This window comes from Rhinolophus sinicus, linkage group LG04 (assembly GCF_036562045.2).
Source record: "Rhinolophus sinicus isolate RSC01 linkage group LG04, ASM3656204v1, whole genome shotgun sequence".
Taxonomy (NCBI): domain Eukaryota; kingdom Metazoa; phylum Chordata; class Mammalia; order Chiroptera; family Rhinolophidae; genus Rhinolophus; species Rhinolophus sinicus.
The window spans coordinates 113,734,795-113,878,973 of record NC_133754.1 but is presented as its reverse complement, the minus strand read 5'-3'; the positions used below and the strand labels follow the sequence as shown (position 1 = coordinate 113,878,973).

The window sequence follows — 144,179 nt, the reverse complement described above, 5'->3', positions numbered from 1 at the left end:
GTGGAGCTACCCTAGGCCCAGTACTAGTGGCAGCCATCCTCAGTTCACAGCGTGTCCTCTTTCAAGTAGCTCCCGGTCCAGCACAGGCTGAACAACAACAGATCACTTTGTAGCTCCTACCAGGTAATACCTGGCCAATCACAGGCAGTGGATAACCTGGGCCTACACTGAAGCCCCTCTCAAAAAGCCCCAGAACCAACAGACTTGGATGTTGGCTTCAGACCACAGCAGAGCACCACCTAATTAGCCCCATAAGTGGCACAGCCAAAAGGCGATCTGAACAGGCACCAGAGCCCACTGGGGTGAATCCCACTCAGTGGAGTAGGCCTCCCTCACAGCAACCTGTAAGCTGTGGACATGGCCAAACCCCATAGCCAATCAGCCTGAGGGGCAATCCTACCCACTGATGTGCCAATTGCAATCAAGGTCAATTATAATAAGAGGACACACACAACCCACACAAGGGACACTCCTGAAGCACCCAGAAGAGGTGACCATGGAGATCGTGCCAGGGTACTACAAGGCACCTGTTATATAAGGACACCAGCCAATACTGGGAGACACAGCAGATCTACCTAATACATAGAAACAAACACAGAGAGTCAACCAAAATGAGGAAACAAAGAAATACGCCCCAAATGAAAGAACAGGAGAGATCTCCAGAAATAGAACTAAACAAAATGGAGGCAAGCAACCTACCAGAGACAGAGTTCAAAAAACTGGTTATAAGGATGTTCAAGGAACTGAGTGAGAACTTCAACAAAGAGATAGCAAGCATTAAAAAGGATATAGAAACCATAAAAAAGAACCATTCTGAAGAGAAGAATACAATAACTGAAATGAAGAATGCACTAGAAGGAATCACCAGCAGGCTAGATGAAGCAAAGGATCAAATCAGTGATTTGGAAGACAAGGTAGCAGAAAAAAAAAACAATCAGAACAGCAAAAAGAAAAAAGAATCCAAAAAAAATAAGGATAGTTTAAGAGACCTCTGGAACAATATCGAGTGTACCAACATTTGCATTGTAGGGGTACCAGAAAGAGAAGAGAGAAAGCAAGGGATTGAGAACCTATCCCTTCAGAAATAATGACTGAAAACTTTTCTAACCTGGTGAAGAAAATAGACATACAAGTCCAGGAAGCACAGAGAGTCCCAAACAAGATGAACCCAAACAGGCCCACACCAAGACACATTATAATTAGAATGGCAAAGGTTAAAGACAAAGAGAGAATTCTAAAAGCAGCAAAAGAAAAGTAACTTATAAGGAAGCTCCCGTAAGATTGTCAGCTGATTTTTCAACAGAAATTTTGCAGGCCAGAAGGGATTGGCACAAAATATTCAACATGTTGAAAAGCAAGGACCTACAACTAAGATTATTCTACCCAGTAAAGCTATCATTTACAATTAGAGGACAGATAAAGAGCGTCCCAAACAAGAAAAATCTAAAGAAGTTCATTATCACCAAACCAGTATTATAAGTAATGTTAGAGGGACTTCTTTAAGATGAAAAAAAAGTCAAAATTATGAATAACAAAATGGCAATAGCTACTTATCTACCAACAATTACTTTCAATGTAAATGGATTAAATCCTCCAATCAAAAGACATATGAGGGCTGAATGGATAAGAAAACAAAACCCTTATATATACTGTTACAAAAGACACTTTAGATTGAAAGACACACACACACGGAAAGTAAAGAAATGGAAAAAGATATTTCTAGAAAATGAAAACAAAAAGAGCTGGGGTAGTAATACTTATACCAGACAAAACAGACTTTAAAACAAAGGCTATAACAAGAGACAAAGAAGGACCCTGTAATCCCACTCCTCGGTAGTTATCTGAAGAAACCCAAAGGCTACTTCTAGGGGACATGTGCATCCATATGTTCATTGCAGCATTGTTTACAATGGACAAGATGTGGAGGCAGCCTGGGTATCTGTCGATGGATAAAGAAGAGGTGATACATATATACAATGGAATATTGCTCCGCCATAGAAGGAAATGGATTCTTGCCATCTGTGGTGGCATTGATGGACCCGGAGGGTATTGTGCTGAGTGAGTGTAAGACAGAGAAAGGCAGATGCAATGTGATTTCACTTATATGTGGAACCTGAAGAACAAAATAAACAAACAAAACAGAAACTCATAGATACAGAGAACATTTTGATGGTTGCCAGATGGGAGGAGATTGGGGAGGTAGGTGAAAAAGGGGAAGGAAGGAAGAAGTACAAATTGGTTGTTACAAAGTAGTTATGGAGATGTAAGGTATAGTATAAGTAATATAGACAATAATATTGTAATAACTGTATGGTGTCAGAGGGGTACTAGATTTGTTGTGATGATAGATGGGAGAAGGTTGGGGACAAGGTAAAAAACGTGAAGGGATTAAGAAGTATAAATTGTAGTTAAAAAATAGTTATGGGGATGTAAACTAAAGCATAGGGAATATAGTCAATAATATGGTAATAACTATGTATAGTGCCAGGTGAGTACTAGGTTAGTTAGGGGGATCATTTCGTAAATTATATAAATGTCTAACCACTATGATGTACACCTGAAATTATTGTAAAATAATTTTGAATATCAACTGTAATTGAAAATTTTTTAAGGTGGCAAAAAGGTAAAGGGGAATCAAAGGTCCAGATTTCCAGATATAAAAACAAATAAGTCATGGGGTTGTAACGTACAGCATGGGGAATATAATCAATAATATTGTGATAACGTGGTACAGTGTCAGATGGTTGCTGGACTTATCATGGTGATCACTTCTTTAGGTGTATAAATGTTGAGTAACTATGGTGTACATGTGAAACTAATATAATATTGTATGTTAGCTATATTTTAATAAAAAATCTAAAATAATAATAATAATAAGAAGAAGACACAGACCAAAGAAGGAGAGGCTGAAAGAAAGGTCAGGCCAAGGTGAAGGTGGACCACTAGGGAGAAGATGCCAGTGCCAGTACTCTCAGGCGCAGTTCTACACCCGGGAAGGAGCCTCAGGTATCCCAGCTCATGATCTCTCACCCTGGGGAGACCGGCTCCCTTACTGATATGGTGGGCTCACCCACCTGAGCCAGCCTGACAGTGCCTCTGTTCCTGGGACCCAGGGAGCCAGGAAAACACAGGCGAAAGACTGAGATGCGCACCCTAGAGACTGGAAGAACAGGATACTCTTCACCAAGGGTTGGCGTGAAAAATATGGACATGGGAAAATTTTGTCTGAGTTTCATAAAAGTGGGCAGTTATGGATTTCACCACCTTGTGAACTTTGACTCTAGATTGTGCAGGATTCTAGGACAGAAACATCAGACCAAAGGAGGTGATCATAAGAGCCAGGAACGGCTCATGAACAATCACTTATGGCAGATGAGCCCATTTTCTAAAAGTGGCATGGAAATTCAGAGCGTCTCATAGAATATATTTTTCTAAGACTTGACTTTCTTCCCCTATGCCCCAATGTGAAAATCATTTTCAAAATACAAACTTCAAAATCAAACTTATCCTAAAAGATGGTGAATTAGGCACTATGAAATAAACCTTCTCAATCCTTGAGTATTGCCTCCTTCGAGTTTATTTCTCCAACGATAACATGTAATTTGTCTGCTTTCCTAAATTCTTCCATGCCAAAGTACCACCGCTTTTTGTTGGTAAGGGAATAAACCAAACATCTCTCCCAGATAGCCACAATTGTATTTGCAGTTTGCTAAGGATGTCTTCGTTCCTCTCTGCTTCCTCCTCCTCCTCTTTCTTTTTTTTTTTTAAATAGAAAGCAGATTTTATCAATAGTTTCTTTCCAGAAGTCAAAAAAGTTTACATATCTACTTTCAACTACCTCCTATTCCCAGAATTCCCTATGCCCCCAAGCAGGGAGACACTACAAGTTGTCTTATTATTCTCAAGGAGCCCAGTCCTGTTCCCCTCCTCCATGGACATCCCAATTATGACACTCAGCAGCAATTCTGGCTTTCGCATCAGTGCCTGCTGCAGTTCTTTAGTGAAATTGGTTTAGGGTGGGAAGGGATGTGTCAGAGTTCAGATGCTATTAGAAGCTGAACATGAGAAAGACCCAGGAAGACAGAGGCCTGAACTACCAAAGGCCTCGTTTCTCTGTCTCAGTAGTTGGATCTTTACTGGTTTCATTGTTCTTTAAGCTTCTAAATCAGATTCAGGGTTTCCACTGCCAGCCATGGCCCAGCTCCACAGCTGTGCGATGAGCCAATAAACTTGAGCAGGTTCCTGGTTCAAAACTTATAAGTGATTAGACATTTGCTGTCATCACCTCTAGCTCAGGGAACGCAATATCTGTTGCGGTATTGGGATATATGGTAAGATTGTCAAACTAAGATCTCAGATTCATCTTTGAGGTCATGGAACTATTATTTTCAACCATCAAATATTTCCTGGCTAAGCGGCCGGTTGGCTCAGTGATTGGAGCGCAGTGCTCACAACATCAAGGTCTCTGGTTCGATTTCCACATGAGCCAGTGAGCTGCGCCCTCCACAGCTAGATTGAAAATAACGACTTGACAGGGAGCTGATGGCTCCTAGAAAAACACACTGTTCCCTAATATTCCCCAATTAAAAAAAAAAAGTCCTGGTTGGACTCCAGTTGAAACCAATTACTGTCCATGTCATGTTGTACTCTTCATGTCAGATGAGAGAACGCTAGTACTCCTTGAACCCTTCCATCCACAGCTGCAGCACTGAGATCTCTGAAACAGTGGACTGCGACCTCAGCCACCATCTTGGATCCAAGAATTTTTTTAAAATCTCTGTTACAATGCATTTTTCAGTTCTTAGAATTTCCATCTCTCTCCTTATACTGCCCATCTGCTCTTGCATGCTGTCAACTTTATCTATTAGAGCCCTTAGCGTATTAATTGTAGGTGTTTTAAATTCCTGGTCTGATAATAAGAGACTGATGCTTGCTCATTCTCTTCAAATTGTGTTTTTTGCCTTTTGGTCTGCCTTGTAATTTTTTTCTTGGTATCTGGACATGATGTAGTGCATAAAAGGAAATGCTGTAAATAGGCCCGTAGTAATGTGGAGGTGATGTGTGAGGGAGGGGAAGCATTCTACAGTCCTGTGACTGACCTTTTAGTGAGACCACGCTTCTGAACTGTGGCTGTCACATGAGTTTGTCAGTGTTTTGTTCTCCCCTTAGGTGGGATGCCTAGAGCGGGCGGGAGTTGGGCCTTTCCCTTTTCTCTGGTCAGTCAGGCTCTGATAATGCTCCAGCAGGTGAGGCTCTGGTGAACTAGTTCTCCCTGAGGGCAGCCTTGTCAAGAGCAGAGTGCATTTCAAAATGGTTCCTTTTCTCCTCTCCCTGCCAGAATCATGAAGGGATTTTTGTCCATATTTCCTGTGAGAACCTGTGTGGGGACAGAGACAGGGGAGCAGTTTCCAGGTCTCGGCCTCACGTGGAAAGGTGCTGGCTCGGGTGGTAAATGGACATCTGCTGTGGCTGGGTGGCCATCAGCTGTGGCTAGTTGGACATCAACTGTAACCAGTTAGCCATTAGCCACTAATATAACTGCCGAGGCTACGCTGGCAAGGGGGTTGTTGGTTGGCAGAGAAGCTGACGGCGGGTTGCTGCTAGCAAGTGTAGTTAGCAAGGGCAGATGGCGGATTGTAAATCATGGATCCTACTTCCAGTGTCTCCACCGGCCGCCAGCGAGACTGGGGAACAGGAAGACCCCTCGTTGGGGTACTGGCGGATGTTTGCTTTTGTGTCTTGACCAGCCGCCATCGAGAATATAGTGGTATGACTCCCCTATTTATGGCTCCGTGGGTGTTCCTTTTTGGCCTCACCATATCCTGCGTTCTTACGTGGGGAGCGGGAGCAGAGACCCTGCATGACAACCTGGTCAAGACTCTGGAGGTAAATCTCACAGAATTGTGGGTCCCCCACCCAGTGACTGGGTCCCCCTGGAGTTTTTCATTCTCAAAGTTGCCCACACAGAGCCTCCAGCAATTCTTCAATTACAGTTGTGGTTTTCCTATCCAGCACTGGTCCTCACAGGGGTTTCTGTTCTGCTCTGCTCTGGTAAGCCAGGACTCCCCGTATTCACCAGTGTCTCCAATCTTGGGGGCTGCAGCTTGCCCTATGCCCTCACTTCTCTTACAGATCCAAGAAGAGTTGTTGATTTTTTTCAGTTTGTTCAGCTTTTTGCTTGTTGTTAGGACAGAGTGGCAATTTCCAAGCTCCTTACGTGTGGAATCAGAAACAGAAAGTCCTAAGAATTTTCTTTAAACTTCATTTGTCCCTACCACCATCCCGTCAAAAAAGACAATGAATGATAGCACCATTATTGGCATTTTATGATATCTTACAGTATACTCTAAAAATAAGAAATTCCCTCTGATCCATGATCTGACTTAAATCAAAGAGGCCCCAAGAAATCAGGGAGAGCAAGGCCACTGCTTAACTGTTTGGTGTCCAAGAGGAAGTAAAGGACCTCAGACTCTACTGGCATTACATGGATGCTTCCTTATGTCCTCCGTGTATAACGGTATTGAACTGGTTCTGAAAAAGGAAGTGCCTAAAAGGACAGTGTTTGGGAAACGTAGACAAGACCCAGGTAAGTGTTTCTTCTGAATGGAATTAGTGCTGGGAGGAGGAGACCAGTGATTTGGGAAGATGATTTCTTTTAGTGATTTTTGTTAATAGTCTATGGCAGATAGTGCAAATTATCTCAAAACCCATCTCCAGCATTGTCTAGTATATGTTCCTGTTCTGTAGCAGCTAAAAGGGAAAAACCACCCTTCCCAGACTCCCTTAGGAAGCACTTGTTTGATCCAGTTGGAACCGATCATTGTCTGTATTCTTATGGGAGTAGGCAAGTATTCTAGATTATACTAAGCAGATGCATCCATGAGAGACTTGGAAGACAGCAGTGAGCATGGAAGGTGACACTAACGAAGGACAGTGAGCTCTTCTGGCAAACATGGCAGTGGAAGCCTTTGTTGTATGGCAGCCGGGGCCAAGGTTCTCCTCGCTGGTCCCAGCAGCATATGACCTGGGTACTCGGCAGTGGAGGCAGTGAGGTTTCTGCTAGAAAAGTCTCTCTGTGTGGTTGGTGTTTCTTCTGGTTGCTTATTCCTGACTATTTAGTATCCAAGCTTAGTTCCCTGGGCCTCCTGAAAATTCTGTATTAACTCTGCCTAAGTGAGCTGAGTGAACTCGGTTGTTTGCAATTGAGAAAACCCGGCCTCCTCATGTTTTCAAGGTGATGAAGTGGCAAGTTGCACAACCATACAAATCAGTTCATATCTTCCTTCTCTGGGGCTCTCAAATGACCAGTGAGACTCCAGGGCACTAGAGATGATTCTGATGAAGAGACCCGAACCTTATTTTTTTACACTAGTTAGACCAATCTGAAAAATTAGGAATTTCCTCACAATTTCTATCCTGAAATCACTTCTGATATCTTTATGTTCCAAGAAGCATATCTTGAAGAAATTGATCATATCCTCTGTTTTATACAGAAAGCCCACTTCAAATAGCCTCAAAATAGTTAAAATTCTTTTAAGAAAAGGAAATTTAAAATGAAAATGTTGTATAATCCAATTCATTAGTGAAAAGAAGAGTTTGAAGTAAGTTGGGTTTTTTTTCTGTCACTTCATTTACATTTCTGAATTCAGAACTTTTTATTAGGTTTTAACATACATTTCATAGCCATCCTCCTCAAAAGATCATTTTTAAGCAATTGCATTTGTTCTGAGAACCATGTTTAGATTTGCTATCTTCCATATCAGGGCAGCCTACCCTTATTTAAAGTCTATATAGGTTTATGTAGTAAAAATAACTCATTCATTAATTCACATATTAAAACCATGACCAGAAATTCTAGACACAGTGAGCATACAAATAGTCATTCATAAAGAAATAATCATGGTAGAAGAGGGTAAAAAGAAAGCTTGTGAACAAAGACTAGGAGATTTATGTTGGGATTGAATGTAGAAAGATATCAGGACTACAGGAGGATGGGGGTGGGGTAGGTTTTAAGTGTAACAAAAGGCACTTGATGTCCAGAGAAAAGATTTCCCCATCTTAGTAAATGACAACTCTCATCCACTTACGCAAGCCAGAAACCTGGGAGTCATTCTTCACACTTGTCCCTCCCTCACTCCTCATAGCTGATCCATCACCAGCCTTCTCCGTTCCAACTCCAGCATGTTTCTTAAATTCATCCACCTCTTTCCAAGTCTCCTGACAGTGTCCTAGTCCAGCTGAATATCATCTCTGGCCTGCACAACCGCTAAGTAGCCTCCTGACTGGCTTCTCTGCTTCCTCGCCTGGCCTCCTACAGCCCATCCTCCTCACCGTGGCCAGAGCCATGTGCCCAGAGAGGGTAGCAGACCACACCCGCACCAGGGCACTGCCCGCCTCTCCAGCCTCATCTCACGATGCCGCCCTCCGCCACGCCCCATCAAGCCCGCCTTCCAATGCGCCAAGCTCAAGCCTCCCTCAAAGCCCACACAAGAGAACCTTATCTGCCTGGAATGTCCTTCACTGACTCTTCACGGGATTCCCTCAGGTCTGAGCTGTTACTTTTCAAGCCAGGCTTTCTCCCAGTCCCTCACCTTAACTTCATATCTGGAAGGTCCGTCCTTCCCACAGCCACTCCTTGTCTCCCAGAACCCTGTACTTTTCTTACACAACGTCTCACAATTTGTAATTCTATTTTACTTGTGTCTTCTCTTATTTATGTCTCTCCCCTATTAGACTTGAAGCTTCTGAAAGGCCAACTCTTCCCTGTTCTGTTCACCATTGTGTCCCTAGGACTTAGCACTGTGCCTGGCACATAGCAGGTTCTTATGCATATTCACTTTAATTTCTGGACAGATTAAGAAGTCGCTTAATATATTAATTCAGGAGATTTGGCAGGACCCAACAAAGCGGGACTTAAACTTCAAAATCTAGTTGAAAACAAATCTGGCCAATACATCCAGAAATTAGGAGGAGAAAATGACAAATAATTACATATAAAGCTCACTCTGTGGTTCTTCCACCTACCAGTATGCAAAAGTATAGATAAACGTTCTTAAAATTGGACTTGCAGTAACCAGTTTGTAAAACAGCTTGCATCATCTACTCACACTCAAGGTAAGCATACCAGCAATCCCAGTCTTACTGTATAACCAACAGAAACATGTGCAAGAATGTCAGGGCAGCATTATTCATACAAAACAGTCCTAAACTAGAAACAACCCAGTGTCCACCAACAGTAGACTAGATAAACAAATTGTTGTTTAGTCATACAATATAACAAAACTACAACCACAGGCAGCAACATGGATGAATTTCACAAACATAATGGTAAGGAGGCCAAAAAAAAGCAAAAACAGATGCCAAAGCTACAAAGCGTATGATTCCATCTTCAGAGGGTGCCAAAAAAATGTATACACATTTTAAGAAAGGAAAACTGTATTAAAATTGTAATACTCAATATATACCAATAACAACAGGTGAATACAAGTCATGTTTGACTTCTGCAATTACGAGAGGTGCTCAAAGTGGTTACCATCAGCATAATTTTAATACAGTTTTTTTTTTCCTTTCTTAAAATGTGTATACATTTTTTTGGCACCCTCTGTATATAGAGCTCAAAAACCAGACAAAACTAGTGTATTCCTAAAGGAAATGCATCCGTCCTAAGGAAGAACAAGAACGTGATTGCCATAAAATCAGGATAATAGTCACCTTTGGGGAGAGGAGAGAGTATGAGGGGTCTCTGCATTGTGAATAGAGTTCAATTTCATGATCAGGGTGACAACTACGCAAATATTAATTTTCAGGTAAATAGTGAAGTGTTTTCCAAAAACCTAAATATGCATAAGAATAGAAAATACCAATTCTTGGGCCCATGTCCCAGAATCTGATCCAATGGGTGTGACTCAGGCCCCAGAAGCCACACTTTTAACAACGAATTTGAGAGACACTACTGTAGGTGGTCCTCAGGCCAGGCTTGGGGAAATAAGGATTGACAACCTTATAGCTGTAAAGAGTTTTAAAGTTTACTCTCATTCCCACTGTACTGCCCTAGCATAATCAGCTCAGAGTCTTCAGGTCGATTCCTTCATGTCCTCCTTTGATCCAGGCCTGGAGCGCATTAGTAGGGGACAGAGATACAGAGAGCTCGAAACCCAGCAACGAGTTTCAGTAAACTTTGCACCAAACTGAGGGAGAAGCTCAGGATTACATCACACACAGTGTCTTTAAGTTCACATGAGACAGTGTGTCTGTCTCATGAGAAAATTGACTGTCCCGAAGTTTCCTAATTATATTTGATTACTTTTCTTAGTTTTTAAAAGAGATGCTCTAAGGTCATCATTGGGATCATTGTTATTCATCATGTGCCAAGGGCCATCATTTTGCAATGTGTGATACAGAAAACTAGGCCCAGTCCTGACACAGGCATTAAATCAGTAAGCACTCATATCTAGTACATCTGTGCCCTGCTCTAAAGGTTCTCATTTTCTAGGGAGACATACCTGCAAAATGCAAGAGGGTGGTTGAGACCCCGTGTTTCCTTGCCTTTCCAACAGGAAACTTCACAGAGCTTTCTTTCTTGGCAGCAGCTCCTGAGCCCCAGACTTTTCTCAGGTGCCCTCCCCACCTCCACCATCCCTAGGGCTCTGTGCTTGACTAACTGATAAAAAAAGAAGCTGTGACACCAGGAGGCTAGAGCTTGCTTTGCAGCATTCTGGGCTGAAGTCACCATTGAAAACCACTCAGCCGGAACTAGCCAAATATACCCATTCATCAGGGCGACTTTGCTCTTCAAGTTAGGTCCTAATCCCTAATGCTACTTTCACCAAAGAAGCCTGTGTTGTGTTGTGTTTTGTGTTGAGTTGGAACCCCCTGGAGACTGAGATATTTGCATGCAGTAGGGTATTCTCTTTCTCTCTTTCAACCTGCTCTCCCCCTTGTATTCTATGAATTTTTTGAGAACCTATGCTAAGGATTCCTTCAATGTTGTCTGAAACAAGACATGTTTGGAGCACATCCAGAATCCCTATCTTTTTTTTTTTCCCTGGACACAGCAGGCAGCTTTCCCTGAAAGCCCTCTACTCTGATAATCCCACCTACCACCTGGAATTCAACCATGGCCAGTCCCCAGCCCCAAGCTGCTCAAGCCCTGTTGTTTCCACTATTGTTTCTGCTATTGTTTCAATAAATGCCTTCTTTGTTTTAACTTTCATCCTCCCATCCACAACCCCTTAAGCAAAAGGAGGCTGCCGGGACATGCCTGTAGCTAAGCCTGTGCATTAAAATAAGGGTGGGCTTTAGGGAAAATGATTGGGGGCACTTTCCTTTTATTACTTTATTGAATTTGCAAAGTCTATGAAAGAAAAAGAATTATACACATGCAGGCATAACCTCTTAACACATTTTCCAAGGATCTCAAACGAAAAAATTTTAGTACACAAAATGAGAAGAACTGTAACTTTGTGGGTGGTATTGTGGAAAAAGCTTTGGGCTAGGAGGAGAGGGAAAGGGATTCTCATCTTATCTCTGTCAATAGTTTGGGCCTTAAGCAAATTGCTTGGTCTTCAGTTTCCTCATTTCTATAAGGAAGTATTTGAATTTATCAACAATTTCTTCCAGCTCAAAAGTATGAATACCTATTATTCATATGCTATTATACGTAAGGATGATGTAAGCAAACACTTGACCTCAGGACTTGACTGTGCTACTTGTTTCCACCCATCTTTTTCCTCTCTGTCCCAAGCAATATTAAATTTCCAACAGGCCTTCTGAGCCACAGTCCAGCCCCCAAATCCCAGTGGTGCAGTCAACCCAGGAGTCTCACCTTCATCACATGTGTATATTAATTTGTGTCCTCAGTAATGAGCTTATTTCTCTCCCACCTCATGCCTGGATTACAAAAAGAACAAACTATACAAAGTTCTGACAGTGAAGTTCGAGAACATGTTGCAACAATGTTGTTAACCTTTCTTGATATCAGAGGGATTATTCATTATGAATTTGTACCAACTGGACAAAACAGTTAACCAAGTTTATTATTTGGAAGTGCTGAAAAGGCTGCGTGAAAAAGTTAGACGAGGGGCAGTCGGTTAGCTCAGTTGGTTAGATAGAGCATGATGCTTGTAACACCAGACTTGCCGTTTTGATCCCTGCATGGGCCAGTGTGAGCTGAGCCCTCCACAGCTAGATTGAAACTACTTGGAGCTGATGGGTCCTGGAAAAACACACTTAAAATAAACAAAAGTTAAAAAAAAAAAAAAGTTAGATGACCATGAATTGTTTTGCCAACAATTCATGGCTCTTGCATCACAACAATGCACCAGCTCACACTGCACTGTCTGTGAGGGAGTTTTTAGCAAGTAAACAAATAACTGTATTGGTACACTCTCCCCACTCACCTGATCTGGCCCCCAATAACTTCTTTCTTTACCCGAAGATAAAGGAAATATTGAAAAGAAGACATTTCGATGACATTCAGGACATCAAGGGTAATAAGACGACAGCTCTGATGGCCATTCCAGAAAAAGAGTTCCAAAATTGTTTTGAAGGGTGTACTAGGTGCTGGCGTCAGTGCATAGCTTCCCAAGGCGAGTACTTCGAAGGTGACTATAGTGATATTCAGCAATGAGGTATGTAGCACTTTTTCTAGAATGAGCTCATGAACCTAATTGTCAGACCTCGTACAATATAACATAACAAGAGCAAATAATCAGGGTCAGGGGACTGTAAATACAACTAGAAAATCCCAATCGGAAAGACATTCACATCCCACAAAGTCGTTATAGTTTGGCTCTCAGATTTGGCCCCAAACTTCCTGGAAGCCAAAGAGAAAAAGGAAGCCTCACAGATACACAAAAAGCACCTCGGAACTGAAAGTTCACCAAGATACAAACCAGGGTTTTCAGGAATGTGCAGCTTCCCTACACCCAGTTTCCAAAAAACACGTCGAATGGAGTTCTTCGCACGCAACAAAAACTACAGCGTGGATCCGGCCCCTTGCAGCTGTCTCGCAGTGAAGCCAGTGGGAGAAAGAACCTGGCTTACTTTTGGACCGTCTCTTACAACGACTTGTGGTAGTCTGACTGTGGCTACAAAGTCAAGTGATAACCAGTGCTACAAAGGAAAAGGAAGCAGCTTAAGAGGGGCAGTGAGCGGTGGGGTTGGCCAGGGGTGCTGTTTTCATAGAATAGCTAGGGGAGTCCTGTCTGGTTAGGTGCCATCTGAGCTGGAGGAAGTAAGTCAGTGAGCCTCCTAGATCCCTGGGGAGGAGGATTGCACGCAGAGAACAGCAGGAGCAAAGCCCTGAGACCAGCAAGTCTTGGTGTGCTTACGGAAAAGGAAGGTCAGTGTGACTGCAGTCGGGTAAGTGCAGGGAGCCATAATGGGGAGATGGGATCAGACAGGAATAGTCTCTGGGCAGAGTGGAGGCTGGATGGCGTGTGATCAGCAAGGACTTCAGCTTTCACTATAGGTGAGATGGGAAGACAATGGAGGCTTTCGAGCAGAGCAAGACCGATGTATGTAGCCAGAAATAACCCCTACAGCTTCTTCCTCCTTCTGAAACACCCAGAAGCTATATATAGAGCCAGGACCCCTCGTCTGCCATTACTGGGGTCTTCAGCACCAATCTGAAGATTTGTTAAGGCCTGCGTAGCCCTGAGAGTGAGCACTGCTTTCAATTTCGTCACACTTGCCTCACCATAGTCCCAGCCCATAGCCCCTAAGGCCAGAACCCCAAGAGAGCTAAGAGAGTGGACTCCAATTTGTCTTTATTCCTTGTGGCCTATAGGTTCTTCAGAGAAATCCTAGGAAAAATCATCAGTGGGTTCTAAGCACCCCAACCCTGCCTGCTTCAAATGCGTTTCTGTTTCCACTTGTGCCATAGCTTATATTTCCTGTCTGAGTCCATTATCCCTTGAAAGGTATCTGCCTGGACAGAAGGATGATGGCAGGGCTACCCAGAAGACTGTTCTTGGTTATCAGGTGACCATATGTAGATACTGGAAGTGGGATGGAGGCAGCCAGTGCTTGAAGGCAGAATTTATTCTTCTAAATTATTTCAATTGTGTCCAATAACCAGACACAAGTTTTGTTCATCTTTAAAAAAAATGTGATATGAAAAAAATTAAAACCTGTATGGTTATTGGGAAATGCTGGGATGTGACCATTCTGAGGTGGTTTTTGGCATTGTTTAGTCTGGATAGAGAGGAGACAGCTGGGAGAGAAGAAGAGAGGTACTTTGTCTTGGTGGACACCCCAACACTTTCTAGATATAATCATAAGAAAAGGCAAACCTTGGTGAGTTCATTGAGTCTAGAGGAAGCGTGTTGAACTGCATGGTCGTCTGCTGCAGACACACCAAGCAAAAACCAGTGTATTGAGATGACATCTCTATTAGTTTCCTTGGCCACTATAACAAATTGCCACAAACTCGCTGATTATTCTCTCTTGGTCCTGGAGGCTAAGGGTCTGAAATCAAGGTATAAGTAGAGCCGCACTCCCTCCAAAGACTTGAGGGAAGAACACTTCCTTGCCTCTTCCAGGTTTGGTAGCTCCGGACGTTCCTCGGTTTGTGGTTCCGGTTTCAGCCTCCATCTTCACATAGCCTTCTCTTTCTCCCCGTGTCTCTACTGTGTGTCTTTTCAAAGGAGCACTTGTTGTTGGATTTAGGACTCACCCTAAATCCAAGATGATCTCCTCTGGAGAGCCTTCACTTAATTAGTTCTGCAAAGATTCTACAAATAAGGTCACATTCTGGGACATGATATATCTTTGGGGAAGCCACCATTCAACCCCCCCAGGGGACACTTCCGGAAACAATAACAGCCCACAGTCAATGAGCCTCCCCCACTGGAGAGAAGCAGAAATGCAGCCATTCAGAACCAGGAAGGGGCACCAAGCCAGAAAGCAAGCAGCCAGATTGGGGCTTATGAAACCATGGGAGCAGGTGTGACATGACCAGTGGGTCAAGGATGGAGCTGGCAGAGGGAAGGTAACGACTTGGTGCAGCACAGCAGTTTGCGACCCTGGCTGCACATTAAAATCACCTGGGAGCTTTCAAAAATATATTAACACCCAGGCTCCTCCCTCAGATTTAATGGAGTTGGGGTGGTGCCAGGGCATTAGTATTTTTTAAAGGTCCCCAGGGGATTCTAACGTGTAGCTAAGGTGGAGAAGTACCGGTAGCTGAAAAAGCACTGAGGAGTCCGAGACCTGGGTTCCCCTCCAGGCTCTGATGCTTGCACTGGACAAGCAAATTCTCCCGTGAGGATGTGGGTATGCGCTCAGAGCTGATAGCCAAGGTTTCCCTTTATTGTGCTAGTTAAGCACCCCCTTCACACGATTGTCTGGGCTTTGCTGCTGCTGCCAGGCCAGTTGTGAGACCTTCCGTGAATACACACTTCTGATTTTATCTTCCATCTGCTTTGGCACAACATGAGGGATTGTGCGATCCTCGGGACTCAGGCACGACTAGCTGTTCAAATTATTACAAGGATAACAATTGAAAGCAACTTGTGTTGGGTCCTCAGCAAAGCCATGGGTCCATCTGATGTGCATATGTAAGAAGACTTGTGTTTTTTCAGAGCATTCTCCAAATGTCTGCTACAGTTTTTAAAGGACCCTCACTCCATCCATGGCCGGGTGCTGTGGTTCTCTACTTTATCCCTCTACTGTGAGCACTCTCTCCTCTGGGGCCTGAACTCTGCTGCAGTGACAGAAGCTCTTTCATTCTGTTTCAGTTTTTTGAAAGGAAAAAGACACACACTCGATGGTGCTTCTTTGTGTTGCAGTCGTTACTTATCCCTCTTATCCCTAGGCCTTCAAGTTTTATTACCTACCTAAAAGTATTATGGGTGGCTGTATAATAGCAGGAGATACTAAGTTAAGTGCATTTTTAATTCTCTTCCCCCATTCAAGCAGATAGCCAGTCTGTGTTCATCATGACAGTCGAGCCCTTGGCTTCTCAGAGGGCAACTCAAATAGGGCACAGTCTCGAACGTGCCCTCTGCTCCCCACAGGAAGCAAGAACAACGAGCAATGCCCGGCATCCTCTGCTCTGAGGTGACCCACTGAGTGCAGCCAAGGAGATCTGCTATTGGGAAGTGTTTCTGCCAACTTGTTTAGACACTGGAAACACCATACCTGACCTGAAACACTGAGCTACCTTGGGAACTGAGAATTGACTGAAAACAAAAAATAAATGAATACTTCTTGGGATAGAATAGTGGTAAAGTTAGGAATTTTCTGGGATTGGATTGGCATAAGATTCCTGTGACATTTTAAAAAATGTTCTGACACTCCACAGTGAAATCTCCAGGTTTAAAGATAAGGCTAAACCTTCCTGGGAATGCAAGTAATAGAGACAGAAAACAAACAAATCTCCTAAGTTTCTGTGATACGGTAGAAAAACATTGAACCAGGAGTTGACATAGCTGGCTTTCAGTGCTGACTTTGACCTTGAGTAAGATACATACCATTTTCAGGGTCCAAGTTTTCTCACCTGTAAATGAGGAAGTTGAATTGCAGGGTTATTAAAACGGCATTCTACAAAAACCATAATGCAAATTCAGAGGAGAGAGCTGAAAATGAGAAGGGAGCTAATATTTATTTTTACATACTAAGGGCCAGGCATTGAGCTGGGTGTTTAATGAGATGTGTTATCTCAATAAAAATTTTATAAGATATAATGTCATAGGTAGTTTCCCCATTCTCTCTACCCCCTTCTACAGCTGAGAAAACTGAGGTTCCTTGGCTTAAATAATCTTTCCCAAAGTCACATAACTAGTAGGGGGTGAGATTGGGATTGCCCACCTGGATTTATTTGATTCATAATCCAGTAAAACATGATTCCTCTATACTTGGAATTTTACTTTTGAGTTTCATCATTAGTCAAAACCTAGCACAATTCATGAAAAGCAGCTGGTGCTCAATACGTGGTGTTTGGATGAGTGGATATTGTATCTAAAATTCCTTATCAAACTTGCTGACACAATCCACATCACGGAGTATGTACTCAGTCTTTCCTCTGAACTGATTCGTTGTGGAATTCCTTATGTCTTAGGTTGGATTTCCTGGGAAAGGTTTCTGGGCTCCGATATGCATGGGCCAGAGGTTTATGGGGCAGTGGTCACCAGAGTAACACCCAGGTGAGCGAGGCAGAGCAGGAGGCTGGACCGTGGGAAGTGCGGGCGCTGAGATGGCCCTGCAGAGCTGTACCATATGCAGGCTAGCAGGCTGAGGTTTTGTAAACCACCCCCTCTCGCAATGGAGCAAGGAAGCAGCTCACCTTTGTCAGGCAGCTTTCTTGGGCTGAGGTCAGTTCCCAAAGAGGGGCTTAGCTGTGAGTTAGCCCACACCCCTGGAAGCTTGGAGAATGAACACCGCTTTCTGGAAGGGGCATCTGGGCAGCACGCAATAGCATCCACTCCACCTTGAGCGTCTGTTTTCACCAAATCAATTTGAAATTGGGTTTTGTTTTGTTTTGTTTTGTTTTTACTAAATCAACCAGGAGAAAAAAAAATCATCCTTTTTAGTCTGTGGGGAGGTCTTCTTTAGCTGTTTAAGAGCTTTAGCAAGCAAAGCTGAGTAAGAAACAAAAAAGAAAATTTGCCCTTGCTGGGTGATGAAAGAATTCTACAGCAACTGGCAAGAACACTGAGAAGCTAGTGTTTGGATATTAAAACAAAATCTCTAAGGTACTTACACAAAACACTGGCATTCATAATGGAGTCTCACACACATAGACAGGAAGGCTGACAGACTGACAGAAAGGCGAATAGTTCTCAAGGCAAACATCTTAAGTTACAGCAGCTCTTGGCTTATTTATTTTCCCCATTAGGTACTGCATTCAAAGGACCTTCATGTGGTACATTGAAGATCAAAGTCGATTTTTTTCAAAGGAGAAAAAAAACAGAAAGAACTAACTATTCCAAATGTACATATGTTCTGAGTTGTGAATATTTTCCATCCTTTGTTATAGGAAAATAAGTTGAAGACAGGAAAGAACTAGGTGATAGAATCAATTGTGTACATATCATTGTCAAGAGAGGACGCCAAATTCAACACAATGGTAGCCTGTCTGTAAGCCGAAGCTTTTGGAATTTGAAATAATCAATGCTGTTATTACATTTGAGATATTTTAGAAGACAATTTTCTTTTAAAGAAAACCTATTGTAGATTGAGACTTACAGATACCAAAGCATTTCCATGGTGAGTGTCACATTTGTTCTCTCTGCAGACAAGAGCTTTTCTCTTCAGAAAGTCCTATTTCAAATACAGTTTAGATGAAAGGAATCTTGCTACATTTTCCTAGTGCTTCTAAGAAAAGAAAAATCACACTGTATTTTCTTGAAGTTTCACCAATAGAAAAGTACTCCAAATAGTACTCTAAAAATAGTACTCTAAAAGTATCCTAAATAGTATTATAAATATTCAGCAACACAGTTCAACTTGTATTGATTGCTGGCCTTCTGTGAGCCAGATATTGTGGTGGGCACTGAGGCTACACGCATAAGACACAGTTCCTGCTTTCCAAGTGTGAGGAAGACAGGCAATTCCAATGTTAGGCAGGAAATTCAAAGGCAGCGTGTAAAGAGATGATCACACAGACACCTTGGAAACCACCTGCCTAGTTCTGGGGAGGGATTTAGAGGATGAGGAAAGGTTTCGTGGAAGAAATGACTCATGAGCCTAGTCTTACAGGAGGAGAGGGAGTTAGATGGGAAATGGTAACAACAGGCCACTGTGTGTTGCTGTGTAGGAAAAAAGGACGGGGTGGGAGGTGATGATCTGGAGAGGTGGACAAAAGACAATCGCAGAGGACTTTGGACAGCATATAAAGAACTTAGGGTCATTAAAGAGGAACATGGCCACATTTGCTTTTAGACCAGTTATGCTGGTGGCTGCATGGAAAAGGGATTCAAAGGAAGCAGGATGAACCAGATGAGGGGACAAGTGTGACAACTATTTTAGAAGCAATAGGACTGGGCTACTGATAGGATTTAAGAGTGAGGGAGAGTGAGAAATTAAGTCTGGTTCTCAGGTCTCTGGATTGGGCAACTGGCTAGATGGATGGATGCACAGACTGTTGGACAAAGAATTCAGGAGAGCAAGGATAGAACTAAAGGATACGGAGTTTGATTTCAGATACCTTGAGTGTGAGAGACCCAAGGACTTGTTCAATGTAGATGTTTGACTATAGATCTCTGAAGAGAGATCTGAGTTAAACATGGACTTGGGAGTCATTAGCAACCTCAAGTATTATAAGGGTATGGATTTTTGTTTGTTTTCATGTGTTTTATTCACTGCTATATATCCAGAACCTAGGACAGTGCACACTATAAATATCTGTTAAATGAAAGTATTAAAATCATGGGAGTGAAGGAATTATCCAAGTAGAAATGTTGAATAAGAAGAAATGGTCAGAGGACACACAATAGCATGGAAATAGATAACTTGTTGGGCATCTCCATTGCTCTCAACACCAAACACCACGTCTCTATATTTCAAGTTTAATAAAAATTACAAAAGAACTCCTAGTTAACGTTACACATCATAATTTCAGTACTTAACTTCATGCAATTACCTCCAGAGTAATAGTAGATAAAAAGAGCATTTTCTTAATTTCCTATGGTGGGGAGAAAAGTCCAATTTATGCATTTTCAACATATTTTTATGAGCTAAAGTGAATATTGTAAGTGGATGAGAAACACACTCATGCACTTACAAATACAAACTGTGCATATTTCATCTAGTTTTTAAAACTTGGAAAGAACAAGTTATATAACAATAAAGGGGAAAATCTTGGTCTCCAGTTCTATATACTAGCGCTAACTCAACATCTCCATTTAAAAGACTCAAAGGCACTTCAAAATTATTATGTTGAAGAGCAAACTTATGATCTTCCCCCAACTCTTGGTGAATGGCACCACTCTCCATGCAGAGATACAAGTCAGAAAATGAGGAGTCACATCTGACACCGCCCTCTCCCTGGTTTCCATAGCTAGGCTCTCCCCAAGTCCTGTCAATTTCACATCCTACACACTTCTAGAATCTAGTCAATTTCTCTCCCCATCACCCCAACTTATCCAAGGAATTACCACCTCTCCCCTGGACTTCTGCTATAGACTATGAATTATCCATCCCTTCCTTTGTCCTCTCTGGCCCTCCCCACGATGTATTTGATGCTAACCTTATTTTTGTTTTTTCAAAGCACAAACCTGATCACATTTCCCTCTTATATGAAGCCCTTCATTGGTTTCCTATGACTATAGGTTAAAGACAGATCTCCTTAAAGGACCTAGAAAGCCTTCAGGATATGGCCTCAACCTCTCTCTAGTCTCATCTGGCCCACTGTCTCCTGCTTTCTCTTGGCTCGGACCTTTCTTCAGATCCTCACATATGTATGCTGTCTCCCTCCCACCCCAGGGTTATTGCACTTGCTATTCCTTCCACCTGGAACATTCCTATCGCCAGCCCCCCACTCTCCAACCCAACTCATTTGGCTTAGGTAACCCTACTCATCCTTGATATCTCAGCGCAAACATTCCTTCCAGCTTAGGTCAGATTCCCCTATTGGGTGACTTCATGAAACTTCACTGCTATTCCTTGGAGCACATATCTCACTTTATAATTGCACATTTGTGTAATTAAGTAAATAATATCTGTTGGCTAAGCCATAAGTCCCATATCTGTTGTGTGTTTTTTTAATCACTATTATATCCCCAGCTCTGTTCCTTGCACATAGCAGACACTCAATAAATATCTGCTAAAATAAAATGAGTGTGTATGTGTGTGTGTTTTTTTAAATATCTATTTAGTATACTTAGAAGGCTTTGGAATTATTAACCAAAAATAATCTCCCAAAATGTAATTACTGTATGTTTTTGCTACCACCTCTCAGTTATTACACAAGATTAAACAACACATGCCCATGCATACTCCTTAGCAAAAATGTTTATTTATTGCTGATTCATTTGATTTAACTTTTCAGGTTGAATTGAAAAACTAGAACAATACTCATGTAAAATTTCAGACATAATTGCACTAAAAAAAGGAATCAACTAGAAATGGCAACTCAAAAACTATTTCATTCTATGCTTTACCATAACATGTAATATGGACACTTTTTGAAATTAAAATTGAACAAAAATATTTCTTAAATATCATTTTGAACAATCCTATAATTTTATGGAAAGTTGATCAGGATATTGCTGATTAAATATCATAGAATTTCAAGTGTTAGACAAGCTTTGTGAATGTATTTTAAATAACTCATAGTTACATTTCAGTTAGTGTTTCACGTGGCTGCTTCCTCAACCATTGCAAGAGCAGGTTGACTGATTTTTTTTATCTCCAGGGCTCAGGCACACATGCTCACCACCCACCATCACTAAATGCTCCTGAAATAAATAACTGCCAGCTTCAAAACATTCATTAAATGTTTCCTCTTTTTTTCAAAAATAACTAGAAGGCATCCAGTTCAAAATACTGCCCTGAGATTGAATCTCCAATGTTATAGGTATTATTGTTCTTTTTGCCTCAAAAGAAAAGACACTTATGTTTAGTCAAAGAGAAAGTTTTGTTATTTTTTTCCCAATCTTTTAATATTGAGTCTGCATAACAGACACTTCTGTTGAAAGTTGAAAAGAATGGCAAATCAAACGTCAGGAATTACTGCAGCAAAAGAAGCAAATCTATGTGAATGATGTTTAGCCTCTCTATGGCAGCAGCTCTTGGAGAGCTGCCCTGTGGATCAATTATTCTGATTAAGGGAAAAAAAAAAAAAAAAAGAAAGAAAGAAACAAACAAACAAACAAACATTATGACTCAGTTGGTTAGTTGGTTAAAAGGCCTCAAATCTTGCTTGCAGGAAGATTCCTTGTAGGAATTTCAGGACTGGGACTCATACAAGTAGGCATGACTGAGTCCAACAATCATAATGAACATTCTTTCCTCGCGCTCAAGGTGATTGTCTTAGTACATGTTTTCCCAGAAGAAACCCTGAGGAAGGATTTGAATACAAGTAGTTTATTTGGGAGTGGCACGCTAGGGAAATGCGGAAGGGAGGAAGAAAAGGGAATGCAGCCAATAAAAGGTCCATGAACACGAAAGTCACCCTGTGGATAACTGGAGTTCAATCTCAGTGGTGAACTCTGGAACTGGAGTGGGTGTAAGGCACAGGATTCAGTTACTCCAATCAAGAGGCAGGAGAGCTGGGGTATTTATACAACAATCAGTCCTTTCTTCCAGAGTTGGGAAGGCTGCTTCCAGCTCCTCCTCAGCTCCTCCAGCCTGCTGCGTGAGGGCAGCAGAGCACGTTTGGTGGCCAGAAGGCCAAAGAAATGCAGCCACAAATAGCTGAAAGTGGGGCTGGCATGTGCTCCAGGGGTCGGGACAATAGCTGGGACACCAATAGTATCTGCCACCATTGTGCACTGTACAGAAATCATTGCCATTGATTGAGTGCCTGCTCTGTGCAGAGCCCTTTATATTGATGCTTTCATTTTCCAAGTCATAACAGCCCTGGGAGGTAGGCATTATTACAATTTTACAGCTGAAAAGAGAGGGTGCTGAACTTCTCCAGGGTCATGCGCTACCGCACAGCACAATACATCTGGCTCCAAAGTCCAAGTTCTGAACCACTCCCCTGTACTGGAGGACTATCCCTGCACCTCCATAAATACAAGCATACGACCCACTGTACACACAGTGGAATTCACACAAGACCAGCAGATCCTCCCTGTGGGACATTGTACCCTTTGCCTTTACTGGTTCTTTCATGTTGGCATCAAGAGCTGTGCCAATTACTCAACAGTCAGTTGACCAAATACAGGACAACGTTGTGCAGGGTAGCAGAGCGCTATGGCCCTTTGACTGAAACTTCCAAATGAACATTCCATGTGGCCAAGTGCTTAGTGAGAAAGAAGATCTAATGAATCTCCACGGTGTATGCCTAAAAGCAGATCCTGAGCTGCCTGAGCTTGAATGTAATTATAAGGGGATGTCCCAGTGCTCCAGGGTACAAAGTAACTGTTATCTGAAGCTGCAAAGGAATTTCCTGAAATAGCTGGTAATTGTACAATGAAGCACATCATAAAAGCTTGCTATCCCCCAGTGCCTGATCACAGGACAAAATTAGACCAGTCAGGGCATTGATCTAGACCATGAAATTATTTTCAGAGACTTTCCCTCTAACCGAGAAAAATCCACCTACCTAAAATAACCTCCCTTTAATAGACTGTTTCAATAATAAAGGGGTTTATTTGATGGAACTTCAAATAAACTTTATTCAAATAAACTTTTATTCAAAGTGAATTTGAATATATTCAAAGTGAATATTCAAAGTGAATTTGAATGAGCCAGATTCCCATCCTTCTTTCAAGTATAGTAATGATCTCCTATATATTCATACATTAAAGTCACAGCATTTTAATTTGTCTTAAAAACAAATGAATTCTTTAAAGTTTACATTTCTAACTTCTCAAGGTCCTCATTTTTTTCTTGTATAATTATTCAAAGAATCTCCCTAAGTTCTTTGATTCTATGGAAAGCCTACCTGCTAAGAAAAAAAGTTACTTGTCCCATAATCCTTTTAAAAAACTACAAAGCTATCAAAAGATATTCAAGAAACAATTGTACCAAATACACGATGAAATGTTTGGGAAGATAACAGAAGCTAGGAGCTCAGCCGACACAAATCTTCCAGGTTCCGCCTGATTCTGGTAATTATCTCTATCCTGCAAAATTATTTACCAAGGTTTGCATTCTCTGGAGGCAAAAAAAAAAAAAAAAAAAAGTGTGTGAGCAGAGTCCACTATCTGCAACAATTAAAGTAAGGAGAGCTACTGCAGAAAAGCATTTGAAACAACTTGACAATCAAATTAGAGCATGAAACATTAGGGTCTTCTGCATTCTAGCCAATAAGGAGACCCCTGACATCACCTCTTCTAGAAGGAATTTGGTTTCTTGTTCCCTTAACATGGACATTGTAAAAATGCCAATTTATATCATAGGATGAAAGAACATTTAAGGTACTCCTGAGAGGAAACCACCAAAAAGTGACCCTGGGAATGATAGTTTTGTAAACCCAGTGACAAGGATTTCTGAGGTTTCTGCAGTGTCCTCCCCCACTTAAACAACCACCATCTTTTCTCCAGGTCACAGCGGACATTCCTTAGAGACGGGCTCTTCTGAAGATGAACTCATATGCACTGTGGTTAATGTGCATTTTTAAAGGATGCCCTTTCTCTACTAAACATTCTCATCTGTAAAGCAATGATATAGCTATAATTGTGAGATGAACTAGATAGAGTTTACATTAAATAATAACACCTGGCTCACGAAGACTCAGAAGAAATGAATGTGCTGTGAGGAAAAGCTGAGCTGTTGCCACTGCCATATACATGTCACTATCTTTTTTTATTTTTAAAGTTTATTGGGGTGACAATTGTTAGTAAAATTACATAGATTTCAGGTGTACAGTTCTGTATTACATCATCTATAAATCCCATTTTGTGTTCACCACCTAGAGTCAGTTCTCCTTCCATCACCATATATTTGATCCCCTTTACCCTCATCTCCCACTCCCCACCCCCCTTACCCTCTGGTAACCACTAAACTATTCTCTGTCTATGAGTTTTTGTTTCTCATTTGTTTGTCTTGTTCTTTTGTTGTTTTTGGTTTATATACCACATATCAGTGAAATCATATGGTTCTCTGCTTTTTCTGTCTGACTTATTTTGCTTAGCATTATCCTCTCTAGATCCATCCATGTTGTCACAAATGGTCCTATTTCATCTTTTCTTACCGCCGAATAGTATTCCATTGTATATATATACCACAACTTCTTTATCCATTCATCTATCGAAGGACATTTTGGTTGTTTCCATGTCTTGGCCACCATAAACAAAGCTGCAATGAACGTTGGAGCACACGTGTCTTTATGTATAAATGTTTTCAGATTTTTTGGGTAGATACCCAGGAGAGGGATTGCTGGGTCATATGGTAATTCTATTCGTAATTTTTTGAGGAACCTCCACAGTGCCTTCCATAGCGGCTGCACCAGTCTGTACAAGTCACTATCTTGATGATGAATCGTGCCTACTAAGTGGCATCATGTGCTCAGGCCAGCACAGATTTGGTGAGAAAAGCACTAGGCTGTGCTAAAAAGATGTTAAGAAATAAGAGACCTGATGTTTAAAAGGAGGGGTGAGAGATAAGCAGCTGTGGTTCATCTCAGACCTAAAGAAACAGGAATTCCCTATTTTCAACCTCGGCAGATAAAGGATAAGGCAAAAAATTAGAAACTATGTACAAATGTATTGATATGGAAAGGTATATTTAAAAAAACGTTTAAGCAGAAGATGGAGCAGTAGTTTGATATGCTCCCTTTTATATAAAAACTGGGGACATATATAGGCTTAATTATATGTAAAATAATCTTAAGAGTAAACAAAATCCCAAAATGATGGTTGCCTCGGAGAAGATAATGGAGGATTTGAAGTCAAGAGTAGAATGAGGACACTTACTCTTCATTCTACACCCATTTGAAATACTAGCTTTTTTTTTTTTTATCACGTACATGTAGTTCTTCTTTTTAAATATGGAATATTTGTAAATGTATAGCCCATTTAGAAAGCAGGAGCAGAGAAACAGAAACTCAAATGTGTAGTGATGGGCATGAGTGACAGTGATAGGAGAATGAAGCTTAATTCTGCAGGGAACCTCTGGGCACGAAACACAAGCCTCAGAAGTATCCCCCCAGGATGAGGGAGCTCGGGTATTGCTGCACCAACCTCTGAGAGTCCATCGTCCACAAGTTAGACTCCTCTGCCAGCTGCTGGGAGTGGAGCGGGTGTTGATTCCAGGACACTGCAGGGCTGTGTGGATTTGACTGTTGGGAGGGCACAGCACCATTGTCTCTTTCTCCTCACGATACTGCTGACACCAAATGGGTGGGTCTTCCACACCAAGCAATTCTCCAGTTCTCTGTGGACACGAGCTGGGTGCTCTACAATTTAATTCTCACACTCTCTACCCAGAGTTAGCACAAACCCCACAGGTTAAGGGCTGAGTCCCACAACACTGCTCCCCTCCAGCCCACTTCAGAAGTCCCCAGGTTACCTACACCTCTGTGCAACTGATTACAAATTGGGGGTCCCGACAACCCCCTCCTCAGGTGTGATAACTTGGTGTATCGGTTCACAGGGCTCAGGAAACTCCTTTACTTACCTGTTCCTATTTATTACAAAGGGTGCAAATGAACAGCCAGATGAGGAGGTAGGTAAGGAGAGGTCTGGGAGGGTCCCAAGTGCAGAAGCTTATATACCCGTGGAGTAGGGGTGAGCCACATTCCTGGCACATGGATGTATTGACCAACCCAGAAGCTCCCCAAACCCTGACATTTAGGGGTTTTGTGGAGGTTCCATTATGGAGATATGTTTGATTAAATTATTGGCCATTCTACTCAATCCTCAGCCCTTCTTCCATCCCTGGAGATGGTGGGGAGAGGGGTTGAAAATTCCAACCCTCTAATCACGTGGCTGGTTCCTCTAACAAGTATCCCCCATTCTAAAGCTCTCTAGGGGCCCAAGAGTCACTTCATTAGCATAAACTCAGGTGTGATTGAAAGAACACTAACATTGATGAACACGTCAAATATCTTTTAACCCACAAAGAGATATTCGCACACCCACATTCATAGAAGTGTTATTCATAATAGCCAAAAAGTAGAAGCAACCCAAGTGTCCACCGATAGATGGATGGATAAACAAAATGTGGTCTATCCATACAATGGAATACTATTCAGCTTATTATAAGACGTTCTTCTCACCCCATCACTCAGGAAATTCCGAGGGTTTGGAAGCTCTTGCGTGAGGAACTGAGTTCAAAGACCAAATATGTATTTCTTATTATATCACAATATCACACACAGAGATGCAGATTCTAGCAGCTGGACGCCTGAAGATCACACTGGTGCGTCTGAGGTGTGGTGGGATGCTGACAGCATCCAGTGTAGGCCTCCTCTTTTGAGGTCAATATGAACTATCAACCTTCGCGTGTCTCCAGTTAATACCCTTGGAACAGCTTCTAACATTCCTAGGGCTTGAATCTGACCAGGTAGTGCTTTGCTTTTGGTTTTACACATCCTCATCCTCCTTACAGGGAGCTCTGTGGAAAGGACTGGAAAAGAGGCGGAAGGGTGAGGCCAGAACAGAAGTGGCAAGCACAAACTCCACGTGCTGTTCGCCCCACCCATAGCAGACACTCCTACTCAGCCATATCACAATCCCCTTTGAGTTGAAATCGTTCAAAATCCTCTTCAATCAGATGATTGGCAGCCACTCTAGGCTATCAAAATTACCTCTCGAAATGTCAACTATTTGTCATGTCTTTACGAAAGGGTACAAAAGGTTACAAAAGCCAGACTAGGGAATAACATTTTGAAATATGTTTTCTTTCTAAGCTCTGGTGTGTGGTCTCAGGGAACAGAAGGAAAGCAGGAAAGGAAAAGAGAAAGTTCCCTATATGAGTCTCCTGTTGCTACTGTAACAAATTACCACAGACTTAGTGGCATAAAACAACACAGATGTATTATCTTTCTGTTCTGTAGGTTAAAAGTCTAACACAGCTGTAGACCCTAGGGAAAATCTGTGTACTTGCCTTTCCAGTTTATAAAGGTTGCCTGTAATCCTTGGTTTATGGACCCTTCCTCCATCAAATATCACAATAGTAGGTGGTGTCCTCCTCACGTTGCATTCAACCTCTTCTCCTGTACCCCTCTTCTACTTCTAAACACTCTAGTCTGGACCCACCCACCCAAATAATCCAGGATAAACTCCCTACATCAAGGTCCTTATTTTCATTGGCAAAGTCTCTTTTTCCAGGTACCAAAACGTATTCACAGATTCTTGGGAATAGGAGGTGGACATTTTTGGGGGACCATTATTCTGCCTACCACAAGCCCTTTAAAGATAGTGTTTTATCATTGTTTTAATTTTTCCTAAAATGCATCCTGATTTTATGCCATGTCCCTTATTCTTTCTAACCTGTGTGATTTTTTGAACTCTAACATTCACAAAGTGGCATAAAACTTCTACCAAAATTGTTTCTGGGTGAGTAGGCAGAAGTATTCTAAAGGTTTGATTAGCTATACATTGTAAATACTAATTCCAATCATAAAGTAATCTAAGTGTTCAAAGTAGACAGAACTCCCTCAAATATGCAGATTGGGTCAGAATCTGTCTTCTAAAATTAGATATATTATGAAGGAGTTGGCACCAGCTAATACTGGCCTGACCAAAACTAACATTGATGAACACGTAAAATATCTTTTAACCCACAAAGAGATATTTGCACACCCACGTTCATAGAAGTGTTTTTTGCAATAGCCAAAAGGTAGAAGCAACCCAAGTGTCCACCGATGGATGAATGGATAAACACAATGTGGTCCATCCATACCATGGAATACTATTCAGCCTTAAGAAGGAAGGAAATTATCACACATGCTACAACATGGATGAACGTTGAGGATGTTATGTTAAGAGAAATAAGCCAATCGCAAAAGAACAAATACTGCTTATGCCAGTGAGATGAGATACCTAGAATAGTCAAATTCATAGAGATAAAAAAGTAAAAGTGATTACTAGGGACTTGGAGAGGGGGATGGGGAGTTAGTGTTTCATGGGTACAGAGCTTCAGTTTTGCAAGATAAGTGCTGTGGATGAATGGTGGAGATGGATTCACAGGAAGTGTGAATGTACTTAATGCCACTGACCTGAACACTTAAAAATGGTTAAGATGGTAACTTTTATGTTATGTGCATTTTACCATAATTTTTTTTTAAACATTCTTTTCCCCCCTTTTTCCGCCTCCACCCACCCCGCCCCACCACCCTGGTTCAAGCTGTTGTTTTCTCAGTCTAGTTGGGTAGGACACAGCTCCCTGACCCATGCTGGTATTATGAGCCTTACGCTCCCCCCAGCTGAGGCAGTCAGTCACTGGCCGTGGGTCCGCCACTCACAGCAGCTCACGGCAGCTCTCCTCCGCTTGCCGGCCGCTCCCGATGGCTGCCAGCCACTCACGCAGGCCACTGGCCGCTCATGGCAGCCCACTGCAGAGCTGTTGTTCACTATCTTAGCTGTAGAGGGTGCAGCTCACTGGCCCATGTGGGAATCAAACCAGCAACCTCGGCGTTAGGAGCACAGCACTCCAACCACCTGAGCCACCAGGCCGGCCCCATAATTTTTAAAATTAAGACTTAAGAAAAGTGTTTAAATATTTTGAGACTAATTGTTTTAAAAATTGTTTGCAAAACTACTGCAGAGTTATCATGTAATAATAGAATAATCTAGGAAATTTCTTTCTTACAAGGAGACACTTTTCGGCAATGCAGACACTAGAAAGTGAGATACACAGAAACTTCCAATGCTGAACAATCTGGAGAGAAGCTACTATTAGTATTGCCTACATCAGCTCCTTTGTCCTTCACACAGAGGAAGTTGAGGAAGCCCCAGAAAGTCCTAGAGTTTGTTGCTCTGTGTTTTTTTTTAACTCACAGATTGTGATGCAAAACCCAGGCAGCAATTACTGGTTTCCGATGTATCTCCATGGAGGCAATGCAGGTAAAATGGGACTAAGAACAGCAGAGAGAAGTGAGAAAAGTCCTGGAAAGAGATATCAATAGGTGATTAATGCAATCAAACATATTTATTGAGCATCCTTTTAGAGCAAGATATTTTATAATTGGGGATCTATAGATAAACGAGATTGTCTATATCTATAAGTAACTTATAAGCTAATAGGAGAATAACACATTATTCAAAACTTTTTAGATTGCAAATATTAGAAAGCCCATTTCTAACCGATTTAAACAAAATGGGCCATGTAAATTAAAAAATCAATGCCTGACTCAGGGACTGAAACTATAATCAGGATGAGATTGTTCTCCATTTCTCTACTCTGTCTTCCATGATATTGGGTTTACTTCACTTTTTCTCAAGGCTCTAATTAGTATTTCAAGCAGCTTCAGATTTAGTCATTTTTATAATTAGGGAATCTCAGTGAGAAAGGAAGACTCTTTCTCCGTGGTCCCAGAGAATGTCTCTCTGTGTTTCATTAACTCTGATTGGCTCAAATGCCCTTTTCTGAACCAATCACTGTGGCCAGGGGAATGAGATGCTCCAATTGGCTGGGCCAGTCTTAAGACCTGTGCAGGAGTGTGGGATAAAGTCAATTCATCCTAAAGCATTTAGGTGGGGCCGGAGATCCACCAGGAAGAAACTGAGGTGATGAGAGCTGAAGACAGGGCAAGGAAGGTTGGGTATAAAAAATAGCAGCTGTCCACTAAGGCCTGTGCACAGAGAATAGAGAGTTGGATAGGTGAGTATTGTGGGAGGCAAGAGATAGAAAAGCTTATTTCAAATGGGAGACCAGGGAAGTCTTCTTGGGGCAAGTGACACATGAACTGAGTGGCAGGAGTTGGAGATGGGGATAGGATATTTCACATGAAGGAAATAGCATGAGCAAAGGTGAGAAAGTAGGTCACCTGTGGGGACAGAGCGCACCACAGTAAGTGAAGCGGAGCCGAGGTAGAGAGAGCTAAGGACATTGATGGGAGGGTGCTGGCAGCCAGGCTAGACAATCACCCTTCATAAACAATGGGGTGGCATTGAAGTTTTCTGGTCCAGGAGTTGGTTACAAAGAGCTGTACCTTAGGAATGGGACTTTGTCATGATGTATGGGAAGGATTGGGATGGTGAGGTAGAAAGCAGGGAACCACTTAAAAAACTATTAGAATAGTCTGTGTGAGAAGTCCTATGTGCCTGGGGCAAGAGTGCCTATGAGATTGAGGAAAGTGAATGAACATGAGAGAAATGACTGGAAGAATAAGCGGGATGGAGACCGGTTGGTGACCTCTTGAATGGAGGTAAAGTGTGAGCTGGGCAAGAGAAAATAATAAGGTATATACATGGACATAAAGTGCCAGGTTTGAATGGATGTTGATGCCTCTGAGTGTGTGTATAAAAAGAGGGAGAGGAATGATATTGTGGTGAAATGATGATGATGTCCATTTGACATTTTGAGTTTAGGGTACCAGTAGACAGCTCAGGTAGAAATTATAAAACTTCTGTGTTATAAGGGAATTTAAGGACCAGAACATCTGGCCACACTGTGCCCACACCCCTGCCGGGCAACAATGCGTTTGCTGGCCTGAGTAGGTGCTGCCCCTCTGGACAGGGCTCTGTAGTTTACCACACGGTCCAGTGCTGCTTAGTCTTTCCCCTCTATGAAGCTTGTATTTGTCTAATTACTTAATTAATTATATTTTTACCATTCAAAAATGTTGACTTTTTTAAGTTAAATATGTCTTTCTTTTCTCTTATAGACTATGAATTTCCTACCTCTGTTGAAAAGGTTTCCCTAGTCCCTACGTCATGTTTTATGTCTTCTAAATTATTTAATTTTTAATGTTTTACTTTTTTACATCTAAACACTCCAACTAGAACTTATTGTTTGCAAATATTTGAGGTAAGGATCCAACTATATTTTCTTCCCGGAAATATTTACTGGGTCAACACTATCAGATTTCCCATTAAATCTTTCCCATTGAATTAAATTATCTCCTTTGTCAGATCTTAAACTCCTGTATTCACTTGTTTCTATTTCCTATGTTCTCTATTCCATTTTACTAAACAATTTGACTTTTCTTATGATTAGGAGAAGCAAGACAAAGCTCTAAAAGCAAGCTGTGTTTAGCTAACCTCTCTTTAGGTCCTTTACAGGAAGGTAAGTAGGATGAAGGAGGGTCAGATACATGTGAAGAGTCTGGAGGTGGAAAAATATAGGCAGTTTTTGTATTGTTGAATTCTTTGTTCTTGGGAAGCAGCTATATGCTGCTGGCTAGTTTGCCATTGGATGAGCAGTCAGGAAAGGCAAATGATCAAATATTAGGCCAATAATTAGAAACAAGGAAAGCCCTAGCAGTGAGATGAAAAGAAAAAGTCTGAGCCATAAACACCAACTATCTATCCCATTTACAGAGCATTTTCTAGTCTTTCTCTGGGTGAGGACTCAATCTCGGCATACCGTATGTGTGAATCAGTTAGATGAGTGGCTGCAACTGGGAGAGAGTCAAGAGAGACGTGCAGGTCTTTGACCAGGGGAAGCCCCACTTAGCTACCTATGAAGGTCAAATTCACAATGCAAATTCCATTTTTCCTTCCCCTTTGGGCCAGATCTAGACTAATGGCTCTCAAATGTTAGCAGGCACCAGAATCACCTGGAGGACTTGTTAAAACACAGATAGCGGGGCCCCATCTCCAGAGCTCTGATTCAGGATGTCTGGAGTGAGGCCTGAGAATTGCATTTCCAACCAATTTCCAGGTGATGCTGATGCTGCTGGCCTAGGCACCCCACTTTGAGAACCACTTCTCTAGACTTTAACACCAAAGTGACTAATAATTATACTAATGACTAATAACGTAACATCATCATGACTAATGATACTTGAGAGATTTAAATTGCATGAGAGAAAACCTTACTTGTGAAGTTCCCTCTGCCTCCTTCATGCAGAGCTGATGCCATGTGTGTGTACCAACGAAGTGACATTTGAGTTGTATCTTGAAGGATGTATGTAAAGGTATAAGGTATAGTAGGTATGTAGAGGGAAGAGGAAATACACAGACAAAGAGGAGAGAGAAAATCAGAAAACAGCACAGAGATGTGCTTGGCTAAGGAAGAGTGGCAGGGTCTAGAGATCCAGCTGGAGAGGAAGACGACCAACAAATTCAGCAGGGGCTTTGTAAACCACACCAAGGAATGTGGACATATGCCTGATGAACGCCTGTGGGTGATCACAGGTGCTGCTTAATTTCTGGCTGGCCAACTTGTGAATGGAAGAGTCATTAACTGAGTCACAAGAGCAGGTTTGGGGAATGCAGAGGGGACAAGGAACTCAGTTGGAGGAGGGGAGCAGGAACATGTTCAAATTTAGGCATAAGCTGTCACAGTCCAAGAGGCAGCTGGATGTAGAGTCTGAGCTCAGGGTAGGTGACTGAGAAGGAGAGGTAAGTGTCCATGGGCTCATTGTCCAACTTACAGGAGTAAAACCAGCCAGTAAGAGGAATTGAAGTCAGCAATGGGCCCTGGGGAACACAGACCTTTCAAGAGTAGGTGGAAAAACAAGAACCAGCAAAGGACTCTGGACAGGAACAGTCAGAGAAATAGATGGAGAACCATGGCCAAGGCAGGAGTGGAGGGAGTGGAGTGAAGTGGAGGGAGTGGAGTGAAGTGGAGGGAGTGGAGTGGAGTGGAGGGAGTGGAGTGGAGGGAGTGGAGTGGAGGGAGTGGAGTGAAGTGGAGGGAGTGGAGTGAAGTGGAGGGAGTGGAGTGAAGTGGAGGGAGTGGAGTGGAGGGAGTGGAGTGAAGTGGAGGGAGTGGAGTGAAGTGGAGGGAGTGGAGTGGAGGGAGTGGAGTGGAGGGAGTGGAGTGAAGTGGAGGGAGTGGAGTGGAGGGAGTGGAGTGAAGTGGAGGGAGTGAAGTGGAGGGAGTGGAGTGGAGGGAGGGAGTGAAGTGGAGGGAGTGGAGTGGAGGGAGTGGAGTGGAGGGAGTGGAGTGAAGTGGAGGGAGTGAAGTGGAGGGAGTGGAGTGGAGGGAGTGGAGTGGAGGGAGTGGAGTGAAGTGGAGGGAGTGAAGTGGAGGGAGTGGAGTGGAGGGAGTGGAGTGGAGGGAGTGGAGTGAAGTGGAGGGAGTGGAGTGGAGGGAGTGGAGTGGAGGGAGTGGAGTGAAGTGGAGGGAGTGGAGTGGAGTGGAGGGGAGGGGAGTGGAGTGGAGGGGAGTGGAGGGGAGGGTGGGTGGAGGGGAGGGAGGAGGGAGGTGGAGTGGAGGGAGGGAGGGAGTGGAGGGTGGAGGGAGGGAGTGGAGTGGAGGGAGGGAGTGGAGGGAGGAGTGAAGTGGAGGGAGGGTGGAAGTGGAGGGAGGGAGTGGAGGGGAGGGAGTGGAGGGAGGGAGTGGAGGGAGGGGAGTGGAGGGAGTGGAGTGAAGTGGAGGGAGGGAGGGAGTGGAGGGAGGGAGGGAGGGAGGGAGTGGAGTGGAGGGAGTGGAGTGGAGGGAGGAAGTGGAGGGAGTGGAGGGTGGAGGAGGGAGGTGGAGGGAGGAGGGAGGGAGGGAGGGAGTGGAGGGAGGGAGTGGAGGGAGGGAGTGGAGGGGAGTGGAGGAAGTGGAGGGAGTGGAGTGGAGGGAGGGAGGAAGTGGAGGGTGGAGTGGAGGGAGGAGGGAGTGGAGGGAGGAGTGGAGGGAGTGGAGTGGAGGGAGTGGAGTGAGGTGGAGGGAGTGAAGTGGAGGGAGTGGAGTGGAGGGAGTGGAGTGGAGTGGAGTGGAGGGTGGAGGAAGTGGAGGGGAGTGGAGTGGAGGGTGGAGTGGAGGAGTGGGTGGAGGGGAGTGGAGGGAGGGAGTGGAGGGAGGGAGGGAGGGAGTGGAGTGGAGGGAGGTGGAGTGGAGGGAGGGAGGAGTGGAGGGGAGGGGAGTGGAGGGAGGGAGGGAGGGAGTGGAGGGAGTGGAGGAGGGAGTGGAGGGAGGGAGGGAGTGGAGGGAGTGGAGTGGAGGAGGGAGTGGAGGAGTGGAGGGAGGGAGGGAGGGAGTGGAGTGGAGGGAGGGAGTGGAGGAGGGAGGGAGGGAGTGGAGGGAGTGGAGGGAGTGGAGGGAGTGGAGTGGAGGGAGTGGAGTGGAGGGGTGGAGGGAGGGAGGGAGTGGAGGGAGGGAGGAGTGGAGGGAGGAGTGGAGGGAGGGAGTGGAGGGAGGGTGAGTGGAGGGAGGTGGGTGGAGTGGAGGGAGGGAGGGAGGGAGTGGAGGAGTGGAGGGAGTGAAGTGGAGGGAGTGGAGTGGAGGGAGTGAAGTGGAGGGAGTGGAGTGAAGTGGAGGGAGTGGAGTGGAGGGAGGGAGTGGAGGAGGGAGGGAGGGAGGGAGGGAGGGAGGGAGGGAGGGTGGAGGGAGGAAGTGGAGGGAGTGGAGTGGAGGGAGGGAGTGGAGGGAGGGAGTGGAGGGAGTGGAGTGGAGGGAGGTGGAGGGGAGTGGAGGGAGGGTGGAGTGGAGGGAGTGAAGTGGAGGGGAGTGGGTGGAGGGGAGGGAGTGGAGGAGGAGTGGAGGGAGGGAAGTGGAGGGAGTGGAGTGGAGGGAGTGGAGTGGAGGGACTGGAGTGGAGGGAGTGGAGTGGAGGGAGTGGAGAGAGTGGAGTGAAGTGGAGGGAGTGGAGTGGAGTGGAGGGAGTGGTGTGGAGTGGAGGGAGTGAAGTGGAGGGAGTGGAGTGGAGGGAGTGGAGTGGAGGGAGTGGAGTGAAGTGGAGGGAGTGAAGTGGAGGGAGTGGAGTGAAGTGGAGGGAGTGGAGTGGTATGGAGGGAGTGGAGGAGTGGAGTGGAGGGTGGAGGGGTGGAGGGAGTGGAGGGAGTGGAGGGGAGGGGAGGGAGGGAGGGAGGGTGGAGTGGAGGGAGGGAGTGGAGGAGTGGAGGGGAGTGGAGGGAGGGAGTGGAGGGGTGGAGTGGAGGGAGGGAGTGGAGGGAGTGGGTGGAGGGGAGGGAGGGTGGAGGAGTGGAGGGTGGAGGAAGTGGAGGTGGAGTGGAGGGTGGAGTGGAGGGAGAGTGGAGTGGAGAGTGGAGGAGTGGAGGGAGGGAGGGAGGGTGGAGGGGAGTGGAGGGAGGAGTGGAGGGAGGGTGGAGTGGAGGAGTGGAGGGAGTGGAGTGGAGGGTGGAGGAAGTGGAGGGTGGAGGTGGAGGGAGGGAGGGTGGAGTGGAGGGTGGAGTGGAGGAGTGGGAGGGAGGGTGGAGTGGAGTGGAGGGAGTGGAGGGAGTGGAGTGGAGGGTGGAGTGGAGGGAGGGAAGTGGAGGGAGGGAGTGGAGGGTGGAGGAGTGGAGGAGGGAGGAAGTGGAGGGTGGAGGGGAGGGTGGAGGGGAGGGAGGGTGGAGGGAGGGTGGAGGGGTGGGTGGGTGGAGGGGAGTGGAGTGGAGGGTGGGTGGAGGGGAGTGGAGGTGGAGTGGAGGGAGGGAGTGGAGGGAGGAGTGGAGGGTGGAGTGGAGGGAGTGGAGGGGAGTGGAGTGGAGGGAGTGGAGGAGGGAGGAAGTGGAGGGAAGTGGAGGGAGGAGGGAGGGAGGTGGAGTGGAGGGAGGGAGTGGAGGGGAGTGGAGTGGAGTGGAGGGGTGGGTGGAGGGGAGTGGAGTGGAGTGGAGGAAGTGGAGGGGAGTGGAGTGGAGTGGAGGGAGTGGAGTGGAGTGGAGGGAGGGTGGAGTGGAGGGTGAGTGGAGGGAGTGGAGGGAGGGAGGGAGGGAGGAGTGGAGGGTGGGTGGAGGGAGGGTGGAGTGGAGGGGTGGGTGGAGGGGAGGAGTGGAGTGAAGTGGAGGGAGTGGAGTGGAGGGGAGTGGAGTGGAGGGAGGGTGGAGGGGAGTGGAGTGGAGGGAGGAGGGAGTGGAGGGTGGAGTGGAGGGAGTGGGTGGAGTGGAGGAGGGAGTGGAGTGGAGGGAGGGAGGTGAAGTGGAGGGAGGGAGGTGGAGTGGAGGGTGGGTGGAGTGGAGGGAGGGAGTGGAGTGGAGTGGAGGGAGTGGAGTGAAGTGGAGGGAGTGAAGTGGAGGGAGTGGAGTGGAGGGAGTGGAGTGAAGTGGAGGGAGTGGAGTGGAGTGGAGGGAGTGGAGTGGAGTGGAGGGAGTGAAGTGGAGGGAGTGGAGTGGAGGGAGTGGAGTGGAGGGAGTGGAGTGAAGTGGAGGGAGTGGAGTGGAGGGAGTGGAGTGGAGTGGAGGGAGTGGAGTGGAGTGGAGGGAGTGGAGTGGAGTGGAGGGAGTGAAGTGGAGGGAGTGGAGTGGAGGGAGTGGAGTGAGAGTGGAGGGAGTGGAGTGGAGGGAGTGGAGTGAAGTGGAGGGAGTGGAGTGGAGGGAGTGGAGTGGAGGGAGTGGAGTGAAGTGGAGGGAGTGAAGTGGAGTGAGTGGAGTGGAGGGAGTGGAGCGGAGGGACTGGAGTGGAGGGAGTGAAGTGGAGGGAGTGGAGGGAGTGGAGTCAGACAGCATAGCGTACCCTCAGGGTACCCTACAGAGTGGACAGCTGCAGTGCACACCATGAATAAGTCTCCTGAGTCAGCAGTGGGAGGTCATGTTTCAGGGGCTCAAAGTATAGCTTGTTGGTGTTGAAGGTGGGAGGCAGAAAACAGACTCTGAGAGTCCCAAATCTATGTCTTTACAGATATTGAATGTGTCTCTCTCTTTTGCTGTTGGTGCCTTATTTCAATGGTGTCCAAGAGGGCTCGGGGTGACTGTTCTAACCATGTATGCACACTCGGCAAATTAGAGCTTGCTTGTTATTTTGAAATGCTTCCTTTGAAAAAAATTCCACGATGTTATGGGTTGAATTGTGTCCCCCAAAAAAGGTATGTTAAAGTCCTTACCCTAGCACCTCAGAATGTCACATTTAGAAAAGGGGTCATTGCAGATGTAATTAGTTAAGAAGAGGTCATACTCAAGTAGGGTGGGCCCCTAATCCAATATGACTGGTGTCCTTATAAGAAGAGAAGAGACACGAAGGTGGACACACAAGGTGAGAACACCATGTGAAGATGAAAGCAGAAATTGGAGTGATGCATCTACAAGCCAAGAAATGCAAAGGATTGACAGAGACCACCAGAAGCGAGGAAAAGGGCCTGGAGCAGATTCTCCCTCAGAATTCTCAGAAGGAACCAACCCTGCCAACACACTGATTTTGGATTTCTAGCCTCCAGAACTGTGAGAAATACATTTGTGTTATTTTAAGTCACCTTCTATGTGGTACTTTCTTATGTCAACCCTAGGAAACAAATACATGGAAAACCAGAAATACATTTGTATTACCATAAGACATTTCAATATGATATTTGTCAAAGCAAGAAAGGGAAATTTGTTTAACAGAATATGTTAGATTCTTTGAATGTATTTCAACAGGTGTAAATTTTGGTGTTTTTCAACTTTATTGAGGTATTATTGATGAATAAAATGGTAAGATATTTAAAGTGTTGTACATGATCATTTGATATATGGACACATGGTGAAAAGAGTCCCCCACCTAGTTAATTACCACATCCATCACCTCACATGTTTACCTTTTGTGTCTGTGTGAGAATATTTAAGATCTACTTACTCTCTTAGCAAATTTCAGTTATACAATACAGTGCTATCAACTACAGTCACGTTATACATTAGATCCTCAGACCTCATTCATCTTATAACTGAAACTTTGTATCCTTTTACCAACCTCCGCCTATTTCTCCCATCTCCCTCCCCACCCCCAGCCCTGGCAACCACTTTCCTAATCTCAGTTCTGTGAGTTTGACTGTTTTTCTTTTATTCCACATATAAGTGATACTATGCAGTATTTGTCTTTCTCTGTCTGCCTTATTTCACATAATGCCCTCAAGTTCCATCCATGTTGTCACAAATGGCAGGATTTCCTTTTTTTTTAAGGCTCACTAATAGCCCATTTTGTGTGTGTGTGTGTGTGTGTGTGTGTGTGTGTACATATATATCCCATTTTCTTTATCCATTCATCCATTAGCAAACACTTAGGTTGTTTCCATATGTTGGCTGTTGTGAATAATGCTTCTATGAATGTTGTATGTGTGTGGGGGTGCAGGTATCTCTTCAAGACAATGGTTTCATTTCTTTTGAATAAATACCCAGAAATGGAATTGCTGAGTCACATGGTGTCGTGTGGGAGACCCGGCGGGGTCTCTGCTCCCGCTCCCCATACAAGAACGCAGGATATGGTGAGGCCAAAAAGGAACACCCACGGAGCCATAGGTAGGGGAGTCATACCGCTATATTCTCTCTGGCAGCACTATACTCTCACTGGAGGCTGGATGCACACAGTCCGCAAACCGCCATCCACGCTTGCCAGCCCAGCCGCCATCTTCTTGCTAGCCCCCATGCTTTCTCTTCTCTTCTTCTCCTAGCATAGCCACAGCAGTTATATTAGTGGCCAATGGCTCACTGGTTACAGCTGACGGCCAACTAGCCACAGCTGATGGCCATGCAATCACAGTTGGCCATTTACTACCTGAGCCAGCACCTGTCTATGTGAGGCCGAGAGCCTGGAAACTACTTTCTGGGGTTCTGCCCCCACACTCCACCCCTACAGGCTCTCGCCTCACAATCTACGCGACAAGCGTCTTCCATGAGGGACCTGTGCGAGGAGCCTGGGGGTGAATGCAATATCCTGGACACAGCCAGGCTCTCTGGGCACAGCCAGGGTTTCTCAGGGCACCACCAGTGCTTCTGGGCACGGCCAGACTTCCTGGACTTCTTAGGGTACCACCTGTCTCCCCGGGCACAGCCAGGGTTTCTCAGGGCACCACCAGTGCTTCGGGGCATGGCCAGACTTCCTGGACTTCTTAGGGTACCACTAGTTTCCCCGGGCACAGCTAGGATTTCTCAGGGCACTGCCACTTTCTCTGGGAACAGCCACACTTCCTGGACACAGCCAGGGCTCTCAGGGCACTGCCACCCTCTGTGGGCACAGCCACATTTCCTGGACACAGCCAGGGCTTCTCAGGGCACTGCCACTCTCTCTGTGCCTCTCAGGGTACCCTGCTGGAACAACAGCGACTCACAATCAAGGTGCTTACATATTCTCAATGGCGGCCAGTCAAGAGACAAAAGCAAATATCCCCCAGTTCCACTAACAACAGTTCCCAAACAAACAGTCAAGCGGTCCATTAAATTAGGGATGGAAAGCAATTCCCCATAGTCCATAGTCATTCACCAGGGCTGTCCTGGGGGTGAGGGACGACCTTGACCTCACCCTTCTCTCCCACGGAGGACTCAGCAAGCGTTACCTCCTGGGACTACAAGTCCCGCATCCGGGCTGCACGAGCAGGAACCTCCCGGCCCACAGGGCTGCAACGACCTTCGCTTTCTCCGGCCTGTGCTGGTTGGGGAACCGTCCACATCTTTCCACCTCTCCACGGGGCTCCATCTCTCTAGCAGCTGCATGGCTTTTCCTGTGCTGGTGGGAGAACCGTCCATGTCCTCCCACCCCTCCACGGGGGTCCAGCTCTCCGGCAGCTGCTCCTCCTGGTCTTCCTCAGACTGGTGTTCACATGCACAACCTGCTCCACCGTCCTTTGGAGAGCTTTGGCCGGCACCGTACCCTGCTTACGAAGCTGAGCTTTTATACGTGTAAACTGCTCCAGTACATTCCGGAGTGTTTCAGCCGACACCATACCCTGCCCGCTGCGCCATTTGTCATGCAGGGGACCCTGCTCGCTGCGCCATTTGTCATGCAGGGCGTCCGGCGGGGTCTCTGCTCCCGCTCCCCATACAAGAACGCAGGACATGGTGAGGCCAAAAAGGAACACCCACGGAGCCATAGGTAGGGGAGTCATACCGCTATATTCTCTCTGGCGGCACTATACTCTCACTGGAGGCTGGATGCACACAGTCCGCAAACCGCCATCCACACTCGCCAGCCCAGCCGCCATCTTCTTGCTAGCCCCCATTCTTTCTCTCTCTTCCTTCTTCTCTAGCGTAGCCACAGCAGTTATATTAGTGGCCAATGGCTCACTGGTTACAGCTGACGGCCAACTAGCCACAGCTGATGGCCATGCAATCACAGTTGGCCATTTACTACCTGAGCCAGCACCTGTCTATGTGAGGCCGAGAGCCTGGAAACTACTTTCTGGGGTTCTGCCCCCACACATGGTAGTTCTGTTTTTAATTTCTTGAGGAACTCCATACTGTTTTCCATAGTGGCTGCACCAGTTTACCTTTCCACCAACAATGCACAAGGGTTCCCTTTTCTCATATTTGTTATCTGTTGCCTTTTTGGTAACAGCCATCCTAACAGGTGTGAGGTGATCTCTCACTGTGGTTTTGATTTGCGTTTCAACAGTTGTAAATTCTGAAAGGTTGGAAAATGGTTTTAAATTTTTATCACCTGCTCATGCAGTTTTAAATCTTGGCAACTAAAAAGAATTTTAAGACAGCATCATTTAAACATCTTGAAGAGATCATTATTAACGTCTTACTCAGAGACTTTTTATTCAGAGTCAGTTTAGGTATAAAAGTTGACATAAAAAAATTGATATTTGGGCCAGCCCCGGTGGCTCAGGTGGTTGGAGCGCCATACTCCTAACGCCGAGGTCGCTGGTTCAATTCATGCATGGGCCAGTGAGCTGTGCCCTTTACAGCTAAGATTGTGAACAATAGCACCTCAGGAGCTGGGCTGCCGTGGGCTGCCGTGGGCTGGTGTGAGCTGCCGTGAGCTGCAGTGAGGGGCCAACTGCCTGGGGGGTGAGTGTGTGTGTGTGTGTGGGGGGGGCACAAGGCTCATAATACCAGCATGGGCCGGGAGCTCTGTCCTACACAACTAGACTGAGAAACAACGGTTTGAACCAGAGTGGGGCGGGAGGCGGAAGAAGGGGGAAAAAAATTTGATATTCATGGAAAGAAGTTCAGGTTTCTCAGTCAAAAACTTGAAAAGATTTTACTTGGAAGTTTCGTACGAATTTCATATTTAATATTTTCCCTAATTTTAAAAGTTTATTTGTCTTATAATTTTATAATTATCTTATAATTTTAAAAGATGTAAAATTTTCACTAATTCCCCTCACAGATAGGTGCCTTCAAATCTCCTCCAGTTTATTCCATTGTGTTGTGCCAATATTATCATTCTTTCTAGGTATACCACGACATAAAATGTTGGAAAGCACTAGAAACACTACAAGAGAGGGTATTAAGAAGTAATTAGTGGAGCCAAATAGAATGGTAGGTCTGCAGAACGGGAGGGTGTGGAAATGAGTGGGCCACTCAGTAAGGGGTAGGCTGGTAGCTGTTTCAAATCGTGAGGGTTAAACAGAAGAGTCCACCTGTGTAAGCAAATAATGAGCTGCAATTTGTAAGCTGCCTTCTCCTTCACTTTCTTCAGGCCAATGCTTGTTTGTAACTGAATATTTCTTAAGCAGTCTGTCTGTCACTTTACCCATGGCTAAGTGACTTCATAATAAAACATCCTATCAACATGCAAATTCACTAGGGAAGAAACTTAAGGTCACTATATTTTACTATTACTCACATTTATAACTCCTAATAGTGTTTGTATTAAATAAAAAAAATCACCTTATATTCATTGAACCACTGAAAGGTCATTATAAGATGCCCCTACAAATGGGTGAACTTATATAATGCAAACTTTTTTAAACCCAGGTTTTGGGCCCATATGATAACATTGCATTTTCACATTTCCTGACTTCAAGCTTGTATGGCCTCATTCCCTTGGAAAGGATCACGTGGGTTTCTAGTCTGTGCCCAGGGTGTTGTGTTGATACAGAGAAAGCATGAATGCAGTAGCTCAGAGCTTGGACAGACTGGGGTCCAGAAATAGGGGCCCCGGTTCTAAGGACAGGATTTCCTCTTGGGTGCCTCTGGCTCTCCCCGGCCCCCGGCCCCAGGAATACCCTTTCTTCCTGTGACCTGGTCTACAGCCTCTTCCTTTCCTCACCATCCCCCGTCCCACCCTCTCAGGAGAGGGGCTCACACCCACACTCCCTGTGCTCCATAGCTCCCGCAACTATAACAGAAACTACAGTTATTTGTTCTTCTTCACATCCCACTAAGCCACAAGTTTGTCTAGACTAGGATAGTGTCTTTTTATAATAAAAGTGTTTTTATTATGAAGTAGATCATAAAAGTTCAAAAAGTGTATTTATCAGCTGTGTGAAAAATAATATAAACAGAGCCACTTGAAAATGGAGTCAGAGCTGCCATCCCAGAGTAATTACCTTACACATCTTACTCCTCAAACCTTTGGAATGTTAAAACTGGGCAAAAGAACCTTTGCACTGGGCCTATGGCAGCATTGTATCCCAAACAACCGTTTGTCATGATTACTGGACTGAAAATTAAAGACATGCTTTAGAATTAGCTTTACTATGTTAGCTTATCTGCACCTATAGAAATTCCTTCCTTCTATTCATGGAATTGATCCCCTGCCCTTTCTCATAAATACCCCTTGCCTCTGCCTCCTAACTGGAACACTATTTAGGTTCCTGCCTCAATCAGTGCTTCACAAATACGTATACTTTTGGATCTCAAATAAACGCTGGTTGCCTCTCACTTTGGCCTTTTATTTTTAGGTTAACACCTGTATGTACATTTTAAATAACAACAATAAAATGAAATATTTTTGAAGCTCCCAATTTTCTTGCTTCCTGCACCCCTCGAGGTAACTGCTTCCATGAATGGGTTATTCATGCTCTTGCTTTTCTGTATAAGTACTACCTGGTTGTGACCTTTATATAAATGGAATTTACATATGCATTCTTATGAGACTTCCTTCTGATGTAAGTATTTCACCCAAGATAATGTTTATAAGATTCATCCATGTTGCTACATATTAGATAGCTGTGGCTGGTTTATTTTCCCCTCTTGGTAGAATTTCATAGTGTAAACTTTCTGCTGTTGATCTTTTCAATACTTTGATGGAGATTTTGGTCATGTCCAGTTTTATGCTATTACAAACAATGCTCCCGTGAACATTCTTAAACACTACTCCTGGGCTTCATGTTTCTCTTAGAGATATATCTAGGAGTGGGATTCAATCTTTCTAGATAACGCCAAATTATTTTCCAAAAGCAATTAACCCAACCTAGATTCCAACCAGCAGTGCCCCAAAGTCCCCATTGTCTCACAGTCTTGCTCAAAATTGCTATGGTCAGACTTTTCAATTTTGCCAATCTGATGGGTATGAAATGGTATTTCATGGTGTTTTTAAGGAAGATGGCTTTTTCATTCTCCAATTCCCAGCATCTAACAGAGGACTTTGCATGTAGGTAAAGCTCACAAATCTTTTATTTGATGAATGAAGAGTAATAATGTAATGTGACAAGTACTATTATAGAGGTGAATGTTAAGAACATATTTGTAAACTACCTGTGTGTCCCTTAGATCTTCAAATCTACTTGCATATCAGAATCGCCCTGGTATTCTTTTCTTTTCTCATTGACATTTTATTACAAAAAACTTTAAACATACAGCAAAGTTGGGAGGGTTTTTACAGTGAATACCCACATCTAGATCCCACCATTAGCATTTTACTAGACTTGCTTTAGGGGGATTCTTTTGAAATATGTCAATTCCCCAGGGCTGAGATTCTGATTCTATAACTCTGGGATGGGAGCAAAGAATCTATTTTTGTTTCTTCCTTTTTGTTTTTAAACTCCCCAGGTGATTCTGATGAACAGCCAGGCTTGGAAACCATTGCCTGAAGGAACTCGCTGCAATAAATAAAGAAGACAGATTTATAATTAGCTTAGCAGTGCTCATTCTTTGTGTAGGGGGGGGGGTGTTCTACTGGGTGCCTACAGCCATTTTCTTAGACCACCAGCATTCCTAGGAAATATGTCACCCATTGTCAGTTTTGTGGCGGTAAGGCAGGTTCCTGGGGTAGCAGGTCAGGTCCTCTCAGTGCAAGGAGCTGAGAAGGACCCAGCTCCAGTCTGTCTTGACTCATTACAGGAGCGTCACAGGTAGAAAGAAGAACTTACACTTCGGATCCAAGCCATGTCCTTTCAACATTTATGTGTTGTGCTGCAATGAACTGTATCCCCCAAAAGTCATATTTTGAAGTGATGGGGGAACTGACCTAAAATGGTGGCCCAAGCGAAAAGGGAAGTCCCTAAGCCCCAACCACTTATGCATAACCCTCTCCAAGCCACACCCTGAGCCAATCACCAGATGATGCTTACCTCTTCCCCAACTCCAGGAAGTCCCCAACCCATAAAAACCTGCTCGAAACATTTCTAGGGGTTCAGTATTTGGGAAAGATCCCACTGAGCCCGTCGGCGTAATAAAGCTGACTCTCCTAACTCTCTGAGTGCCGCTTGGGTTCTATCTGGTACTGGTATCCGTAACATTCTTGGTTCCCTGACCGGGAAACCCAACCGTGCTGGCCCCTTGAGCCACCGGTTTGGGCAGGAGCGGGTCATAGAGTGGCAGGAGAGCTGAGACAGGGCTAGGCGTGCCCTTCTGATATCGGCAGGCCCGGGACCGGCGATCTCCCGCCGGCTCTGGCCCGTGACTCCCTGCTCGACCCCAGTAGAGAGAAAGGATGGACAGTCAACCAGGACATCGGACACGGTAAGACCCCGGGGCCCAGACCCAGTTAGGCCTGCCTAAGGGCAGAAGGGGAGCCTGATCACCTCCCACTGAGTCCCACTTCGGACTCTAGTTAGGGCCGCTTCGGGGGAGGGCGTCTTTCCTCCCTGAATGAATGTGTGTGTGCTTGGTCCTGAATGGGATTCTGTGTGGATCCACGGCCTGTCGGCTACGGAACCTGAGTGAGCCCCAACCTGCGTTTCCGTGGTAGCATCGTAAGGCATAATGGTGATTCGCACTCTCGGGGTGCAATCGGGCCCAGGGCTTATATGGGCACAACTTAGCCAAGACGTACCCAAAGTTCCCGCAAAGGATACGGCCAGGTGGGAGTCTGATTGAGACGCTTCCCTTGTCTACGCAACACCGAACATCATGGGAGGGAGTCATGGGAAGCCCACGGTTCTAGACTGCATGTTAAAGAATTTCAGGAAGGGTTTCGGAGGCAACTACAGGGTCAAAATGACCCCCGGATGTCTCTGCACTTTATGTGAACTGGAGTGGCCAAGTTTTGACGTGGGATGGCCCAGAAGGCACTCTTGACCTTCCCACGATTCGCCGAGTCTACATAGTTGTCACGGGGACCCCAGGATATCCAGACCGGTTCCCTTACATTGACTCGTGGTTGGAAATAGCCCGAACCCTTCCTCCTTGGGTACGGTTCTGCTCCAATTGTAAGGGACAGTCCATGGTCCTCATTGCATGGAACCCACAAGGCCGCGCCCAAAAAGACATGACTAAGACCATTTACCAGGGTGACCCCAATGAAGAGCCGCCACCACCTCCCTATGCACCATGGCCAATGGCTGGCGCGACCCTGCCACTTCCAGACACTCCGCTTCCAGCCTCGGCCTCCCCATGGTCCCAACCCAACCAGCCCGGAGCCCAACTTCATAGGATTAGCGAAAATCGAGTCGGACTGAAGAGGACCAGGCTCGTTCAAACTGGGCCCCCATGAGCCCATGGTTGACTTAGATGTAAGGGGCCAAACAGTGAATTTTATGGTAGATACCGGAGCAGAACATTCAGTAGCACCACACTGGTGGCACCGCTCAGGGACCGCAGAGTCACCACAATGGGAGCCAGCAAGGATCAAGCTAAGAGCCGACCGTTCTGCCAGGCTCGGACTTGTAAATTAGGATGACACACCGTGTCGCACGAATTCCTCTACTTTCCAGACTGCCCAATCCCACTCCTGGGACGCGACCTCCTTACCAAGTTAGGGGCGCAAATCTCCTTTGAACCATCAAGCCAAGCCACCATGTCACTGCAGCCCCCGTCAGAGGGACTTATTCTGCCTATCACCACCCCGAGGGAAGAAGAATGAAGGCTCTACAGGAACGGCAGTGTAGAACAGAACCCAGAAGCCTACAGGGCCGAATTCCCGGCGGTTTGGGCTGAAGATAACCCGCCTGGGCTAGCAAAACATAAGGCCCCAGTTTTGGTGGAACTGAGACCCAGAGCTCAACCCCAATGGCTACGCCAATACACCATCTCCAGGGAAGCTTGGGCAGAGATTCAAAAGCACCTCACCTGTCTCAGAGCAGCAGGGATACTCGTAGAGTGCCAGTCGCCATGGAATATGCCCCTCCTGCCGGTAAGGAAGCCTAATGGAGAATACCGGCCAGTACAAGATTTGAGAGCGGTAAAGCCACAGTCTCCCTACACCCCGTAGTCCCAAATCTGTATACTCTCCTCAGTCAGCTGCCCCTGGAGGCCAGATGGCCCACCTGCCTGGACCTGAGAGATGCATTCTTCTGCATTCAGTTGGTGCCCAGAGCCAATCACTGCTCGCCTTAGAATGGACCGATCCTGATACCGGCCGGCAGCTCCAGCTGACATGGACTCGGCTCCCACAGGGCTTCAAAAACTCCCCAACCCTCTTTGGGGAAGCGCTAGCCTCAGATTTAGCCACCTTCCCTCGAGAAGAATACCGCTGCACTCTATTGCAATATGTGGATGATCTGCTCCTAGCCTGTGCCACCGAGACCGAGTGCCAAACTGTGACACAGGCACTCCTGTCCTACTTAGCCGAGGCAGGGTATAGAGTCTCCTGGAAGAAAGCCCAGCTCTGCAGAAAACAAGTACAATACTTGGGCTTTGCCATCTTCAAAGGACAGCAGGCCCTCAGCACTGAGCGGAAGAAAGTCATCACTTCACTCCCTCGGCCCACCAACTGGAGAGCGCTCTGTGAGTTCCTCTGAGCCTCCGGCTTCTGCCAGATCTGGAGCCCCGGCTTTTCGGCAACAGCCCAGCCCTTATATGAGGCTCTAACTGGTCAAGAAAAGGCCCCCATGCTATGGACAGAAGATCAAGAACACTCCTTCCAGCGTCTCAAGAACTCACTTGGACAGGCCCTAGCCCTCAGGTTACCTGATGCTGAGAGGTCATTCCACTTATTCGTCCATGAAAGAGACAAAATAGTCTTAGGACCTCTGGCCCAAACAGTTGGACCATGGCTCCGTCCCATTGCCTACCTCTCAAAGAAACTAGACCCGGTAGCAGCGGGTTGGCCACCATGCCTGCAGGCCCTAGCAGCCACTGTGATTCTCATCAAAGAGGCAGATAAGCTCACCTTAGGCCAGAGACTCATAGTTAGAGTACCCCACTCGGTCACCACCTTAATGAACAGTCAAGGACTCCGATGGCTGTCGAATGCATGGCTGACTCAGTACCAAGGGCTACTCCTGGAAAACCCTCGGATCTCATTAGAAAATGTGCACACCCTGAACCCAGCCACTTTCCTGCTAACCAAGGAAGGGGATCCAGAACATGACTGTACAGAAGTTATCAACGAGGTCTATGCCACCAGACCCGACCTCCGGGAAGGCCCACATCCTAACCCGGACCTTACTCTGTATACTGACGGCAGCAGCTTCCTGAGGGATGGAAAACGTCACGTGGGGTATGCGGTAACTACCACAGATGAGGTACTTGAGGCAGCTGCACTCAGATGGTCGGCCCAACGGGCAGAGCTATGGGCACTAAGAAGAGCCCTTACTCTAGCTGAGAGCTGAAAAGCCAACATCTACACCAACTCTCGGTATGCCTTTGCAACCGTCCATATCCATGGGGCTACATACAAAGAAAGAGGCCTTCTGACCATGGAGGGAAAAACTATTAAAAATAAACAAGAAATCCTTAAGCTCCTACAAGCCATTTGGCTTCCCCAGCAGGTTGCAGTTATCCGTTGTCGGGGCCACCAGAGGGGCAACGAGCCCTCAGCAGTCAGGAACAGGCTCGCCAACACCATGGCCAAATCAGCGGTGATGGGGAGCCCTAGTGAACTACTCTTGGTCACTGACACTACCACCACCTCCCTCCCACGGTACACAGAAGAAGAACTCAGATGGGCAAAGTCAGAAGGGGCCACCAGATTGCCACAAGGGTGGTGGCAACTGCCCGACGGAAGAATCTTCATCCCAGCCCTGCTAGGTCCTCAAGTAACTGCTGAATATCACAAGTTAACCCACTTAGGAAAAACCGCTCTCAAAGGCCTCCTAGCCAAAAACTTCTACGTTAGCCGGCTGTCAGCTCTTTGCAAGTCCATCAGAGAACGCTGCCTCACTTGTGCAAAGAACAATCAAAAGTCCGGCCCTAGCCCCACCCCAGGATCCAGAGAAGCAGTGCCGCACCTTTTGAGGACCTCGAAGTCGACTTCACTGACGTGACAAACTGCCGTGGTACTAAGTACTTGCTGGTCCTGGTCTGTACCTACTCCAGGTGGGTCGAAGCCTTCTCCACTCAGACTGAGAAGAGCCGCGAAGTAGCCAAGGTCCTCCTCAGGGAGATTATCCCCCGCTACGCGATTCCACTTTCTATCCACAGTGACAACGGGCAAGCTTTCATAGCAGAACTCCTCCAGACAGTGACCAGAGCCATGGGCATCAACTGGAGACTCCATACAGCATACCGACCACAAAGCTCAGGAAAAGTTGAATGCATGAACCGTACCCCCTCAAGAAGACATCAGCTAAACTCCAGGAGACCTCCCTAGGGTAGGTAGATCTCCTACCACTAGCCGTTCTTCGGGCGCACTGCACCCCTGGCAAATCTGGATTCTCTCCCTTCAAAATTATGTTCGGGAGGCCCCCTCCCCTGCTAACCAGCCTCCCTGGCGACATTCACCAGCTGGGGTTCTCCAGCCTCCAAAACCAGATGGCCGCACTAGGCAAGGTCCTCACAGATGTACGTGCTTACATTCTGGAAAGGGCCCCCATTACCCTCGGGGCCCCGGTAACCCCTTTACCCAGGGAGATCAAGTCTGGGTCAAAGATTGGAAGTGCGAGCCCCTCTGACCCTGGTGGACAGGCCCTCACACTGTCATACTTGTTACTCCCACCGCTCTTCAAGTTTCAGGCATCGCTCCGTGGATCCATCACACTCGAGTTAAAAGAGCCCAGCCGGAGGACGACGCCTGGATTGCCCAACCTGACCCAGCCCGTCCACTCCGTCTGACCCTCAAGAAACAGCCCGGATGAGCCTCGCCATCGTCTGCCCGGCCTCCGTCTTCTCTGTCATTGGACTCCTACTATTTCTAGCCTTTGCTGGTTTCATAGCATCCTCCTCCTTGCTACCATCGAGCCATGCATAGTTAACGCTGTCATACGTTTCATAGCGACCTCCGTCACCCGTCGGGCTACAGCCCAGATCCTTGCCCTATGGGGTTATCGTCCTCTTGGCCAATATGATGATCTCTAAGTTGTTACCACTTACGATCATCAACGGGGGGGACATGATGGGGGAACTGACCTAAAATGGTGGCCTGAGCGAAAAGCGACATCCCTAAGCCCCAGCCCACTTCTGCGTAACCCCCTCCAAGCCACACCCTGAGCCAATCACCAGACGACACCTACCCCGTCCCCAACTCCAGGAAGACCCCAACCCGTAAAAACCTGCTCAAAACCTTGCTAGGGGCTCAGTATTTGGGAGAGATCCCGCTGAGCCCACCGGTGTAATAAAGCTGACCTTTCTAACTCTCTGAGTGCCGCCTGGGTTCTTTTCGGTCCTGGTATCCGTAACAGAAGCCCTAACCCCCTGTGCCTCAGAATGTGGCTGTATTTGGTGGTAAGGTCTTTAAAGAGATAGTTAAGTTAAAATGAGGTGCTATGGTGGGCTCAATCCAATATGACTGGTGTCCCTCCAAAAAGAGAAAATTTGGACACAGGCATATACAGAGGGAAGACAGTGTGAAGAAACAAAGAAAAGACAGCCATCTAAAAGCCAAAGACAAAGACCTCAGAAGAAACCAACCCTGAAAACACCTTGATCTTGGATTTCGAGCCTCCAGGACTGTGAGAAAATTAATTTCTGTTGTTGAAGCTGCCCAGTCCGCAGTACTTTGTTATGGCAGCTCCAGCAAACTGATACAGATGGCACGAGTCTGGAGTCAGATGGCAGGACAGGCAGACCCAGGCTCCCATCTCCCTTACATCCCCCCAAACAGGCTTCCATCCACAACGAGATGCCAGGGAAGTGCCCACCCCACGGGGACTGCTATTGGGAAACAGAGGCAGACATCCTTTCCAGGCCATTGTGCCTCACCAACATGGGAGTGGCACTGTCTGTACAGATGCGGGTTTTCAGAGCCACCAACAGGCCCTGACAACTGCCGAATGGCCCTAGAACACAGCATAAACAGGGCTAGAGGCTGCTTCAGCTTCCCCCTCACACCTCAAACCTTCCACCTAAAATGTCACCCACCTGTAATTTTACTAACAATTGTCACCCCAATAAAAAAATAAAAGTTAAGCCAACCAAAACAATACAAAAAATAAAATCTCACCCACCTGGAGCCTTTGCTTCACAGCCTCTTTCACTCACAGAATGGAAATGACATTTGGCTCAATCCTCCATTTGTAATCACGCAGCTTTAGTAAAGGAAGTTCCGTTCTGCACCTTTCCCACTGATCTTAAGACAAATGAAGTCTGAGTAGCAACAATGCCAATTGTGTAAAACAGCACTTTTTGTCAGACAGAAGCTGTTTTTCATATTTGCTACATTTAATTGTTTTTTCAGTCCTGTTAGGTACAGTTAGAACTTTGTGATACTTTTTCTGACCTGCCTGATGACAATAAGCTGTTTCTCCTGGCCGTGACCCACCATATCACCATGACTGCCAGCCAGCCTGGCCACACCTTCCTCTCACCATTTAGAAATCTTTGGCATTTCGTTTCTTACCACATGCTTCATTGGCAAGGCTGCCCTGAAGGTCTCCTACATAGGGTGTTCATCTCCTCAGAGGGGTTCCTATGTGGACATCAGTTGCAAGAGTAAGAAACTTGGGTAAGTTGCATTTTTTGAGGTAAGGAGTTCCAAAGTTCTCTCTTTCCTTGTTTCTTCTTGTCCTGAGACTGTCGTCCCATCTTTGAATACTACATTGCCTCCTTGGGCCTTCCTACTTGGTAATGGGGTTCCGTAGAGCCTTCGGTTTATGACATTCCAAGTTTCAGTTCACCCTTTTGGTTTCCAAGCCGTTTGTTCAGGTTCTCATGTTCTGCAATCCTGATTTACTTCTTGTTGTTTAAACAATTTTCCTTGCACTGTTTCAGCACTTTTTACCATTGTAGTTCAATTGTTTGTTCAGTCTCCTAATTGCAACCTACCACCTTAAATATTTCTTACCCCTCCAGTCCTCCAAGCCCTAATTCTACAAGCTGGTTTGGCTTGTGCTGTATCTTTCTGACAGGAAGGACGCAGGGGGTGGGTGTTGGTACTCATCTTAGAATTGGAGTCCATACATTGAGCAACATTGCTTTTTATAAAAGCTTGATCTGTCTGATCCAGTATCAAAGACTAGTCACAGCTAAGGTGACTGACCTTATGCAAGAGTAACATTCATCTTAAAGTAGAAAGCTTCTTAAATGTGGACAAATGTTTCTTCTGAACACTCAGTTATCTCTTTGAAGCCTTCCAGTTGCCAGAGGTTGCTGTGGGGGAGGGGGTGAATTAAAGTACTTCAGCACCTCACTTTTAGTGGTAGCCGGAGAGGAGGGGATTCTAGAATGAATGTGTGTGTGTGTGTGTGTGTGTGTGTGTGTGTAACAGGGATAACAAGGGTATCTCAAGTAGCAACAGATATTCAGAAAGACAAACAGAGCCAGTAATGACCTTCTTTGCCCATCAACCGATTTGATCATGCTCATGTGGTCTGTTTTCAGATCTGTTTCAAAAGGTCCCTCTATTGTCCCCTCCTCCAATGCCCCAAATGTCTCCATCTGGCCCTTCCTTAGTCCCTGAAATCTCCAACTTTGGAATTATTCCTCTGGGCATGGCTCTAAAAGTCCAAGTTAACTAGTACAGAGTGTCTAAACTGCGGTCCACGATCCATTTTTAATTGGCCTGCAGCAAATTCCAAAAATATATTTAGTTTACTTAAACAAACCAGGTGAGGCAATACGTACTTCACCTCGAGTGAGTGGCCCGGCTGTTTGTATATTTTACCGCATATGGCCCTTGGTGAAAAACGTTGAAAAAAGTTTGGACACCCCTGCTCTAGTAGCCTCGTCAGCCATTAACACCTTGATGCCAATTGGCTTATCAGACTGGGCAGGCTGGAGTTTAGCTCTGTTCCCGGAAGCCTTGTCAGTCACTGACACCTTCATGCCAAGTAGGTTATCAAACTGGGCAGCATTGGGGTCGGTGTTGCAGGAAGGGATGAGGCACAAGCAACTTTAGAAGGGTGGAGGCAGCTATTTAATGAGAAAGAGCCCACCCTGGTGGGGAGTCTCAGAGAAATACCAGACAGTAACGACATATGGGGCTCTGGGCCCTGGAGAACATCTATCTCCTACTTGACAATTTAACATTCTAGCATCTAAGAGTGGAAGGAAGAGAGGCACAGCACTGAGATCCTTTTTAGAGACTGAGTGCCTAAAGGAGTCTTTTCGTCCCAAACTGCATAAGCGTCTGGCCCCACCAAACCTGGATCCGCTCCTAATTATCAGTCTTGGCCATACTCAAGGAGCACGGAGCCAAGTGTGCTTGCATGAGGGTCTTCATTTTAATTAGGAAAAGCAAACTCCACAAGTTCTGCTGCAATTTCCCCACAAAATTACCATACCTACTGAAGGGGAACAGAGTTTGCCACCCCAAAATATGTCACTTTGGGATATTGATTATTTTAGGCTGGCTAATTTTAAGAAACAGCACAACTGGGAGAAGCTCTGAAAAATCAAGTGGAAGTTCCCACTTTGTAAAGGACATTTACATTTGTAAGGGAAATCTCCATGTGTAAGGGTGTTTTGCTCCTTTACCTGGCCTGCTTTCACTATCAATAGAGAAGGCACAGACTAAATCTGCATAACACTCTTTCCCTTGTTTACCGGACTTTTCCTGGTATCCTCCCATAACTGACTCTCCACCCCCCAGCATCTTTAGTGTTCAGTTGAAGGAGGTATTTAAGGTGATGGCTTCCGCCATTTTGGCAAGTTACTCAGTGTTCTTGGGTTTCTCTCATTTATACAGCAGGTAAACATGTTATTGAACTTTGTTTTTTCTCCTGCGAATCTGTCTCTTGTTAATTTGATTATTAATTCAGACAGAAGAGCCTTAAAGAGTAAAGCATAATTTTTCCTCCCAGACACTAGCAACTTTATACTGTGGGCCATTTAAATGTCCTTTTGCTGTTTATCTTTTTTCTTGCCCCCTCTTCTCTTTCATATTTTAGACTACACTATTTTGGAGATACGTTTATTTATACCTTCTTCCTCACCCCACTCAAGCTCATAGCAGAGTATGAATTGAGTCCTTTGATATGATACCAAATGTAATATTTCCGAGGGAAATATTGTTGGGTTTTTCCAATTATTGTGACTCTTAGGATCCATGTTCAGCTAATATTCATTTGTAACTATTTTTCACTAAAGTCAATTGGTATGAAATGACTTTCTGGGCCAGCCTAATTCACAGGGCTGCCCAGAATTCCAATGTTTAATTACTTAATATGACTCAAACACTGGAAACTTAAATGACCCTATTAAAGGATGATATATTGGCTTCGAGGGAGGGAGATAAATTGCGACACCTAGGGCTTTTTAAAAAAATAACTCGTGTGTACACACACACACACACACACACACACACACACTCCTAATCACACTGTCAGCCCAGAATGAGGTGAAAGAAGGCTGGCTTTACTTAAGGACTAGCTACTAGTTAACTCTTGATAGTTTCAATACATTACCTTACCCTTTCTCTTGTATCTGTAATTTATTTTTATTCATAATGTTGTCCATTTAAAATAGCACCTTTCAGGTGTGCGTAAAATCGTATGCCCTGCCATTTGAGCAGATAAAATGTTAAATAAGCTCTCTCCTGGATAGGACTTTCATTTAGGGCAAGATCTGAGCGCGGATGTGCGCGGACCCACCGCCCTTCTGTCTAACCCAATCACCCAAGCTTGCCTCATTTGGGAAGGCAGCGTGGGTGGGAGCATTTGGGTGGCATACCCCCAAAACCACAGTAATTGGAAGGGGGTAAAAAGCAAATATCAATTAGTGACTCCTCGGCCATCTACCAATCTTGGTTTCTAAGGGACTCCACCTTAGTCTCGTCAGAAGTAACGGCTTCCTAGGGACCTCCGACTGAGAGGACACGAATCCACAAACATCTTGGTGCATTGAACATTTCCCCGGGGAGGCTCTTGTTATCTGCCCGGCTTCCCTGGCTCTCTGCCTCCCTGTCAGCCTGTGGGCCTGTCAACCAGAATGTTCCCAGCTTCTCAGGGCTTCCGTGGGAATGCGAGCAGAAAGGGCTTTGAGAACTGACGACAGGAACGATGGTGTTTCCTTTGCAGTGCTCTGGGTACCCCGCAATTCTCGGAGTAGTGGGGATGCTGAAATGAGGTTCCCTGCTCCCCAGCACCCCCAACTCCGGGGGTCGGGCGAGTGTCTAAATGTTAGCAAATAATGTGTGTGGGGTGGGGGAGCACAAGGTGGGGAAGGCGAGGTGGTGCGAAGACCCCCCCCCCGCCCCGTGGCCCCCCGCAGACGCGGCCGCGGGGGACGGGGAGGGGGCGACTGGGGCTCGCCGGAGCTCGCTGGGTTGGGCGCCTCCCAGGAAGGCGGGGAGGGGAGCGCCTGTTTACCCAGGAGGGCTGTGCTGATAGCACGTTCCTCGAGTTTACTTTGCTTTCCTTGAGTTTATTGTAAAGGGGTAAAGTTTTCGGATCTGTCACGTGACCCTGACAGGTCCTGCCTATGGCGCGGCAGACCACCCACGCCGAGGGCCATGGAACTGCTTAATAGAAACAGGCTTGTAATTGTGAGTCCGCGCTGCACTCCGCCGAAAGCCTCCGGCGGCCCAGCGCGCCGGGGTTTTTACACTTTCCGTTCCTTTTGTAAAGACGGAGGAGGAGAAGAAGACGAAGACCAAGACGAAGAAAACGACAACGACAAGGAAGACAAAGAGAACCGCAGCGACCAGGCTAGGGGTAGACGAAGACGGGGAGCAGACGGAGGAGCGGAGGACCAGAAAAGGGGGGCACGGGGCAAAAAGAAATTGATGTGAAATCCAAGCCCTGCGTCCGCGCCATCGGCACCCGCGCTCCGGGCAGGGCTTGACGGCCGGCTATGGTGAGTGCAGCCGCCGCCGCCGCCACCTCGCCCTCGCGCGGCGCGCGCCCCGGGGACGCGGGGCTGCGGGAACCGGCGCCCCGCGCGGCGGACTGAGGGCCCGGCGGGCGGCACGCCGGGGCCGGGGGGTTGGGTGGGCTGCGTCTCCGGGGAGCGGGAGACGGCCCCGCGTCTCCACGCTTGCTTGCTGGCTCGCACGCTCTGGGCCCCCGCCCTCCCCCCTCCTCCAGGCGGCCCGGCGGGGCGCGGAGGGGGCTGGCAGCGGCGGGCCGGGTGGGGGAACGGTTCTGCGGGGAATTCTCACGGAGGGGGTCGCCTGGGATCCCATTTGCACGCTTGAAAGGGTCGCCACCTTGGTTTCCTCTCCTCAGCCTGGTGGTGGATACTGAGTCGCCAGTGAAGGCAGAACTGGGATGGAAAGGCTGGTGCGGAGAGTGACAGCGCCCGAGGGGAGGGCACGGGCTGAGCGCGCGCGCACCCGAGCGAGTGCTCTGGTCTCGGGGGAGCTGGTGGAGACCTGCCGGACGATTTGGAGGGTTTGGGCACACACTCTTGGCACCCTGGTCCGGACCCAGGGCCAGGAGAGAGGCACCTTACCAAAAGCTGGAGTTCAAACCTACTCTTCCCCACCCTTGGTGGGAGAAATGGCCAGAGGGGCTTTTCTGAGTTCATGAAGGGGCCACGGGTAGGAGAGGGGTATATGTTGACCTTGCGCCCACGGACTCGGGCGTTCTGGTGCCTGCCATCCATTAAAGAGGTGGGCGGCTTGCCCAGGGCTGAGTGCAGCCTGAGGGGAGCCCTGAGGTGGCTGAACTGATCCAAACTCCTTTAGACCCGGTGCCAACACTGGAACCACAGGATCTCCAGAGACTATACCTCTGGGGTGACATGTGCTGTGTCTCAGGGATTTAAGTTCAGGTTTAAAATGATTCCTGGTGTATGGATGACCAGTAAGTCCAAAGTTTTCAAGTCTTATTTTCTGTCACCTAAGAACCATATGGTTTGTTGTCTTTGGAAGACACCCAGAGGTGGCTATTTTCCCTTTTTATCCTTCCTTTCTCTCTGGGGAGGGGAAATATATAAATAATAAAGACCCACATGGGTGGCTCTAAATATTTAATAATTGGATAACTGAGGTCTTGAACTACAATAGTCCCTTTTCAACATTTTGTGGTATTCAGTTTTTTACTTTTTTTTGTTTTGGCTCCAGTTGTTCAACATGCAATTAATTGCCTCCACAAAGAAAGACAATGTTTTTGGTGTCATCCATTGTTGCTGTAACTTATTATTTCTGGGTGGCACCTCAGGATAAATTTTTGCCTCAGGTGCATTGTGTACCCATGTTGTAAAACACGGGCTTTCAATTGTGAGGTTGTGTGTGTTCCAGTTGTCACCAGCTTCCTTCCACAAGACTGTAAAATGCCTTTGAGTTTTTATATTAAAATGTTGAATCAAGGTGGACACCAATAGGCCCATTCTCAATTTGGGGTATTACCTTCATTTCAAATTCACTAAGTGTATCAAATTTCTGGTTACAATCTAGTCATAATCGAGCAAGCTATTTGAATAGGGGTTAGCACCATTTGGAGTTATTTTGTAGGTAAAAAAAGAAGGCTCTTTTTACCAAATTGTCTTCAACTTTCTACAGATAGAAAAACTGATGAGGCAAATCAATGTGGATTAATATATCTGTCTTCCCTGTTTTATCCTTCTCTCTCTCTCTCTCTCTCACACACACACACACACACACACACACACACACACACCTCTTATTTTCTCCCGCCTCTGCCACAGTGTATAAAGCCCTATTGAGACATGTAGGCGTGATGTGTAAACCGGATTAGCAGTGTGAAAGAAAGACACACAATAAGCTGGAATTGTTTTACTTCCCTTTCATTTCTCATGCCTATATCTCTAATAAATTTGTTGCTCCAGCAGTGGGTCAAAGGGATCATGTTGCTCAGCTTCTTTTTCATGCAGTACCCAATGACACAGATCACTGAAATGAATGGTGTGCCTTCTGCTAAATACAAAGCTTGATATAGATATATTAGATGAGCAAAGAGAGATGAGGCAAGACAGAGATGGAGAAAGAAATGTTCAGTGTGTGTCTTTCCAGAATACATTTCTATCCATTAGAGTAAAGTAATGTGGCTAAGAAGATATTGAGAGAAGGTAGGAAATCAATATAAGGATCAATGCTATGTTTTCTTTCAAGTTCATTGTAGTCTCTGAACATTTTCTCTGCACTTGGTGACATTCCCAGCAAGAGAATATCAATAGCTTTGGAACTGCATAAAGTCTAATTACCCTTTTCAAGCTGGTATTTGAACCTGGACTAATAAATGTGGAGATTTCCGGGACCTTCTTAGGACATCTCCCCTCTGCCACACCCCCTTCCCAGCTCACTATAAGCTCAAAAAATGCCAGTGCTCCCTGGTTTGTGCTGTAGACCCCTCATTTACTCCTTTCTGGAATTGGGAGCAACTTCCCATTAAAGGAGATCAGGGGTAATTAGCAGCATTATTTTGACAAGTTGGCTAGAGCTTGGGGAAGGGGAATAGGGGAGGAAACAGAAGGTGGAAGGGAGAAGGGGAGGGGAGTCATGCTTAGGGATTTTACATTCTGTGGCTGCTGAATCTCCATCTCCATCCCTCCCCCCCCCCAACCTTTTAGACTCATTTTTCTTTTAGACTCATTTTCTACCATCACCTTTTAAGTAAATACAAAAGCTGCCAATGAGAAATACTAAGGCATTCTTAGGGAGCCAAAAAAATGTGGATGATGGCATACTGGCTTGAATTGAGTCAAGACTCAACTCTTATCCAAGGTACCTGCTTTGAACTGCTCAGGCTCTGGCCCATCCTGTACCCTGGGGTCTCCATCCACAAATAGAATATACATCAAATCCCCAATTCCTCTCCCTACCCCACCTTCTCAACAGGAATACTATGGAACTTAATGTAATGTTTGCAATTCTTTGCATTTGTGGAGCCAGTATTAAAGTAGGTAGACAAAATTAAAACATGGTCCAAGAGTCAAATTACTAGAATACATTTACCCCTTTATTCATTTGTACTCTGCAAAAATGAGCTAAATTACATTAGATTTTAAAAAGACCCATTTGTTTGGATCTGAGAAACTAGTGAAAAGTTAAATCTTACTGTGGTTTCTCATTACTCCACCAAGTCCAGCTCCCACAATTGCTTATCGTTGGAATGTCCAAACATAAAGGGCAGATGTTTTATTTCAGTGTCATCATTGAATAATCGGATGTCATTTTTGAGATGTGTGTGTCATGGCCATGGATATTTGAAGTATTGGAGCAGAGCATGGAGAAGATATGAATGAATCATATTGTAAGAGTTTAAGGAATCTGTTTTTTAAATGACAGACTCCAATAGTCTCAGATCATGATTGGGAGACCAAAATGACATTTGATGCACTGAGATGAACTTTACTTGGAAAGGGGAAATGGAACACTCAGCTGTTGCTCCAAAGAGGGCCAGCAGTTCCAGGTGGTTAAAAAGGCCACAAGCTCTCACTTACTTGGTTACTCTCACGAGGGGAACCATGCTGCAGAAAGGCCATTAAAATGGACTGTCTGTCTTCCTAACAGACACCTTTGCTGGCCTGGCTCCTCCACTTAGCCTCATCTCAGGTCTGGGGAATCCTTGTGGTTAGTTGAAGTTAACAAACCCGGTGTGGCTCAGCGGTCCCCTGCACTGGGCATGCATATTAAAGGCGACAATGCTTACAAATGTAAATAAGGGCAGATTGGTTAGGAACAACATTATCGCTGGGAATGTCGCACTCGCATGCATCAGCAATGAGGCAAATTGGGGGCAGCCTCAGCCCTGACCACCCAAGTCGAGCAGGCTTCTCTTCCCTTTCTTAAAACGTTACAGAAACTAGGCCAATTAGATCCTCAAAGTAATTCATCTCTGTGTATGAAAAAAGCAGACCACAGGGAAAGCGGCGGGTGGGGGTGGGGAGATTAAGATAGCGCTTGTTAGAGCCCAGGTTGGGGACCGCGTCCTGGAACTGATTGGTAGAATTTTCAGGCCGGGACCATTGTCTGAGATGCTGAAAAGTTAACCTATCAAACAGCGGGTGAGGGGGCTCAGGGCGCTGAAAACCCCCGAGATCAATGCTCAAAACGTTTACGAATTAAGTCAAACCGAGGGAAACAAGCCCGAGTGGAATAGGGTTTGCCATTGAAATGGCGCACATGTAGCAGCAGCCAGAACGAGAGGATATGTAGCTGCGTGCCGAGAGTAATGGGGAACCAAGATGTGTGTACGTAGCCTATAATTACATTTTAGAATTCCATAATCCGAGTAGTTATACTGAAATTGCTATACATAAAAGATTGGGAGGAAGAACTTATATTTTGATCTAAGACGCTGTAAAGAAATTTGAAAAGACAAACATAGCCACCTGTCTATGGCTACATGGTTCCCTTGCCATAAAGCACACATCAAATATAAAAAGACTGACATGGAAAACTAGGGGTACCACCCTCAAGTCTTTAAAAAGTAATTTCCAGCGGCAAGCACTAAATGGTTTGACTTGAAACGTCTGTAGAAGTATTCAGTAAAACAAAACAAACAAAAACAGATAGAACATTAAATCACCTTCCTGATTTCTGCTATTTATCAAACAATAAAGATCAGGATTTCGCTCAAAGATTAAACTTGCTATGTGTCGAGCCCAATCCTCCTGCAATATTATTTATCAATGTACGTAGTACCATTTTCATTGGACGGTGCTCGTCTTCCCTTCTCGATTTTAGCAGCCTTTCCCAGAGCCGCGCACAAAATCACGTGCTCCTTCGGAGTTTTGAATTTCCGCGCTGGCTGGGTACTCCGGTCCTGATCTCTTGCACACCCTTAGGCACTTATTCTGTCTCTGTGTTCTATGGGACACCCTACCCCGCCGCGGGGTACTGCACACCGTTTTGCGGGTTAGGGATTCAGGGGGTAGGGTCTCCCAGTGAGACCAGGAAGGAGGAAAAGCTATAGAGGGAAGGTGGCGAGGCTGGGTAGAGAGGAGAGAGATCCGGGAGGAGGAGAAAGGGGTGAAAGGGAGAGGGAAAGAAAGAGGGAGGGGGAACCGAAGAGGAAGGAAGAGGGCGGGCTGGCCGACAGACCCCCCACGGGAGCCGCGTGGGCCGACCGGGTGGCGGGCGGGCGGCGCTGCAGTCTCTCTCCTGCCCCGGCCGCGGCCGCGGGGCCGCTGAATGGAAAGGGATCCGTGCGCTCACCCATTGGTCAGCCAGGGGGAGGCCGCGCGGGCATTGGCCAACGTAAGGGGGCCGGACCGCCTTCAGGAATGTACTACGGCGCGTCCGGCACGTCCGTCCGCGCCGGCGGGGCGCGCGCCTCCCCTGGGCTCCTGGGAGGCAGCGCTGGAGATGTGGAGACCGCCGGGCACGAGCAGAGCGCACGGACTTCCCTACCTCCTTGACCGGGGCCGCGCGGACGCGGGGAGTCCCGGAACTCGGGCGCGCGCGTAATAGGCCTCCGGGCCAACGAGCGCGCGCCGGCCCGGCCCTGGGTCACGTGGCTGCGTGGGCTCCACCCTCTAACCCGCTCCTCCCCCTTTCCATCTGGGTTTCTTTCTTTCCTCTCCTTTCTTTCTTCTTTTTTTTTTCAATGAACACACACCGTGTGCATCTTAAAGCCACACGGCCCCATTTCACGGCTTCAGTCGGCTTCTTGCTGCCGTGGGTCCCTCTGCAGTTCAACGCCGTTTTTTTTTTTAAAAAAAAGTAAAAAACAAATACTAAAATAATACAGAATCGAGGGTTTGTGGGTCTGGATCCTAGCTCAAGGAAGAACTTAACTTGCAAACGTAAGAAAAACAAATCCACGGTCCAAAAATTAATTTTTAAATAAAAAGCGAAGCTATGTAGACAGTTTAATTTGACTATGGCCTCAGGACCCACCTCAAAGAGTCGCGTGTTTTCTCCCCCTACGGGAAGTGAAGCCCCGGGATGTCTCGGTGACACTGGCCACAGTGTCCAGACAAGTCCTCGCAATCAGCTCACAATTTGTTTCGATGAATCCAACATCAAAGCCTTTATTCTCCCCTACGTCATGCTATTAAATATAACAGGATGTGTACCAGTTTTTGAAAAAGTTTAAAAGACGTTTTGTTTTTAAATAAGGACGTGGTTAATAAAAAAACAAAAAGGGGGGGAGCCTAAGCCCAAATAAATCCAATAGTCAAGAAAACTTCTTTCTCAAGGAAACAATTTCGGTTCTCCGGGTTGTTAAAAGGATTCTGCAGTTTCTCTTTTACATATGTCACATTAAAGATTCAAATAAAAACGCCTCTGCCTCCATGAGAATGCTTCGGTGTCTGGATTCCACGTTTATAAAACACTGCCTCCTTCAAACCAGGACTGTGCTGCCGTGGGGTTTGTGGGGGAGCGGGATGGGGGGGGATTTTAAGAGAGGGTTGCTTTTCCCAACGTCCTTACTTTCCTCTTTAACTTTCCATTTTGTTTATCTTAATGCTGGGCGTTGTTCCCTGCGAGAGCCTAAGTCTTCTCTTTAGTTATAAAAGAGGAGGGAAAAAAAAAATCTGGCACAAACTGGCGCACTATCCACCACCCTGTCATTATTGGTGCAGGCCTGGGAATTCAAGCCGGACCTCCCAGTATTTGCTGCAGCTTGAGGCCAAGGTGCCTCTGAAAGGGTTTTCTTTGAGGAATTTCAGAAATTGTTTAAGCGCTTAAAAAAATATTACATTTTCCCCCGTGCCTATCGCGAGGCAAATGCTCGTGGGTGTTTATGTGTGTGTGAGTGTGTGTGCGCGCTCAAAAAGCGTCTACAAAAAGAAGACACTGATGAAAAGAAAAGGAATAAAAAAGAAAGGGAGGGAGAGAGCATTCCTTAATGGAAGTATTGCATGCGAGAAGGTTGGCGCTCTCGGAGGCTCCCCCCGAAGCCGGGGATGCACTCACTGGGGTTGCCTACCTGGGTGGTCTCTCTACTTTGGTGAGCTGTTGCTAAGCAGCTAATAATAGTCATGTTTGCTGAGTAATTTCTGCCCTCCGTGAGCCAATCGCGTCGCAGAAACCCAAGCCATCTGACAGCCCCAGGGGCGGGAGCTCCAGCCTTTTTCTCTTTCGCTCGCTCTCTCCCCCTCCACCCCCTCCCCTCCTCCTCCTCCTCTTTCTCCAAATGGAGAGAGTTCTTTTTTTTCTTCTTCCATCTCATCTATTGAATCAAGGAGCTGCTGCGGCCGCTGCCCGCTGCACACACACAGAGCGGAGTCCCCAGGTCCCGGGAGCGAGAGAGGCGCGCTGCACGGGGGCAGAATGGTCCAGCGGGTTGGCGAGGAGCACAAGAAAGCAGAATCCGGGATCGAGCAGCCACCGCGAGCCCAGCAACCAGAGCCCGAGCAGCCCAAGCAGCAACTTCAGGAGCCGCCACCGCCAGCAGCAGCCGCCGCGGGAGCGGCTGCTGCCCCGGCCCGGCAGCGCTGAGACCCACCGGGCACCCACGGACCTTGCGGCAGCGGCTCTGCGCTTGTCCTCCGCGACTGCTCGGGCGACCCGGGAGGCGCCGAGAGAGCCAGCGAGGCCGGCGGGAGCGGCGGGGATTTGCTGCCGTTTTCTGCAGTGAAGGGGTCGCGGAGCGGGGCGGGGGGCGGGTAGGGGGAGTCGGGGACCTCAAGGAGCGCCGAGCGAGCGCCCGAAGGACAGGCTGGCTCTGCGCGCCGGTTCTCGCGCTCCCGAGAACTGGATGTGGGCAGCGGCGGCCGCAGAGACCTCGGGACCCCCGCGCAATGTGGCAATGGAAGGCGCAGGGTCTGACTCCCCGGCAGCGGCCGCGGCGGCAGCAGCGCCCGCCGTGTGAGCAGCAGCAGCAGCGGCAGCAGCAGCAGCAGGTCTGTCAACCGGAGCCCCAGCCCGAACTGCCGGCGGCCAGCAGCGTCCTCGCGAGCCCAGCGCCGGGGCGCGCAGGGAGCCCGCAGCGGCGGCAACAGCGCGCCGGGCCGCCCGGGAAACCTCGGTTCCCGCGGCGGCGGCGGCGGCGGCGGCGGCAACATGGCCTCGGCTGGTAACGCCGCGGAACCCCAGGACCGCGGCGGCGGCGGCGGCAGCTGCAGCGGGGCCCCGGGCCGGCCGGCCGGCGGCGGGAGGCGCAGACGGACCGGGGGACTGCGCCGCCACGCCGCGCCGGACCGGGACTATCTGCACCGGCCCAGCTACTGCGACGCCGCCTTCGCTCTGGAGCAGATTTCCAAGGTGCATTTCAGACTCCTCTCCTCCCACTCTCTCCTCCCTCCTCTTCCTCTTTGGGGTAGCCCCGCCACACACACACACACACACACACACTCTCTCTCTCTCTCTCTCTCTCTCTCTCTCTCACACACACATACACACACCTCTTCAGGAAAAGAAGCAGACAAGCGGGGATTGAAAAATTCAAACCCACCCTCAGGTCCTGGAAGGAAAGGGCTGTCTGAGGTCCGCAGGGGGTGGAGGGTGTGTGTGTGTGAGTGTGAGTGTGTACGCGCCCTCCCCAGCGTGCCTTTTCCGGAGCACTGGAAAGCGGTCCACAGTGGACCACCTCGAGGGCGGCCGCAGCGCGGCACTGCCCGGTGCCCCCTGCCTCGGTGCCCCCTCCTCTCGGGCCCCTGCCCCTATTTGCAGCCCAAAGCCCTGTAATGCTGCCACATTTCTTAACATCTTGGAGGGGGAGGCGGAGTACTGAGAGGCGGAGAGAAGAAGGGGGGAGGGAGCCGAAATAAAGGTGGTTTCCTTTTTTGGCAGCCGGTTTTGCTTTTGTTGAGCATGAAATCTCTGCTCCCTTAAAAACTATCCTCGGAAGAGGGCATCTCCCCTCTTATTTTCCAGTTTTTAAGCCAATTCTTCTCAGAGTCTAGGGGTAAAGGGAAAGTTGTAAACAAATTGCCACCTTAAATCCTTGGTCCGGGTCTGCGGAGCGGCCGGGTTCATTGTGTTTACGAGGCTCGCTGAAATGTGTGGAATCCGGAGAAGGCGAGCACCCAGACGGGGGCCCGCCGGGGCCGCGGCCAGCGCCGGGGAAACGCCGCCGCCGGGAGCAGCCAGCGCCCAGCCAGGACCCCCGCCTGCGCCGGCCTGGGCCCTTCCCCTGTGCACTCCGCTGCTTTTTACATTTAAACCGAAGGGAAGGGAGAGGAGGGAAAGATCCATGTGGCTGCCCTCTTCCGATCACAAATATTGTCGTAAGTTGCAGATGGCTGCCCCACTTCCTAATTCAGCTCACACAGCGTCTCCCAACGCTATGGAAATGGATCCCGAGTTAGCTCCGGTGGCCGCGCTCACCACGTGGATCCCCTTACTTCCACGCCGGGAGGGATCAGGGTGGGGGATCCTGCACTACATTGTTCCCAAAGCGCGCTCGCCCCTCAGCCCGCGTCCCCGCCAGGGTACCCGGAGAGGGATGAAGGGTGGGGCAGGATTTGCGGGGAAGGGAGCGGAGCTTTGCTGGTTCAGAGAAGTTGTGCTCCATCACAGGACTACGCAGCCCCTCCCCTATCAAGTCCCGCGTGGCTATTGCCTGTGTTGAATGATTTCTGTGTTCTGTGCCTCATCTTACCCTTCACGTGTTCTTGCAGCCCCTCCCCCCAGCTCCCCATGTTGCATTCAGGGATGCTGCGCAGGCCACGCGTGGGGGCGCCCCTGCTGTCGCCAAGGTGCAACTCCCACGCTGCAGCCCGTTTTTTATTTAAGCAGCCCACCCCACCCCCCAAGCCGCTCGCGTTCTCTCGTGCCGGCCAGGGAGCCTCCTGGGCACTATCCACCGCTGTCGCAGGATCCGCGGGCGGGTGCGCGCAAGCGAGCGTGGGCGCGCAGGCTGTGACTCCCCGACGCTTACCACTCCTTTCTGCTTCATCCTCAGGGGAAAGCTACTGGCCGGAAAGCGCCGCTGTGGCTGAGAGCGAAGTTTCAGAGACTCTTATTTAAACTGGGTTGTTACATTCAAAAGAACTGCGGCAAATTCTTGGTTGTGGGCCTCCTCATATTTGGGGCCTTCGCTGTGGGATTAAAGGCAGCTAATCTGGAGACCAACGTGGAGGAACTGTGGGTGGAAGGTAAGAGACCCAGCGCCCGGTGCGGCGCCCTCCCGTCCCCCACCCCGGGCTCCTACTACCCTTTCTTCCAATTGATAAAGATATTTGCCAGCGTACACCTAGAGCCTTTCGGTGGCGAGCGAAAACCCCTGCCTGCACCAGGGGGAATTGTTTATTGTTTGCGCGCCTGGACCGGAGCCAGGCCCGTCCGACAAAGGCCGCGCTGTAATCTACTCGGGGCGCTGCGCTGTGCTAGGTGTTGTGGGAGAGAGCGGCGGGGGCGGGCCGGCGGGGGCGCGGGGCCCCTCCGCGGAATGGACCACTGCATGGCCGGGGGCCTCGGGGCCCGCGGCCGCAGCCGCCGCCGCCCGCCTCCGCCGCGCCCAGAGACGCGGCCACAGGCAGGCCACTCGGCTCCTGGCTCTGGTCCTCGGCTTCCGTCCCCCCACCCCCACCCACCGCGTCCAAAGGGAGAAGGGGGAAGGCAGGGAAAGGCCACCCCTCCGGCTGGAGGGAGTGTGCGCGCCCCCGGCGGCCGCTGCCGCCGCGCTGGGGAGGGCGGGGGGAGGGAGCAGCGCGGGCCTGCGGAGGCGGCGGCGTGTGTGGTCCTGGTTTTGGACAGCTTTCAACTCGCGGGAAAAAAACATTTGTCTCAAGGTACAAAAAAAAAGGGTGGGGGGATGGGGGAAGGAGTTAAAAAAAACAGTAAAGCACTGACTGGAACGCATGTTTGCAAAGTAGATTAATGTTTCCTCGCGGGTGGGGGCTTTATAAATGGAATTATTCTGGGGAAAGGCTGCGTTTTGCAGGCTGAATGAAGAAATGTGTTCTAAGAACACGGGTTTGGAGGGAGGGGCCACAGGAGCTCTCCAAGGGGGTTCTGCCAGTCTTTTATCTGCATTCCTCAGTTTGGAGGGGGTGGTTCTTGAAATTTTTTTTTAAGCAGTTGTAAATTTAAAGTAGATCCCCCTTCCCCCACAAACATTTTACATTCTTTTGGTGATACGGGTTTTTTTGTTTGTTTTTGTTTGGGTTTTGTTTTCTGTTGGTTGTTTTTTAATTCTTTTTGGAAAGTGACAGTCTTGCGATTTGGAAGCATTTTAACCTCTAAACACTGCCTTGGGTCTCTTAAAATAGGATGGGGGGAGGGACTTGAGGTAATTATGTAGATATTTCAAACCAGAAATGTGGAGCTTTCCTAATGAAAGCTACCTAAGACAAAATGTGGAAGCCTAAGTTACATGCATAATTGATTCCTTTCAGAATGCTGTTGGAGAACTAACCTTGGAGAATATTTTTTGTTGATTTTGCTTTGTTTGTGAAGATTCAGCTTTCAGTGTTTTGCAAGCATATGGTAGAGTCTTTAGTTGAGAAATGACAATTAAAATAATAGTGCAAATAATTAAAACCAGAAAACATTCTTGCCTTAAGTAGCTTGGTAATTAATACGAAAGTGTTATTTGGATAGAATCCATGGGGGTTAATTTACCTCAGTTTAGCACGTCAATGTTTTTGGTAGATAAAAGAAGGGTTTTAGTCACCATGTATGGTGTCTTAGCAGGAAATTTACTGGGCACCTGTACCATCCCTAGCAATGTGCCAGGCACTGTAAGGGACCCCAGAGCGTGGGAGGCATTCCCTGAGCACAAATTCATGGACTTAAAACTACTCGAATTAGATGGACTTGCACTAAATTTGAGCTCACAGAAAGTGGGCTGAGAAAGTTAAATGGAAAACAGTGAAAAAAGAAAAGCTTCCTTGGAGGTGGTACGGCAAACTAGGGTGACCTGGAGAGAGAGAGAGAGAGAGAGTTAGTTCTAGGAAGAAGCTCAAAAGGAGGTCAGGCGAAGGCCAAAGCTGAAGGCCCAAGCTGAGCAGACAGATGGCGGTGGGACTCCCCCTCCCCCAGTAGTAATGGGGTGCAGTAGCTCAGGTGGGCCCTGGACAGCAGGGCTGTAGTTTGGAAATTATGTGATTGGCTAGGCTGTGGGGAGCTACCATAGGTTCTAGGACAGAGCAAGGGATGAAATGAGCAGAGGGAACCCCTAGGTCTGTTCACACATTCGCTTTACACTATGTGGTCCAACAAATTTGTTGGGTGTTGGTGATGATGATGACAAGATCATTTTTTGTTGTTTTGAGGAAGACGTTTCAGTAGACCTTTAACGAGTTTAAAGAGAAGTACTGTGATTTTATTTTCTTGACATTGTGTATTTCTAGAAGCAACTATGTTTCTGCATTATACAACTCATTTCAATTCCTGGAAGGAGGAGAAAATGCTCCCACAGGGCTCCATCTTAGTAAGGGAGTGTTAGGGAATGACACACTTGAGATGGCACTCATTTTGCCTGCTTTTGTCCTCGGAGCTGTTTTCCTGGCCATTTCTGTTTTGGCAGTTTCAGTGTACCTCACAGCTTCTCCAGCCAAATACTAATCTTATCTACTCAATACTATGACTTGTTGAGCAACTACCATTACCATTTATTACTTACTGTCACATGCCTTACAACTCAATAAAGTAGCTATTATCTTTATTTTTATAACATGGTAGCTTATGTAATATTTATATATAACTGAATTATTGTCCCGTTTTATATGATAAACTATGGATCTTCTATGTCACCGTGACCACCATGACATTACTCATGACTTAAGCCAACTTGGTCTCCTGTTGACTTTAATTTGTCATTCATTCATCCATTCATTCACTGTATGCGAGATTCTTCCCCTGTGAAAGAAGCAACATTTTCATAAATGCAAGTAAACCTCACCAGGGAGGCCACCATTCCATTCTATAATTTTAATTTAAGAGGTTTTGTTGATGATATATTAAATTTAGTGTTCATGTCAGCAGTAAGGAGTGTGAGCATGTGTTTTGAGGAGTAAGAATTCCCCTGCTGTCTTAGACTGTAGTTGAGTAAAATGAGTAGCAACTCAGAATTTAGGTTAATTTTGCACTTTAATCTCTTATATAAATTCATCATCATTTATCAGCAAAGAAGTCTGTTAGATGGTGATTTCTTAGTAGGGACTGTAAATGTTCTGGCTGTAAACAGGGTACTTGCTACTACACTAAATAAATGAATGGGGTGAATGGAGGTTGCATATTTCCCTAGTTAAAAAGCAACAGAAGACAAGAAAGCATAAGAGATCTTAAGGCAAGAGGAATGCTGAGGCACAGTTTGGGAAAATGCTGTTTTCCTGTGATTTAAAAAAATGACATGTATATGCAGATTTATCACAAACAAAAACAACTGAAGACATTATGTTATACTATATACACACACGAATACATACATACTTACACATACATATATATATATATATATCCACTTGCTTATGTGATTGTGTATGCACAGACTTACTTCATGCATCCTCGTATCTACCAAAATAATGTTATCTTTTTAATATAACCAGCAATGAAAGGTATCCTTTGATTTGACTTTCATGCCTTGTTAAATGTGCTGGGGAACTGTGGCTTTATAAATACACTGGCCATAATGTGCAGACCAATATAAGCTAGATAAGGAAGATTGTCTCATTTTTTCATGGCATTGGTGATAAGAATTCTTTGATTCCGTTGTTAAAATGTTCATACAATGATTGCCTTTTAAAAAAACTGTCAGTGTATATTAGATGCTAGCTTGGGTCTTAGGGCAAGTCAAAAATGTCAAATCTACCTCACTTGGGAATGGAATCCTGAAGTTTGGAAGAAGGAAATGTGGAATGATGTCGTGGATATTTGCTGTTACTCAAACACACACCAATGGCAGCAAGGCCTGGGAGAGACTAGTTGTTATTTAAAAGTAAAAATATTCAGTCAGCACCTAATGTTAGTGCCTGCTCTGCGCTAGGCACTGCCCAAAGCTCCAGAGAAAGGGGGGTGAAAGGCCATCACCCCTTCCCTTCAGGAACTGCACCCAGCAGGCACACAGACCACTGACTGAATGGCAGCGACAGCCCCAAAGAGGGGGGCCTTGGCCAAGCACAGGGGCTGGAGGGGGGTGTGTGATGGGGCATTCCAAGGAATGGCATGGGCAAAGGCTCAGAGGACGGGTGTGGCCTCCCGGGGAACTCCCAGTGCTTGCCTTTGGTTGGAATCTCAGGTTTGAGGTGGGGAGCCTTGAGGTTTGAACATGGCAAGAAGGTCTCTGATGCGGGCTTTTGACTGGGGGGCTGCCAGCTCTTTTTTTTTTTTTTTAAGCCAATCTTTGTCTCATGATTTGCAGTAGCGTTTTTGGCCTCTCTTGCTCTCCCTGGTACAGAGCACTTTGCCTGGATCTCACCTTTCTAGGCACAGAAGGGAAATGCTTTATTTTCAGTCTTGTCTATTTCCCTGTTGGCTTTCTTTTTTGCTTAGCACTTTTATCCTCCTGTCTCCCTTAATATCGACCCCCACACACACTCCAACTCTCTCTGACACAAGTTTGTTGTCACGCTGTCCCAGTGACAGAACCTTTCATTTATCTCTTGGAGCCCTTTGGTTTTTTTCTCAAAGCTCGCATAGCCCCTGGCCTCCTTTACGCCAGAGGAGCCTTGACATGAATCCATATCACCTCTTTATTAACATCGCTGGAGGCCGGTATCAGCGCAGGACACAAGTTGTGGCTTTGATTTTTTTTTTTTTCCAAAGGGGAAAATAGAATTTTGTTTAAATGCCTGCTTGATGTTTATAAGTGCTCTCCAGTTTGTACTACCTACCTTGCCAGCATTATGCTTTCGTGGTCCTTGGTAGTGGTAGGAGATAATTAAGCTTCGCCATCCTTTCAGTTTAGAGCAAATTTTCTCACTGTTGACATTTGGGGCTGGATAGTTCTCCACTGTGCAGCTGTCCTGTGCATTGTGGGATATTTAGCAGCATCCCTGCCCTCTACCCACTAGATGCCAGTAGCACCCTCCCACTGTGACAACCAAAAATGTTTCTAGTCATTGCCAAACGTGTGTGTGTGGGGGTATGCACAAAATTGCCCAATTTAGAACCACTGGTTTAGATAATAGACTCCGATTGGCAGACCCATGCAGTGCAGTGGAAGGCTTTTATTAGGATGGAGCTGTGTCTGCACATATATTGCTGTGAATGCAAAAGAGATGTGTTCTTTAAGATAACTCTCCTACCCCATCCCCATATTTACTGACTTATTTAACTAATTTTTCCCCATTCTAATTTAAATTTTTGATTTTTCTGAGAATTGCATCAAAAATCAAATAGACACCATGACAAGTTGGGGTGGGGGGCAGGCCATAGAAGAAAGAAAAAAAGCTTTATATTCAAATAAATTTTTTCCCTCAGGTAACTTAATTTTGCAGATAAACCTTGTTGTATTTCAACTATAGTAGGCTGAGGGTTTTTTAGCATGAAGGTAACCTTGTAAAAAGCAATGAAAGACACCACTGGCCTTTGTTCGTATTAAAATCACAGCTCCTTTCGGAAGCTCACATAGCACATTATTAGCTCTTTGGTGGTCTGGTTCTCCTCCAGGTGTTTCTGTCACTAACTACGTTTCCCCAGGTGCCCTTATGCAGCAGGACCAAAGGGACAGCCGGGGACTGAGGCATGTCAGCCAGGAAGAGGAGAGATGGGCTCTGCTTTTACTGCTCTTTCCAAGATTATCACCCAGTTTCTGCTCTCAGGGCTGTTAGTTTGGGTGCATTTCACAAGGGACAGAAAAACCGTGCAATGCAGCTCCTTCTTGCTCCTTGGTTTCCTGTTGCACTTTTAAAAATTAGGAGTCTGTTTATTGGATGGGTATTGATTAGATTTCAGTCATGGGCACACACACGCAGCTGGAAGCAGTTGTGGTATTTCTTTCATAGCTGGAGAAAAATGATTTAAAAAATGAACACCCAGCAATAATCGCTTTAAAAATAACAAATAGCCTCAGGTGCCTTATCAGGGCAGCTGACCCTGAGTCCTCTGTACCGCTGTGCTGTCTGCCTCTCTCACCCTCCAACAAGTTTAGAAGCCAGGTTGGGCGATAGGGTGTTTCAGATGCTCGCAGCGCCGCTTGGAGGCCCCAGAAGATGACAGCTTCCAGATGTATGAACCGCCGGATCCTGGTGTTTGGATTATGCACCACAGCTGATGGCGAGATTAACGCTGGCTGGACAAACTATGGGAGATTTGTCTGGTTTCCACAATGCCATGTTTATGTTTCATTGGGATTTCTCCTTCAAAGCTGACCTCCCCATGACCCCAGGGTTCTGTCCACTCTAGCTGAGCTGTAACTTGTCTGCCCTTCTTCTTGAGTTGGGGTGGGGTGGGGGGAGGTCACAGTTCTGCAGCAGAAGGGGCTGCTTTCGTGGCTGCCCCCACTTCGTGACAGCAGTCTGTCCAGATTTAGCCACTGAAGGGTAGTCTACTCTCCTGGGGCGGAGTGTGTGTGTGTGTGATTTTTAAAGTATTTCTAGCTTGTAAAACAAGTATGGAAATATCTTTAAAGTATTTTAAAGGGGACCAGATTTTAATAGAGGCCATTTTACAGAAATAGAGTATTTTAACTCAGCACTATTTTGACAACATTTTGACAAAAAGTTGAAGGAGTTCAAGCTATGTGAGACTCCTAAAGAATCGTACACATGAGATTCTATTAGAATACTATCTCTTTGTCCCTCACTGATTCCCAGGACCCCTTATGCTTCCTCCCTCCTCCATTGTCCTTCACCCCTGATCCCTTTGCTCATCTTCCCCTCTTTCTTCCCTTCTCTCCCTCTCCCTCCCGCCCTTCCTTCTACCCACCAACTCCTAAACTGCCCAACTCATTGCCTCCCAGTGGGTCTCTGGATTGACTAGGGTGTAATCTAAAATGGTAGTAAATCTGGTTAATCACAAACTGACAGGAGGGAATTAGAAAACGTATTATTTGAAACATACTAGATGCAGAGCTGCCATTTGCATCCTTGGGGTTCTTATCTGGGTGAGGCTTGGTTCCCAGACTGTGTTCTTTGATGGGGTCCTCTCAGCAGAGACGTGCTTCCCCTGTTGAAGAGTCGTGGCATTTTTATGGACTTTTGAGGTAACTTAAGAATCCATTGACAAGTGAAGTGTGAAGTAAATCTCGGTCCCCTGTACTTTATGTGTTGTATGAAATGATGGAAGAATTGGGCCCCGTAGCATATCTGGGATGGTAAGTGAAATGTAAACCATGACATTCCGACCCAGGCGCCCTACTTCAGGCTTTCCCTGGATGGAATTCCCACCAAAGCAAATGGAAGAGGACAGATTTCGTTCTACAACTTTCGGCCATCTCTCGCAGCCTTAGATAGTCCATCCCCATCTGAGTCCTGGAAAGCAGAGGGCTTTGCTTATGACTGCACTTCTGGCAGTTCAGAAGGAGGGAGCCCCGTGGGATTTTTCTCAGTGGGAACCTTCCTTGTATCATTAGGGTCATCAAAATAGAAATACTTTTTTTACTTGTTCTTTGCTTCCAAACTCTGAATTTGGGTGTTTGATGATAACACTGACTGGATTTCCCGCCCCCTCCCCACCCCCTTAAATTGGATATAGAGTGGTTTTCTTCTTTACACTGCAATACCTGTTTTTGTGCAGGTATCTTTAGGCTTGACAGAAATAATTAGCCTTCCAAAACAGAATGCTGCCATTAAGAAACTGCTTAACTGTTGTGGAAATTTTTAGGAAGGAGTTTGAGGTACAGAAAGATGCATCCTGTCCTCAATCCCTTCAAGACTATGACTATTTTGTTCTATTTGGGTTTAGAGTATAGTTGGAAAAACAGCTGTCATGTGTTAGGGAAACTATCGTTGTTGGGCAGTCAGGTACTTGCTAATGAATGACAAGTTTGTTGTTGGCAAGATTTATAATGTGGAGTCAGGACCTTATTTCTAATCCAGAAACCCAGGTGTGAGTTGGCCCATATAGTCCACACTACATGCGGGTCCCAAAGCCCCAGTGGCTGTGGTACTGAAGCTAGTGCAAGGCAAGTCTCTGTGCCACAGCACAAGATTTATTTATTATTGTTCGTTAGGCTAAATGAACAGAAACAGTAGATTCCCCAATTTATCAGCAAGATAGTTTTCAGTTATTGATGAAACGTGTTACAAAAGTAAGCAAAAGGAACTGGATGTGGGCTTTGTTAAGCCAGTGTGCAGGATTTTTTTCCCCCTTAAATCATTGCTTAAGGGCTTCTGGCCCCTAGCTCAGGAATCCTGCCCAAAAATGCCAGATGTATTACACAGTCAAGTACTGCAATGTAAACACTGCTCTGTGCCATGAGGCAGGGTGGTCCATCTCCTGTTTAAGAAGAGCGAGCGATTGGGAGGGAATGACGGGTAAGCCCTCTGCTCTGCAGCGAGCGAACACAGTAGTGGTCACGTCATTTGTGGTGTCGGCTGCATAGTCAAGATGTGGAACTACAGAAGAATTCATGCTTTGGACTGGCAAAGAAAAGCAGCTTGAATAGGGATGTCAAAGAGAGCAAGATGTGGCTTGGATAATGTTGCTTCACTGGGTTAGAGAAGTTTATCAAATGTTGAACAGAACGGGGTGGGTGGGGTGCTGATAGTGAGAAAGCTATTGACTTCATGGCAGCGTCTGTGAGCATCACCGTTTTCCTCTGCTGTGAGTTAAATGGAAAGGTGAGCAAAGCAAGGAAAGGCAAGGTCAGCTTCCTTCGCACGCCCTCCCCCTGCCCCCCCTTCCCAGTGTCTGAGAGAGCCTGCTGCGTTGGTGCACCTTCTGTGTGTAAACCTAAGATAAATCACATTGCTACTCTCTTGTTTTGTAGCACTGGGGGGTAGGCCAAGATATGTTGCAAAATAAATGGCCTTCCATTTTCAAAATTTAAATAGGTAATCTAATAATGATCATTTAGAGGTGAGAAAGAAACTGGGCCACCCCTGCAGGAAAGTCAAGAAAACTGGGATGCCTAGACATTATCTGTACATCCAGATAATCTGATGTAATACTGAGCAGTCCTGAGACTGACCAAATTTGGGGTTTTAAAAAATTACTATGAAGATACTTTGTGAGTTAGGAGGAAAAGGGGCTTCAGTTTGAATTTGGGGAATTCTTAAGACAACCTGCAATATTACCCTTATCTAAGAAATCAATTCTGTAGAATGATCAAGAAAAGTTAATTTAAGAAACAGTGATGAAAAAAGCAGGAATTTTAGGATTAAGGAAAATGTAGACTTCTTGATTCTCCCTTCCCCACCACTTTTTTTTCTTTTTTGAATTCTCCCATCTTCTTCACCCCCGTTCCCTGATTTCCTTTGCTCCTTTAGTGGGGAAACCAGAAAACTTCACAAAAATACATGTAAATATCACTCAGTGTCTTTTTAAACAGAGGCTTTCTGAGAGAAAATAACAAGAATTTTTCCTAGCTACCTAAGAAATTCTTTCCTCTTACCTGATTTTTCTCCCATGAGATTTATATATTGCTGTAATCAGTTTTAAAAATGATAAATATGGTACCATCATTTCAGTCCACACATGATCCAGAAAAAAAAATTGCACGTTTAATACCTTGCTTAATTGCAAACAAAGCTTGCAATTTGAAGGATTTGGGATTAGGACTAAATGTCTATTAACTGCTCTTTCCAGAGATTTGGGGAATAGGATGACCCTTTTTTTTTTTTTCCCTTTTTTTTTTTTTTAATAGGCTACAGTTTCACATGGCTCCCAAAAGAAATCTCTCTCCCTTTTTGTTTCTCACACCAATTGATTTATCATTTTGCTTGCAAGCAGATCCAGAATGTTAGGGCAAGAACACACTCACTTTTTTCTCGTAACTTTTTTGTTGCGGACCGAAACCAGTTGACTTGAATAAATTTTTCTGAGGCCTGAATGTAGCCAGCAACGTGGAAAAATCTTGCCATTCAGGGCCGTCTGAATGTACATTTCAGCCACACAGTAAGCTGCATTGGTAGGCACTGGACTGCTAAATACAACCATTTTTCGCAGCAGCGAGTTAGACAGGTGATTAGCATAATTAGCACCGAGCAGCTATACATATGGTAATGCTGAGTGTGTAAATGCCAGCTGCGGTGTAAAATTTATGTCAGGGGTCGGCAGGGCTGTGTGAAAGTATTGTGTTCCAGCTGCAGGTCAGGGCTGCGAAAGCTTACCTCCTTTTCTCTTGTTGGTGAATACGCCAAACAGAAGAGAAAGACAGAAATATAACAGATACGGCTTTGATGGAACAGCCCAGTTCTGTGCAAGAGAGACTGTTCTATAAAACACACACACACACACACACTTGCACACACCCCATTACGTTCTCTACAAGTTGTGTTTACTTCATGCAGGGCCCACATGAGCAGTGGCCAGGATGGGGCTTTGGGTGGGTGAATGGGCCAGATGATTTCCTGGGAGGAAAACTTTCAGTGAATTTTTAAAAGGAGTTAAGAATTGTGCTTCTGTTTTTCTCCCCATTCTCTTGCCCTCCTCCTCCATTTCTCCCCTACTCCTGCCCATATTGTTTTCCTTCATATTAAAGGGGGCGGGGGTTACCATTGGGTGTATGGGTGAGCGACATGGAGGTGTTAGCTGACCTTGAACATAATATAAGCTTCCAACAGTGCTACTCTTCCCACCCAGCTTTACTGGTTTTAGGGAAGTGCTAGAAGTTTCTTTGTGGCAGCTATGCTTCCACCTACCACTGCTATCAGACCCATTAGATAAGGATCGTGTAGGTTTCTTGTTTGAAAGGACAGTCTTGAATGGCTCACACCCTTGGAAAGGCACAATGGGGGGATTTATTGCTGTGACCAGTTCATGTATTTTTGCACTTGAAGCATTTTTTTCCCCTGCCATCGTCCCCTCCCACCCCCCATTTGCTTGGTGGCAGTATAGTTCACACCAAGCTGCCCTGGTGATGAAACCTTCTCATGGCAGGGGTTCCTTATGTATGAGCCCCTAATCCAGCTAATCCTGATGGCAACAAAATCAGGAAAGTGGTCCCCCCCCGTCCCCCCCGTCCCCGTCCCCCCCGTGATGGACGTCTCCCCATACAGATGGAGAGAGGAGGATTGGAGTGGGAGAGAAGTTGGGCCATCTTGGTGTTCCCCAGGGGCGGGACTCACATGTCCTCTCCTCCATGCTGCTCAAGTAGGAGGCCAGTGAAAAGAGCCAGGGCGGAACAATGGCAGGAGGACTGTTGGAACCCAGAGGAGAGGTGATGCCAGCCCGGCAGAAGCTGGGAGAAGGGAGCTGGGGGTAATGTGACACACCAGCCTGCGTGCTGTGCTAGAGAGAGCCCGCTGCCTTGCAAGCGTGTGGGTCTCGTTATTGTTGGCTTGTTTTCTGCTTTTATTTTTTTAATGAAGACTTTAGGAATCCTTCAGTAAAACCTCCAAACTTGATAACAACATGCTCTTTGGTCCCTGGGTTCCGCTTCCTGGTCCAGCATTGCCTGTGAGGGACCCCGCTGCTGTGTGTCAGACGCTTCTGGGCTTGCTTAGCTCCCGCAGAAAAGGACAGGCTGGGTCTGCACCTGCTTGCTGGGAGCGCCGGAGCATTCAGGTGAAATCGTGGTAGGACCTGGGACAGTTCACAGCTGCGCAGGTAGACGGGGAGGGATAGAGCAGAGCTCTCCTCTGTTGTGTCTTGTGTGTAGCCAGGAACACCCACGGGCCCGCAGCCTGTGACTTCACGGGGCCTGTCTGAGATGGGGTTGACTGCAGCCCTCACTTGCACAGCAAGTGACCAATGGAGAATGGGCCTCCTGACAGATGCAGTGTCATCTTGGAGCGGGTGGCCCTGTAAGAAATACTGGAGGGTTGGGGGGACGGTGGCAGGCAGCAGGTCTAGTTGGGGCAGAGTGCTGGGGTGACCTGATCGTGTGCGACAGAGCGAGCGGGCGGCTTCAGGGAAGGCCATTCAGAGGAAGCAGCCCTCGCTGTAACAGATGGCACCACAAACAGCTGGTGGTGGTGTGGGGGGCTTACAGTAGGCCGCATGCTCCAAATCAGCCTACAGCTACTTCCCCGCAACCCCCCCCCCACTGTCTCTGGGGAGGGGTAGGATGTTTCCTGCTCTTGTCTTGTTTGTGTGGTTTTCACCTCACCGGGCTCCCTTCGTGAAGGCAAATTCCCTTTGGGGGATCTGATTCTAGCATTTTCCCATGGCAACACCCAAGGGCACAATCCCACAAGGAGAAAAACAGCCCAGAAGCTTAAGCAGCAGTTGGCTAGTCATGAATAAAAGAGATGGGTGCAAGAGTGACTAAAACTCACAGCCCAGGAGTTTTCAGCCAATTGCTCAAATTTCTGAATCTTCCATTTTTTTCCATTGGTAAAGCCGGCGTTAATAATTTTGCAGTTGCATCCTTTCAGAGGTTTGTACTTTTTTCACCCTCACAATAACTAATCACAACATTGAAAGAAGGACCTGAAGTAACTAAGGGGGGGGGGGGAATCTCTCTAGCATCTGTTAGATAATTCATGGGATTAATCAAATGCAAATGCTACGCTTGCATATACACAGACCCCATTTTCCTAATTGGACTCTGAGTGGGTACTTTTCAGGCTGAAAGGGTCATTTGTTTTGACTGATTGACTTTTTGAGGCTTTGGGGAGAATTAATATCTTATACAGATGACTGCCTGTTCCCAAGGCTCTGTATTGAGGCTGCTCATTCATTTATGCATCCGACACACTGAGTGTGTGCTGTGAGCCTGGTGCGCAGAGGTGAGTGGGCAGCGGACAGTGTCACCCTGAAAAGACTTGGAATTTAGTGGGAAAAACACTTCGGTTGGTCCCTTAGATTATCTTTTTGTGGATCACAATAAGCTTTTGCGAAAAGCTTTTTGCTTGAATGCCATAGGCGTGTATATAGCTCTGTGCAAAAGACTGGGCTGCAGAATTATACAGCAGGAGAACATCATGGGGGGCAAGGGGTGGGGGTCGTCTCTTGTCTGCCATGGGTTGGAATGGCAGCTCTGGCCCAGCCTATGGACCTGTGCATGGAATGGTTTCTCACCTGCGCTGGCCCTTCTCCTGCGAAAGCCATACTTGGTTTGATCTGGGGAGGAACGGATCAGCAGCGCCTCATCAAAAACTTCTTTGCAGAAGTGATGCTCCTTACCTCACCTCTTTCAAAGAATTGGTTTAAGCCTCAGATTTCTGGAGGAAAAGATGCGGAATTTGCAGGTAAAGAGGCTTAGGGCTGCTTGTTCTCCGCAACCCCTCATCTCTCTGCCCCTCTGGGGACCAGAAAGAAAACGGGGCCTGTCCACTGCCTGCCACCCATGGAGCTCCCTACTGACAAAACTATCTCCTGACTGGCAGTGAAAAATTTGGATGCAACATTGTTGTCCTTCAAAGACTGATTATTTGTCCGCGTAATACTTTAATGCATTATAAAAGCTCCAGCTGGTATATGGGATTTGGTGCTCCAAGACTCATAGTCTCAGCTGGTGCTCAGAAGCCACGAGGCTTGCAGGGCAGTTGGACTTGGGATTAAAGGGTGGGTTCTGCCTCCTTTTAGCTGTGTAGCTCTGGGCCAGTCACCGAACTCTGCAGCTATGTTTTCTCCTCTGTAAAGTAAGGGTACTGATACATGCCCTGTGATAAATGAACAAATGGACGGAGACCTGCTGAGCTATGGGTTCCGGTGTCGGTCTTAGGAGGTTAGTAGTAGCAGTTTTATCCCATTTTCACAGAGGATACTGCGGCTCACCTGCATCAGGGGCTTGTCCATATCTCAGTGCTGCAAGTGGCAGCGTGGGATGGAGAACCCAGGTCTCCTGATATCCGTTCTCATGGTCTGTCCAGTTCATCTTGTCCCAACTTGATGGGGGATTGGCATCGAGCAAAATATTTATAAATAAGTAAATAATGAGTGTGAAAGGGCTTTGCAAGTGGAAAGCACCACACTGTTATAAAGGTGGTTTTGTGTCCTAGCATCCTGAGGTAACATTTTCTCTGAGTCTTGTGCAGAGAGGTTGGTTGTTATTTTACTGTTAAAGTTGTTGTGGGCAGGAGAAGGAAAAGAATATGAGGGCTTCAGTATATGATCAAGATGGCACGTTATTTTTGCATTGAGCTTGTTTTTAATTCAGATCGCTACCAAGTAGCTTTCATATTTATTTTTGTTTGTCATGTGGAAGTCTTTAATTATACATGTTCATTGCAGCAATATTAAGAAATAGAGGTAAACCTCCAAAAGGGAAGCAGTGGAAGATTATCCATCAGAGCCGCTGACATGGCTGTCAGTATCCCTACGTCTACCTCACAGATAGTGGAGCTTACGGTTCATTCTGCTCAGTAGTCAAAAATGACTGTGCAGTATTTCATGAACATTCAGTTATTTAGAAAATAAGAAAGAGGGACTTTGACCTTGAAACTGGCAAAGAGAAGGAAGAAAACCGTGTCCCCCTAGATCACAGCTGCAACTTCAGACACTTGAAATGGGGTCTGTGGGGCTTCCTGAGAGCCAAGCCTCACACCGGCGCATGACAAGGAAGCCAGCAAGTTAAAGAACAGCTCTGGTTGTCACTCCGCTGTGATTTAGAGTAGCGAGTCAGGCGAGTCCATAAAATTGCTGTCCACAGGGGTTTCTGTTTCTGGTGGCTTGTCCAGAGCGCCTTAGGTGAACACTGCTGTAAGACCACGCGAGTGCCATGCGGTGTGTGACACTGGTACACCCAGTGCAGCCAAGTGAATGGCATCGTTGTGGTGTCACCAGGCTCCTTTCTCTCCCTGGAGAAGCCACACCTGAGGGTGTTGTAGTTGCTGGTTCCTCTGCCCAGAGCAGTTACCCCAGCTCTTCGAAGTTATTTCCTTTTAGGTCTCCCCTGGCTGCTCCATTAGAAGTGGTCTTGCCCTGACCCACCTCCCAGTCACTCACTTGTCGTGCCATGAAAGATCTTACTGGTTTGCTTGTCTGTTGCCTGTTTGGCTTTACTGCCAGCGAGCCTTTTGGATCAGAGAACACGTTGGTCTCATCAACCATGGCACCCCACAGCTTAGCACGCACCCCCAAATGCACCCAGCAGGGTGAATGAATTGGGTTACAACCATCTGTCAAGTAAAGTGGACGTTAGCTAAGCTTTTTAAAAAGTACTGAATAGTTTTGCAAAAACATTCGTATGTGGTTAAATACAAGATGACATGTTATGTGTATCATGGCTGTGTATCATGTAAAAATAAGAATTTAACAATACTCAAAAGTAAGATACAGCATAGGTGGCTGAGGAAATTTAGAATTCAGCGTCTTTCAACTCGATGATAATCTTGGTCCCCCTATGATAACAGTCCTGTTCTGGTTGACACTGGTTGTCACATTAGCAAATATTCATACTTATTACTAGAACAAAGAGATGGAAGAGCAAAGAGATTGAAATGTTTCAATGGCAGAGACCTGAAAATATACACTTTCTATATGTGTTTGTTAAAATATACATCTTAAAACATCTAAAAAGGTGACATTATGGAGCCACTGGTACCTTTTTTAATATCTTGTAGGAAACAGCATCATGTCTGAAAACCCCTGTGATAAAATAATTGGTCCATTATGAGGTTGGTCTGGAAGAGTGCAATCCAAGTTCTCAGCTGCAGGAACCTTGCATCTGATTTTTCTTGTGTGTACTCATCCCTTGGGTCATCCCTTTCCTTGTTGGTTATAGTTACAGGCAGCTGCTCTGCTAAGGTTTGGGAGGGGCAGCAGGGGGGCGGGTGTCTGTGTCTCCTGTTGTTTGTTTTTACCTCATGGTCTTAATTCACCTGAAGTTTTAAGCTTCGGTGAAGGTGAAAGGAAGTGTGACTTTTTGTAAGCAGAATGAGAAATCTCGTTCTAGCCAAGGTTTGAGGAGGCAGGTGGAAATATATTATAAATGATTTATAGGTGTGGGGCATCGATGTCATAGCAGTCAGAATAAAGGAAGAGGTTGAGCTTCTTTTTCAAAAAGGCTATTTGGAGCTCCTTGGAGTGCAGCTCTAGCTTTTCAGAAGTGACCTCTGAGCTAATAATTGGCTTTTTAGCCTTAAACAGCCTTTCTGTCTCTACAGAAGGTGGATTGAGTGTTATTCAGCTCACTTGTTAATTGGTTGAAGTAAAGCATTGTGATTTCTGCCAAAAGGAGCCAGACCCTGCCTGCAGGCAGCTTTAGTGGGGCATCCTGAATAGGCCTGTGGTATTACGTAAATTCATCCTCCTTTGCAAGTTGTTTCCCAAGTTTTCCTTAGATTTTTCTTGAACTTCAAATTGATTGCAAGGTCCTCCCTAATTCCCCAGGGCATTTGTCAAAGTTTTCTCCTGGAGGAGTCTTAATACTTTCTGTAACCTACTGATAATTTCCGTCTCTTCCCCTCCCCCCTTCCTCTCCTCCCCACCCCCTTCCTTGCGTCTCTCTGACTGACACACTGACATTCATTTCGGCCCCACCTCACGGAGTTCCCAGGTAGCCTGAGCCGTGTGTGTGAACCTGGGCAGATGACCCTGCCAGGCTGTGAGTCCGGACTCGCTTTCCTAATGGGGGCGTTACTTGCTTTTTAGCCTGCCCCTTGTTTATAAAATATGCCAGGACAACTAAACCAGTACTTATTTACTTGCCCAAACCAAATGTTTATGTCCGTGAATATTAAACTTGACAAAGGATTCCGCCCCTGGGAAAGCTGCAGTGATCACTGGGGCCCTTCCTGCACAATAGCGGAAGGCCTTCTTCTCAGCAGCCGTGCACTATCGGCTCCTAGGACCGATCAGACTCTGTGAGCCCTGCAGTGTGTGTGCAGAGAACTCAAGGATTCTCTGCTGCCCTTCCAGCCCCTCAACGTCACTGAAAGGGATCAAAACCCCCTCCATGCCTTCACCTCCCTCTCCCCTTCACACCATACCTGCCAGCCACGTGCAGCATTCTGAGCTGGGCTTGTTCTAAAACCATGCTTGAAATACAGCCTTAGGACCTGAGGAAGGAAGAAGACAAAAACCAGTTTGCAGCAACAACGTCACGGGTGCCTGAGGTACCTCGTTGCGCTGGCTTCTAGCATGGCCAGCCTGCTGGAGAGCCAGGTTGGTGCGGGGGCCGGTTCTGAGTCACCTGGGAACTCCTGGAACACGGGCTGCCCGCCTCCAGGCAGCTCAGAACCTGGCACCTGTGTTTCCTGGATGCTGACCCGGTGAGTCTGATAGAACCAGGTTCCAGGGCCTTCCAATGACAGCGCGGCTGCGGCTGATACATTTGGTCCCTCTCCAATGGGATTTCCCCGTGTGCATCTGATATGAATCCCATTATTCATCTTCTCCTGGCAGGTTTTGTGCTGAAAACATGTTTGTCACCTTTTCTTGTTTCTTTTTCCACAAGGAGAAACATTGCCTTGTTACTTTTGCTAGATTATTTAGGAGAAAAGTGTAAATTGAAGCCATTTATCTTGAAATGTGCTGGAGTGGCATATTTATACAAGTGAAAGAAATTGCAACAGAGGTATTTGGTCTGGTCTGCAAGGAAAAGGTGTCTCAAGTTTTCCTGCCCCTCCCCCCTTTCTACATACATTAGTTAAAAGGTGTACAAAGCACGAATGCACTAGGTTTGTGTGTGTGGAAGGCAGGGCAGTCGTTAATGGGTTTTGTGAGTATTTTTTATGTTTATTATCAGCAAAGTTAACAATATCGATAACAATAATACGAATGTTACTCCTTAAATATCAGTCATACATTTTCTTGACCAGAGTGTATTTATCATGTATCCTGCGTTTCTTAGTGAGATAACACATGGATTGTGAATTTGTGGGGATTTTGCTGTTCTAATTGAAACCTGTACATGTTTGTCAGTTGGTGGACGAGTCAGTCGCGAATTAAATTATACTCGCCAGAAGATTGGAGAAGAGGCTATGTTTAATCCTCAGCTCATGATTCAGACCCCGAAAGAAGAAGGTACCAACGTTCTGACCACAGAAGCGCTCCGCCAGCACCTGGACTCAGCGCTCAAGGCCAGCCGGGTCCACGTGTATATGTATAACAGGTGAGCTGGTGGAAGGGAAGGGGCTGCTGCCTAAGGCCCTTTGTTTTAGTAAATAAGGTTGCCCTGGAAAGACACCTGGGTGTTAGTTCAAATAGTTTTGTAATGTATTGGCTTTTTAAAAATCGTGATTTGTTTCCAGAGTTTAGTCGTCAAATACATTACGTTATATTGTATTTTCAGTAAGTATCTTGTCAGTATACCCAAATGAGTAGGATCCTGCAAGCCGCCATTTGGGTGGCTATAGACCTATTCTGTAGATGTTTCATTACTTAAGATGTTTTTAGAACAGTTAGATGCTGCATTGTCTTTGGTCAACTTTCAAGGAATAAGAATACTTACTACTTTGTGTTCACTGTAGATATTGGCAGTTGTTGGTATGTGTCACAAAGCACATAGGAAGTTCAGCCATTATGGTGACTTCCTGCTGCCTGGTAGGTGGAATAAGGTGGACTCACACACAGCTTTACAAAATATTACCCTTTAGCTTCATAGCTATTGTAAAAACGCTGTGGGTATAGTAAACGCATAGGAAGAATTCTGCAGCAAACAAAACTAACAGCACTTTTTCTTATTTGTCTAAACTGAGTTATTCAGGGCAGGGACCATATCTTGTCCATTCTTGTACAGCGTGTAGATAAGGGCAGACAACTGGAGTTTGGTGATAGACCAACTGCCTGAATTGATTAATTTAAACTGGATCTTCTCCCTGATCTGTTGAGATAGCTAAACCCCATTTCCAAGGGACCACTGAATTGACGTTTAGTAGATAACTCCGTCCTACCCCCGTAGACTTTCATCATCTCTTAACTTAGTGGTTGGCAAGTATGATTTATTTTTCACAGGGGAGGTGAGGAAGTGGCAATGTGGACATACTCGTGACCAGAGAGAATTAGGGAGAGAATAAAATGAAAATCTGCATTTGTCCCTGCTGTAACGTCCACTCTGGACTTAACTGGATCGGCTGTAAGACCCATCTAGCTGGAGACAGGATCTAGGGCCCAGCAAGACCTGGGACAAGTCACACATCTTGGGCTAATCTGTAAACTAATTTATGATCACGTTTGCTCTGTTACTGGCAGGAGGTTCCCAGAACAAGACCAGGTATATGTGCATATGAAAGGGCTTTGGAAAATGTGAGGAGGTGCTGTAGCACTTTGTCAGGCAGACTTGGCAGGAGAGCACATCCTCGTTCTTACCGGCACAGCCCTCCCCGTCTGTCAGGAGTGCTGTGGGGGAAGCAACTAAACTACCCAGTGCACTTTTGCAAAGTTTGCAAGTGGAAATGGGTGTTCCAGGGCCCCCTGGATGCGTTCTTAATATAACGGGAACCTACCTTGAGGGGGCTTGTCACTTACATAAGGAGAAGATGTGAGCATCTGTACTATGAAATTACACTCAAACTGAGAGGGAACCCAAGAGCTTTTATGCATTGGAATGAACTTCGAAGAACGCCTAGTTCAACCTATCTAATTTTTTAGGTGAGAAAATTGGGAATTAGATTGTCTAACTAGACAATGTTTTTTTCTAATGCACAGCCATACCCTTCTAAAGCAAGTGTAAATAAGAGTTCATTGATCACGTGATAATAAAACAAGTGTAAATAAGAGTTAATTGCTCAAGTGATAATAAGTGAGAACCTACTCATGCTAGATAGTCTGTGTAGATGCTATGTGGAATTAAAATATAAACATATACATAGGTGGGTGGGTGGGTGGATAACTCGGGTCCTGCTCTCAGGAGCAGACAGTCTAGTTAAGGAGAAGAAAGACATCAGTACAGGTAAGACATCAGCACACACAGAGCTAGTCCCCTGCAGGCCCCACTGCAGGCGCTCCAGGTGTCCGGCAGAGATCCGACCAGTCAGTGCTCTAGCATTCAAGAGGAAGGGGTCATTTAATTGCCCTGGATAAAGAACACTTAGCAAGAAGGTGGCATTTTAGTGGGGTGCTGAGGGATGGATGAGCAGGTTCTGCAGGAAAGAGGGCAAAGTCCAGAACACTCCTTTGGGTGACCAATACAATTGTGCAGTTTGGAGGGAGTTCTTTATTTTCAGTTTTTCTTCTCTTGGATTTTCCATCCCACCGTTTCCAAATGGCCTTTTTTCAAGTTACACTTAATCTCCCTAAAGGTGTGGGCTTTATATACGAGTATAGCACTCTAGTAGGGATAACAGAACTCTATAGCAATACATAGATGAAAGATAAAAGAGGTATTGTTGATCAGTGTATTTACTATCATTTCTATAGGACAAGAAGGGGACTGTAAAGTGGGAAATTGATCTACCTGGCAGTGTTCACAGCATTCATGGTTAACAGCGGGAAAGTTCATTTTGAACACTCTCTGTTAATAAGTACATTATCTGCCAGTAAAAATAAGCCGGTAATGTTTTCTCACCTGAATATATGTTAATACATTACAAACCTTACTGATTTAGTCCGCACTTATTTTGAATTTGTGACAATTCAACTCTGAATTATCTGCCCTGAAGTTGTTTAATGTATGTAGAGAAGCAGATTAATGGTGTAAACAAGATTATTGGGAGAACACTTAAGGAAACAAGACTTCTCAAGCACTTTGGTAGCATTCATTTACATAAACACCCCACACGTTAATTACAACTAAGTATTATCTATTCATTAAAGCAAGCTTGTTGGGTCTCTACTTGGCAAAAGTTCTGCTCAATTTGACAGGTACTTAAAAGTGATCAAAACCGCAGTTCTTTCTATATATGTTCTATAATTCTAACTTTGTACTGATTTCTTTTGTTACAATGAGAAATTGTTTTCTCTACTCTTTAATAGGCAGTGGAAATTGGAACATTTGTGTTACAAATCTGGAGAACTTATCACAGAAACAGGTTACATGGATCAGGTATACTTTCTTTTTGTTTGCAAAAAGAATTCTCAAAAATTCTCAAAAACACGCCGGTGGTTATGTGTTAGCCTAATGCATGGCCTGTTCTTTTTAACTTTGACAGATAATAGAATATCTTTACCCTTGTTTAATTATTACACCTTTGGACTGCTTCTGGGAAGGGGCCAAATTACAGCCTGGGACAGCATACCTACTGTAAGTGTATGATCTTATTTTCCATTGTCTGATTTCTAAGCTCTAGAATAGTTTCTGATGTTACTTTACCATTGTTTATTCTATTTCAGTTTTGAACACGAAATAAAAACATTGAAATTCCATGCACATTTTTTTGAGTGAATAGTTGGGGGAGATGGGACTTAAGCAGAATATTTTTTCTCTTTTCAAAAAAAAGTTCTGTAGGCATCATTAAATTTCATTCACTTTTACCAGCCCATTTATATGCAAATAAAATGCAAATGATTTTGGAGTATGTGTGATTTTTAACTCTTTAAAATGTTTGCAGTCTTGCAGACCAGGCACTCAATCAAGTTGGTTTAGCTTATCTTTTAAGGAGAGAATTTATTAGTGGGTACACGTCAGAACTAAATATTTTGAGTTAAAGTTCAAGATCTTCCTGTGAAGCAAAATGCTAATCTTCCTTTGGATCACATTAATGACATTTAAGGGGGAAATCTGTTATCTTTGAAGGCCCTGGTAGGGGATGCTTCACAGTTTAGCAGTTGGATATTATATACACAGCATCATTTAAAGAATAATTGTTAATCAGTGTCGACATTTTCAGTTAATTATGCAAGAGTTAGTGCTTGGGTTATTGTTTCTGCCCTAGCTTGCACCTATCTGCAAAAGCAATTTGCAGTGGCCATACTCTGACCTTCAGTGTACAGTTTTAGATGGGAAATAAGGGGTTTTGTGTTTTCTGGTTGGGAGATTCTGAATAATGACTTCAGCCTGGTTAAGCAGCTACAGTGTGGTTTGAACCACATAACAGGCAGCCAAAAGCCTTTCTGGTCTGTCAACAGCACAAATTCAAAAGTGAGTGTGGGGGGAAGTGGCCTTGATGATGGCTGTGATGGCAGAGGCAGCAGGGGGCTTCTGGGGTTGACTGCCAGGCTGTCAGAGAGCACTCATAAGTATGGGATTATTACAGGTAATGGAGATCAAATATTTGGATTGATGACATTTACAAAGCATTTCTTAGGCTGGCAAGTGCTAATTTGACATTTTGATTCCCTCTTTGTTTTTTTTGGGTTTTTTTTTTTGGTCTTAATTTTCAATCTCAGTCTTCTGCTTAGAGGCACCCACTGGCTAATTTTGGTTTTGGGTATTAAATACAATAGATCAGCCAGTAAAGAGTCTTTGTACCTTCATTCATTTATCAGCTCTCTGCTTGCCATCTTCATTCATGAATTGTTTTCCTGGCTTAGGTTTGCATGCAGATAGACCGGAAAGGAGCATTTTTTTTTTTTCAATGCCACTGCCCCAGAGTGGCAGCATTACCAAAAGCCTTGTGCAATTGGATGCAGTATGTGCAATATATGTAGTCCTGTTACTTTACTAAGGGTGTGGAAGCCTCTTTTCATTGTCTTGCCTCCTAATTTTTTTCACAGAGGTAAGGCTCCTTTGCAGTGGACAAACTTTGACCCTTTGGAATTCCTAGAAGAGTTAAAGAAAATAAACTATCAAGTGGACAGCTGGGAGGAAATGCTGAATAAGGCGGAAGTTGGTCATGGTTACATGGACCGGCCCTGCCTCAATCCGGCTGATCCAGACTGCCCCGCCACAGCCCCCAACAAAAATACAACCAAAGTGAGTACAGGCAGTAAGTCTTCTTAGGACGGGCAGAGCGAAAAATTTGATATTTCCCCCCATTCTTTGTTCTGTTATTTTCATTTTTAAGGTTTCATTCTCCGCTATTTGTGGTTTTTTGTGGGTTTTTTTTTTGTCTGTGGAACTAAGTTTGTTTATAGAGCGAAATTTTGCTGTAAGATTTGCCATACGCCTCTCATTAGCCTTGATTTTAATGTTCTCTCTGAAACAAACAAGCCCCGAATGCACTGGATTTTAACAAGACATGTGACCTGCCTGCTAATTCCCGTAATTATGTAGCTGTCTTTCTATTTTAGCCTCTTGATATGGCCCTTGTTTTGAATGGTGGATGTCATGGGTTATCCAGGAAGTATATGCACTGGCAGGAGGAGCTGATTGTGGGTGGCGCCATCAAGAACAGCACTGGGAAGCTTGTCAGGTAATCCGCACACAGAGGGAAAGCCCAGCCATCTTGTTTTTGTCCTGTCCTGAGAAACCACTTCCCTTCTGACATCTGCACGTGTAACTGTATTAATACCTGATAACCTAGCTAGCTGTCTGGTGTAATATTAATAGAATATTAGGAAATATTAGCAGACCAGACCAGCTCAAAAGGCACCGTGTGGGGAATTTTTCGAGAGATGTGTCATTTTCATTGAGACTGTAGTTTGTGACCGTAGGGTGTTAGATCTGCCCATTTTGTAGAAAATTGGGGCAAGTGTAAAGCAAGCAAGAGACATTGGTCATAGCATAAGAGAGTTAAGTGGTATGAGCTAGACTCTGTCATAGCTTATTAAAGGAAAAGACCAGCAAATGACGCTAACCAAGAATTATCCTCTGCACTTGACTCCGCTCCATAAAGTGTCAGGTACTCTGTTTGAGATTTTACCCTCGGGAAGGCGGTCGTCTGGGATTTCTGCACAAGCAAGCGTGCAGGAGTGAGCCAATCATATCTGGTCTAGCTAGCTATCCCTCTACCCTTCCTGTTGCATTGAGTAGAAACAGAAAGGAAATTGCCTATTAATTTAATTTTGGGGCCTATCTGTAAAAGGTTTGTAAGGTTACACCTTTAATATGGTACATCAGTCTATTAAATACAATAACCATCCCGGTCCCATTTTAATGGAAACATGTGCTCATGTAGAAGAGTAGTCTGAGTGCAGGTGAGTGGGGGGCGCTCGTTTGGGATTGGTCGTAGAGCTGCTCCCCTGATCTGTGCCTTCTCACCCTTTCCAACCCCGCGGCAGTGCCCAAGCCTTGCAGACCATGTTTCAGTTAATGACTCCAAAGCAGATGTACGAACACTTCAAGGGATACGAGGATGTGTCGCACATCAACTGGAACGAGGACAAAGCGGCGGCCATCCTGGAGGCCTGGCAGAGGACCTACGTGGAGGTGAGTCTCCGCATGCCGCTGCCCACCTTGCAATCTGGGTACAAGCCCCTTAGTGACTAAATACTTCATTTGAATGATGTTTTAAAACTTTTTTTTCCATTAGAATTTATTTTCAAAACATTGTAATTCTGGGAACGTGGTGGGGAGGATGAAAAGTTTTTTTCACTTTTCTTGATATTGCCCTGATTGGGGTGCCCTGAAACATTTTGAGTAACCACTTGTGAACTCCAGAGCTAAGGCATAATAGTGTTTAAAAAACACTCAGTTAACAAGAAAAGGTGTCTGGAAAACATTAGCAGGCATAGAATCTGTTCACAGCTGCAGTCCCCTTGGTTAGGTCATGTGACAGGAGCTGGCCTTTGTTTCCCAAGCAGTGACCTCTACGGAGCTGCATGTGACCTTTTAAAAGTGGCCAGCAAATGAAGGGGGGAGGAGTGCCCATAAGAATGAGTTGGTTTGGATTAAGGGGGAACTGCTGGAGAGGGGAACACAGCCTTGTAGAGCTCTGGACAGGGGACTGCAGTCTTCCATGTAGAGTAAAGAGCCCAGAGGGACCTTCAGTGGCTGGCTCACCTCAGCACCACTTCTTACTTGATTAGCGGTCACCTTCACTGTCCCAGGCCCAGGGTCATTTAATGTTAGTCCCAGTTCAAACCTGAATCATGTAGAACTCTTTAGAATGCATCAGAAAAAAAGTTGGTTAGGTGGAGGGGACACGCGTCCCCCAACATCTGTGCTGTGGAAGCTCGTTGAAGCTTTCATTCTGTCTGGGACTTTCATGTTGTGACCACAGGTGATTCATCAAAGTGTCGCCCAGAACTCCACGCAGAAGGTGCTTTCCTTCACCACAACCACCCTGGACGACATCCTCAAGTCCTTCTCGGACGTCAGTGTCATCCGAGTGGCCAGTGGCTACCTACTTATGGTAACGATCAATTCAGTTCTCCTGCGGGGTTGGGGGTTTGTTTTGGTTTTTGGTTTTTACCTTTCCATGACGGCTCCTGCTTTTTAACTGCTCTTAACACACATGTGCATCTAAGAGAGCCAGAGAGCTCGGGCTTCATAACAGTTTGAAAAGTGGTTGTGTAAAGCATTTTTTCCCATTTGCAGTTTGCCCACCTTTGACTCGTATCATTTCCTGTGATGTCTGTAATGTAAATTTTTGTTGTTGGGTTTCATAAGTTCTACCTTTTGATTTGGGGTGATGGGTGGGGGAAAACATTAGAATCCTTACACATTCTAATGTTTGGCTTTTGTTTTGTGTCTCCCCCTCCCCCTCCCTCCCCTCCCCACTCCTCCCATTCCCCTTCATTCCTTCACCTGCCCACTCCCACCCCCACCCCCACCCATGGTTCTGCTTGCAGCTTGCCTATGCCTGTTTAACCATGCTGCGCTGGGACTGCTCCAAGTCCCAGGGTGCCGTGGGGCTGGCTGGCGTCCTGTTGGTTGCACTGTCAGTAGCTGCAGGATTGGGCCTGTGCTCATTGATCGGGATTTCCTTTAACGCTGCAACAACTCAGGTACTAAAGGAGCCATCCGTCCACTTTGTTGACCAACATCCCTCCCCGGGCTCCTTTTGTATGGCCTTTCATGTGTCCATGTCACCTAAAGGGTCTTTCAGCCTTTTCCACTAGAATGCCACGTTCTTGGGGGTTGTGTCTGTAAATGGACCACTCCTCCTCGGCAGTGAACAGAAGATCTGAATGGGCTTATTGATTAGTCAAGATGTTTCACTTATCAGTGGAATTTAGATCATTTATTAGAGCAGTGGTTTTCAGACTTCAGTGTGCATTAGGATTACCTGGAGGGGTTGCAAAAACTCGAGATTGCTGGGCTGCACCCCCAGAGATTCTAACTCAGTTGGTCAGGGATGGGGGTGGAGAATTTGCATTTCTAACCAGTTCCCAATGATGCTGGTCCAGGGATCGTGCTTTGAGAATCACTGCTTTAGATGAGTTACAATCCTTCCCATTTATTAACTTAAAAAAAAAAAATCATTGTACATGGAGCTTAGAAATAGAAATGTACAAGATCTACTGTGAGCTAAGACTGCTAGACTTTGGGGATTTAACTAGCGGATAAAACTAAATTCTTTACCATGAGTTAATGTAAGCTGTCCTTTGGGTAGCTACTGGCGGTGCTGGTGACAGTGTTTTAAATAGCCTTAGGATTATCAGAATGGGACCTCACATGTCTAACGCCCTGTCCTCTGTTTTCACTATAGGTTTTGCCATTTCTTGCTCTTGGCGTTGGTGTGGACGATGTTTTCCTTCTGGCACATGCATTTAGCGAAACAGGACAGAATAAAAGAATCCCTTTCGAGGTAATTGAAATACAAAAGAAGAAAACTTTGGGCAAAGCCAAAGCCCCCTCCGTTCCTCAGTATTTGTCCTTTCATTTTTCTCAATCTGGCCCAATAAATAATTTAGTCCCAAGGCAGATGACAGATTACTGGCTCTAAATAAGTAAGTTAGAAGAATCTCAGGAAATGTATTCCAAACTGCACATTTGTCACTTTGTCCTCACCCCACCCCTTTTAAATCATATTAAAAATGTACTTAAATCCTTCTATTGCAGCTTGGTGTTTTGGATGGTACTAACTATGAACATTCATGACTGTGTGAATAGTACTGAAGATGTTTTCAGTGCCTGTGCTGGGGGGAAGGCAGAGACACTCCTCCCTTATCCCCTAATGTCAGCACAGTAAACCGCCAGTTGCCGTGTTTGGCTCGGTGTAGGACTTGTTCACACAGCCTGTGCTCTAAGAGAGCCCTGCCCTTGCAGCTCTCACTCAGCACTGTGGTTTCTCGCCCCCAGGACAGGACCGGGGAGTGCCTGAAGCGCACGGGCGCCAGCGTGGCCCTCACCTCCATCAGCAACGTCACAGCCTTCTTCATGGCTGCACTCATCCCAATTCCTGCTCTGCGGGCCTTCTCCCTCCAGGTGCGTTTCCGGGGATTAAATCTGTGCGCACGGCACTGCCACTGACCATCTCCACCACTGGGCTGGCAGTACCGTGGCCATGAAGTGGCGTAGTATAACAGCATTTGGGACTCTTTCTTCTGGGCAGATGCTTCTTTAAGCAGGAACCCTGACATTCCCTCTAAAAAGGTTCAGGGTCCTTTCCTTCTTTGTAAGCCCATAGCCCAGATGCCCGTGGCCTGGGTATCGTCAGGACCTGGTACCTTATGGACTTGGCCTTGCCTTCATTGTCCAACTGAAATGGTCCCAGGGCCACTCCCTGTGGGACACCAGGAAACCCTACTCCAGATGGCAGGAGTCCTCTGACTCGTCCACAGCACAACCCGCTTCTTGTCCATTCCTGCCTCAAAAGCCCACTACGTTTCTGTGTTCCCTCCTCAAGCATGCCACCCTCTCCGCAGTTCCCTAAAGCAGCCTCAACACAAGGCAGCTGTGTAGAGCAGACCTCACTGACAAGAGGAGGTTGCCGTACAGCCCAAGCGAGGCGACAACTTAAACTTGAATATTAGATGCCACTGTGAGAACGTATGGGCCGTTTTCGCCTGCAGGAGGTTTGTTGGGGCTCTTGCCACCTCCTTTCCTTACTTAGCTTCCACAAACTCTTCCTTTCTCTTTCCTTTTGGTCCCAGACTCCCCTCTCAGGCTGCCCAAGAAAACCCCAAATTCCTCTCCCTGCTTTATGCAGAGCAATTTGACTCCTGCATTGTTCCACTCTCTCCTTCCAAACCAGGCCCTTTCACACTGAGAGGCCATCAGGATATTTTTTTAAACAAAGAGCCAGCTTATGTGAATTGTAAGTACGGAGACTTCTTGAGACTGGGGCTGCAGCCGTGGTCAGTCTGTGCTTGGCCTAAAGCACTGGCATGGCTCTGCAGCTGCCGGAAACCTGCAGGAACCCAGACATCCATCAGGGCAGCAGATAAGGACCACTACTTGGCCACTTTGTGGTCGTCCTATGCCTGAGATGGTTTACGATTTTGATATCTCACGGATGTTATTGAAGTTTTGTGAACTAAATTCGAATTTGAAAGCTTCCACTGTTTTCCAAGACATATTAAAGGAGCAGTGGCATTCCCTTTGTTCATTTCTTTTTCTTTTACAACATGATATGTAATTCATGAGATGGTCAGCTTTTTAAAGGAAACTACTTTTGATGTCACTTTTTAAACTCTTACTCCACTCAGCAGAAATGGACAAATTGTAGATTAGGCTTCTGTTTTTATTTTTGTCAACATAGTTAGTCTTCATATTTGAATTCCATTTTGCTAATTACTGATAAAAGACCTAAGCAACTAACGATCCTACTGTGTCTGGGACAGTACACTTGTTTAATATTTAGTGTCAGATATAACATGAAAAAAGATTCTGTACCAATCATTGCAACTACCAGCTCCCCAAAGAAGAAATACTAAAAAAAAAAAAAAAAAAATTCATTTTTCTTACATATATAAATAGGAAAAGTAAATGAATAAGTGGATGAAGTTAAACCTGAAACTGGGATGGAAGCTCAGGAAAATGGAAAGAGGTCTAACTGCTTAATACTACGGAAGATAATGAAAAGATGGCTGCAGAATTAATTGGTACAGCTGAAGCTTTAGAATGCCGTTTCACATGGGCACGCATCTGCACAGCTCCCTTTGATGTCTTGTTCTTGTTTCATCTGCAGCAGATTCTGGCACTGAGAAGTTGTTCTAGAGTCTCCTAGCAGTGGGACCCTTTCTCCTGCCTCTCTTCTTCCTGCTCACCTTTTCCCTCACTGTTCTTTATCTGCTCTGCCTCACACTCCTTCTTTTCTTCTTGTCCTCTCTCATTTTCTCTCGTCCTCTCTCAGTACACACTGATGATTCATCAAGGCATACTCTCCTTTAATGGTATCCTATGGTGTGGTGGTCTGAAACGCTACATGAGTTTTCCTTACGTCTTTTAGAAAATCCAGTACGCTAAGTTCTCCCAAGGTAAGTACCTGACTGAGATGAAATGAGTACTGTCGGTTTTGCATTTCTATTCCAAGGCTCTGGAGTATCACTTTAGAAAGTTGCTTCTGTGGCTTCCAGGAGTCCTCATTTATTGAAGAATGGCTTCCCATGACACTGGCTCATTCTCTGTCAAAGAAACAAACTCCCCCTCCCCCCAAAAAGAAGAAACTGCAAGAAAAAAAAGAGAATGTACCATGCGTTTGGCAGTAGTTATCAGATATTTTAATGCTTTGAAATGTATTGACAGTCGAAATTGACCATTACGTAGCTTCTCTTACCTTTAGTGAACTGTGTTAAGTTGTGATTTGGGTTATTCACTTGTGTTTGTATTTTCAGGATGCTACAGAGTAAGCATCAAAAGAGAAAGACCCAAAGAGGTTCTATCCAGTAATGAACCTATGTGAATTTAGGAATTTTCCCTGTGGAACTTTTCCAATTTTGTAGCCTTACCAAAATATATAGAATTTTTTCCCACAAAGAAACTGCCCCACACCTCCTTGTCAATCTCCATCCATCTGTCCAAATGCCACCTCTGTACCAGAAAGCATGGCACTGCTGTAATTCTTTGGGAACTGATGATAACTGAATGGTGTTTGTTCTTCAGTGAAACTCCCGGAACAGAATGCCTTATTGTTCCAAATGGCCACAGGCTTGTGATGAGGGCCCCTCTAGGCAGGGCCAGTGCGTCTCTGTGCTCTGCAAGTGTCTCAGTGGGGCCACCATAGATGCTTAGCAGGGAGTGGGACATTTCCTTTAAGCATAGCAATTAGAACTGATTGACAGTGCACAACCCTCTCTGTCATCCTTTCAGATTTCCTCACAATTTCTTAAACTCCCCTTTGCTCCACTTTTCCTTTACTGAGAATTTCTTGCTGTTTGTTTTTACTTATTTGGGCGCACTTTAGGGGGTGTTGGAGTTCTGCTATTTTCTCATCAGAAAAGATCCTCTCTGTGTATGTAATAAGTCATTTGTCAGTGAGTTTAGTTAGATGGGACACTGCTTTGGGGTGCTTCTCTCATTGCTCCATTTCCACCAAGACAGAGCAAGAAAGAGGCCCATCAGACTTGTTCGTTGGATGAGGCTGGAATCAGACACATTCCCCAGCCCCTATGGAAAGTATCGGTGTCTGTCTAGCCTGTGTATGTACACCTGTGTGCTTGTCTTTTCAGTCTCTGCCCTCGTCCTTAGGAACTGTTGTTCAAACCGAGATGCCCAGAGTTTGTCTAAGCATTATGCTCCTGAATTCTAGACATGACTAGTAAAGAAAAAGCTGAAAGGATTCGACCCCTAGGATTAAGCTTTCCTGGAAAATCAGACACAGCATCCCTAGCTTGGTCAAGAGTCCTAACCCAGCCTGTGTCCCTCCCCTCAGGAGTTGACCGGATCTAACAGGTCTCAGTCGGGCTGAGGGTTTAGGCATCAGACCTGAGTTTGAATCTCGTTGACTGGGTAACCTCACGCAGGTGACCCTCCTCTGCCCCACCAGGTCTTTATCAGGTGATAGAATATCTGCCTCCTGGTTGCCGTAGGAATTGAATGTATCATCTGTAGCTACCTGATCTCCCGTGGCTCCTCCTTTCTCCTTGCTCGTCCCTGAATAGAGTGTTAAATCCAGCAGTGCCATGTGTGTCCCTCAGACACTGCCTTTTGGCCAGCCCGAGTCCTCTTTTGTCTTCTGCGTCTCCCTGAGGAAGCTTCCCTCCACTGTCCTCACCTCCCCACCCACCCCACATGCACCTCCACCTGTGGAACCCTGTGCATGCTTTTATTATTACATTTATCAGCCCGAATTGTCATCTGTTTAGGGGTCTGGCTATGTCAGTCGCTAAGGGCAGAATTTTGTCTTATTTATCTGTCTGTAGTACCCAGCACAGTGCCCTGGCTTTTCTTTTTCTTTTTTTTCTTTAAATTCTTATTGGGGGAATATTGGGGAACAATATTCCAGGACCCATCAGCTCCAAGGCAAGCCTTTGTTTTCACTCTAGCTGTGGAGGGCACAGCTCACTGGTCCATGTGGGAATGGAACCGGTGACCTTGGAGTTACGAGCACTGCGCTCTAACCACTGAGCCAACTGGCTGCCCCTTGCCTTTTTAAAGTATTTGTATCTTAGATGAATCCTCTAGTCAAAAGAGTGATTTGCTTATTAATATAAGCCCAATTGGACAGGATTTTAAAGTACCTTATTAATGTTAGGGTGGTAAGTGAACACATTCATATATTTTGACTTGATGAGGAATTTCCATGGCAAACTTTTTAAGAAGGGAAGGGTCAGGCCATTTTTCGAAAGAACCTTTTGGTTATTTTTTGGTTTTGTAGACTTAACAAAGAACTAATTATTGAAAGGCATCTCTCCAGAACTCAGGTTTGCAATTTCACCTTGAGCATAAATGCACAATTACTATCCAAAGCGTTTTGCAAAGTTCTCCTCTGATTTTATGTGTCAGTTATAATCAGGTTTTCTTCTCTCACCCTGAGACATGTACCCAATTTAAGAAGGTTTTAGAACTAAACAGTTCTTTGAAAAACCTCACAAGAGGTTTGAATTTTCAAAAAAAAAAAGAAAAAATTCTGGTGATTTCTTGGTTCCTTAGCATTCCAGTTGCACTTTTTTATCGTGCTGCTTCTCTCCATGCTTTTGTGAACGGGAGAGCTCTTTCAACTGTCTTCTATTGGCTTTCTCCTATTAACAGCCCAATTGTGTAATTTTTACTGGGTCAGCAGGAGATTTGCCAAGGCACCACAGAATCTAGCCTGTGTTTATTCTAGGTTATGGAGTGACTTTTGAATCTGTACTTATTTATTCTGCATACTATAATCACACACAGGAATTTCTTTCTGCTTAACTCTCCTTGACCTTTTATGTTACTGCACTCACACACCCCACAAGCTGCTCCAGAGGCTATTTGGAATGTGCCTATTAAAAACCTCAGGGGATGTGTTTGAAATTTTATTCCATGTTTTAAAGGTGACATTTTGATACACTCGATCTACTTTACATAGACATTTTCTGAGTTTAAAACCAAGGCTACACGAACTCTTAGACATGTTCTGAGAGGGAAACGTTCCTTTTTGTTTTAAATTAAAACATCTCAAGTATCTTCTCTGTTCTGCTTTTGTAGATTTGGTCTGGTTAGGTTGCTAGCAAGACGCCAGTTTAGTTCCTGTATTTGTACCTTACAGGTTCATGGGATTATTAGCCATGGAAAGGACCGGAATGATGGGGGCTGGTCCAGTCAAAGTGTCTCTTAATGATGAAAGAGAAGCAAAGCGATGAGAGACTTTAACATCTATTTCAAGTTTAAACAGTTCAGTAGGAAAGTGAAAGAATAATGTTTAAAATATCTTTATTTTCAAAGCAATCCTCTGACTGGGAGGAGACATATCGGTGACCTATACTTTTTTTGTTTTATTCCCCTGTCCCCAGGCGGCTGTAGTAGTGGTGTTCAATTTTGCTATGGTTCTACTCATTTTTCCTGCAATTCTCAGCATGGATCTGTATCGACGTGAGGACAGGAGATTGGATATTTTCTGCTGTTTTACAAGGTACATTTTCTGGCTGCGGTGGCCCTTATTTGTTGGTGCAGAGTGGTAGTGTTTTGAGAACGCTGTAGTCCGTGGACTTGGAAGGAAATGCACTTAACAGGCCTTGTACCTGTGATGGAGGTAGGGGAGAAAATGGACAGAGGTTACTTCCTTGGGGGGCATGGCAGAATTACTGGGGTTCTCTGTACCCCTAAGCGAAACATTCTCACAGACTTGAGGTGGTGATACACGTGGTTATTTCTATCATGAACTGTCATTGCTCATTGTTGGGAGTGTCATATCTGTGCATAAGAGCAGAGCAAAGGTTCAAAACTACCCACCTGGAATAAATACAGCCCTTGGGGTGTTTTTTTGTGTGTGTGTGGTTTTGCTAGTTTGTTTGTTTTAAGGAATTATGCTTTGAAGGGGTTCATCAGCATGGAACTTGATTTTGTAAGCCAAATTCAGGGTCAGCCATCCATTTGACCTCCTTTGACTTACTCATGTCTGTGTCCGGATAGAGAATTCAGGTGATATTTGCGGAGTTCAGTGGTATGCCGTTTCTCTCCTAAATCAGAGCTGTGAAACATGGGTATTATCAGTCACTGACCAAAATGACAGCACCCTTCCCTGTTTCACGGCGACACGTTTATTTCCCACTCTTTCAGCCCCTGCGTTGGCAGGGTAATTCAGGTGGAGCCCCAGGCCTACTCGGAGACGCACGCTAGCGCCCGCTGCAGCCCTCCGCCACCCTACAGCAGCCACAGCTTCGCCCATGAGACCCAGATCACCATGCAGTCGACCGTGCAGCTCCGCACGGAGTACGACCCGCACACGCACGTATACTACACCACTGCCGAGCCACGCTCCGAGATCTCCGTGCAGCCCGTCACACTGACGCAAGACACGCTCAGCTGCCAGAGCCCTGAGAGCACCAGTTCCACGAGGGACCTGCTGTCCCAGTTCTCCGACTCCAGCCTGCACTGCCTTGAGCCCCCTTGTACCAAGTGGACGCTCTCCTCGTTTGCCGAGAGGCACTATGCTCCTTTCCTCTTGAAACCAAAAGCCAAGGTAATGTACCCAAGCAGAACGCTCTTCCTGTCTCCATGTAGGGAGAGAACTGGCTCCTTGGGAATAATCAGGTGGGATCTACTTCATGCCTCCTAAAGAGTTGGTCCATTGGGAGCGGAGGACCCTTTCAGTGAGCCCGCCTTCTATGGGAGTGAATCTATGCAGCAAGTGTTTCTATGAGTTTAGATCAACTCTTTACATTTTAAATATTGTATTCTTCTGGAGGTTGTTTAACATTTGATGACTATGATTTTTATGGTTTTCCCTCTGGGAGAACGACCCCTCCGTGCTGCGTCAGGACCAGTGTGGAGGTAAAAGCGAGGCATAAACCAAACAGCAGCTTCTTTTTGTCAAGAGAGAGTGAGTTACGTCCGTCAGTCTGACCTCGAGCCTCTTCTTCTGTTGCAGGTCGTGGTGATCCTCCTTTTCCTGGGCTTGCTGGGAGTCAGCCTTTATGGGACCACCCGAGTTCGCGATGGGCTGGACCTTACAGACATTGTGCCTCGGGAAACCAGAGAATATGACTTTATTGCTGCACAGTTCAAATACTTTTCTTTCTACAACATGTACATAGTCACCCAGAAAGCAGACTACCCGAATATCCAGCACTTACTTTACGACCTTCACAAGAGCTTCAGTAATGTGAAGTACGTCATGTTGGAGGAAAATAAACAGCTTCCCAAAATGTGGCTACACTACTTCAGAGACTGGCTTCAAGGTAAGATGCTGCGAGAGGGTGCTCGTCCTTTGTAAGCATTCACCGTTTGGTCTTTGGTGTGTTCAGCTCCCACAAGTCCCATTTGTTCACTTTATTCAAGTGTTAGATTATAATGGAACACTGGCATGTTTCATGGACTTCTAAGTCATGCTTAAAGTTCTTCTTATGTAGACTAGTTTTGGGGCAGCCTCCTCCAAAACTGGCTTTTTACCTCTAAAACAATGCCAACAATTCATCAGGTGATTCAGGAACTCCGGTAAGAATTTATGAGTGCACATTAAGAAATGGGAAAGCATGTTATAAAATACGGAGCTGGATAATTCCAGTGCTCTTTTTGAGAGGATGGTGGCTAGTTTGGTGACTAAGTGAAAGAAAGTGTTGATGGAATTTCTAGGCTGGTTCACTGCCAAATTACATCATACTACAACCACTAAATTTTTTATCATTGGTGAATATAATTTAAAATTCCATATTTTGACCATCTTTTGTTTTTGCTTAAAATGCCATGAAGTAAACTTAAAATGCTTAATCACATCTCACAGTATTTTATAAATAATCAAATCCTGCTTTAAAATGCCTTTTTAGCTTCTTACCTTGCTCTTCGAAACGTTTCTAGGAACGAGAGTAGTCAGCTGGAGAAAAAAAAAGATCGACATTTGCTCCTAACTGCTGACTGAATATGAATGTATTCAGTGATTCCAAGAACATCTGCTCATTTATTCTGTGTTGACACATGCAAAGTGAAGTGGAGAATCATGATAATTATCCACAATTCAAGCAAAATGCTATTACTGAAATATCCAAATAATTATGGTTCCCAACATTTTTTGGATTAAGTTATCCAAATGATGGTCTTAATTTCTCACTTAATTAGACTTGTTTAAACACAGATTTAAGTGCCTTTTTTGGTCTTAAGTCAATACACATGTATGTAAAGATTAAGTAGCCAGTTTGTGAGTTTGAATGACATGGTAAACAACTTGAGTGTGATTAAAAATTGTTCAATACAGTTTCTGGCTTTCACTTGTGTTCCTAGAATTTTGTTCATTATATGATTTGATCTCTTTTTGAGGAAGGCAAAGAGAACTACATGATATTAGTATTATTTCTGACATGCTCGCGAGAGTAACTTGAATTTTTTCCAAGTCTTATTTTTCACAGCGGTTTGGGAAGCGTGATTTTTTGGATAATGTCAAAGAGAACCAGACAGTTGAGAGAGTCCCTGCTTTTCATCCCCCCCCCCCCCCCAATTGGCCAAAGACATGCAAATAACTCGCCACAAATGACAAAGAGATCTGCAGTGCACTGCCGCTATCTGAGCAAAGGAGGGTTATTGTAGAATTGACTTCAGCGTCTTCAGCCATTCCTTTGGATGCTCAGTATGGCGTGGTAGGTGGAGCTGGGGAAGGGGGCGGAGGGGTACTGTCTCCAGGCAGTGCAGAGGCTAACTTTTTTATAGCGGATTGTAAATTATCCCTACGCTTCATCCCTCTAAAGACCTGAAACGATGGACTTGAGACTCTTTTTAAAACATTCATTTCAATCATGTTTTGGTTGCTAAGTGGACACATAGGACCCCCCTAGACCCAAGTCCGGGTCCCTGCCTGTCTTAGAATTAACTGCATCTGACTCTTAGGAGGTCCGGCAGAGCGCTCCACACAGAGTGGCCACGCACGGGGACTGTTGGCTGCCTAGAGGTATTTCAGGCCTATTGAGTGGTTCATTTGGTCCTTGAACATTTCCTGCAAGGAAGCAGTTATCCTTGAATCAGCTTTCCTTCTAAACAGTTTGTGTGGTTGTTAAGTGATGGGACCCTCATTGGTTTTTTTAATGGAATTACCATTTAAAACCATGTCGCCCCACTGGTCTTTATCAACATTTTGATAGTTTGGGAGGTTTTGAACTCCTAAAAATATAAAATGGCAATATGGAAATTGTCCCACGTGTCATCTTTAAACACATGTAGATAAAGTTGGAAATAAACAGCACCCTGTGCATCAGGTACAAATGGTGTTCATTTATATTTCACACTGGATTATGCAAATAACATTTAAATTAATGTTTTCTTTTTTGGGTCCCCTATCAAACAAAAATTGGCAATTGGGATAGTTAGCTCAGAATTTGTCACCAGGAAATAATTTTTAGTATAAAATATTTAGAATGAGGAAAGTTCTATGAAAACTTTTCATGTTTTGCTGTAAAAGAAATAAAATGTCACGGTTCTTTTCTACAGGGTGCATGTGTTGGAATATAAAATGTTGGCCAGGGGGCAGTGGATGCAAATCGTTGTCCCTTGTTTTGTGCCCAGAATCATATTATGTGTGTCAACCCACTGTTCCTTGAGCTTTTGGTAATTAGTCAGAAAATAATATGCTAATTATAAGGACAACTTCTCCGTAAAGTCAGTGACTATTCCTCGTTCATCTTTGTATTCCAAGTAGAATGTCGCTGGGGCCAGCAGCATGGATGATGAATTGACCTGAATTGCCAGGAAGGTGGACCTCCCAAATTGGATCTTTCTATCTTTGTTTCACTCTAGGGTGTCCCAAAGTTCTTAGTGCACAAGTATCTTAAAACTGCGCGCAGAGTTGTGAGACCCACGGTTTGCCACTAGACATCGTCGGTTCTCAAGTTAATTCTGCTCATCTTACTTGTGTCTTCCACAAATCCTTCCTCCGCACCATAGTGTGTTTGGGGCAATTTAGAGCGTCAGTGGTTCAAGCCAACTCTGGAATCAGGCTGCCTGAGCGGAAGCGCACCTCCAACAGTTGCCTCCTAGTGACCCTCATCCAGTGACTTGACCTTGCCAAGCCTCAGTTTCCTCATCCGTAACATGCGAACACTGGTACTAGCAGGGCCATCTCACAAGGTTGTAGGAATTAAGTGAGGCTTAAATTCCTAAGCATTGGAGTAAAATGCTTAGACAGCCCGGTGTACACTTAGCTCCTTAGAATCAACAGGTCAAGAGGGAAAGGGTTAAAGGACCACAGAAGCCATGACGTGATGAAAATTCTATTATGGTGAGGAAAACAGACCAGGCCTCCTTTTTTAGGGGGTGGGGTTGTTTTTTCCCCTCCTGTTTATTTTTTTCAAAAACAAAAAAAAAGGCTTTAGGTAATAAAGTAACATCTGTTCAATACAGCTTGTGTGCCTGCCTTGCTATGAAAAACAGTCTGTGTGAGCATTGGGGGTGCACCGTCCTGGTGGTCTCCCTGCCTGCCGCCCCTCCACTCTCACCCCCTAACAGGCCCTTTTACCACTGAGCCCGCAGACCTCACCCCCAAATTGTTCATATAAAAACAATGCCCAGAGCAATGTCGGAAGGAAGGTTTAGTTTAAAGGGGGGGGGCAGGGTCCTGTGCTTCTCCGCCCCCCCCCCTTACTGCAAACCCCAGGAGCTTAACCATTTCCACTAATGGAACGCATTTTGGGGGGATAGGGGGGCCTTTGAAGTCACTCAAGGCATATCGTGAAATGAAATAAACCCTTCTCCTTACTGGCCACGTAGAACCCATGCATGTGCCGCTTGTTCAAAAGATGTGGTTTCCTGAGCTGCTGGGGCTCAGGAGCTCTACTTGGGAGGTGATGTGGGGGAAGTAGGGCAGTGGAAAGAGGGTGGGGGTGTCAGAGGAGAGTGTGTGCACACTGGGATGGCTCAGACCCCAAGGCCAGGTCACCAGGGCCCTGTTTTCTCTTCCACACGCTTATCTCTTTACAGCTGTAGCCAAACCGTCAGGTCTGTAATGATGGTTTTGATTACAGAGGCCAAGCACAGCTGTGTGTGGTGGGCTGGTGGGCTCGCCCATCCCCCAAACCCAGAAAGCTCTTTCCTTTCCCTCCCCGGGCTTGCGGTTTGTCATCTGTTCTCACAGAGCCCCCTTGTATTGGCCTGTGGCTTCCTGTTCTCAATCTGATCCAAATTTACCCTGTGAGGTATTTCCCTCTGCACACACGCGCGCACAAGCTCCCTGCCTGCCCTCTCCTCCACACCCCCTCTTCTAAGGAAGGGTGGCAAAGAGGAAGAGAACAGTCGAGAGTGAATAGGTGTTGGCTGTGATCTTTACACAACCTGGCAGCAGATCCCACAACTTGTATTAGCTCCACAAGTTGAACAGATGGAACAAATTGACAGAATCGTGTTCACTCACCCTGGGCTTGAAGCAGCTGAGTTGCTGTTTGAAGTTGGGAATTTGAATGTGTTTTTCCCCCTCCCGGTGGAATTTCTGGATGTATTGAAGAATCCATGCTCAGCACCGACAGTGGCATGAAACAGTTAATGAGCCTGGTGTCTTCCTTGCCAGCCAGCCAGCTCTCTCGTGCTCTGTCTCTTGCTTAGTTTTGGAATAGTCATGGAGGAAAAGGAGAGTTTTTTAAGGTAAAACGTGTTTCCTGGAAATAAATATTCTCCTCTTCCACCTTTGAAGGAATGGTTAGGAGCTACCTGAAGTTCATTCATGAAAAATGTAATGTTATCACTGGCAGTGGAATACAAGTAGAACCCAGGATGACCTGGGCGGATGTCCCCTACGGCCGTGTGCTGCTCTTGGTCCTCAGCCACCGGGGAGGACGAGGATCGTTCCCCTGAAGAGTTATAATGTATTACGCACACTTTTCTTTTTCAGGACTTCAGGATGCGTTCGACAGTGACTGGGAAACTGGGAAAATCATGCCAAACAATTACAAGAATGGATCCGATGATGGAGTCCTTGCTTACAAACTCCTGGTGCAGACCGGCAGCCGCGATAAACCCATTGACATCAGTCAGGTACTCTCACTGCCCTACACGGTGATGTTCCCAAGGGCACTGGTGAGAGCTGTGGGCCCAGCAGCTGCCATACTGATCCTAGCCTATGCTTTCTGGAGACCTGAGCCATTGGGCTGGAAGAACATTGAATTGTGGCTCTAATTCACTTCATCCCACCAGCTAATTGTGTGGCCTCAGGCAACTGGAAAGCCTCACTTTGCCCATCTGTCAAATGGGGACAAATGTGTTGCCTACCTTCAGGGCAGTTGTCAGAACAAAGTGCAGTGGAGGCTTCTTTCCATGTTAGAAATGCTGTGTTGTATTATTCTTTTTGAATTCTAATACTTGGTTACCGCCTTGGTCTTGACTGTATTCAAATTTGAAAAGATGGAGTCATTGGGTAGCAGTCATTTGAATGAGCAGATTTGGGGTGGATAGATTAGGAGATCAGAGAGGTTGCTAGGAGAATGGGAGGATTTGCTGCATTTGATTCATTTGGGTCATCCTGGCCCTAGGAACAGAGAAGGAGGACAGACAGTTTGGTCTGTCGTGAACAAAACATACGGAAATGCAAATCCTTGGAATCTGAGTGGACTCACAGTTCTGCTCACACCCCTTAGTAACAAGAGCTGTTCCTATTTGGTAGTTAAACTCCAACTGCATGTGTACCTTCGCTGTGACACTTTGATTCCAGCATATCCCCTTTGATTCCTCAGGCATGTTGGTGAGTGTGTTTGGACCCTTCAGATTTCAAATGAGTCCAACACTACTACTGGCTTTCCCAGATCCTGTTTCCTCTGCTCTTTGTCGCTTGCTCGCTTCACCTTCAGGCAGAAAACCGTCATGCTAATGATCTTCCCAGCAGCTCTGTTTATTGTCTCCCCTTTTTTGCTGGCATTAAAGGTGACAGATTTACAAAGTACATTGTTCAGAGTTATTATGGAGTGTGAACTCGGTTCTTTACGGCAGCATGCAGCATGCTGTCACTTTTGACAAGGATGTGGGCAGAGGAACCTGAGAGATAGCAGGGGATGCCCGGGGGCTGGGTTGGCCTTCAAGGGCCAGGGATGCCATGGGAGAAAAGTGATTGATTGGGCCAGCACCCCCACACACACACACACCCCCACCCGTCATTTCCTCTGCCTGGGAGGGAGAAAAGGGTGCTGCATGCACGGAGGCCATGAGCTGTACTATGTAATTCCAGAGACGGCTTGAAGACATACAGTTGTTACATATCCTGTGGATTAATTGAATCCAGATCTCTGAAATTTAGTTCTCTCCTCCTCTCTTTTCTTCCTTCACTCTTTCTCTGTTAACTGCTGTCACTGGTGTTTTTCATTTTGTTAAAAAAGACCAAAACCATTGGAACCAGGCCTGAATGTAAACAGGAAAAAAATATGTGTGTATGTGTGTGTGTGTGTGTGTGTGTGTGTGTCTGTGTGTGTGTGTGTGTGTGTGTGTGTACCTATCTCAATGTTTTTCACCTACGCAGAGCCCTCCAGACCTACTTGAGAGGGAGCTAGTATTTGGTCAGCATAGGATGTGGTGTCCTCCTTGTGACCACGTCTCTCAGAAATAAGATTACCCAGAAAGACTGGCTGTGCGCCAGTCCCCTCCACTTTCTGGCGATGGGCATTTTTTGAATACACAGGTCATAGGAGGCTAGTGTTAGCAAAATTTATACAGATGTTGTTTTATTTTTATAGCTCTCCTCCATTTACTGGGTGGCATTTCCTTCAGTGTTAACAGCAGAGGTTAACTGCACACAGACGTGTATGGGGATTCTTGCCAGGTTTCCCCCCCTCCCCTCCTATAAATATGTTTCTCCAGATTGTTCATTCTCCGCCTTGGCTGCAGACAGTCTTTTAGCATTCAGATTTAATTGGTTCAGTTGATTCCCAGGCCATCTGCAGAACTCTATGTTATAAACACTCCAATTTTTGCATCCTCTGATCAGTGCATTTTGAGAGAAACCAAAGGTGTTCTGATGGGATTTTCTACCCTTGCAAACAGTGGGTATCCCAGTGTTTGTTATGAATGCTGGTGCCGGGCTCTGCCTCTTCTCTCCCTCAGCAGGAGTGTGTTTGCCCCAAAGCCCTTTCTGAAAGGCCTCTGTTCTTCCCATTTTGCAGCTGACTAAACGGCGCCTGGTGGATGCAGATGGCATCATCAATCCCAGCGCTTTCTACATCTACTTGACCGCGTGGGTCAGCAACGACCCCGTGGCTTATGCCGCCTCCCAGGCCAACATCCGGCCTCACCGTCCTGAGTGGGTCCACGACAAAGCTGACTACATGCCAGAAACCAGGCTGAGAAGTAAGTAGCCTCCATCCAGGGCCTGAGAGCCTATGGAGCCGTCTTACTCTGTTCTTCCAAGCTTAGTCACAGCCCTCGTCGGCTGACGCTGCCCAGGGTTCAAAAGTGTAAACAGAACAATCCATTTCTTTTAGTTTAAAACTCTGGGAGACAGATGAGGATGTGTAATGGAATACAACCCGTGCTCTATCACATTGAGAAATAAGAGTCTGTAATCTCCGTTTGCAGCGTTAACGCTAAGACATCCACCAGGCATCTCTGTGAATGCCAGCTGTTCCTTGTGAAAGCTGGGGACGCCTCCAGGTTGAGTGTTATTTTACTATTGCAAAGTTTTATCGCTGGGGATTATATGTTTATCTTAACTTTGTCAACTCTGGTGTTGAAGGGATTTTTGGCAAGTTGGGTCATTCCTGTAAGCCACCAAGCACCTGTAGTCTGTCAAAGCTGTTTAAGCCAGAGCAGAAAAGTCTGTACACAGCAGCATCCTCTTCCTTTCCCCTCTCTGCCCTGACTTGGAAAGGTGGTTCTGTGTGGATTTAATTTGCATTTATTTTAGAGATACTAATAGCTTATACCTTGGATACGAGGCCGAGGGAAGACGTGAGAAAGGAGACAGGTCCGTTTGCAAACATGGCTGGAGAGCAAGCGGGTTGTGCGTCCCCCGATCTAAACCCCAGAGCCTTGTGGCAAGCAGCCAACGCTTGTCTTAATGAAAATTTATAGTTGAGATTATAATAGGGCAAATCATGTTTAGCAAGTCAACTGAATGACCCCAAAGGGTCTGGAACACACAACGGCAGTAACTAAATGCTTGTTGTGTAAGGATTTCTTCCCCTGCTGCTGAAGACTTAGCATTGCATTGAAAAAGAAGCATGGAAGGTTTAAGTGTGTTAGATCACTAAAAGGATAAGAAAGTTAAGCATTTTTCTCAGAAAAGCATGACTTTCGAGTTATTTTGTTCTCATAAGTGATTGAGTGAAACAGTTTGAACGTAGTATTTTCGCTTGTGTCAGTTGAACAAAAAATGTTCCCACAATTGAATTCCTAAGTTGTTTAGACCCATTACAAGAGTGACTGCTTCTAGAACATTGAAATCAAAGGTTAAATAAATACACAGATCACAGGCTTCCTCCCCACCCCCCTAAAAAAAAATCAAAGGTTGATTACTGCTTAAAAAATTTTAAACCAGGGGCAGCTGGATGGCTCAGTTTATTAGAGTGCAAGCTCTTAACAACAGGGTTGCAGGTTCGATTCCCACATGGGCCAGTGAGCTGTGCCCTCCACAACTAGATTGAAGGCAATGAGCTGCCGCTGAGTTTCCGGAGGGGCAGTCAGATGGCTCAGTTGGTTAGAGCATGAGCTCTCAGCAACAAAGTTGCTGAGTCAATTCCCACATGGGATACTGGGCTGTGCCCTCTGCAACTAAAGATTGAAAACGGCGACTGGACTTGGAGCTGAGCTGTGCTCTCCACAGCTAGACTGCAGGACAATGACTTGGAGCTGATGGGCCCTGGAAAAACACACTGTTCCCCAATATTCCCCAATAAAATTTAAAAAAAAAAATTTAAACCAAAGACTAAAATTGTAAAGACCCAAAGACTCTATCATTGGTATTGCTTTGTCCTTTACGTTGAAACAAGTGCAATAAGCGGACTTTCTTGTAGAGTTCTTTTTCTGCTCATTGCAGTTATGGAGAATCTAGGGACGCACGTCTGGTATGGCCAATCATGGGAATTTGTCACATCTCTTCCGTGCCTGGGTCACAACCCTTTGCCTTTCTCAGTATTGCAAGGAGCCCCTTACCCATGGCTCTCTCCCTGTCACCTTCTCTGTGCAGTTCCAGCAGCAGAGCCCATCGAATATGCCCAGTTCCCTTTCTACCTCAACGGCCTGCGTGACACCTCAGACTTCGTGGAAGCGATCGAAAAAGTCAGAGCCATCTGTAACAACTACACCAGCCTGGGGCTCCCCAGCTACCCCAACGGCTACCCCTTCCTCTTCTGGGAGCAGTACATTGGGCTCCGCCACTGGCTCCTGCTGTCCATCAGCGTGGTGCTTGCCTGCACGTTTTTTGTGTGTGCTGTGTTCCTCCTGAACCCCTGGACGGCCGGGATCATTGTGAGTTTATTCTAAGGGTCTTTGTGGAAGTCAAATTCCTTTCAGCATAGCTCTTTCTGCAGCCGGGAAGTTTTGTTTATGTCTGGGCCTCTGGAGGAGGGTATAGATTGCATCATCTGTGCTATATTTATTCTGCTGGAGGTGGCGAGGTTCATGGTTAGGTAGAGCCTTTACTGGCCTTCGTCTTGTGTCCCGTCTCCCTACAGCTGTAAACTTTGTGTAGATACGGGAGGTTTTAAGTACACTTTCCATTTAAGCATTGATGAAATACAAACACCCAAAAGAAAACTTTTTTTTGTTAATTCAAGTGTCATTTTGTGATAATCCCAGACCTAATATAGAGAAGGTTCTTCTAAACGGAGGGAAAATTAGAGAAGTTAGGACGGTGGTGTGTGAATCAAAGGGTTTTAGAGATGGTTTTGTGTGTTGTGTGTTTTGACTCTTGGGAGAAAAGGGTAAAGTAGTAATCCTAACTTATTTTTTGGCACCCTTTCTCCAAGTATAAGACTCTCAGATTTGAAGTAAGTTTCATGTAGAGTCTAAGAAAATCATGGCAGTGTTTAAATTCCATGAACTATGGCATAGCCTTCAAAATGTCAAAATTGCAAAACCAGAGACCAGGTCTTGTTTCTGCATCATAAGTCTGTGCAGCAGGTATGTTAAAAGGTAAATGTTTAGTCTGTAGGAGTTCTCATGGTACTTAAGCAGTTGATACTGTCCATCTTTCATTAGCTTATTGAGAGAAAGCAAAGGGAACTTGCATTAAACTTGTCCTCCTACCTCCACTGCCCACTGCCCCACCCCCCGAGAAGGGAAGGTTATTCTGCCCTCTTTCATCCGTGCAAAGTTTATTGTTTTATTTGTGTTTTCTCACCTTTGGCCCAAGAAACTCCAAAGTCAACCTCACAGATTTTCTTTCCATCTCCTTGCAAATTTTTACAAGGCAGATGAAAGGCAAATAAAAGCTTTTCCTTGGATTTAACTGTTTGCTTTGTCCACCCCAGTTGCTCCACATTTCTTCAAAGTGAAGGGGGCTGTAACCTGATCTGCATTAGCCGATGAATCTTTTCTCCTGCTTAACTTGCTCTCGAGTGGTCCTCACTTAGTCCACAGGCTCTCCAAACAAAAGCAAAGCTACTTTTAGGTGAAAGAACTTTTATTCACCCCATCCTATCAGCATTCTTTAGGATGGAGGGTGAAGCAACCCAAAACTCTAAAGTTTCAACTCAGTTACAAAGTTGAGGGGTGCTCTCTGATGGCTAAGGTCAAAACAGAAGGAAATACCTTGTTTTAAATTAAATTTGTAGCTGGTGAGGAGTCTATGTTTGTGTAAATCTTCATAGATTGCTCTGGTGGAGTTTTGAACATTTCTTGCTTTCTAGAGTAGGTTTATTGGAAAAACAATTTGCAGTAGAATACGAAACTTCCTCTCTATGTACTCCTACTGTCCCAAAGTGGCTGTCCCAAATTGTTCCAATGACTCCCTTCCCAGCAGGGAGATGTTGAATTAGGAAGTAAAGACCATTGTTGGAAGTTACAGCAAGTCAGCCCATTCATTGTGTTTGGGTCTCAGGTGTTTCTCTCTGCTCTTGATCTGAAGTGAGGCCACACTGGGACTCTAACTCCTCCCTTGTTTTCCACCCTAGAGTGTGTGTGTGCCCAGCCACTCATCCCTGTGCCTTCTTACAGGTGACGGTCCTGGCTCTGATGACGGTCGAGCTCTTCGGCATGATGGGCCTCATCGGAATCAAGCTGAGTGCCGTGCCTGTGGTCATCCTGATTGCGTCCGTGGGCATCGGGGTGGAGTTTACTGTTCACGTGGCTCTGGTACGGGAGATATTACTACAACTCTATGAAAAAGCAACATAGTTCCTCTTGCTCTCATAGTCTCTGAGTTGGGAATCTTTTCATCTCCTCCAAAATCAAGGAACACACCCAGTACACACACTGGGCAAACGCTTCAGACTGGCACAGACGTTCCCTAGGAGCGGCTGGAATTTGGCTGAACTCCTTTGCTTGGGGAATCTAAAGAGAAGGGCATCGAAGGTGAATGTATGCTGGGCTGGGTCAGTAGTAGGCATTGTCGTCAGTGTGTTGGAGGGAAGGAGCCAGAAAAGATTCTGTTTATTTGGTGTTGTCGTTAGTGTCATCACAGGTCCTAAAGTTGTCGACTGTGCTCCCAAGACAGATGGTGTGTGTGTGCGTACGCGTGCGTATGCTCACGACTACGCACAGTGGTAAAACCACAGTACTAAGGCGAGGATAAAATGAGACCACACGCACAGGCTTACTGGGGATGGCATCATTGAGGGCGAGGCAAGTTGGCAGGCGAGGAGACGCCCTGGGGCTGAGGAGCGAAGGTGCAGGTGCTGAGCACAGAGGAGCTGCTCCCACCTGAGCCCACCCAGCCCCTTCCACCTTCTAGCCTCCAAGTATGAGAATTGGTGTTGCTCTCAACAGGAATTCATTTCCTCTCTCTTCCTGTGCCCAGTCCTGTGAATGCTTTGTTGGAGGAAATTAAACTTCAGAAGGACTCTCGAATCCAAAAGACAAGCTCATTGTCTATACTTATCAGAGAATTATTCAGAAGCCTCATAGCAGTGTGTGAATTATGTTCTATGTACACTGTGCTCATAGCCTACGTCCTTGGGTTATTGGTGGGCATTCAGTGAGCATTTATTAACTGAATAAATACCGATTCCGTTTGGAATGCCCTACCTAGGAAACCGAGCATTGGACTTGGAGCTAATATTTTAGCCTTGGTTTTACAGTCTCTAGCATTGATTTCCTCTGGGCCCAGGACGTGGCACGGGTGTGTCTATACATATACCTCCATAGTCCTTCCACAGAGTCTTTCAGGGTCATTTTTATGCAATTTAGAGATTGTACACTTTTGTGTTTCAGAAGCAATGTTCTCTTGAAGTTGAGCAATTTCCCTCCCAGTGTATAATGAGAAGCTGATAAGACAGAGTCAGTATTCCCTAAATTTTGAGCCTGCCCAAATGACTGTCCTCCATTGAACTGGGAGGAGGGAGAGAGGGTTTTTTTAAAAAAAGAAGACCACAACAGCTTAGAGCTTAGAAACCCATTCTAACATCATTTCTTCAAAACAAGAGAAAATACTGCATGTGAGTTAAGATTCCATTTTATTCTGATGCGAATGAAACTTTGGTCGCTTATATTGGAAACACTGGCAGATGTGTCCTAGAACAGATTCTTACAATGGAAGTGCACACTGCAGTCTTTCAGCGGCAATGGCACCCCAGGTGTTTGCCCACGAGGTGGCATTAAGAGGAATATCCACACCAGGGTTGAGTAAACAATTAGAGAAACCTCTGCTGCTCATATAAGACGTAAGTCCAAGAATTTGAGACGTCTCGAGCCATCTTGGCTCTGTGAGCAGCAGCCCCTGCTCAGTGCCAGGAGCCCAAGTCTTCATCCAGAGACTCCGCACTCAGGACGTGTCATTCTTACCCTCGCCTGTGTGTGAACATCTATATACAGCGGGCAGTTACTGCTCTTACAGGGTTTGTCAAATGATAGAATAAAGTTGGGGAAGAGGACTCTTCTTCCATGAATGTCTTCAAGGAATTGAGGGGTTTCTGTAGTTCTCTGTTTCAGTAACATAACTTGAGTGCCAGAGGATAAACCAATGCGTCTCTTATAACCTCATGGCCCAAGTACAGCACAAAGTGACATAGTTCCAAACCGTCTTCGTGCTTCCCTCCTGAGAGGAAAAGGCAACTAGACTAACCCTAAAGTCTCCCGACTGAAAGAGAATACACGCATATGTAGAACCCACTTGAGAGGAAAGTATGAACCCTCTGCACACCTTGTTATACTTCTGTTTCTCCGTGGATTAAGGAGAATAAGCTTTCTATCCCTCCTCCACCGGGGGCATCGGGTGGGACGCACCCTGCAGTGTGTTGTGAGCCAGGGTTTTTACGGAGCTGCTGCTGCAGAAGCTCCTAGCCCTCTTCTCAGCATGCCCAGAGCAGCCTGAACTTTGGACAGAGAGGAAACGTGTGCCAGGGTTCCTCCCTACTGGGTTCCCGCTGTAGGACCACACAGGGTGCAACAGTAACTATCCCACATTAAATCGGTCCTGGGTCCCACTCTCAAGCTGACGGTCAGATAACCGGAACTTACTCTGTAAAGATGCCATTTGGTAAAACAGTGTTCTTGATCTAGAAGAGCTTTAGAGAATGCAGAGGAGGTTGGGATGTGTCCACACATAATCCACAGAGGTTTGACTTGAATCTATAGTACGCATTTTTTTTTGGTGATATCTCCAAGGTGATACCCAAGAGGTTGAACACAGTGACAGAAATTGTAACCTCAGCATATTCATGTGGAAATACGTATTTAGTACCCAGTTGCATGCGACATTTAGCTAAATCCATTCAGAAGTAAGATCTTGACCATCCAAAAAGTCAGGCAAAATGTAGTTGCTTTCACAACTAGAGGTCTCCCATGTGAGTGGTGTGAGAGAATTTGAGCCGGGGAGAAAACTCAAGAGTGGGTAGCAGTGACAAAAAGTGAACCTTTTGCTCATTTTTTAATAGTTTTGGTTTGGTTTTTAACTTCAGCTAAATATGCTTTCCCTCTTTTTTCATTGTTGTTATTCAAGATTTACATCAAGACCAAATACGACCAAATATCATGAACAAAATTTTTTCAATGTAAGCCTAGATTGAACTAACTGAGTAACCCCAATTAAACATTCCAAGCGCTAAGTAGGAAGCTCTGAGAGGTTCTGCGGAGACAGAAAAGCAGCATGTGGCATTTCAGGCCAGAGTGACCACTGACCGGGTCCAGTCTAGCACTGATCATCCACACTCCTCTCGTTGCACAGGCCTTTCTCACGGCCATTGGCGATAAGAACGGCAGGGCTGTGCTTGCCCTGGAGCACATGTTTGCACCTGTTCTGGATGGCGCTGTTTCTACTCTGCTGGGAGTGCTGATGCTTGCGGGATCGGAGTTTGATTTCATTGTCAGGTAAGCAGGAGCAGGAGAGAAGACTTATTTTAAAAATCATTTGTTCCTGTGGTCTCTGTTGCTTGTTTCCTTCTGTATCTGGTAGATCGCAGCATGTCTGCATTGTGACTCAACTTTGCCCCCCAGCTCTATTGAGGAATAATTTATAATTGGCAAATAAAAATCATGTGTCTTTAAGGTATACAACATGGTGTTCTGATGATCACAATCAGTGATGCCACTTTCTTTTACGTGTATTAACTCAGAGGTAAGCTGAGAAATACAAAGACAAGCTCTCTTCTGGGGCCCTCTTGGGGAGAAAAGATGGAGGGTTTGGAGCTGGCAGCAAAGGTAACTCCACAGCTTGAGGCCGAAGTATCACCCAATATCCCCGTTATTGGTATTCCAGGTTAGAAATAATGTGCCCAGATTTCAGATTCGAATTCCCACTAAGATTTAGGATGCATTTAACATGGAACGTTGGTGTGAAATTTTGGAAATCCAAGCCTGGTTTGGATATTTCTCTTTGGGATCTCGGGGCAAGCAGTCTCTGGTGAATTTAATGAAGAACGTGATTTTCTGAAGTATAAAAGGGGAGCAAGTTTTCCTTTTGAAAGAACTTGAGAACAGCAGAGCAAGGCCATTTTCTTCTGAGAACAGCCTCGGCGACTTTGTGAAGTAGCTACTCTTGGATATAACACCGCTGCTCTGAGGAGGGCCCAGGCCAGAATCACCAATAAGTAAAAGATAGTCCAGAATTACAACCATGGTAAAGCTGAACAAAATGCTAGAAATGGCTGGATTATTTGCTTCCGTAATCTGGAGAGAGAATCTAAACAGGCTTTCCTGGTTCGTGTGTCTCTGATAGGCCTTTCATTTTCAAATAAAAAGAACAGGGTTTTCAGTCTTAGCCAGTTTATGATGGAGAAAACCTCAGTCCGTTGGTGTGTGGTGTACCCATTGGGCGGTTCGGCATCCTGGAGCTCGGCCTTCCTAGAGTGAGTGCCAGAGTTGGCTCACTCTCGTTTTGGTGTAGGGTGAGTGAAGAAGTGAGATGCCTGTGACAATGTAGACCACACTTTTCAAACCGTAATGTGCTTATAAGTCATCTGCGGCTCTCTGTAAACGCAGGTCAGATTTTGTAGGGGGTGGGAGGGTGGGAGCAGAGCCTGCGTTGCCCGCTCCTGGGTGATGCCTGTGCTGCCCGGCTCCTTGACACACTGAATCACATCACAAGCCAGTCAGTACCTTCCTGTTTGCCAGCACCCGATAGGTGTGTGCCCAAACTAGATCGAGGTTTCAGCACGGGTTTTGTTTTAAGCTCTTAATTTGACTTTTCCTTTATTTCCTTAATATACATTTATTCAGGCATTTATAGTTGTTTCTTTATAGTATAAAAAGCCCTATGCCAAGAGTTTCTTTTGTATAATTTCTCATTTGACACAATGTGATGAGCCATTTCATGCAACAGCAATTTACGTGGGACCCCATCCCCCTCCATGTAACTTACAGAAGAGACGAGTTTACAGGCAATTCGAAACCATGGGAAACGCAGGGCATGATGGGATTCCAGAGGCTCTAGCTCAGTCTTGTGGGGGATGCCACGCGAGCCACACAGAGGAAACTTAGCCTGAGTCCGAGCAACCAGTGGGGACCCTGGATGGAGGGCAGAATCCCAGCTCTCTCATCTAATCCAGGGCTCCTTGTTCTCTCCCAGAAATATCAGGGTTCTTGTTTCAAGCACTTGAAAGGGCTTCCCATTTTCTAGAACTGGATGGATTAACCTGATAGAGCCCTCACTGGGGTCGACTCGATGAGCAGACATTGTATACACTAAGCGTCAGAAATCTAATTGGTCTGTTTATTCTACAGTTAGATGGATGGGATGCAAATGTCTTGATGCCTGCTGCTGATATATGCCTCCGCCTAAAGTCCCAGCAGTTTACATTAGAGCAAGACGTTGGCTGCTTGGTTTTTACTAATGCAGCTCAGAAGTTTCTAGTGTTTACAATAGCTGCGAGGTATTTGTATTTTTATAGGGATTCTCTCTCCTTTCATCTAATGTCGAAACATATATAGACATGGCAAAGTTTGGTGCCTGTTCTGTTTTATGATCAAGAGGACCATTAACAGATAGATATCTTGCTCTCCCTCTTCCCAGGACATCCTGTGCTCCCTCTCCCCCATCCCCTCCCCAGCCCAGCCCACTTACAGCAAAATTGCCCTAGAAATCATTAGTGACAGAAACATACATGTGTGTGCGTGTGTGCGCGCAGGCCGCCCCTCCCCCTGTGTGGACTGTCCACCAGTGGCTGTCCCTGGCTGACAGGTTTACCTTGGTATTCATGAACAGTCCCAGACCTTAGCCCTCAGTGGTGGGAAAGCAGGGTCACTTGTGCACTCTCCTCTTCTTCATGGTGCTGCAGCCTTTATGTTCGAATTGGCTGACGCAAAACAAGAGTATTCAGAGATGCTAAATTGTTCAACAAAAGATTGGCCGCAGAGCAGCCCCATCGCTGGACCGCCCTCCCCCGCAAATGCCCCAGCAACCGCAGAATAGGCAGGGTTTTCTTGGCAGAAAGCTGGTTCCTGTGTTCTAAAAAGGTTGCAATTGGAGCTATTTGGTTAAACTGGAACTCACAGGATTCTAGGCAGAAAGTTGTGATTAATGAAAGCCCAGGGAAAGCCTTACCTGATACGCTAGAGACTTAATTAGAGATTCTGCTCTAAGATGCAGAAGCATTTCACAGTGGATTAGCTGTCTGCACAAGTGGGCTGCTTTTCCTCCTGGGCTAAATTGTTTAAATTCTACACCCTTCACTTCATTTGTTTGCTTCTGCTGGGTTTTCATGGACAGGGCCCCTCTGCATTGTATTTGTGCTTTCAGTCTGCTCAGCCATTCAGTTCACATTCCATATTTTTGTGTTTGTGTAACACATTCATAAATAACATCACATGCCATGAGATTTCAGCAAATTAACAAACTAATTTTTTCCCCCTCCTTTCACGAACTAACACTTTGGGTTGTGGAATGCAACCCTCAAAAATCATAAGGTTAAAAAAAAAAACCTAATCTTGTGCTGAATTTGAACCATAGTTTTGTTAACAGTTTTTTCACCAGTGTGGGTTTTGCTAATTTTTGGTTTACGATGTGTTGCAATATTTGGGCATGCGAAGGGTAGCTTAATTTATCTTTGCTACAGTGAATGTTCCTGTTTCCCTTTTATCTTCAAGGTATTTCTTTGCTGTCCTGGCAATCCTAACAATCCTGGGTGTTCTCAATGGGCTGGTTTTGCTTCCAGTCCTTTTGTCCTTCTTCGGACCGTATCCTGAGGTCAGTAATTATGCTGCGTGTAGCGTGCAGTCCACGAGCCACCTGAATGCGATTTTTCCTGGTGTCACTCTTAATTTAGATATTTAAGTATATCCACATTACTGATGGTTTACTTTTTCAGTAAACATCTCAGAAACTATGGCTTTTTTCTCTTCAACGTATAGTATAGGGGACGTGGTACTGGTTTGGTTTGGTTTTTTTAAACCAAGTGATTGGCAGCCGGGGTCTTGTAGGTCTATATCAGTGAAGCACTTTGTACTCAAGATGAATATCTGGGCTTGAACAAGAGTGAAAAGGGTGGCACCTGCCTTTCCAGTGCGTGAAAGCAGAGGACAGCTCTTTTGCTCCAGTTGGCAGCCCTTCGGGTCCTCTTCAAGGTGGCAGGGAGGGAGGGGAACATGGGGTAGTGAGAGAGGCTGGGGGCAGGGTGGGGGTACTGCTCTGGGAACTGTGAGTGTGGCTAACAGGTAAATGGACGGTAGCACTTCTAATGTGGAATCCCCTTCAATAGGTGTCTCCAGCCAATGGGATGAACCGGCTGCCCACTCCTTCCCCAGAACCGCCCCCCAGTGTGGTCCGGTTTGCCGTGCCCCCCAGTCATGTGAACAATGGCTCTGATTCCTCCGACTCCGAGTACAGTTCTCAGACGACAGTGTCGGGCCTCAGCGAGGAGCTTCGGCAGTACGAGGCGCAGCAGGGCGCCGGGGGTCCTGCCCACCAAGTGATCGTGGAAGCCACAGAAAACCCTGTGTTCGCCCGCTCCACGGTACGTCGTACTCAGGGGAACCCCCTGCCTGCTGCGAGCAGCAAATCGGGCAGCAAAGTGGAATCATATGAAATTGCCAATATGTGACTCTCCTTAAACTATTAAAAAAATGTCAGTTTCATATAGTTGGATCGAAAAGGGCAGAAGCCAATAATGGTAAGTGCATCGAGCAGTGGCATATATCTTGTACAGGCTAAGTGCAATTTGAGCTAAAGGGCCAGGGGAAAGCAGGCCTTGCCTCTCGCGCTCTCTTTTTATTAAGCTGCATATCACTTTGGAATAATACTTTTTAAAACTGTAGTGGGATTTTTATTGCCAGCAGAAGTGCTGTATTTTTTTTCTCCCACTTCTGTTACCTTTCATTGCTTTTGGTACAGAATTATTTCCGTTATTGTCTTTACCAGAGCTTTTGTGGCTCCGAATGCAGTCTAGGTGGCTGGGGAGGAGCAGGGAAGCTTAGCCTTCGGTAACTCAGCAAAGTTGTGAGCAGCCTGGGGACCCTTCTCAGAGGCTCCGAGAGCCCCGGCCGCATCCTTCACTCTGCTCCCCAGGTTGTCCTCAGCACCCCCAGTCCTGGAGCACAGCACACAAAACACGTGGAAGGTTCTAAGGCTCATATTCCTTCCACTGAGGGCCTCCTGCTGTCCCTCCAGGAAATGGGTATTCTAGTCCCAGGTCAGAGCAGGCCTTCCATGAAAGAGAGGGGCCAACCAAATAACCTAAATTTTCCTCCTCTTCCCCCTCCCTTCCCCCTCCCCAGAGCGATGCCTGCTGAGCTGCAGTGTGAATCTGGTTTTGTTCAGCAGGAGCCTAAAAATAGGTACAAGCTGAGCGACTTTGAAGTTGGTCACGGTCCTTCTGATTGATGTGGCCACTGTGTTGCTCCGCGCTTTGTCAGAGACCCAGAAACCAGATTCCTAACAACCGACCAGAGCAGCGCTGCCCCATAGAACTCGATGTTGCAAATGCCCTCTGTGCTCTTCAGTACAGTAGTCACTGGCCACATGTGGCTGCCGAGCACTTGAAATGTGGCTAATGAGACTGAGGAGCTGAAGTTTGAATTTTAGTTCATTGAAATGTAAAGCTGTACATCCCTAATGGGTACCATATTCAACAGCGTGGGTGGACAGTGCTGCCCACGTCCAGCATTTGGGCACGCCATGGCCACATGCTTAGCAGTGTCAGAGGCAGAGGAGCTCAGGATCTGACCCCACTGAGCGGCGGATGGGGGTAGCGGGCTGTGGGAGGGAGGGAGGCATTGCAGGTACTCTCTAACCACTGCCCGGCATTTATGGGCAGCAGCCTATGTTATCGGAGAAAGCCTAGACATGGAGTCCAAACGAGGCACTCCTTTGCCCCTGGAGGTTCTCAGAGAATGAGTTTTTCTTTTCTCAGTGAAAAGCCCCGTTGGCTCCCCTGAGCATCTCCCAGCCATCTGTGGGGTTGACTGAGCGCTTGGTTAAGGAACGGTGTGTGTGGGTGGCCAGGCAGGTGCTGGAGGCAAGAAGGGAGGGCTGGGAGTGGTGGGGGTGCTGCCCAGCCTGGGGTTAGCGCCTGGCCTGCTTGAACATGCCCTCACCCTCTGCAGGTGGTCCATCCAGAAGGGAGACATCATCCACCCTCGAACCCTCGACAGCAGCCCCACCTGGACTCAGGGTCCCTGCCACCTGGACGGCCAGGCCAGCAGCCCCGGAGGGAACCTCCCAGAGAAAGCTTGCGACCACCCCCCTACAGACCGCGCAGAGACGCTTTCGAAATTTCTACTGAAGGGCATTCTGGCCCTAGCAATAGGGACCGCATGGGCCCCCGGGGATCCCGCTCTCACAACCCTCGGCACCCAGCGTTCACTGCCATGGGCAGCTCCGTGCCCGGCTACTGCCAGCCCATCACCACCGTGACGGCCTCAGCGTCTGTGACTGTTGCTGTGCATCCCCCGCCCGCCCCTGGGCCCGGGCGGAACCCCCGAGGGGGCCTGTGCCCGGGCTACGAGGACTACCCCGAGATGGACCCCGGGCTGTTTGAGGACCCCCACGTGCCTTTTAACGTCCGCTGTGAGAGGAGGGATTCCAAGGTGGAGGTCATAGAGCTGCAGGACGTGGAATGTGAGGAGAGGCCCCGGGGCAGCGGCTCCAACTGAGGTGTGTGAGGCCGAAGGGACACAGAGGGACACAGAGAGCAAAGCTCCTTGGGGTTTCTGGGGCTTGGAAACCCCGGGCATTGGTATGTGCCGAACTGAACGTGAGTGATCTTTTATCCCTAAGGCAAGGCTGCCATGTCCAAGCTCTGTCATCCTTGGAGAACTAGTCGTGTCCCAAACTGGGTCTCTCCCCTCACTGTTAACCTGTTGAGAGTTACTGCAACTTAACAGAGATGCTAATAGCAGCACCTTTCACTTATTTTTCAATCTTTATTAAAGTGCCATACAGGTAGGTATGATAAATGTACAGCTCAGTGAACGGTTACAAATGAACATACTCATGTCATCAGCTCACAGATGGAGGAAGGGATCACGACCAGCCCCTGGAAACCCCTCCTGCCCTCACCCAGCCTCACACCATTTCTCTTTTTATAAATCACTTTTGCCTGTTTGTGTGCTTTATAAATATGGACTCATACACCTGTTACTTCGTTTGACTTCCTGTTTGTTTTTTTCTTTTAAAGGGTGAGTAAAATCTGAAGCAAAGAGGCCAAAGATTGGAACCCTCCCACCCCCCCACCCCCCAGAACTGCTTGAAGAGAACTGCTTGGAGGTGAATGTCCTGCACCAGGATGGCAGTTCGACGTTACTGTAACCAGTTGTATTATTTTGTGAAATATTTCGATAAATATTTAAGAGGTGTACACATATGTAATATACGGAGGAGCAGATGTAAAGTAGTGTGATCTGGGGCTTCTTCACTCCTGCCCCAGCGTGGGCAGTGGGCAGGCCGCAGCAAGCCCCTCCCTGTTTGTACATTGGTCTCTGTGCCACAACCAAGCTTAACTTACTCTTAAATTTCAGCATATGTTGCTGCTGCTTAAATATTGTATAATTTACCTGTATAATTCTATGCAAATATGGCTTATATAATAGGATTATTTTGTAAAGGTTTCTGTTTAAAATATTTTAAAGTTGCATATCACAACCCTGTGGTAGTATGAAATGTTACTGTTAACTTTCAAACACGCTATGCGTGATAATTTTGTTTAATGAGCAGATATGAAGAAAGCACGTTAACCCCGGTGGCTTCTCTAGGTGTTAGTTGGATGCGATTCTTCTGTTCGGCTGTGTATGTGAACGTGTGTGTGGTTTCCCAATGTACTGTACTGTGATTTTTTTTTTTTCCTGTTTTTGTTTCTTTCACTGTCTGTAAACCCTTCGTGGGCTCTGCCCTAGTCAGGCTCGAAGAGTCGGGATACCGTTATTGCCTGGTGCTGGTGGAGGGCTCGCCTGCCCTAAACGTCACCTGTCCTTTTGCCAGACCCGCTTCACATCCAGGGCACCTCTTAAGATCATGGGCCGCCATCCAGAGACCCCAGCTTGTGCCTCCGAGATGAGTTCCTTCAGGTGGATCTTAATGGTGGAGGTTGTTACCTCAGGGTACAGAGCTAACATCTGTTCGCTGCATTGTTCAAGCATTGGAGAACATGCCTGGTGGTGAGCCTCACGTGGGCCGTGAGTGTATCATGCAGCCTTCATTATACCTCTTGTGACACACACACACACACACACACACGTCACACACATCACACGTGCGCGCACGCACACCAACACCTTCCCCCCCCCCCCCCCCCCAAATGTAAGAGTGGATTTGAAAGTGTTTTAGAGACAATGATCTTGCTACAGGTAGAGAAACCTATTCATTCTGGGCCCACAGAGGTGATGGTTTGAGTCCCTACTATTGAAACTCCCTTTCTTCTTAAATTGCACATTTGGTCGTGGCCCTCTGGATCTGTTTGCATCTTTAAAAACAAATAGCAAGCATCCAATATGGTGATATGGCATAAGAGGTTTTGTAGGATATGAGCGTCAGAAGGATCCTTCTCAGTGAGTTTATATTAATATTATGGGTGCACACTTCCTCAATAAATCGTCTCCTTCCTCTCACCGTTTTTAGTGTTACTTCTATGTGACATTTATTCACAAGCAGGAAGATGCTTATTACGTACACCGCAGTGAAGAATGGATGTGGAGGCAGATCTCTCAACCAGGCATTATTTTTAAAGATTTGCTTCTGTATCAATTCTGTTGTTTTGCTCTGAAGCTTGGTCTTCCTCGGCTCTTAGCCAGAGACCAGCGAATGTCGGGGAAGCACTTGGCACTCAGACTCAGCTAATATAGTAGTGCACAAATGGCAGCTCCCGTTATGCTTTCCTGTTTTACATGGAAAATCTTAATCGAAAGGCAACGGGCCCCCAGTAGTACCCAGCAGTGCAGTGACCTCAGATCCTGAACTCGCCACAAAACTGTAAGATACTAATTGGAAGCCGCCAGGTGTGTTAATATGCCAGGGGCCCCAACAGCTACTGTTTGGTGTCTCTGTTACCACACTGTCTACCTACCACCCAGATCTGCTCAGAAATCTTCTGTCCTGATGATGCAAAATTCTGAGGTCTGCTTCCCTCTGGCTCGTGGCTTGCCCCCACTCCTTTCCTGAGCCCAACTTGTGTGGTGCATGACAGCTCGCCCAGCCCCTGCTTTCTACAGCGTAGAACTTTCTCCGATAGTCACATTGGCAAAGGGAGAACGCAGGCGCTGGCAGGCAACTAGAGTCTCTGTCGCTCACTCTTTTTAAAATAGTTTTATTTTGTCTGTCTTATTTGTTCATTTGGATGTTTTAATTTTTTAAAAGAAATCTTTGCTGATATTTATAATTTTGTATCATAAGAATGTTTTCCTACAGTATTTGTCATGCCAGTTTATAACAAAAAAATGCAGGGATTTTTATTTCTATTGGAAACACTATTACAACTATGTTTTACTTTTGAACAGAATTTTTATTTGTATAGAGTGCTTACTAATGTTAAATAGTTCAGAGTATATAACATTTTCATTAAGGACTCATGGTAGGTTTTAGTGTAAGGAGTTTAAAGGAAATAAATATTCAAACTGCGTCTCTTTTCTGCCGATTTTGGTGGAAATGGGTTTGTGTCATTTCAATTACAAAGATAAAAGTATGCCATATAATTTATTTATATGAAAATTTATTTTTGTAGTGTACATAGTAGTCATCAAGTCTTTTGACAGAAGTATATTTTTAAAGAATTTATATGTGATGAATCCATAATGTCTGGAACTTTGCTGAGACATGAGTGGGGCACACTTTTCATTGTAAAGTACAGCAAGGAAAAAATATGTTTTAACAGTGTTAAGAGAGTAAGATCGAGTAAATATTCACGCAATTGTGAAATGTGTATTAGTTACCATTTGTGAACTAGTGTGGTTCTCGTTTTAAATCTTGGAAGGCAAAAATGTACAAACTCTCTAAATATTAATGTTCAAACACTGATAGAAATTCTAACATGAATAAAAAATAATATAACTTGTTGGTTATGTCTTTGTTTATAGAATGTTTTTTAATTAAAATATTTTATGGAGGCAGTTAGTGTGTCAGGCCGTCATAAACTGTTGTTTCGTCGTGCTAACCTTGTCGAATACTCATTTTTTGTTCTACTTCGTGGAGGCATTGTTGATAGAAAAAGAGTTCTATGTTTCTGTTTTCTGACACCAAGAAACTTCCTAAATTACCATTCAAAATGATCCCTTCTTACATCATCTCTTAACATTCTTATTTTTTATGTCATGCTTAATAATTGGAATGTTTATAGAGACAAATTCAGTGATTGTTAAAATAAATGAAGGTATTGTACTTAAACCGTATAGCTGATAATGTGGGGCTGATTGAACCCGATACAGAAAGTTATTTTTCTGAGTGTTTGATATGGTGATACCTTATCTTTAGTAGAGCCAGAGAGAAAAATCAGGCCAGGAATAGCATCCCCACTTGACAGCTGGAAGCAAGGAGTGGTAGGGACGAACTGGAGACCCAAATTGTTTCAAGCATGTGGTGAGGTCAACGAACTGCAGCCCACAGACCTCTTGTTTTTGTACAGATTTATCAGAAGAGACTCACTCACGTACAGATTGTCTATGGCCGCTTTCGAGCTACAATGGCAGAATTGCGTAGTTGCAACATGACTGTATGTCCTGCAAAGCCAAACTATTTATTACTACTAACTGGCCCTTCAGAAAGAGTGCCAGCCCATTTTAGGGCAAGGGTATCATAAGCCGACAACCCTCAAGTGTGGTAGCATTGGCCTGCCTTCGGAACTTGCTTGAAAAGTGGGATCTCGGGCCACCCCAGACCTACCGAGTCAGAATTCCACGAGTCTGCTTTAAGGAACTGTCCTGGTGGTTCGGACACACCAGCAGAGGCAATCCCTAAATTCCTTCCAGCAGAATGTGGCCATGTTTTTATAATTTGACTTGGTTACACGGCCATTGCGGGCCAGATCTGGAAACAGCACAGCGATCCCGACTTCTCTGTGTGGTCTTTCCACAAGAGCACATGTTCATCTGTGGGAAAGAGTGGAGACCTGTGAACTCCACATTTGTGTCTGGGAGTCAGGAGAGGAATTCCCTGTAGTGCTCTGCCACCACTGTGGGACAAGTCCTCAGTGGAGGGCGTGGGCTCCTGACCTTGCTGAGGGAGGGCCAGACCAGGCCAGACCCTCTGCCACCCTCCCTGCTGAGGGTTCCAGGTGACCCACTGACTCAGGCAAATCACATGAAACATCAGAGCCTCTGTCCTCATCAGTAAAGAAATTAAAGATGATGTGTGGCCCTCACTGACTTCTGGAGGTTGAAAGCCGTGATGCTTGTGACAAGGTCTGGACCAGAGGAGACATTAAGAGTCAAACGAGAATCCCCACAACCTCTGTGAACCCCACACAGTTCTGGTTCACTCACCAATTCTCAGCTTCTTAGAGTTCCCCACCCCTATGGTGACAAGAACCCTCGTACAGAAACCTGAATTGCTGTGGGAGGGTTTTGTACTTACTGAGTCCCTTTTGGGGACATTCGAGGTATACAGTAAACTGACCAAGGAGTAAGACGCCCAGGTAAAACAAAACGGATACTTTACCTGGAAAAAATAATCATAACATACTAAGCAAGATTTTCTGTCTTATAACCTTCCCACCTCCTCCTGGTATCAGCGATGTGTTCCTAAGCCCTTCAGTAGTGAATTTCATACATAATGCTCACTTGGTTCAGTCACAAGTCATGGAGGAATATGCACTCCCCCGAAACAGCACGGAAAATATTAATTGCATTAGTTGAAATTCAAATTGAGAGAAGCTTTCTTTTAGACTTGCTGTATTCCACCAAAATGTCCATCGCCATCTGATCTTACAGTCTTTATAAATTACATATACCTAAGTAAGCTCACTTAATTTTCATGTTGACCTAGGGAGAAGTTTTTCACCAGATTTGTGTCCCAAAATCCACCATATTTATTCAGGACTTAGGTAAACATAAGGCCCCATTTTTTTTGGCACAACGGATGTATTTAACAGCTCCGGGAATGCTGCGTGCTGCTAAATTTCGGGCAGCAGCCACGTTGATGTAAAAGCAGGTGTTTCATTTTTGGTAACTGGCAACTGACCTCTTAAAAGGAGAAGTGGAGATGACCTATTAATCATCCAAAAAGAACGTTTGCCAAGTTTTAATGACTTTTAGTGAAGACTGAACCTAATGAGAACATGCCTCAAACATGAACCTGTGTAATTGTTCATACTGTCGTGATGGGGACATGTTGGATGACACTTGATGCATAGGTTCCCTGCCAGGAAATTACAACTGTCAGCATAAAAATCTTGAAGGGATATTCTGGTCTGTTAGGAACATGATGGACCTTAGGAAAACGGGGACCCAGGACGCTCCATTACAAAAAGAAGAGAGAAATAGGGACGACACAAATTAAACCTGTCAGCCAAAGCATGTACATGCTGCAAGGCAGAGTGTTTTCATGTCTCCTCCTTAAGGAGTCCCTTTCTGGGGGCAAAGGAAACGGGGCCATTCAGCTGAGAAGCTGTGAAGGGAACTGGCCTTGTAGAGAGCATTTGTCCTGAGAATGAGACACACCCCCACGAGCAGCGTCACCCAGAAGAGGCAACCACAGCTGCGTCTTTCTCAAAGTCAACTGACCCCTTTACATTCCTTTTTTCCTGGAGTGTTCTCTTAGCTTCTCTGTTTCCTGTCCACAAGACTTGAGGCTGAGGGCATGAGTGTGAGATGTAAGCCATCCGCAAGGCAGAAACGAAACCCGATAAGAGTTCACACTGAAACAAGCCCAGGAAATACCTGTCAGCAGCACCGTCTTCCTATACAACACACAACAGCTTGTTTTCCTGCGGAGAGGGGTGGAGGGAGGTGGATAAGAACCTGTTTTATTTTTACGAAGAAAACAAATCGTGTAGATGGAGGAGAAGTTGATGAGCAAGTTCTGACTGGTGAGTTATTATATAATAATGAGGATTGCACCATTAAGCCCATGTCCAAGTGCCAAAAGAAAAAAGCAAAACCTTAGTAATTACAAAGTTCAGACTGCAGCAGCGGTAGGTAGACTCTTGTTGAGAGCCTCTTACAGCAAAAGGAGAAGCAAGATGAGGCAAGAATGGAGAACAGCAGGAGGCTCTCTGCTGTGGACTGAGAAAGAGAACAGCTATCTATCAGAGGAGACGTGTTCAGATGTCCAGAAAGTGAGGCCGACACTGGAAAAGACCCAAGTACCACAAAAAGTAGGAAAAGACCATTAAAATGAGGAAGAGGTATGAAGAAAGGTAAGAATGGAACAGAGTGCCAAGAAACAAAGACCTCCTTCAAAACACCCACAGCCTGCAAGAGCAGTTGCCAGCCCATAATACTTCAGTATCGTGACTGCTGACGTGTCAACAAGCACACCTGGGCCTCTATCCGTGGATGATCTTTTCTTTTCCTATTACAGCTACCACCTCACAGGGGATCATGGAAGGTTACCAAGAATCATGGGAGTTTGTCATGAATCATGGAAGGCTAACGCTGTATGAGACATTTGCCATCTTGCATCCAAGAAACCTAGAGAAGTGATATGACGTGCCTACCGTTAGCCAACGCCTTCAATAGTCAAGTCAGTTTAGAAACTGGATCTAGTCCAGTTCAGTGTTGTTATTTTCTCTTGTTGCCCTCATCACCCCTCCCCCCACATCTGTTTCATGTGTTAATTTCAAAGGCATGGATGACTGCTGTCTACACAACTACTATCACAAGAGTTTCTGGGCCTCTCAGCCACCATGTGCACATAGACTACGTGTCTGCACTGAAGGCAAACAGCTGCAATGGAGGAAGCAATTAGCAAATCTCTGAATTATCCTTCTGATTACACTTAAATTCCAAAAGCTAATTGGCTAAAATGTTCCTCCTTAATTAGAAGCAATTAATATGTGAAACTAGGTATGCATTTCACAAGAGAGTTTGCATTTCATGATTGAAATCTCATAGTTCATTTACTAATGGTCTCTAATGGCCTGTAATCATAAGGTGCACACAATTAAGGTGGGATTTTCAAAGTGTAAGTAAGGGAGGATGCCTGAATTTATGAATTATTCTTTCGCTGCCAAAGATGTAGCTTGCTGCCACCTTGGACTGCAGAACACACAACATGAACACACGTACTTGCCAAACATACCCACATGCGAGGGAAGTCCTGACCTGTCAATTTTGACCCCTTCCGAATTTTCTCCTCTCTACTCTCATTGTCTCAAGGGTTGTCCTCTCTGAGAGGACTCTCCCCGCACCAAGATCAAAAGAAATCTATCCAAAATACAGATTCTAATGGTGGAGCCTCACCCTGAATAGCAAAAATACTGGTAATAAAAACCACCGTTTCTTGCTCAATAAAGGTCAGGACATAAGTTATTTCACCAAACAAAACCAATAAGCATGGTATCAATAGAGACTCGAAATGAGGAGAAAAGAGCGCTAAAATGCAGGAGGAGATAGAAAATAGGAAGAAGAGATGGGGGCAGGGCAGTGAAAAGGATGAGAAATTCATGATTACGGAGGTGAACTAAGAAAGCAAGAAGGAAAAGGCAAAGCCTGACTAAGAAGAAGGTACCAGCAGAGTTGAGGCCATGAGAGGAATTCCTCACCACACACCAAAGTAATTTTCTGAGAATCGTGGTGTTCTAAAACCAAAGAGGGAAGATAGATTATAAAGACACAGTGCCTGGCTGTCTCACTGCCTGGACATCGTGGTGGCTACTCCTGGTTGGGGGCCAGCTCGCACTCTAGACAGGAAGATGGTGGGAGCAAAGATGAAAAGTCAGTGGAATCAGTCAACTCTAGACCCTAACTCATTATGAAAAATGGAAAGTACGTGCTGGGGTGTAAGCAGGCTCTGAAAACGATCAGACCAGGCAAAGCAAAACTGGTCATCTTCACCAACAACTGCCCAGTTTGAGGAAATCGGAACTTGACTATTATGCCATGTCGGCCCAAACTGGTGTCCATCACCACAGTGGCAATAATATTGAATTGGGCCCAGCGTGTGCAAATACTACAAATCATGCACCCTGGCTACCATTGGTCCAGGTGACTCTATATCGTTAGAAGCATGCCAGAACAGACTCGTGAAAAGTAAATCATGCAAAAAATGTCCTTACTAAAACTGGCCAGAGCTTGATTAAAATACACACACACACACACACACACACACACACACACACACGCCTTTGTTTTATGTGTGAAGTTTTTCCTCTACCTTCCTTTCATTCTCCAAAATCTTAGAGTGATAGGTGTATTGACCAACTATAGCCCACAGGCCAAGTCCAAATACTACTTGTTTTTATAAATGAAGTTTTATTGAAACACACCTATGCCTATTCATTTATGTATTGTCTGTGGTTGTTTTCATCCTGCAATGGCAGAGTTGAGTAGTTGTGACAGAGATCATATGGCCCACAAAGCCTAAAATATTTATTATCTGGTCCGTTACAGAAAAAGTTTGCCACCTGTGATGTAGAGTATAATGCCTCCAGACCAAACCAAGTATCCACCCTGAGCCCCAGCCCAGACAAATGAGGCTGTTTCTTTCTATTTCTCAAACACACCGGGCATCGTTTGGCCTCAGGGCATTTGCCCTTATACTTCCCTCCCGATGGACTAGACATTCGTCTCCCAGACACCTGGCTCTCTCCCTCATTGAATTCAGGTCTTTGTTGAAATGTCTCCCTCTCAGGAGGGTCCTGCCTGACCACTTAGTTTAAAATTACAAATACAGCTTCTACTCCCACCCCAACACATCCTCGCTCCCTTTTTAACCTCATTTTAGTATGATCTAACATCCTCTCTATTTTGCCAACTTACTTGTTTATGGTCTCTCTTACCCTATTAGAATGTCAGCTCTTTGAAGACAGAGCTTTGGGGCCATGGTTCATCACCATAGCTCTGTATCTAGAATGGTTCCTGGAACACAGTGCTCAGTTAAGTACAGTACTTGTTAAAAGGATGAATCCTGAAAAATAACTACTATAATTACTCCTATTTTACAGATGAGAAAACTGAGACCCTATCAGTTTAAACGATTGGCTACAATCATTTACCATGCAAGTAAGGGGGAGAGTTAGTACTGGGTTCCTGAGCCTCTAGACTTAAACATGACTGTTGGGAACCATTTCTATTGTTCCTGTTTGTCTCTACTGTTCATTCATTCCACAGCTAGTTACTAAGCATAGCACCCTCTCTAGAAACAGGCACCGTTTTAGATTCTGTGCAGGATAAAAAGAGAAATAGGACTGTAGTCCCTGACATGAAGAGCATTAAAATCTATTTCTATCTCTCCATAAATATACATATATACAAATACACATGTAAAGGCATTCTTGGTTTCTTTTACTTTACTTTTTAAAAATTGTTATTAGCTTTAGGTGTACAAAACAATGTAATAGACATTTCACCCCTCACAAAGTGATAACGCCCTCCCCCAATCTACTAACCCTCTGACATCGTATATATCTATTACAATTCCATTGACTCTATTCCCTATGCTGTACTCCATATCCCGTGACTATATATATATTAAGTTATAGTTGACATTCAATATTATTCAGCTTCAACTTCAGGTGTACAGCACAGTGTTCAGGCATCTACACCTTCCATGAAGTGGTCTCCCTAATTAGACGAGTGCCCATCAGAAACCCTACAAAATCTTTACAACATTATTGATTATATTCCCCAAACTGTCTTTCATATCCCCATGGCAATATTGTAGTTACAATTTATGTGGTTTAATCCCTTCCCCTTCTCCCTCATCCCCACCCCACTCCCAACTAGCAACCAGCAGTTTTTCCTCTATATCTCTGAGACTATTTCTGTTTACTTTGCTCATTTATTCAGTTCTTTAGATTCCACATATAAGTGAGATCATATGGTATTTGTCTTTCTCTGACTGACTTATTTCACTTAGCATAATGTTCTCTAGGTCCATCCATATCGTTGCAAATGGTAACATTTCTTTCTTCTTTATAGCTGAGCAACACTCCATTATATAAATGTACCCCAGTTTCTTAATCCAGTCGTCTACCGATGGGCATTTCAGTTGTTTCCAAGTTTCAACTATTGTAAATAGTGCTGCAGTAAACATAGGGCTGTGTACATTTTTTCAAATTAGCATCTTGGATTTCTTTGGAAAGATACCTCAGATGGAATTACTGGGTCATAAGGTGGTTCCATTTCCAGTTTTTTGAGATACCTCCATACTGATTTCCATAGTGTTTGCACCAATCTGCAATCCCACCAACAGTGCATGAGGGTTCCCCTTTCTCCACATCCTGGCCAGCACTTGTTGTTTGTTGATTAATTGCTGATAGCCATTCTGACCAGAGTCAGGTGGTATCTCATTGTGGTTTTTATTTTCATTTTTCTAATGATTAGTGAGGTTGAGCCTTTTTTCATATGTCTGTTTGCCATCTCTATGTCCTCTTTAGAGAAATGTCTCTTCATGTCCTCTACCCATTTTTAAATTGGGTTGTTTGTTTCATTGGTGTTGAGTTGAATGAATGTTTCATAAATTTTGGATATTAACCCCTTATCAGATATATCATTGACAAATGTCTTCTCCCATTCAGTAAGATGCCTTCTTGTTTTATTGATGGTTTCCTTTGCTGTGAAAAAACTTTTAGTTTGATGTAATGCTGTATGTTTATTTTTTCTTTTACTTCCCTGCCTGAGGGGATATATCACTAATAATTCAGGATATTGTCTACAAATTTGCTCCTTATATTTTCTTCTAGGAGTTTTATGGTTTCAGGTCTTACATTTAAGTCTTTAATCCATTTTGAATTTTTTCTTGTATATGGCATAAGGATGTGGTCCAGTTTCATTTTTTTGCAGTCCAGTTTCCCCAGCACCACTTATTAAATAGACTGTCTTTACCCCAATGTAAATTCTTGCTTCCATTGTCATAGATTAAATGGCCATATAGGCATGGATTTATTTCTGGGCTCTCTATTCTGTTCCATTGATCTATGTGTCTGTTTTTATGCCAGTACCATCCTGTTTTGATTACTATAACCTTGTAGTATGATTTGATGTCAGGTAGCATGATACCTCCCACTTTGTTCTTATTTCTCAAGATTGCCATGGCTATTTGGAGTCTTTTTTGGTTCCATATAAATTTTAGGATTATATGTTCTATTTCTGTGAAAATGTCATTGGTAGTTTGATAGGAATTGTGTTGAATCTATATATTGCCTTAGGTAGTATTGACATTTTAACTATATTAATTCTTCCTATACATGAACATGGTATGTGTTTCCATTTATTTGTATTTTCTTTGATTTCTCTCTTCAGTGCCTTATAATTTTCTGAGTACAGGTCTTTTACTTCTTTGGTTAAATTTATTCCTAGGAATTTTACTGTTTTTGAAGCAATTGTAAATGGGATTTCTTCATTTCTTGATTTCTACTTCTGATAGTTTATTATTAGTGTATACAAATGCAAGTGATTTCTGAATATTAATTTTGTATCCTGCTACTTTACTAAATTCATCTATCAGCTCTAATAGTTTATTGGTGGAGTCTTTGGGGTTCTCTATAGTATCACGTCATCTGCATATAATGACAATTTTCTCCTTTGCAATTTGGATGCCTTTTATTTCTTTTTCTTCTCTGATTGCTGTGGCTAGAACTTCCAGAACTGTGTTGAATAAAAATGGTGAAAGCAGGCATCCTTGTCTTGTTCGTGATCTTAAGGGGAAAGGTTTTAGCCTTTCCCCATTGAGTATGATGTTAGTTGTGGGTTTATCATACATGGCCTTTATTATGTTGAGATATGATTTCTCTATTCCTACTTTGCTAAGAGTTTTTATCATAAATAGCTGCTGGATTTTGTCAAATGCTTTTTCTGCATCTATTGATATGATAATATAATTGTTATTTTTTATTTTGTTAATGTGGTGTATCACATTAATTGATTTACAGATATTGAACCAACCTTGCATACCAGGAATGAATCCCACTTGATCGTGGTGTATGATCTTTTTAATGTGTTGCTGAATCTGGTTTGTTAGTATTTTATTGAGGATTTTTGCATCTATGTTCATTAGGGATATTGGCCTGTAGTTTTCTTTTTTTGTAATGTCTTTGTCTGGTTTTTGGATCAGAGTAATAGTGGCCTCGTAAAATATGTTTGGGAGCCTTCCCTCCTTCAGGATTTTTTGGAATAATTTGAGAATAGGTGTTAATTCTTTTTTGAACGTTTTGTAAAATTCACCTGTGAAACCATCTGGTCCAGGGCTTTTGTTTTTTGGGAGCTTGTTGATTACTGATTCAATTTCTTTGGTAGTAATCGGTCTGTTCAGAGTTTCTGTTTCTCCTTGATTCAGTCTTGGAAGACTGTATGCTTCTAGAAATTTATCTATTTCATCCAGATTGTCTAACTTGTTGGCATATGTTTGCTCGTAGTATTTTCTTAAACTTTTCTGTGTTCTTTGGTATCTGTTGTCACTTCTCTTTCATTTCTGATTTTATTAATTTTTGTCCTCTCTCTCTTTTTTTTTTTTTTTGGTGAGTCTGGCTAAGGGTTTGTCAATTTTGTTTATCTTTTAAAAAATCCAGCTCTTGGTTTCATTGATCTTTTGTATTGTTTTGTTTTGTTTTTTGTTTGTTTTTTCGTCTCTATTTCATTTATTTCTGCTCTCATCTTTATTATTTCCTTCCTTGTACTCCTTTTGCACTTGGTTTGCTGTTCTTTTTCCAGTTCCCTTAAGTGTAAAGATAGCCTGTCGATTTGAGGTTTTTCTTGTTTCTTTAGATAGGCCTGCATTGCTATGAATTTCCTTCTTCGGAACTGCTTTCACTGCATCCCATAGATTTTGGGTTGTTGTGTTTGCTTTACTTTTTACTATGGGAAAATTTCAAACACACAAACAGTGTGTAGAATAATGAACCCTTATATATCCACCATCCGGTTCCAACAATTGGTAACATTTCCCCAATTCTATTTTGTCAGTTCTCTTCCAACTTTTCACATTTGCTGGAGTATTTAAACACAAATTTAAGACATCATACTATTTCATCTGCAGACACTTCAGTATGTATCTCTAAGTGAGGACTTTGTTTTAAACCTAATCACCCTGCTATATTACACCAAACAAGATTAAAAATAATTCCTTTATATCACATAATACCCAATTCATATTCAAATCCCCCTGATTGTCCCAAAGATGACTTTTTGTATGTTTTATTTTCTCCTATTTTTTGATGTAAATAGTTCTATAATAAACCTGTTTTGTTTCATTTTGAAACAAAGAAAGCAACAAAAATATTTTATGCTTTAAAAAGAAATATGTTAGATAAAGTAAGATACTACTATACTAAATATTATAATATGGAATATAATCCATCATTTACAAAAAAGGAATAAATTAAGAAAAATAAGGCTCAAAGGAATGGATAGATCAGGAAAGGAGTCCTGGAGGAGATGGCATTTGAATTTGGCCTTGAAAGATAGGATTTCAGTAGACAGAGATTGTAGGAAGGTCATTATCAATACAAGAAACAACCTGAGCTAAGTCGCAAAGGGTAGTAAAGTGGGAGTATGTCTGAAAAATGAGGGGCCCATTTCATTGGAGTACACATCACCCATGAGATGTGTTTCCCAGAGTAGAGGTCCTAGGGCAAGCAGCTTCAACAGCATCTGGGAAATTGATAGAAATGTAAGGCCCCACCCCAGCCACACTGAGTCAAGGTTCAGTGTTTTAAGCTCTCCAGGTGATTCTTCAGCTCCTGAAAGTTTCAGAAGTGCTGCACGAAGGACACACTGGAAGAAGGTGACCTTGAAACATAGCCTGAAGGCAATTTGCCAAAACAGGGAGGTCCTCTTGAAGACTGCTGAACAGATACCTGATTGTGTCTGTGTTTTAGAGCTCTGAGGGATGGATGCGGGAAGGGATGCATGGAAAAAGAACCTTGAAGCAGGAAGATCAGAGGAAACTTTTACAGTGGCTGTGAAATAGAATTATAAAAGCAACCAATTGTTTGTTTCGAAACATCCATTCACTCTTTGGTCCGTATTAACCCAATTTTCTTCTAGAGGAAACATCGCTTTCTCCACTTTCAGTCTATTTGCTTCAGGAAGAGTTGTTTTTGTCCCAGGGTCCAGAGTTGATCATGTGACTCAGACCATCCAATAAGAGCATCATCTTCTGGCCACAATGATTGGTTCAAAGATGGGAGCGTGAACTAATTAGAATCTGTTAGATGTTGTGAGGCTTTCACTGAAATTTCTAAAAGGAGGCATAAGATGTGCTTTACCCAAAAATTCATAGACACAGACAATAATTTAGTGGTTACCAGAGGGTAAAGGAAGAGGGGCGTGATAGATGATGGTAAAAGGGATCAAATACATGGTGATGGAAGGAGAACTGACTCTGGGTGGTGAATACACAATGTGTATATAGATGATGAATTACAGAATTGTACACCTGAAACCTATGCAACTTTACTAACAAGTGTCACCCAATAAACTTTAATTAAAAAAAAAAAAGATGTGCTTTCCCATGGGGAATCTGCAGCCTCTCTGTGAACAGAGGGGGAGAGATTTTCTAAGAAAGGAGCCAAAAGAGCAGAAGGCAGAGCCAACAAAGGGAGAGGACAAAATTAAAATTGGTTACAGCATTTGAACCATGAATCAAGCTATGCCTAAAGCTAAATCTATTTCTAAAATATTTAATTTTAAAAAGGCTTTTGTGCTCAGGTAAATTGGAATCAGTTTTTTTGTTTTTGTTTTTTTGTCCTGAATGACCTGAATTCAACCACGGCATTCACTGGACTTGGCAAGGGAGCCACAGATTCACAGGACATTGACAGGTTTTGGACTGTTATTGAGAGAAGAGACTGGGGAAGTAAAAAGGTGACTGACAGTGTTGCAGGTTGGATTTCAGGAGAAGCAGACTCTGAGAAGGAGATATGAGTGCGGGAAGTTTACTGGGGAGAGCTCCAAAGGTCAGGGCCTATGGGAGAGTGAAAGAAGCAGCACTGGGCAGAGGGAGATGGTGAACGGCCATGCAGCTGGTACTACATGGCACTGATATGGCCTGTCAGAGTCTGCTCCAATTAGACCAACGAGCCGAGAGCTTTCACCCTGACTTTGACTAGTCATTGTATGTAGGCTGCCCAGGACAGGGGCATGATCTTGGGCCAGGTGTCTTTCTTCCATTAAGTGCAACTCTCAAAGAGGGTCTGAGCCAAGCGGTCAGCCACCAACACTCCCAAAGCTTAGGGAAGAGGGCTGAGTCTGGGTTTGGGTGGAGCAGCACAGTGTTCACAAGAGCTGGGCATCGGGTCTGAGTGAGTGGTTGTGGGGACACAGGTACCTGCAACTGAAATGAGGGAACGAGGAGGAGCAGATGGACTCAGGGAGGACAGATTTCATTTTGAACTGGTGGCATCTAAACACATGAGAAGATGTTCCTAGAGATCCAGAGAGACATCAATCTGGAAACGATGGAAATGAAAACCATAGTTGATGAACACCTGGCAAGAGAGAGTATAGATCGACAGAAACAGCGAGGATAGAACTTGAAGAGCTCCCAGAGAGAAAAGGGAACAGGAGAAGGAAAGGTACCCATGGCAGGAGAAACGAGGATCAATTAAAAAGGTAGCAGATTTAGGCAGTTCTGCAAATTCCAAAATAATAGTAATAATCGCAAATATGTGCCAGGCGTAAACGTTTACTGTATTCGATGTTCTTCATTTCTGTCAACTAATTTCTGGATAGAGAACTTAAAGAAGGTAATGGCCAATGATTTGGATGGGGGTTAATCAGTTGTGAGCAGTTAATTTAGGGGCAAAATCTGGAACCTGGGCCTAAGACAGGTGTACTTGAAGCATGTATATTTGCTGACGAAGACGTAAAGTCTTCAAAAAGGAGAGTGTGTTTGCTGAATAAATTTTATCCCTACTCTCTGGGTTCTTTTTCTTTTAATAGCTTTATTGGGATATAATTTATATACCATACAATTCACTCACTGAAAGTGTAAAACTCAATGGTTTTTAGTATATAATAGTTATGCAACCATTGCCACAGTCAATTTTAGAACATTGTTGTCACCTATCTTCCCCCATCCCTTCAGCCCTAAGGAACAATTAACCTACTTTTTGTTCAGTTTTGAACATTTCATATAAATGGAATCATATAGTACGTGGTCTTTCTTACTGGCTTGTTTCACTTAACGTATTTTCAAGATTCATCTATGTTGTAGAAGGAATCAGTACTTTATTCCTTTCTATGGTTAAATATGAATCCACTGTATAGCTATGCCACATTTTTGTTTATCATTGGTCAGTTGATGCACATTTGGGTTATTTCTGCCTTTTGGTGATTCTGAGTAGTGCTACTATAAATATGCATGTACCAGTTTTTGTGTGGACATATTTTTTCATTTCGTTTGGATATAGACCTAGGAGTAGAATTGTTGATCATATGGTAACTCTATGTTTAATAATTTGAGGAGAGAGATATATAGGAGGAGTGGGAATATTTTCCATCTGAAAATACACGGTAATAATAAAACCAAACAAACAGCCATCCTAAGGAATGAGCTAATCTGTGAGATTTCAATTCTTCAGTACCAAAGAATTGCTGCATTTGGTTCTCAGAATGGCCATGGACTTAACCATATGCTACGCTTTCCTATCACCACCTATACTTGGGGGTGGATGACAAAAGGAGTAATAGGATGGACCCTTTGATATATGTATATCAATATATATGTATTGCTTGCAAAGAGCATTGTGTAGCTTTTGACAAATTCTGAGTTTGATTCAATTTAACCAGTATATGTCTGAATCTTTTGGGATACCTTAGTGGGAGCTAGGGAGGGAACAAATGATGTATAGTGCTCTGTATCAGATGATTAAAGGACGCTAAGTGGCAGAGTTAGTTATGGGTTAAGTTTCAGTAAGAGATAAGGAGAACCTAGAAATTCATGGGCCGTAAGGATCATTGTGAGCTGGCTGGATCATTTGGGTATCTCTGCAGAGGGAAGGTGGTTTTGAGATTACTTATCTACAGCTACCCTATAAATGAATGTCCAGGATAGAATGGAAGTAGAGATAGTGTCCAAAATAGAGCTGACATCCTGCCAGGTACTGTGCTTTACATAACCCTAGAGCAAGTCTGTGCAGGAGACGTTAAGTCCCATTTTGTACTTGAACATACTGAGGCTCAAAGTGTGTATCAGTTAGGGTCCAACAAGAGAAGCAGAGCTAATAAACAGATGACAGATTGATAAATAGATGATAGATAGATGATGGATAGATAGACTGATGATAGATAACAGATAGATAGGTGGATTTATTACAAGAAATTGGTATACACAATTGTGTAGGGCTGGCTAAGCAAGTCCAAGGTCCTCCTTAAGGCAGACAGGAAGGGAAGATAATGACCAGGCTTGAGCTGAAGCTTACTGTTCACAGGAGAGAATTTCTAAACTTACAGAAGGGGAATACCTTTTTAAAGGCCTCCCACCTGATTAGGTCAGGCCCACCCATGACAATCTCCTTAGGTGATTGATTAGGTACTTACATATGCAAAATTGAATACCTGAGAGAAGGTATGTGCATGCTTCAAAATGGCCACTGTTTCCCTTCCATCCTCCAATTTTCAAAAGAGAATAACCCTAACCAGAAACATACTGGAAAGAGAATGCTGGGGACTGTAGTGTAACCGAGCCTAGCCAAGGCGACACATGAGAAGCCATCATGGAGAGGTTAAGTAACTCTGTTGGTCAGGGCTATATTACAAGGAACAGAATCCACACTAGTTGGTTTAAGCAAAAAGAGATTTATTACAACGTAATAAATGGCTTACAGAATTATTGAGAAAACTGGAGAAAAAAACTGTGGGCTGAATTTTGAGGAACAATGCCAATGCCACAGACACAGACTACCAAGAAGCTTTCTGCCTCTTTTAAGATCAAGAAGCCACCAGTCAAACCGGAAAGTTCTTCACAGTTTTGGAACCAAGCCACCACAACCGTGGTTCCCAGGAGAAACCCAGAAGCAACACAAATATGGCCCTGGACACACTTCTGCTTTCTGCTTTCTCCAACTGCACCAAATGGTAACCCTTAGCTGCAAGGGAGTCTTGGAAATGTCTTTCATTTCTCACTTCTGAGTTGTAAAACAATTAGAATGGATGTTGGGCACCAACCCTCCACAGTAATATACAAGGCCCTTCAGCGATTAGGGAGCAAAGCCAGGATTTAAATTCAGGTCATGCTCTCAACCCCCCCCCCCCCCAGGGGCACTTCCTTCCATGATCTGGAATGGTCTTTCTTAACTTTTCAGATTTCAGGCTCTTTCCTGTTTGCAACTTGTATAAAAATATTTCTGGTCTCTGCTATCTAAATTTGCATTTAGCTATTATATCTTTAGCTTCTGTCGTTGTCATCAGCTGCAGATTTTCTGATACAGCTTATACAGTAGGAAATAAAAAGACCCAACTATGTTTCTAACCTGTCCACGTTGCCTCAAGCATTGAGAAGGCTGCAGTGTGTCCAGTCCTGTTTTCTTCCGAGCCAGTCGCTTCAAAATGCTTCTGTTTATGGAAGCTGGCAAAGCAGGTACTGGGCAATTAAACCAAGTGGTTTTAGTGACACCTGGAATTATAAGAAGCATTTGGAGGGGGAAAAAAAACCAAACTTCTGGTAATAATAATAGGAAATATCTGCAATGAGAATCAAGTCTTCCTTGGATCTTCTCTTTGTGTCCTTGTCACATCAGTCTCACACCCCAAAATTCCTAAATAGTTGTCAGTGAACGCACCTGACCAGCCTCTGCAGGCGAGCCAACCTGGCAGCACGAGCTCTCAAAGGACCATGACCATCCACTGTGAGCTGTTCCCGAAGAAGGAAGATTTTACACGTGCTTGTATGACTCCTTCATAACCATTAGCAACTCAGAAATAGACATTTTAAAGTCTCTAAAGGGAACCAAATCAGCATTCTTTGTAAACATCCTCAATGTCAAAGTTCTGGGTAAACTAGACATAACTCCAAAATTTGTAAATCTAAACAAATGGATTTTTTCTGACACAACTGTACAACTTCTTTCTAGGGAAGAATCCCCACAGTAAGCCTTTGTTTAAAAGGAATAACCTTTCTTCATGTGGTTTGTTCAATACATATGCATGCTCACAATATGCACTGGCTGTATACATGTGAGAGGCCTGATAAGGGACATAGTGAAATCTTATCCGCATTTATTTGTGTCAGTTTGATTATCTGGAAGATCAGAAAAATCCTTGTGGGTCTGCAGAGACCACCCATGAATTTACTGACATTGAAAAATGTTCATGGTCGATTCATCAATTAAAAAGCAGATTACCAAAAAAAAAAAAAAAAGCAGTACATTATAACCCTGTTTCTGAAAACAATATCTTTCCATAAGAGCAGAGGCAAAGTCAGCAGCAAGGATGTACATTTTCATTATATTATTCACACAAGCAATATTCAATATCATTTATTGATATTAATGGAATATTATTTAATAATCATTATATATATTATTCAATATGTTATATTTTTCAATATTTATTATACTATGTTATTTCATTATATTATTATTGTTTTGCATATATCTGTATTTTTTAATTGCTCTGCCAAAAACAACCTTTATGTTACAAAGAACTTTTTAAAAAGAGATTTTATTATTGTCCTTCCTCATTTGTTTTCCCTCCTCTTCCCCTCTCCCCCACTCTCCTTTCCTCTCTTTCCTTTTCAAACTAGCATTTTTGAAATTAGCTTTCTTCAGGGATTTTTTTACAAGCAGCAGCGGATCATCACGGAAGCAAGGAGCCTCCGAGAGCGTGGGGCGGGTTGCTCTACGGAGGATTCAGACGTGCTCTGGGAGAAATGAAGGCAGCCTGGGCCCTGGGAGATGCTGCGAGGCCGGGCTGAGCTGGTCTGCCATCAGACAAAGGGACCGCTGCACATGGGAGGCGAGCAGATGCCAACAGACAGCTTTTGTGAGTCCCTTCATGTTAATTAACTTTTGTGAGAACCTTCATGTTAATTAACTTTGCTTGAGCTTTCCCTGGACTTGAAAGCTTTGGAGTGGTTTGTTTTTGTAAAATGCTTTGACTCCAGGGAGAGTGGCTTCAAGAGAGAAAAAAGGAGAAACAAAAAGAAAGAAAGGGAAAATTTTTAAGTGGGGCTTTGCTTACCAGGAAATTTCTTCCCTTGGCGCTGCCCCTCCCTTCCCCCCACAAGAACTGACTCAACCATCAGAGAGAATTTTAATGGCCTTTTTCTTACCCTAAAGAATAAACCAGAACCAGACTTGCATTGCTTTGCCTCACCCAGCGAAGACAGGTGTGTGTGTGTGTGTGTGTGTGTGTGTGTGTGTGTGTGTGTGTTAAAGGAAGCAAATTCAAAGTATGAAGAGCTTTGGCCTAATTGATTACACATTGGAGCAAAGGAAACATGGGACTCGATTTGTGGGTCTGGTTCTGTAAGTGAACAAACCAGCTCATCCATAGAGCATCAGGACCCAGGTGAGACACAGGTTCCTGGTGTTTCCAAGACTTTATGTGGCTGGCCCGGAAGTTAGAGTCTAATAGGTCAAGGAAAAAGAGAAAGTGCAGAAAAGTGGAAAATCTAGTCAGCCCTCTAGTTATTTATAAAGTCTACACAGCATCAAACTACTGATGTACCTTTTTTTCTCTCATTTTATTATGAACATTTTCAAACATACAGAAAAAGTTGAAGCATACAATTAACACTCATATACCCACAACCTACATTCTGTAATTAACACTTTGCGATAATTACTTTTATCACATACATACCCATTTATCCATCCCTCTTACCCATTCATTGAGTCATCTTATTTTTTAAGCTTTCAGAAGTTGCCAACATCAGTATACTTCACCCTTAAATACTTTAGCATGCATCTATTAACTAGTGTTCAATATCTGTTTATCTTTTGGGGAATTTTTAAGGTAAAATTTACGTGTGCTGAAATGCACAAATTTAAAGTCAGCCTTTTGATGAATTTTAACAAATGATACAATTTGCCTTTTTAAAAAAGAATTTCAAACAATGAAAAGTTGCAAGAATGATACAAAGATCTCTCATTTGCCCTTTACCCAGATTCACTACTTTTTAAAACCAGTTATGAGTAACTTACATACATCATATTACCCTTATTTCTTAATAATTCTATGTGTATTTCCTAAGAATAAGGACTATTCTCTTATTCAGGAAACTTGACTTTGATGCGACCCTTTTATTGAAACTGCAGCCTGTATTCCAATTTTGACAATTATCCCAATAATTTTCTTTATAGCATTTCCCTCTTTAATACCGGTTCCAAGTCCTTTGTGAATTATGGATGTAACTTTACTAAGCATCTTTATTTTGTTTAATGCCTTTTGGCTTAAATTCTACTTTGTCTCATATCACAATAACAATCCTTGAAGTCTCATTATTTTAATTAGCCTGGTAAATCCTTGTCCACCTCCTTATTTTCACTCTTTCTGAATCACTGTGTTTTAGGTGTGTCTTTTTTTTTTTTTTTTTTTAAGTGTTTTGTGATTACAGCTTAGGGTTTTGCGATATAAGCCAATTTGAAGATCTTTTCATAAATAGGGCAGTTAAACCTATTCACATTTAACAATATGACTTATGTTTGGTCTCAACTCTAAAAGCATTTTATGTTATAATTATAGTGTATATTATATTGTATTTACTGTGCCTCTTTCTCTGTTTAGTATGTCAACTATATTAATTTAAAGTTTCTTTAGGTATTTAAGAATTTTTTATTCTAGTTATTACTTTTGTATTTATATATTTTCTAGTTCCCCAGCTCCTTTTTTTTTTTTCTTACTTAACTTCTTATAATCTGACCCATCAATGGTAACTTCTGACTCCTACTTGCTACAACAGGTAATGATCTTATTCTGGTTTACCCTATTTTTGCCCTGTATCCTCCCATCTCTTAGTTCTATTCTTTCTACTTTGTCAGAATGTATAATATTCATATGCTCTCCACATGTTGCCTCCCTTGTTTTACTCCGAGCTCTACAGTGAACTATATTAAGTGTTCACCATTGGTTATTTTGCTGAAATTTCCTCTGTTCACATTTAGTTGGATGAAGTTCATTTTTTAGCATATTCTTCAGGAAGGACATATGTACAGTATTCCATAGTTTGGATAGCTTACATGGATATAAAATCCTTGACTAGCACTTTCTTTTCTTGAGTGTCATGAAAGTGCTGCTGTTAACTTACTTTGAATATGGCTCAGGAGAAGCCTGTTGCCACACCTGACTTTCTTACCTGTAAGTAAATAGATCTTTTTGCCAAGAAACTGAGAATTTCTTTCCTTTGTTTTAAAGTCTAATAGTTTTACTATTATAGGATATATCTTGGAGAAAATTGTCTCATGTCAATTTTCAAAGTTACATAATAGGCCTGTTCTATATGTAGATTGAAATTTTCTTTAATTTTAGGACAGTTACCTTGTATTAGAAATGTAAATACTTGTTCTGTTCCAATATTTTGTTTGTTTCTTCAGGGACTACAATTATTCATGTGTTTGGACCTTTTTTGTCTGCCTTCCCTTTGAGCCACTTTCTCTTGGATGCTTTTAACTTCTTTATCTCATTTTAATTCTCTTGGTTGTTTGCCTACTTTTCTTCAACACCCTTATTAAATTTTCATTGAAATCTATTCTCCATTGGAATTTGTAATTTATTCTTAATTTCTGAGATAAATGCGTTTTTTTTCTTTAATATCTTCTTGAGTTCAATCAATTCATATTGCATTTCTTTCCATTTTGTATCCATTTCTAGTCTTAGTTTTGGTTTTTTTGTTTTTTACATTTATGATTCTAGGATTTTAATCCATTTCCATATATATTTTTTAGGATACTGAATTCAGTCAGGAGGGTTTTGTGAATGGTTTTCTGAGGGATAATTTTCATCAGTTCAAAGGTTATTTTAACATTTTTTATTTTCTTTTTACACTTGTTTTTATAGGAAGTCAGCTTGATTTTTTTCAATTTCTAGGCATTTTATGGGCAGGGTTCCTAGATAAAGTGTGCCTTCTTATGCCAGTTTACTTTTATTTATGTTTTTTTGACATTAAATATTATTTTATATTAATTTCGGGTGTACAGCATAGTGGTTAGATATTTACATAATTTAAGAAATGATCCACCTGACACATCAAGTACCCGCCTGGCACACTATACGTAGTTATTACCATATCATTGACTATATTTCACATGCTATACTTTACATCCCTATAACTATTTTGTAACTACCAATTTGT

The 144,179-nt window shown here is 45.0% G+C and overlaps 1 protein-coding gene and 1 pseudogene across 5 annotated transcripts; both read left to right on the top strand.

Annotated features, from left to right (window-relative positions):
* The first annotated feature begins 55,413 nt into the window (after nt 1-55,413).
* PTCH1 (patched 1) lies at nt 55,414-123,853 on the top strand. 5 transcript variants are annotated; one of them, XM_019711985.2, is made up of 24 exons: nt 55,414-55,727; nt 65,633-65,825; nt 83,530-83,719; nt 86,521-86,590; nt 86,697-86,788; nt 88,201-88,399; nt 88,717-88,838; nt 89,647-89,794; nt 90,588-90,719; nt 91,159-91,314; nt 92,019-92,117; nt 92,612-92,737; nt 98,179-98,297; nt 98,945-99,347; nt 99,756-100,065; nt 104,688-104,830; nt 106,942-107,125; nt 108,963-109,243; nt 110,933-111,070; nt 114,099-114,241; nt 117,455-117,554; nt 118,066-118,320; nt 119,909-120,458; nt 120,982-123,853. In XM_019711985.2, exons 1-23 carry the CDS (start codon nt 55,725-55,727, stop codon nt 120,455-120,457), a joined length of 4,155 nt encoding a protein of 1,384 aa, XP_019567544.2. In that variant the 5' UTR covers nt 55,414-55,724; the 3' UTR covers nt 120,458; nt 120,982-123,853. The 5 variants fall into 5 exon arrangements, with proteins under 5 accessions (XP_019567544.2, XP_019567550.2, XP_074186355.1 ...); XM_019711991.2 differs by lacking the exon at nt 55,414-55,727 and adding an exon at nt 63,431-63,990; XM_019711990.2 differs by lacking the exon at nt 55,414-55,727 and adding an exon at nt 64,720-64,955.
* A 3,267-nt stretch (nt 123,854-127,120) lies between these two features.
* On the top strand, nt 127,121-128,981 carry LOC141571260 (large ribosomal subunit protein eL30 pseudogene; annotated as a pseudogene).
* Nucleotides 128,982-144,179: the final 15,198 nt, after the last annotated feature.

Excerpts from the sequence above, each read along its gene's own strand:
- PTCH1 (XM_019711991.2), top strand. The coding sequence starts at position 63,790 with ATGGCCTCGGCTGGTAACGCCGCGGAACCCCAGGACCGCGGCGGCGGC. Across the intron at positions 88,839-89,646 it reads AGCACTGGGAAGCTTGTCAG|TGCCCAAGCCTTGCAGACCA; the intron begins GTAATCCGCACA and ends ACCCCGCGGCAG. Across the intron at positions 111,071-114,098 it reads TTACTGTTCACGTGGCTCTG|GCCTTTCTCACGGCCATTGG; the intron begins GTACGGGAGATA and ends CTCGTTGCACAG.